The sequence below is a fragment of the Engystomops pustulosus genome, chromosome 1 (assembly GCF_040894005.1).
Source record: "Engystomops pustulosus chromosome 1, aEngPut4.maternal, whole genome shotgun sequence".
NCBI lineage: Eukaryota > Metazoa > Chordata > Amphibia > Anura > Leptodactylidae > Engystomops > Engystomops pustulosus.
The window spans coordinates 263,456,946-263,586,184 of NC_092411.1; the positions used below are offsets into that span (position 1 = coordinate 263,456,946).

Genomic DNA, 129,239 nt, shown 5'->3' on the forward strand with positions numbered 1-129,239 from the left:
TATCGACCCATGAAATCCTTGTATTGTTGACTTTAGTCCATAGATTTGCCATGGATTTAACTCTTCAAAATAAATTATGTCGGATGTGGAAATTCCTGATATCTTCAACTTCTGAAAATCCCCATTGTAAGGGGTCACATCTGTGTCAGTGTCCTCATCGGTCCATAGTGGGCGAGTGAGGAGATGCTGGTTTTGTCTCTGCATTTTTTTCAATTTGTGTGAACGCAAACTTAGGAGCTGATTGCACCACATCCTACTCCTCCTGCAGTTTACTCTGGTCCAGCAATGGTTAACTGTGGTGACTAAATAGAGCTCTGCTCCAATCATTCTGGTTTCCCATATGTGCTCTGGTCACAATTTGCTTACTGCTGGTTATAGTTTATCTTGACCAGCTCCATATTGTGAGAGAGAGAGAGAGACTCTGTTTACTGTGTTTCTAGGATTTTGATCTTGGCTCCTGTTCAGACTGCTCTGCTTTTGGTACTTCGCCGTTATCTTTGTTGTGACCTGGCTTGTTGACTTTTCTTGTTACGTGTTTGCAATTTGGCATAGGGAGGGACTGACTCACAGTTACTGGCCACAATTTAGGGATGATCAAGTAAGTAGGTAAGGCTTGTGTGGTAGGCTCAATATCATGTCTCTGTTGGTAGGCTCAGTATAATATATGTGCCCCTTCCATTACAGTTGGGCATATTCTACTTAAAATGTGAATTGTCAAAAGTTAGCCTTGTGCCTCTGGTCAGAGTTAGAGTACCATACAACCTCTGGGTGGTGGGAGAGAGCTGTAATCCAATCGGTGGCCTCCTCAGATCAGGAGACAACACAGGAAGAAAAGTCACATGGAAAACAGAAGTGAGATTCACTCATTGGGTAAAGAAGGGACAGTGACCCCCCCAGTGACCTAATCTCTAGGTGCATGGCTTGAAACCAGAAGTACGAAGGGATCCAGAAGCCAAAGCGGGGTAAGAATGTTTTCCTTTTTTATTCTTACCCGTGTCGGGGCCCCCTGGGAATTTCCCATCTTCATGGTAAAGCCCTTTAAACATACAAACCAGATATAAACCAAAATATACGGACTTTCCAGGTTCCTTATAAGCCCAACCTTCTCATGATCCCAAGTGGTTGCATCCATCAGACCTCCAGAGATCAGACAAGTATCACTTGTCCTGTAGATAGGGAAGAAAAGTCATTAATGGAAAACCATTTTGGAAATCATTCACGTGATAATACTGCCCATATTAAAACCCAACAAAAACCCTTAAAACTGCATGGCATTAAACTAAATAAAAATAGATTTTTTTTTCCACCCAAGCTTGTCTTCCCAAATTGTATACATTTGAAATAATTATATTTACCTATTAAAGTACCAGAGCCAGTAACGTAATGTATGCCACGCACTCTAAAGCGCTCTCGATCATGGTTCTGCAGGACTCATCCCTGATATTGTGTGTTTTGTGTTAAATGTAATTTCCTTCAGGAAGCCAGAAGTACAATTCAGAAATTAAGTAAAACATAGGTATAAAAAAAACAAGTGGATCTGCCTGTCCCTGATGACCTACAGCCATCTGTTAACCTTGTGGCAAGGAAGAGGAAGCCAGATATTTGTCCTTTACATACAACAATTACCTTTGCAGCTCTGGTTCCCAGGAGGGACTGTTTACTCTCATTGTAAGAGCATGATACACCAAAATAGCCCTTAGCCGATAAAGAGCGCTGCACCGGGGATAAGGGACATATATTTCAGGTATAAGTCTCCAGAATACTGCTGAATCACACAAGGGACTACGGTAAAGAAGCTTCTAGGATAATAACCAATATATCAGCGACCCACAGCATAACCATCCTCTGAGTTATATGTACGGATATTCTGATCATTATTGAAAAGCAAAGAGGAGAGTGCAGGTGCATCAAGCGAGTCCCCAAGCAGTATGATGCAACCTTTGCAACGTTTATTACATCCTTCTATTTTCATTGTAAAATGTCACTGGGTGTTGTTATTAAAAACAGATTACTGATCCACAAGAGTACCCGATCCTCCGGTGGGCGGGTGCACTAATAATGGGCCCACTTGGAGCTGACTCGGAAGGCAATCTCTTGCTACTAGGGCCTATTTGTTATTGAATGATTCCCTAATAACTAGTTGGTCTTACAGACTACATGACATGGGTTTGGGATGGTAACCATAAGGTTTATAGACCGATTAAAAGTGGTTGTGCGCAAGTGGTGGATATTGAAAAGAATTTGTAATGTGGGTGGGAAAAAGTCACTTCTTTCATGATGTCTCAAATCCACCCTGAACCTTAGTGCAAGGCCTAATCTTCTCAGGGGCCTACATGTTACAAACTTTGTACCAGGTCAAATACAAGTACCAAGTGTGCTCCGATCCAGCACCGAAAATTAATTCCCCTCACTCTTACACATTATTTACTAAGGGTCCGTGGATCGCATTTCCGTCGGGTTTTCGGGGATTGCGCCACTGGAACGGATATTTAGAAGGGGATTTTGGGACACACGATTGGATTTTGGCAACACAAATCAGAGGGTGGGCCATCGGACGATCCGACTGATTCGGGCAAAGCGGGGGACTTAACTTTAAAATTGAGTCGCAAGACATTCACTTACATACATTGGGAGGAAGGTGGTGAGCTCCGGTGGACCTGATCGGGAAGCGACACATTGAGGAAATCGGGCGCACAATCTTATTAAATCGCGGCACAATCCATTGTCCTTGGACAATGTACTTTCCGGAACTCCGAGGGACCGGGTAGTAAATGTGCCAAACCTACTCCTATATATGGGCTTTCTTCCGCTCCTCCTACCAGTTGTTCAATGCATCAAGGTCACCACAAGCTGAGCATAGCTAACACCAGAATCTGCTTAGACTTAGCTGGTCTACCATAACCCCTACTGTTACTGCCTCCCAGAAGACCAGATAAGACCAAGTACTGTAGCTACAGAAACACTCAAGCAGTTTACCAGAATTTTTGGAAGCACTTAGTCCAGATTAATGTACCTCATCAGTCTCTCACAACACACATTTAAAGAATATTGCAGCCTTTGACATGTAAGAAATGGTATTTGGTCCATCCTTCATGTTGGCCCTAATCTAAAAATATACATGGAGAATACATGCATAATAATTGTGTTATATCATATATCATTAGGGAAATCACAATTTCAGGTTAGGGGTCACAATGAGATAAGGAGGTGATAGTGGTGGATCATCTTGCAGCTAGAAGTTGCTATTATCATCCACTATCTATAGAGAATCTTTATGAACGTGCCTGCAAAGCTGCTGGGAAAACAATGATTTTCCAAGGATGGGAATAAGAAAAATTGTTACCTTTATAGCGGAATAAATACCAGGGGAATTCCTTCCAATTACCACTTACCCAGCACTATCCTGCTAATCACAGTCATCAGATTGAGGAATATTTTTAATGTGGAACTAATGCATATATATAGCTTTGTTTACTTCTTCAATCTTCATGGTATATTTTCCATTTTTTTAATACCAGCTTGACTAAATAATAGCTGAATACAATATAATAGCTGAGTATTTGAATTCAGTTAGTTGTACACCTTTAATATTATCAGTAGGATATAAATATTGTCAAACCTATCCTCTTTTTAAACTCCAGCACCATCAGTCACCAGCTGAAAATGGGAGAGATTAAGAATTCAATAAAGCAAACTGGTCACCAGTAATGTCATTTCTAGCTGGTGTCCAGATTCCAATATGCTGATTTTAAAAATCCCTTTGTCATTATTCTGAATCATTTCAGTACTTTATAAAACTTGATTTCACATTACCAGCAATGTGCGGTGAGTCGTGTGGGAAGAGGGGCAGCTGCCGCAGTCTATGTGCCCGTGTCTCAGTCTCCTCGTGCATTCTTCCTCTAGTCCACACTATCCCCCTCCCTCCCCTGCCTGCTCAATGCACATGACAGTAGGAGGGAAGAGGGAAGGGAGCTGCATGAGTGTGGAGGAGAGAAGACTGAGACACAGGTTGTAGCTGCACATTCCCACTGCTTCCTGGGACTCACCATGCATTGCTGGCAACGAGCCAGGTAATGTGAAATGAAATTTTATAAAGTAATGGCAGTGTTCAAAATGCTGACAAAGGCATTTTTGAAATCAGCATAGCATACACTAATGTAACCTGTCACCAGCCAAAAATTACACTGCTGGTGAGATGTTCGCTTTAACTACTATGTTTTCTTCTGGATTTCCAAAAGATTTTTATCTTGGGTTTTGTTACTCACAGAACCACAAGCATGATGTGAATTACATAGTTCTAGGTTACTAAGAGCCCCAGATATTGATATTTGAAGTGAAAAGCCCCTTACAGCTTCTCGGATTTGATCATTTAATGCAAAAAGGGGCAATTTTCAGCTCATTTGAATATGACTTGGTGATTTTTTTCATAAGTAAATGGGTAAACATAGGTAAACACCCAAAATCGGTGCCAGTACCAATTGTGGGTGCTAAATCGTGGGGGTTCGGGTTTTGCTAAACATAATTTCAAAGCTAACTTGGTCTACTCATCCCGAATTCTCAGCCCCTTAATGGGGCTCACTGGATTGGGTCAGTCTGAGCCAAGGTATAATTTATAATATGGGGTAAACTCATAAGGATGACCATTCACCAAATCCAGTCCAATCAGCACTTAACCCCTGAGGGCTATACTGTCCAGATCTCCATTTAATGCCATGGCTGTAGCTGGTAGTACAGGAATTGTGTATGATGTATCCACCAGCCCCATATTCTGTGCAGTTATGCCCTGTTTGTGTCCATTGCAGATTACCGAAAGGTCTCAAAAGTCAATTAGACTACACTAACATGAAGAGATGTCCTCGATGTCTAATTACAAGGGAGAATACAACATTTTGCAGTACATAGCTTTTATTTCCTGTCATTGAAGGAAATGTCATAACAGATTACACTTCTAAGAATCGCTTTTTCTTTCCTTTTCAAATTGATTACATTTTAAATGTTACAGGTCCCTGCGGAGTTCCTTATCTGTAGGGTATCTCTGTGATTATATTAGAAGGAAATTGTAAAATGCTCTGTATGTAGTGTGTGCCTGACTCCAAAAGGGTGTGTTCGAGGAAAAAAGATTTCAGGAGCCAGGCTTCTATCAATGAGATACTTAACCCCTTAAGAACCGAGCCATTCTTTCATTTTGGAATTTTCCTTTTCGTTCTCTAACCTTTATCGAAAATTACTTAGCTGTTTGCAGTCGTCAATTCCAACATAGATAACATTGCAGAATGTCCCTACTGAACTTGTCCCTGGACTATATGTGCGTTACTTTCCTTTGCAGGCTTTATTTGCTTTCTTTGTGGTCTGACATTTTCCCCTACTTTTTGTCGAGTAGTTCCCTTTGCCCCATGGTACTACGCCCAACAAATCAGAGGACTTCCTACATTAAACTCCCATAAATTAATTAATTCCTTTATTTATATGGCGCACACAGATTACGCAGCGCTGCACAAAGCTGACAAATCAGTCCCTGTCCTCAATTGTGCTCACATTCTAATCAACCTACCATTATGTTTTGGAGTGTGGGAGGAAACCGGAGGACCCAGAGGAAACCCATGCAAACACAGAGATCCCACGCAAATACGGGGTTCCCCGCCTTCACCAAGCATTCTAATCATATGGCAGCATGTTGTACAGAAATGCATTGTGATTTCCAACATATCGAATATACTCAAGTATAAGCCAAGACCCCTCATTTTACCACAAAAAAAATGAGATAACTTATTGACTCAAGTATAATCTTAGGGTGGGAAATGCAAATGCTACAATTTAATAAAATTTCCAACAGCTTCCCCTCATTCATAACATGTCCTACAGCAACCTGTACTCACTAGTAATGTAAAGCAAAGTCCCCGCAACAATGAAATGTCCAACTAAGCCCCCTCACTAATAAAATGACCAGAAGAGCCCCCTCAATAATAAAATGACCAGAAGAGCCCCCTCAATAATAAAATGACCAGCAGTGCCCAATAATAAAATGACCACAGCAGAGTCCCCCCAATATTGAAGTGTCCACCATATCCCCTCAATAATAAAAATATCCAGCAGAGCCCACTTAAAAATAATAAACTCTGTACTTATCTTTAGCTTCCTCTTCTCCCAGCACCTCCATCTTGTTCTTTTTGCGGCATCCTAGTAGACACGCATCATAGTGTGTGTGTCTGCAGAGCGCATAGACTTACCTCTGCCTGCACTACCAGTAAGCCGTGAGAGCCATGAGAAGAAAAAGCCGGCGCTCACTCCCTCCTCTTTTCCCGGGCATCGACGTGTGCCCGCTGTACTACGGTACAGCGGGCACACAGTTGTCTGAATCCAGCCTTAAAACAAGGGCATAACTTGAGGGGGTATAGAAGAGCTTTATGGTTCCCAGTATTATAAACAATCAGTAGGGGATTATAATGTAAGTGTTTTGGGAAAACCTTCTAGGGGCCAATGACCACCCAAACCACGCAACAAATTTTATACTGAGAAGGACCTTCATCCATGAAATCCTTGTACATCTGTTCCTGCTGTCAAGACACATGTACACCATAGCCATTTCAGGACCTTTGAAAGTACTCCAGGGCTCCTGAAATCGCAGATTGAAAGCAGCAGTAGGGTCACATCCTCCATTCCCCAAGACGTTGATTCTAGTACAATATGTAGGAAGTGGAATTATGGATATGTAAGGTCTATAATATCCATACAGCCGAGGACCTATGGCAGTCTTAAACAATACAATATAGTTTTAAGGCATTTGTGTAGATTTTGTATTTGGAACTGGCCTAAAAACATACGTGACACATTTTCATGTACTCACAAGTACTACTGATCGTTGCACAAAGCTATTATCATGATAGATGCACTCTAATTGTGTTCACAACAAGGCTGGATACATGGAGCTTAGCATAGGGAGCATCACATCCACCGATTTGTGGGAAAAATAACATGTGCCATTAAAGCCCATTATGACCTGCTATAACACGCTCCCTCCGCTTCTCCACCCCACAAACAGAGTCTACATTTTCTTTGTAGTTTGGGATGTTAAATCTTTTTGGACATTTGTATTAGCAAGAAGGAGGCAGTCATAATGATCCTGCCACATCTTTTATTACTAAGCAGTAAATCAGGACTGTAAAAAAAAAAGCTATAAAATAAATTAGGGTTGCTTTCTGCTATTTTGTTACACAGTTAATGATATTAGCTTTTTCAGGGTTTCTTTTTGTATGCCATTTATATCGGGTTTTTGTAAAAAAAAAAAAAATTAAAAAAATGAGGAAAAAAAAATCACAAGATTAGGAACAATAGGGATGGCTGCGAAAACTAGACATACTGGGAGAGTCTGACATATGAACAACATAGTCAAGGATATTAACCATACAAACAGTAAAATATGATCAAAGACTGTTTTATCGGTAGCGCTCCATGTGAAGTCTATGAATAGATTGTCATTGTTAGCTGGGATACATCTTTAACAAAGCAATAAAAAAAAAAAATCCAACAATAACAATATATACAAACAAGTACAAAGTATGTAAGTGCTACAATGATGTTTGCTATTGTTACTCCTCTATTTTTGTGAGCTGTTGTATACAATGAATTGTTAAAGTGGATGTATCATTACAAAAGAAGATATCAGGATTGTATTACAAAAATATATATTTGACAATGGTGTTTTATTTTGCTTTTATTTAGATAAAAAATTCAGAATATTTGTAGATTGTACAAAAGCCATGGAAATGCACACAATAGGTTGACACTTCCTGATCTTTGCAAATTACTTTCTCGGCTTTGTTTTGTAGACCTGGTCATGGTCAGTAGAGTCATGTCACTACATTTAGAGGGCAGGAACTCTGTTGAAGTGTTAGAAGTAACTGCATGTACAGGTACAAGCCGCTTATCCATTACTATGGTGATGGAGTGGGTACATTGTTCCTTCCTGAGAATAGTTTTACAGGATTTCTGGAAAAACTTTATGGGGGTTAGGACAGGGGTGGAAAAATAAATTAGCTTTTCCTACATTGTACAAGAACTTTTGGTCTTCAGCACCTGCAACAGGCTGGAAATGTCGGGGGTCAAGGGACCCGCTTTGGCCAATGGTCTGGCCATGGCCTCATTGGATTGTGGACCATCACCTGGAACATCATAAGTGACAGCCCTTGGTCTGAAGAGCCCAAGAATTGGCCAAAGCAGGTCCAGTAACCCCCGACACTACCGTCACATAGGTGCGCACGACCTGAAGTACCAGTGCAACACAGGAAGTGGGAGCCAGAGCGGGGTAGGTACTCTTTTTTTTTTGTTGTTTCCCCTCCCTGACCCTGACTGATCTAAAGTTGCCATTAGCCCATTAGCCTATTGTGTTCCAGTCCTTTTTATTTTAGCAGAACAACCAGTCGTGTTAGAGGAAATAAAAAGGATTGGGCATGTTTAATTTGAACATGTTTGATCCCATGTTCTCAAGGAATAAAAGAGGGAAGGTAGGTTGCTGTGGTTTGATCTGTCTCTCCCGTGAGCACATACTTTAGTATCATTGTCTATACCAGTGATGGCAAATGTTTTAGAGGCCGAGTGCCCAAATTACAACAAAGACCCGCTTATTTATCACAAAGTGCCAACACAGAAATTTAATTTGTGATTTATACTTCCTTCTCTGTCACAGTTTTCATTGATACCAGGACTCTGAGGACACCAATAAAGTAGAAAATAGTCCCAGGTACAGCTGTCACTTTAAAATAGCTCTGTGCACAGCAAGTCCTGGGCTGTCTGGGACTGCAGGAAGATACCTGGGGTCATCTCTGGTAATGGCCTGAGTGCCCACAGACAGGGCTCTGAGTGCCACCTCTGGCACCCGTGTCATAGGTTAGCCATCACTGGTCTATACCATAAAGAGTTGAAAGAAGGTTGTATGCCCCCAATATGGCTGACCACAGGGATGAAAAAAATCATAGTTAAAAGAAATCTACCATCAAAATCAAACAAGGATAAACTAGGAATAGATCCAGGCACAGTAATATTTTTATATTTGTAATCCATGGCCTCATTCCTTCTAAAATCAACTGTTAACATAATGCTAATGAGCCTGAGGGGCTCTGGTGGGTTTTTCCAGAGCCCTTCAGCGCTGCAGATTCACTATGAGAACAGCAGGTCAACCTAACCCCCAACCTAACCTACTCTCCTTATCGTAACAACATAGAAAAAAAAACACTGAAGGGCTCTGGAAACACCCACCAGAGCCCCTCAGGCTTATTACTTTAATTTTAAATGTTTATTTTAGAAGGAAGGAGGCCATGAATAATAAAAGGATTACCCCTGTCATGGTGCCTGGATCTATGAGTAAGTGCCCCTGGGTCATCATGATGGATTTTGATGGTAGATTCTCTGGGAATTAAAATGTTTTGTTAGCTTGAGACATGACATTTACATTTAGAGCCCTAGTGGGGACAAGAACTGACATGAATGGTGACGGGGCTTTGTACACTGCCTTTAATGTTCTATTAACCCCTTAACGCTCTGCGCCGTAGCTCTACGGCGCAGAGGTATAAGGGATGTATGAAGAGGGCTCACGGGCTGAGTCCTCTTCATACAGAGGTGGGGGTTTTTGCATTTTGCACAAAACCCCCACCGCTAATAACCGCGGTCGGTGCTCGCCATCTTTTTTTCGATCGCCACGCCCCCGAACGTCATCGGGGGGCGGCGATCGGTTACCATGGTAGCCTCGGGTCTTCTCTTGACACGAGGCTACATGGTTTATGCAGGTTCGTTACAATGAGCCAGTGGCTCATTGTAATGTAAGACCTGCAAAAACGCCATATATTGCAATACTGTAGTATTGCAGTATATGGTAGGAGCGATCTGATCATCTAGGGTTAATGTACCCTAGATGGTCTAAAAAATAGTGAAAAAAAAAAGAAAAAAAAAAGTTTAAAAAATAAAAAAAATTAATAAAATATTAAAAGTTCAAATCACCCCCCTTTCCCTAGAACGGATATAAAACATAACAAACAGTAAAAATCACAGACATATTAGGTATCACCGCGTCCCAAAATGCCCGATCTATCAAAATATAAAAACGGTTACGGCCGGCGGTGACCTCCGAGGCGGGAAATGGCGCCCAAATGTCCGAAATGCGACTTTTACACCTTTTTACATAACATAAAAAATGAAATAAAAAATGATCAAAATGTCGCACAGACCTCAAAATGGTAGCAATGAAAACGTCGCCTCATTTCGCAAAAAATGACCCCTCACACATTTCCGTGTGCCAAAGTATGAAAAAGTTATTAGCGTCAGAAGATGGCAAAAAAATTTTTTTCTTTTTTGTACACATTCGTTTAATTTTTGAAAATGTATTAAAACACAATAAAACCTATATAAATTTGGTATCACCGCGATCGCACCGAACCAAAGAATAAAGTAGGCATGTTATTTGGAGCGAAGAGTGAAAGTCGTAAAAACTGAGCCCACAAGAACGTGACGCACGTGCGGTTTTTTTTCAATTTTTCCACATTTGGAATTTTTTTTCAGCTTCGCAGTACACGGCATGTTAAAATAAATAACATTACGGGAAAGTAAAATTTGTTACGCACAAAATAAGCCCTCACACAGGTCTGTACACGTAAAAATGAAAAAGTTATGGATTTTTGAAGTTGGAGAGTGAGAAATTAGCCGAAAAACCCTCCGTCCTTAAGGGGTTAAAGCTACATTTCAGGATTTTAGAACATGGAATGTTTTAAGGCTGTGATGAACGTGAAGGATGATATAGGATTTTCTTGAAATTATCCTGGAAAATAAAAGGTAAGCCGGGGCCAAGTGTATGTAATTTCCATCTTCACAGAGAGTCCTCTTATTGATCTGCATGTTATTCTAGCACAATGATAGAGACAATGAGAGGCTCAGCTGCCAGGGTGATGAACTCTGAACAGAAAACACTAGTATCTTCTTTTGTAACCTTGGCATATGGGCCCAGCGCCTATGTGCTTAATTGTGTCTCCTAATCACAGTACCATCCCTTGTAAAGTCCTGACTATAAGTAGGATGATGATGAAAGGCAACACTGTGGCGATCATGTGATGCGACTTTAAGAAATTTCAATATATTCCAGCGTGAATTTCCAATTCACTATTCATGAAGCACACAGGATATTGCCTGTTCCACCACACAATATTATGGCTCTTTTTTTGCCATCTGCGGCAGACAATCAATAAGAAGATTTTATTGCCTGCGCTACAAAACAATTTTGGGGGAGATACAGTTCACGCTATTGAGCCATCATTTAAAATAATTGATCATTGTTTCATTTTTATTTTTTTATAGGGATGATAAATATGATGAATAGAGTTTCTGTGTTCTATATGGATAATGACACATTGTTGTTTGTAATGTGTTTGGGGTCCTATAAAATACATAGAGGGTCAGAAAAAAATCTGAGCAAATAAAATAAAAAAAAATCATCAGCTTGAAAATAAAAAATTTGTAAAGTCATTTGAATACATGGGACCGTCCCGTTAGTACAGTATACCCTATTGCAATGGTAAGTCGCTGTTCACATGTGTGATAATTATTTGCATTCCGCTCCAGAAATGAGCAGTCACATGATAGTCACTGACAAAGCCCGAGAAAGTCCAATGATTCTGATCTGGTACATAATGGGGCTCATTTTGCGCTGAATTCCCCCGGGATTTTAGCACACGCGATCGGATTTCAGCGCAACCGGCTTTCATGCAACGGAAATCGGGGGCATGGCCGTCGGAAAACCCGACGGATTCGGAAAAAACACAGTTTAAAAAACAAAGTGTGTCGCAAAATCAAGCACTTACATGCACCGAGGAGAAGATAGTGAACTCCGGCTGACCTCGGCGCAGCAGTGACACCTGCAGGAAGTCGGACGCACGAGCTTGCTGAATCGACGGAAGACCCGAATCCTCGTCGGAGAACGCGCCACTGGATCGCGTAAGTAAATGAGCCCCAATACATTTACTAGAGTGTCCTTCATTTTAAAGAATTGCCATATCTGTTAATATCCTTATACAAGAACTGGAGGATCACATGTTCCATGCTATTGGTCTAGGCATTTATCATAGAAGTTTTCGCCTCCAAAAAAGAATTATTCAGCAGTTAAAAAAATTGAGTTCAAATTCAAATTAAAAATGTTATTAAAGGAAACCTACCACTTGCTTCGGCGCAGGGAGGTACGCGCTCAGCGCACCATGCGCGCGACCGTGCGCACGGCTCTCCTTCACTTCCTATGTAGCCGCTCGCACGGTCGCACGCATGGTAAGCGCCGACCGCGTACCTCCCTGCGCCGAAGCAGCTTCGGCCATAAAGTTTAAAAAGTGTTTTAAACCGCGATACTGCGGTTTAAAACACTAACAAAAATAAGCTCCGGCACCAGCTCACCCTGAGCTGGTGCTCGGTAGTTCCCTCTTATACCTGCCACTTCAAGTGCTAGGTTTCCTTTAAAGTTACAAAATGTAATAAAAGAAATTTAAATTCCCTGTTAGATTCAACGTATGTAAACAAAGGGTATCACCGTATATACTCGTGTATAAGCCAAGTTTTTCAGCACCAAAAATGTGCTGAAAAACCCTACCTTGGCCTTATACACGAGTCAATAAAAAAATAAACTTACTTTTTTTTTGTGCTGGGAAAACTGGGGGCTTGCTGGCTATATACTACACTGGGCTGGCTATATACTACACAAGGCTGGCTATATTCTAAATGGGGCTGGCTATACACTAAAGGGGGCTGGCAATATAATAAAGGGGGTTGGATATATACTACAGGGGACTATCTGGCTATGTACTACATGGGGCTTGCTGGCTATATAATAAAGGTGGTTGGCTATATACTACAGGGGCTGGCAGGCTATATACTACAGGGGCTCACTATATACTACAAGGGGCTGTATGGCTATATACTACTGGGGGCTGGCTGGCTATATACTACAGGGGACTTGCTGGCTATATACTGGGAGGCTGTGACCAATGCATTTCCCACCTTCGGCTTACACTCGAGTCAATATGTTTTCCCAGTTTTTGGTGGTAAAATTAGAGGCATCGGCTTATACTTGGGACGGCTTTGTGTATATACGGTATCTTACTGTTGTAACATCTGAGTCAGCATGGTCCTTGGTGTTTGGTGTGCGACTAAGGAGATGCTGATTTATTTTTGTCTTCTTTTTGTTCTTTACTTGTGTGAACAAGGGCTTAGGTTGCTGGCTGTTTGAAGTTGATTGCTCCACACCCTTATCCTCCTACAGTCTGCTCTAGTCCTGCAACAATAATCAGTTCTAACCGACAGATCTCTGCTCCAATTAGGTGGGTGGGGGGTTTCTCTACTTTCCTATCAGTGATTTGTTTGCCCTCACTTTAGTGCTAGTTATAATTTTGTACCATGTGAGAGAGAGACTTGTTTTCTGCATTCTTGGTATTTTGATCTCGGCTCTGTTCAGACTATTCTTCTGCATCTGAAATTTAGTTTGTTTCTCTGTTGTAAGACGGCTTGTCGATTATTCTTCTCCGTTTGTGTTGTTTGTCTTGGTAACTGTTAACTTTTTTCTAAAATGTTGCTAGGCAACCACCTTTTGTGTGGCAAAAGTGGATTAGAAGCACATTTTTTGGCGGATGTGAAAAAAAAGATGACATATTTTTTTGTTATGCATGACCTCCTAACTTCTAAAAAATTTTTTGTTATGCATGACCTCCTAACTTCTAAAAACAACTTTTAAAATTTTGCTAATGAGCGTAAAGGGCTCCTGGGGATGTTACCAGAGCCCCTCCATGCTGTAAATTCACAGATTCCGAATCTGGCGGCCTCTGCACACTACACAGGCAAACTGCATTTAGTGCCCCAGTCTACTAAACTTACTCAATATAAACAAATTGTCAGTAGCTACATTCATGGCAGGCATACATCGGTCGGGCATACATCGGTGCTGTGGAGAGGAGCAGGGGATGAGCGCAGCTCACCCCCGCCCCTCTCCATAGGAATATACAGCGCAGGGCACGGTATTACATAGATAGATAGGACAAGTCCTATCTTTCTACGGGCTATGTAGTGGTACGGTGCCGCACGTGTGCGGCACCCTACCACACCCGTACAGGGTTGGGAGCCCATAGAAGTGTATGGGGGATGTATATACGTCGTATATATGTTGGCCGTATATACGTCCCCCACACGTTCGTGTGAATGTAGCCTTAAACTGTGGTTTCCCCCAACAAAATCCGGACCATCAAAATGTATAATTTTTAGGCAATGCTGGAATTTATGTGCTAGGGGTAATAAATATTTGGCAAAAGCACAGAATATTTCAGAGCCGCATTACATATGTCTACGGTTTAGAGGGAAAAGTGAGCTGAACCCCTTACATCTGTACAAGTGCACGCTATAATCAATATCAGGGTGGGTGGGTGTCACTTTGAAGATCTATCAAAATGATGGGACATTGACAGCTGACAGATTGATGAATTTTGTCCTCAAGTGTTGCTGTTTTTTAATGGCGCTCTGTCACTGACCTGTGACTTCCAGCATCATAGTGGCCAGTAAAACAAACTACTGTGAAATCTAATTTCTACTGTGAATTTCTTATGTGTCCAGCTTTGGGAATAGGGTCTATTTCGGTGGCTACTTTGGCAATGTAATTACCTTGGCTCAATTAACTCTGTATAACTTACCTATATAATAACAGTAAATGAAATTCAACATCAGAAGTATCCCAGGGGGAATTATTATCTCCATTACTTATCATATTTTCAGGCATTATGTGTAGACACAGAGAGATAAAAATTCTGTATTTTATCTAAATTCATGTACCAGTTCTCCAGTAATTCCAAATATCAATCATGTATCCAAGGATCCTACCGGGAATCATAGATGTAATGATTTGTATTCAGATCAAGTGATATTTACTCAGTATTACATCTCCATTGTATAAAATTCATATTGCATGATATCATCTTTGAATTGACTCACATTGTAAAACTCTACTCTGAATTTCCCATTAACTAAGGGTCCGTCTGACGCATTTCCGTCGGGTTTCCCGAATATTTCTGATTTGCCCTGAATTGCCCAGGGGTTTTTGTCGCACACGAGCGGATTGTGGTGCATTGGCGCCGGCTTTCATGCGACACAAATCGGTGGCGTGGCTGTCGGACAATCCGGACAAACAGCAGAATTTAACTTTCAAAATTGTATCACAAGACATGCACTTACATGCACCGGGAAGAAAATGGGGAACTCCGGCGGACCAGGGCGGGGAAGCAACAGATGCAGGAAATTGGATGCACAATCTTAGTGAATCGCAGCAGTTCCGAATCCTCATCGGACATTCCGGATCGGCGGACACAACGGGACGGGTAAGTAAATGTACCCCAATATCTTTGCACATGGTTTCAATTAAGCCAATTAAGTTAAATTTAAGTTAATTTTGTTGGCTTCCAATGTCACCAGAGATGGCCGTAGGTTGGCTGGAGCCCTGTGACCTCATCAGCATCTATATTCAGTAGAGGTCCACAAAAAGAAGTAATCTTCTTTTATGAACATGGGACACCAAACTCTATCGACCCCCAAACTGATTCTATCTAATCACTCCTGTGGGAATTCTGTAAAACCAATCACGCCAATCAAAAATCATCGGGATCCACAGGTGCCAATGAATGACTGCATTGGGTCCCGTGCTTACTGAAACTTTAGGCCAAGCTGGCAGTTTCGATGAGTGGGCAGCAGAACCAAGGATACAAGTGCCAAACGGAGGCATAGTTGCTGCCTCCGTCAGAGCTCTTTATTTCATTTCCCTAGAAAAAAGCAGGATGGAAAGACGTAGCAAGCTCAGTCTTTGAATGCTGCTCCCTCCTGATGAGCGACGTATGTGCTCAGTGGAGGCAATAGAAGACTATGGAGAGTGGATGCATCGTACAGCATCCCTCCCCAAGGCATGCTGAGCGCATACGTCACTCAGCAGGAGGGGGGGGACCTGGTCAAGTCACTGTCAATATAGGGACAGTGACATCACTGGGTTAACACCCTGTATATAAGCAGCAGCCAATCACCGGCTGCAGCTGTGGTGGACTACCCCCCAGCATTCAAGGGGAAGGAGGGGTCCGTCGACGACCTATGCTCATACAATGGGATACTTCTGTGTCATACGTTGTAAGGACACGTTGGAATCCCCTCGATGTGTTGTTACAACTTATGGCAAAAAAAGTGATGTAACTCGGCCTTACAATGGCTTAACGAGGACTTGTTTCGTGCATGTAGAATTTGTGTATATATATATATATATATATATATATATACACTCACCGGCCACTTTATTAGGTACACCTGTCCAACTGCTCTTAACACTTAATTTCTAATCAGCCAATCACATGGCGGCAACTCAGTGCATTTAGGTATGTAGACATGGTCAAGACAATTTCCTGCAGTTCAAACCGAGCATCAGTATGGGGAAGAAAGGTGATTTGAGGCCTTTGAACGTGGCATGGTTGTTGGTGCCAGAGGAGCTGGTCTGAGTATTTCAGAAACTGCTGCACGCACAACCATCTCTAGGGTTTACAGAGAATGGTCCGAAAAAGAAAAAACATCCAGTGAGCGGCAGTTCTGTGGGCGGAAATGCCTTGTTGATGCCAGAGGTCAGAGGAGAATGGGCAGACTGGTTCGAGCTGATAGAAAGGCAACAGTGACTCAAATCGCCACCTTTTACAACCAAGGTAGGCAGAAGAGCATCTCTGAACGCACAGTACGTCGAACTTTGAGGCAGATGGGCTACAGCAGCAGAAGACCACACCGGGTGCCACTCCTTTCAGCTAAGAACACTAAACTGAGGCTACAATTTGCACAAGCTCATCGAAATTGGACAGTAGAAGATTGGAAAAACGTTGCCTGGTCTGATGAATCTCGATTTCTGCTGCGACATTCGGATGGTACGGTCAGAATTTGGCGTCAACAACATGAAAGCATGGATCCATCCTGCCTTGTATCTACGGTTCAGTCTGGTGGTGGTGGTGTCATGGTGTGGTGAATATTTTCTTGGCACTCTTTGGGCCCCTTGGTACCAACTGAGCATCGTTGCAACGCCACAGCCTACCTGAGTATTGTTGCTGACCATGTCCATCCCTTTATGACCACAATGTACCCTGTAACATCTGATGGCTACTTTCAGCAGGATAATGCGCCATGTCATAAAGCTGGAATCATCTCAGACTGGTTTCTTGAACATGACAATGAGGTCACTGGACTCAAATGGCCTCCACAGTCACCAGATCTCAATCCAATAGTGCATCTTTGGGATGTGGTGGAACGGGAGATTCGCATCATGGATGTGCAGCCGACAAATCTGCAGCAACTGTGTGATGCCATCATGTCAATATGGACCAAAATCTCTGAGGAATGCTTCCAGCACCTTGTTGAATCTATGCCACGAAGAATTGAGGCAGTTCTGAAGGCAAAAGGGGGTCCAACCCGTTACTAGCATGGTGTACCTAATAAAGTGGCCGGTAAGTGTATATGGTGTACATTGTTTTTGAAATTTGATGAAATAACATAATAAAAGTCTGGGCCTGGTTCATATCTGCCTAAGGGCTTTCCGCTATCCTATTTGTTATAGAAAAGCATAGTGGAAATTAAATCAGCAATGTACAGTACATGCATCACGTAAAAGAAAAAAAATGCATGAGACCAAATTACCTTCCATGGTGGTTCATTTCTGGGTCTGTATCACGGGTGTCCCTACGATCCACATCTCGGATCGCAGGCACACCCGTGCCCCTCTCCGTGGTGACGCCTGTTCCAGTGCACACTTACCACTCCACGCTCCTGCTCCCGGTTCTGCTGGTCCGTGCGCTCATCCCTGCTCCTTAGGGCACACACACGCCGATTCTCATGGATTTAAAGGGCGAGCATACCGTTAATTGGCACCGGCCAGTTCCGGGTTTGCATTTAAACCGGCCGCTCCCATCATTCCCCACCCGATCTTTGAGCTTTTAGCCATAGAGAAATCTTCCCTAGCGTTGGTTGTTTCTATCCATTTCCCCGTTCCCACTTCTGCGTTGATTTCCTGTTGTGACCCCGGACCTAACCCTGACGTCGCTCCTTTTCTGCCAGCCTTGATCTTTTGCTCCGTCCCTGACTCTGCATCTCTGCCGCCTGCCCTGAACATCTGCCTGCTTCTGACTACAAGAATGCCTGCCATACCTGTACCGCGACATTGGCTGCCACCGCGGGCTAGTGGCACCTGTTGGATGACCTGGTGGCACCACGCTGCAGCAAGACCATCCTTTGCTGTGGGTTCTGGTGAAGACGGGGTGCCACTTAGATGGGGGGTTCACTGACTCAGAGCCTTGACAGTCTGTCTGCTTTGTTCAGACTTTCTTTAAACCTGGTGAACTAGAAGTAACAATATCCATTTTCTCTAGCAGGATGAGGGTTGAGGGACACCAGTGCTGGATATAGAGGCATGCCCCAGAAGACATGCCATAAATGTCTAAAATTGGAATTCCCATTTAACTCTTTCGGCTACATTTCCTACAGTTGCTCTTCCATGAGATTAGACATTACAGATTATCCTTTGCTCTCAACATGCATCAATAAGTCTTGGATGACCATGACCTTGTCACTGGTTTCTCAGTTTTCTTTCCATGGGGATACATATCACAAGACTTGACATTTGTGATCTGACCCGGTCATTTAGCCATCGCAATCTTAAGGGGTGTGATGTATTAGGCAGTGAGAAGAGAGACTAGTTGATGTTTGAAGCAAGAGACATTGGCAAGTGTAAGGACCTTAGTGACAAGGGACGCGGGGTCATGACTACTATCAGTATATCTGCAAATTAGTAGACATTTGAGGGTTATGCAGCGATATTTATCAAAAGTGGTCCAAGTAAAGACGACTTACAAATTGGTGACAGACACATGGGCATCCCATTATCATTGATGTAGGGAGTTTGGGATAGTCCATGGATTCATTGACACACAAAACCTACGATGCATCACAGCTTCCTGAATATGGGTGCTTCATATTCATATAGAAGAGGCCGAGAACTCCCAGAACATGTGAAAAGGTCAGTAAATTGGGCAAGCCATTACCTCGTATTGGTCCACAGGCAGTGGTCTCAGAGGCAGCCCTCCCCCTAAATGGTCATATTATTCTACATCCCTTGAATAGACTTCAACCTATCCCTTCAATAGACAAATACCTGGCTTGGATCAACTTGTCTTTTTTACATTTTTAGGTTTCCCAAATTGGTCTTGAGAAACTCCCTCTGTTGGTATTTCCTCACAAACTAGAGCAAGTCCTGGTAGTACCAGGACATGTCCCAGTTGTAAGGGTACATTCAGACAAACATATGCTCTCCTGGGCCGGGCTGTGTGCAGGAGAGAGGAGTGAGTATTGCTTCTCCATAAAGAAGCAAGCAGCGGAACCGTAACACGACAAAATAAACATGTCCTATAATTCTCCGTGTATGGTCATGGTGCAGTGAGACAACATGTGCCCAAAGGTGTCAATGGGGACCAATAACCAGCCGCATATTGATATATTGGGGGCAGATTTACTTACCCGGTCCAGACGCGATCTAGCAGCGGGTTCTCCAACGCTGATTTGTGTCTGGGCCGGGATTCACTAAGGTCCGTGCGCCGATATCCACCAGGTGTCGCTGCTGTGCCGAGGTCCGCTGGAGTCCACCAGAGTTCACCTTCTATTTCTTGGTGCAGCTAAGTGCGTGTCAAGCGAAACTTTTTTTTTTTTTTTTAAATACCGCAATTTTTCAGAATCAGTCAGTTTTTCAGATGGCCACGCCCCCTATTTCCGTTGCATGCATGCCACAATCCCATCGCGTGCGCCAAAAACCCGGGGCAATTCAGCGCAAATCGGAAAAATTTGGGAAACCCGACGAAAAAAACGATTCGGGCCCTTAGTAAATGACCCCCATTATCTCTTTATATTTTTTCTATTGTTGAACCATTGGGTATGCTTGTTTACACTTTCTTCTGTCCATGTTTACACTAACCATATTCATAGACCGCGGTGAGGAAAGTACACGGTTTTATTGTAGCAGTGGAATAGAGCAGCACACGTGGGATGTGCCTTTTTAAGTGCGTTTTATTGTATACCAATAAAATTGTGGTTTTATCTTGATTCAGTATTTGAATGGTTTATAAAACCGGCTCTGTCGGTCATAACATACGGATATTGGTCCCCATAACGTTTGTCTGAATGAGCCCTAAGGTTGTGTAGGGTGAAGGGGGAAATAATTCCAATTACTAATGATAGACTCAAGGAGTTTAAGCATCGTATTACAAATAGACTAAGAAAAAAAAATGAAAAAAGAAATACAGTGACATCCGAAAAATAATGGGCTCAATTAGAATAGCAGTTTTTCGATGTTTTAGCAGGTCCTGGGGTATGTCCCAGGGTATAATGTACGGCCATTTTGTCTCTTATTTTCTTATTGTCGCTATATTTCTTTCTTTTTTAAATATTTTTCTTAGTCTAATTGTAATATGATGCTTAAAATTGTAAAAATATCTACCCCTTGCTAACTGTTATGGTGTATAATGAGTTATAAAATAACATATAATATTCTGTTTTACTAGCAAAATGCGTCTACAGTGGAAACTTGCAAGTTCCCTGGTGCACCTGTGTGATATCACATGACCAGGGATGTAACAGTGATAAATTAATTTCCATGGTTCCATTTACATGAGTGTCTTTTCCATAGATCTGTGTGGAGCTTATAGAAAACTCTCAATGGGGCTTATTTACTAAGGGTCTGCGGCCGCACTTTTGTCGGATTTTCAGATGTTTCCAGGATTTGCGCCGTTGTGACAGGTATTTAACTGGGGATTTTGTCGCACGCGATTGGATTTTGGCACAGCTGCGCCGGCTTTCATGCGACAGAAATCGGGGGGCGGGCCGTTGGGCGATCTGACTGATTTGGACTGAGCGCAGGATTTAAGTTTCAAATTGTGTCACAAGATCAGCACTTACATACACCAGGAAGAAGAAGGTGAACTCCGGTGGACCTGAGCGGGGAAGCGACACATGCAGGATATCGGGCGCACGATCTTAGTGAATCTATCACTTGCACTTTCAGGGAACGCATCAGGACGGGTAAGTAAATGTGCCCCAATGTCTGCGGCTCATGCCTTCCCATCAGGCTCCAGGTCTCAGTAGGCCCCTTGGGCGACAGAGCCTCAGTGGGCCCCTTTGCAATGAACTGCAAGCGGCGGCATTAAAATCCTGTTCCCTAAAATATTCCCTAGTTTATCATGCCAAACATCCTCCCTTATGGTTATTTTATATACAGCCCCCCTCACCCCCAATGGATTCATTAGATAGAGTCCCCATTACCCCCATGGATTCCTTATGTACAGCCTTATGTGGGCCCCTGCAGCAGCTCTGGGCCCCAGCACTTGCCCAGGTATGCCCTGACCCTGCTTCCCATAGAGGTCTATGGGAATGTGAAAATTTCGGATGCCACTCGGGTCACTGTATAGGTAACACAATCATTTGAGTAGTTGGGACAAGCTAATAAGTCATTGCTGGCCTTAACGTTTATATTTCTTTTGCATATCCCCAACCTAAATCCGGAAACCGCAGGATAATACACATATGACAAAAGGACAACTCCTTTAACACCATACGGGTCACACGCCTCAGAGTCACATGACATATCACGTCACATGTCGCCGAGCTTTATATTTTACCAAAAAAAAATAAAAATATTTAAAAAAAAAAAAAAATTCTCCTCTCTGGACAATTCCTTGAAATTTTTCAACAGCAGAAAAGTCATCAAAAAGCTCCTCAACACGAAGTGTGTTCTCCGCAAGCATTAATTACCGTCACGTGACCTGATTAATATGCAGAATTAACAATGGGGACGCTGATAATTACAAGGACACGTCGTCACACGGGATTGTCCCTTCCGACCACACACACAGAGTCCTGTGACAGCTCCAGCTGCCAATCACGCGAGAGCCCGCCCACCCCGCGCCGGGGCAGGACGAGACGCCCGTCAATCACCGCCTAGGGCCCCGCCCCCTGCTCCTGTGCCTGTGCGAGGAGTGAATGGTGAGTGACGAGCGGTGACGTCAGACGCAGATGGAAAAAGGGAACCGACAGAATGGCTGCCCAGTGCCGGAGCCCTCGGTGCACGGCGGAGAGGAAGGGATTCCGGCGGGAACTCGATTCCTGGAGGCACCGGCTTATCCACTGTGTAGGTGAGGAACCTGTGTGCGTGTGGCTGCCCGTATTGTCCGCCCGCTGACAGGAGGCTGTGGGCGTGCTGCTCCGGAGTGACAGCCAACTGACAGCAAAACAAACCTCTATAGTTGTGGCCTGTGACCCGTGCGGTGATAATCCTCCGGAGGGTGACAGGTAGGTGGCTGCCAGTCAGTCAGGACGGCGCCGCTATTGTCAGGGGGATAATCTCCTGTCACTAAGTACATGGCCGGTCCCCCCCCCCTGTGGGGGATGGAATGGTCCTGCCAGACCGTTACTGGCCATAGCCTTACAAGTTATTCTCCGGCCGGCACCATAGTCAGCGGGGGCGCGACCGTTGCTCCCCTCAGGGGTTGAGGGGGTTTGGCACTGTCCGGCTACAACTGTCACCGTGTCCTGAGCGCTGTAGTGAAAGAAAGCGGCCGGGGCTAAACTTAACTCCCCCTCCTGCTCTCAGGGGGTTGGATGGTCCAGTCTGACGGTTACTGTATATTCCGGGTATAACTTCCGCACTGCGAGCGGCTTCCTGCAACTTCTCTCTGAGTGCAGCACGAGGTCCTAGTGCCGGCTCACACCTCATGTCCTGTAACTGATCCCCCTCCCTGCATGTCTTCATGTGCTGTACCTGGTCCCCCCCACCCCTCCTTGTCCTCATGTCCTGTACCTGATGCCCCCCTCTGCATGTCCTCATGTCCTGTACCTGATCATCCCCACTTCTCCTTGTCCTCATGTGCTGTACCTGATCACCCCCACTTCTCCTTGTCCTCATGTCCTGTACCTGATCACCCCCACTTCTCCTTGTCCTCATGTCCTGTACCTGATCACCCCCACTTCTCCTTGTCCTCATGTGCTGTACCTGATCACCACCACTTCTCCTTGTCCTCATGTCCTGTACCTGATCCCCCCCTGCATGTCCTCATGTCCTGTACCTGATCCCCCCCCTGCATGTCCTCATGTCCTGTACCTGATCCCCCCCTGCATGTCCTCATGACCTGTACCTGATCCCCCCCTGCATGTCCTCATGTGCTGTACCTGATCCCCCCTGCATGTCCTGTACCTGATCCCCCCTCTGCATGTCCTCATGTCCTGTACCTGATCCCCCCCCCCCTGCATGTCCTCATGTCCTGTACCTGATCCCCCCCCCCTCTGCATGTCCTCATGTCCTGTACCTGATCCCCCCCCTCTGCATGTCCTCATGTCCTGTACCTGATCCCCCCCCTCTGCATGTCCTCATGTCCTGTACCTGATCCCCCCCCCCTCTGCATGTCCTCATGTCCTGTACCTGATCCCCCCCCTCTGCATGTCCTCATGTCCTGTACCTGATCCCCCCCCCCCTCTGCATGTCCTCATGTCCTGTACCTGATCCCCCCCCCCCTCTGCATGTCCTCATGTCCTGTACCTGATCCCCCCCCCCTCTGCATGTCCTCATGTCCTGTACCTGATCCCCCCCCCCCTCTGCATGTCCTCATGTCCTGTACCTGATCCCCCCCCCCCTCTGCATGTCCTCATGTCCTGTACCTGATCCCCCCCCCTCTGCATGTCCTCATGTCCTGTACCTGATCCCCCCCCCTCTGCATGTCCTCATGTCCTGTACCTGATCCCCCCCCCTCTGCATGTCCTCATGTCCTGTACCTGATCCCCCCCCCCTCTGCATGTCCTCATGTCCTGTACCTGCCCCCCCCTCTGCATGTCCTCATGTCCTGTACCTGCCCCCCCCCCCTGCATGTCCTCATGTGCTGTACCGGATCCCCCCCTGCATGTCCTCATGTCCTGTACCGGATCCCCCCCTGCATGTCCTCATGTCCTGTACCTGATCACCTGATATCCCTCTCTGCATGTCCTCATGTCCTGTACCTGATCCCCCTCTGCATGTCCTCATGTGCTGTACCTAACCCCCCTCCCCTGCATGTCCTCATGTGCTGTAGCTGATACAGGAATATCCGCGTCTCAGGCTACTGTTCACATTCAGCTTTTCAACAACATGTTGCGTCAATGTCTTTGTTATCAGAATCTGATCAATAATACCTGAGCTTTCCTCTTATTATATGTACTTCTCTGGTCTCTGAGCTATTAACATTAGCAGTTCTCCTGTGTATGATATTGTTTGTTGTTATACATGTTACATCTGCTTGGATCTTCCCTGTTATGTGGATGAGCCATATTCACTATATTCTCTAGCTCCTTTGTGTTTTGTTGTCCTTGTGGTGCAGGTGTACACAGGTAACACAGTATGGGGACTATAGAAGGCGCGCACCCCCTGTTATCCAGAATCTCTCCTGTACTGTGTTCTGATCGCTGGATCCAGGGGATGAATTGTTAACATTACATAAACTGATTATTTAGATTGGTCTGCAGTGATGGGAGATCATAAGCGACATGTGCGATTTTGGGGAGACTCCAGGCCTCCTTGTATACTTGCAGGTCTGTAGAAGGATCACTTTTCGTCTCTATAGGATTCCTTTTTCGGTTTTGTGCCTCCAGTATTAGCTGATTGTATAAAAAGGTTCATGTTCCGACCCCCTCCCCCTCCTCTGTCCATTTTTGTGTTAGCTTTTTAGGTCAGGTGCCTAGTTCCCGTCTATTGCACTTTGTGTGTGTGTGTATATATATACACTTACACCCACTTACTGTACTTTTCTATTGAACAGTGTGCTGCTGGTTTTTGGTTTTATTTATTGATGGATTGAGCAAGTACATAATGATGTGCGCCCGCTGTGGTGCTTCTGGATACTTTATTATAATAACAATAATCAAATTTTTTTTTTTTTTTTTGATTATAATATATTTTATTTTATTTTTATTTTTTTATTGTTATTATAATAAAGTATCCAGAAGCACCACAGCAGGCGCACATCATTATGGACTTGCTCAATCCATCAATAAATAAAACCAAGAACCAGCAGCACACTGTTCAATCGAAAAGTACAATAAGTGGCTACTTTATTCACCCAGTGCAAAAAGGCAACGTTTCTGTTATGTTCATACGTGATCGTTTTATTTTCTCCTTTTGATATATTTGTATCCATCTGCTAAACACATCCCCCACCCCCCATCCCGTGGATCTCCGGATTTATTTGGGTGGTGCAGATTATACACCGCACACTGAACACACGCCGCCTCATTCAGTTTGTGTTGTTATTTTTATCTAATCCCATCCCGTAAGAGGCGACCTGTGCCCCCGGATCTGCAAATATTCTGACCCCACCCCGTGTACTAATAGCTGGGTGCTGGTGCCATAAACTGCAGAGTAGAAGAACGTGTTGATTTTGAAGCACGCTCCTTCCCAGCTGGCTCCGTGCCTCGCTCTCCTGAACGTCTTCTGTCATTGGGCACGCCGGTCCGTGGTGGATAAGCTTTTTTGACTTGTCACTAGGGGATTGGGGGATATGGTGTTAAATTCTTAATTGCTCCGAAGCGCTTGCATCATCTGGAGTCTTGTGCCTATTCTCTTAGCTGTGATGGAGATGTACTTTTAGTATGGATAGGACACACCTCCCCCTGTTAAGCCTTCAGTTACCAGCAACAACTCTCCATTGCATCTGCAGTAGGAGGGGGGTATAGGTCAGGGACCCCCTCTGGCGGCTGAACTTGCCTTTGCTTAACCCTTCATAGCCTGATTCCCTGCCTTCATCACCCCCCCCCCCCCCTTGCTTCTCTTATACATACCTTTGGAGAAGAAGGGAGCACCTCACCTCTCTCCCCGAGCATCCTCTTACATGTGAGTAAGGAGCCCTACACTTGCGCTGCGATGCTTTTTTTAGACCGCAGATTTCTCTTTGTTAATCTGCATACCTTGGGACCGCGGAGCGAGTCCCTCGCAGGCGCGTGGCTATAGGATAATTAAACATTGGAGAATCTGGGATTTTATTTTTTTTTTAGGCTGGGGGAGGGGGGAGTCCTATTGTTTCATCATCTTTATGTCAGGGCTGACAGAGCGAATATGATTGACGCAAGGTCCTGGACTGCTATTTGGAGGGGGGGGGGGACTTGTTTTGTTGAACACATGGAGCGGAGTATATGACGTGAGGATGAGAATAATAAAGCTGCAGAGGCTTTCTCTAGTTTTTATTACAGATATTACTAGTGTGAAAAGACGAGGAGCGGGATTCTATGGCGTAAGAGCTTACACATGGTCCTAAGGGGTTATGATAGGAAATAAATAGCGCTGGACCATGGAGACCGGCTGCCTCTGCAATACTGACCCCAGGTTCTAATAAACCTATAAAAATGTGACTCTCAAGAGTTTATCGGCCACAGATAGCGGTGAGGCTCTTCTTCCTGTGCATCAAGGGGTTAACAGTTCATGGCTAATTACAACGGAGTCCTGAAATAACCTTATAAGGACACTAATCATCTCTTAATGGACTAAAATAGCCCTCCTTTAGCCGAAATGTTTCCCCCGTAGCTTAGACAATGACGCTGTGCCTGTGGCCTTGGCGATCCCTGCTCCCTGCCCTGGAGATTGTCACGAGTATTGTGCAAGATTTGTCCTGAGATGTTACCCATCGAGGGGTTAAATGGAGGCTGTAGGAAATAGAAATGTGATGTTTGCTGAGAGCATAATAATAAACTTAGGGTTCCCTCCATGTGTCTGAGGACACACACCGGCGCTCAATATTTGGGGACGATTGAAGCCTGCCAGGAAGGCAAACAGTATCCTACTAGTATTAGTCTGCACACAATGCCAAGTAACTTTGTCAATAGTTTGAGAAAGTTTTCGTTGTCAGTTATGCCCAAAGCGAAAAAACAGAAGTTGTTGGCTTCCTGTTACAAGACTGACATTGCGGGGAGCGTTTGGGGACACGTGTAACGCATAATAGTTTATTGTTGTGTTATATCTCAGGACATGGACAGAGGAGATTCTGCAGGAGCTGCTTTATTACTACTGCGCCCCCACCAAACGCCCCCCCCCCCCCCCTGCAGCAGCCGCTATATAACGGCGGTTCTCGGGGTTTCATCACAGCAAATATAATGCATATGTAGTAGCCTGTTGGTCAAAGCGGAAAGGCAAGTGATTGTAAAGCGCTATGGCATATGATGGTGATATAAAGATTATTATTAAGTGATTGTTTCCCTCAGGAATACACTGGTCTTGAGATTTTGACACTTTTTGCTTTCTGTACACCTTGAATGTATACAGACTGTGTGCGATTCTCCGAGATGCTTGGAGTCCTGCTTCCATATTTCATGGCCCCAATATTTCAATGATTCTGAAGTCACATTTTATGAAGTCCCTGCAGTATGTGCTGAATGCTGATCATTTTGGCTCCTGATATTTCTGTTCACCTTTTGCAGGTTTTTTTTGTGTGAGATTGATTTGGATACAGACACGGCAAATTGTTGTGTGCTAGCTATCGGCTTATCAGAGATGACCCTTTTCGTTTCCAGGCTTCAGACCGGGTTGTCTCTACATTCAGGGGTTAAACACCACAGGTGAAAGTTGAAGCTATAATTGACACTGACCTATAGGATAGGTCATTAGTAGTTGATCGATGGGAGTGTGACACAAGGCGCCCCCTCTGATCACCCCTGTGCAGTCTGTGATTAGGGGCGGAGCAGGAAGCGGGTAGCTCCGCCTAGGGGGTGTTGAGCAGTAGGCAGAACGGCTGATGAACCTTTTTTCGACTTCTATGACAAATGCACATGTAGCACATTATGCACGCTTTGACTTTGGGTGTTCGTGTGTAGATTTGTGAAGCGTAAAATAGTCGGGTGAAAATAATCGAGTAAATTTTGTGTGTGTGTGTGTTTAAAAAAATTTTTTTTTATAGCCATGTAGCGATTAAAAAAAATTGCACGTTAATCTGCATAAAAAATGCTACACGTGACACAGATCGGCACTAAATATGCACTTATAAATTGACCTTGTGCGACGTGTGCAGATATGAGAGCCGTACTTGTAGTTCTCCCGTTCGCTCCTAGTGGTTGGATGGTGCACCGCATGTCACACCCCCACTGTGCAATGGATAAGTCATTAGTGGTGGTACGGCGCATACCCATAGACACTGCAGTTACTATATATTTCTACGTTATCCTATGGTGCCAGCCTCTTCGCCCACCAATTATTCATTTAAAATTGTCGTCATGTGATAATTTCCGCTGTGAGAGAAATGACCGCTCGCATGGAACTGCTCCTGGCAAATGGGTTAAAAATCTGAAAGCCTTAATGGTTCCTCCAGTAGAATGTACAAAACGCGCTGCTAAAAGCTTCCTTTACTGCACCGATGCTGGAGATCTTTTCATGAGGGGAGAAAAAGTTCCTGGAAATTAGAAATTGTATGCTAGATCGCCCTTCCTCCTTCACTCGCATTCATACTATGACCCATTGCCCTATTGTCTATTAATAGCGGTGAGCTGGAGACTTTTTTTTAAAATTTTTTTTTTAAGAAATTCCGGGTACAGAACAATGGAAATGACTGAAACCACCACTTCTTGTCATATTCACATGGACATGGTCATAAGAGTTGTGTAAATTGCAACATGGCATAGTTCAGGAACAAAAAATACAGCTTTCTTAAAGGGGTTGTCTGGGATTAATTTATGGGCCCCTGAGGTGTATGATAACAGTGTATACTTACCTCCCTCCATCACTCTCTTCCCTCTCTTTGTGCGCAGAGTGTCAGCGGTGATGTCGCATTGACATTCACGCCACCAGCTACAGCCTGTGTTTTGTAGGGTGTAGTAGGGGCGCACACTGTCAGCGTGATACAAACAGAGGTCTACCATAAAGGGTGGCGCCGCGCTGCATTGGAGCGCCAAAGATGGGGAAGTATACACTGTTTGTTCATAACCTCCCTGGGGTTAATGGTAAAATAAAACTTAATCCCGGACAACCTCTGTAAGGTGTACCTTTGGTTACATAATAACTTGAAACCGTTTTGATTGGCCATTAGTAGTTGGATGAATGTGATGTGCCGTGCCCCTAATGATCTGCTGCACGCTACTGTTGGTGCCGGAAGAGGTTTGTAGCATTTACACCCGGGGTTGGTTGGAAAGGGAGAGTTATTTGAAAGCAATAAACTTCTGCACCCACAGAAGAAAAGAGAACGTTTTCCTGACTGAGCCCTGTGGGGTGGTGACCCAGACTTACACTACCATATATCCTTTGAATATTATGAACTATGCACATCCATATGTCAACTAGCAGTACCTTCTCCCTCTGGCTGACTTTGTTTGGTTGGTTGCCATGTGAATCCATAGCTGGACAGAGAAGGATGGTTGAATGTTGTTGGGAGGGGCACTAGCACATGCCTGCTAATGATCAGGAGCTGCTGGGTGCAGGATAATATCAGTTCTGGCAGAATGTGTATGTGTGAATGGACAGATAAAGCCAGAGCTCGGGCTCCCCATCAGTTCTAATGAATGGATCTTATCTTGCACACAGAGCACAGTGCATATACAGGAAAACCTCTTTGAGCAGATCCCATTGCACAGGAAAGGGGTGGTCTGCCGATGGGGGGCAGCTTCCATACAGTATAATGGTGAAAAAAAAATCTGAGGTCTTCTTGTGGAGAGTTTTGTGTGTGTACCTATACTGTGATACTGCCATGTGTTAATTTCTTTATTCCTATGTAGGTGTTTAATAGTGTAGTTGGACATGTTTTAATATACCTTTATGTAGTGGGTAATGTAAGATGCAGAGCTCCAGTCTTCCCTGCCTTGCCCTGCTCTAGATCTCTGTACAAGCAGTATAATCTGTGTCCTGATTGGCTGAGTTGTGCACATTCATGTGAATGCCCTAAGTGCTATTGACATCACTGCCCACAGCTGATATCACAAACAGGAAGTCCCGCCCACTTCAGGAGAAGCTGAGCGGTTGTGACAGCCTCATATATGTATTAGCCCTATATCTCGGTATAGGAAGAAGCCAGTAGCATGATGCATTTATCGTTGGAATTGTTGTCAAAGGCTTCCCCCAGCTGTGGTGACCCTTTATTTTGTCAAGTAATTTTACAGTTGCACTTTAACCCCTTAACGCTCTGCGGCGTATCTCTTCGGCGCAGAGGTATAAGGGATGTATGAAGAGGGCTCACAGGCTGAGTCCTCTTCATACAGAGCTGGGGGTTGTTGCATATTGCAGCAAACCCCCATTGCTAATAACCGCGGTCGGTGCTTGCACCGATCGCGGCTATTAACCCTTTCAACGCCGCCGGGGGTGCGCCATTTTTATTATGATCGCCGCGCCCCCGAACGTCATCGGGGGGTGGCGATCGGTTGCCATGGTAGCCTCGGGTCTTCGTTTGACCCGAGACTATCTGGCATCTGCAGATTTGTTACAATGAGCCAGTGGCTCATTGTAATGAATGTGCTGCAAAAATGCCATATATTGCAATACAGAAGTATTGCAGTATATGGTAGGAGCGATCTGACCATCTATGGTTAATGTACCCTAGATGGTCAAAAATTGTGAAAAAAAAAAAAAAAAAGTTTAAAAAATAAAAAAAATTTATAAAATATTAAAAGTTCAAATCACCCCCTTTTCCCTAGAACGGATATAAAACATAATAAACAGTAAAAATCACAAACATATTAGGTATCACCGCGTCCCAAAATGCCCGATCTATCAAAATATAAAACCGGTTACGGGCGGGGGTGACCTCCGAGGCGGGAAATGGCGCCCAAATGTCCGAAATGCGACTTTTCCCCCTTTTGCATAACATAAAAAATTATCAAAATGTCGCACAGACCTCAAAATGGTAGCAATGAAACCGCGGCTCATTTTGCAAAAACTGACACCTCACACAGCTCCGTGCGCCAAAGTATGAAAAAGTTATTAGCGTCAGAAGATGACAAAAAAATGTTTTTCTTTTTTGTACACATTCGTTTCATTTTTGAAAATGTATTAAAACACAATAAAACCTATCGCCGCGATCGCACCGAACCAAAGAATAAAGTAGAGGTGTTATTTGGAGCGAAGAGTGAAAGTCGTAAAAACTGAGCCCACAAGAACGTGCGTTTTTTTTTTCAATTTTTCCACATTTGGATTTTTTTTTCAGCTTCGACGGCATGTTAAAATAAATAACATCACGGGAAAGTAAAATTTGTTACGCACAAAATAAGCCCTCACACAGGTCTATACACGTAAAAATGAAAAAGTTATGGTTTTTTGAAGTTGGAGAGCGAGAAATGAGCCGAAAAACCCTGCGTCCTTAAGGGGTTAAAGGAAATCTACCATCAAATATCCAGGAATATTAAACCAGGGACACTTACCCATAGATCCAGGCACTGTGACTGTGGTGATCTTATATTTGTTATCCATGGCCTCCTTCCTTCTAAAAATCTACTTTTAAAATTATTCTAATTAGCCAGAAGGTCTCTGGTCGATGTTACCAGAGCCCCTCTATATTTCAGTTTCACAGGCTGTTACACTGTGCCGGAATCTCTCAACCCTGTGAGCTAAAATGACCTGTACTGCAGTGAAATTTCATCTGGCAGAGGAAGGGGGAAGTGCTGAGGAAGTATAGGGAAGGGTGAGAAAGCACCGAGGGGCTCTGCTAACACCCCCCCAAGAACCTATCTGGCTCTTTATCTCAATTTTTAAGGTTGATTTTTAGAAGAAAGAAGGCCATAGGTAACCAATATATTTTAGATGACCACAGTCCCAGTGCCTGGATCTATGAGTCACTGTCCCTGGTTTATCATGATGGATTTTGATAGTAAATTTCCTTTACATATGGCAGTAGGGGGAAGGAGTAGGCGCCATAGCAGAACAGAACATATATTTTGCAGCAGGTATATTAAATAGACTGTAATGTATCACAATGTAGATAAGGGAGGAAAACACATAGGGATCCTCTGGGGAAGAGACTGTACTATATGATTATCTCTGTATGTAGAGATTATAGCACCTATGGCAGACTCTGCAGGAGAGGGAGGGAGGTATCGCATGCGTCTCGGCAGCTGTGGAGGGAACGAATGCCTCATGGGATGTGGAAGGGAACAGTCCAAAATCTTACATCCAGTGTTACTAGGAGAAACTAATATATGTAACATATGTAAGTTATTGCTTTTAGGCATTTATATGACTTTTAACCCACATGACTACCTTGTTGACCATCCATAATTCTTTACAACCCCTTTTTAACCCCTTCACGCTCTGCAGCAGATATATCCGCTATGAAGGGTGTATGAAGAGTGCTCACGGGCTGAGCCTTCTTCATACAGAGATGGTCTTTGCTGCATATCGCAGCAAAGACCCATCTCTAACACCTGCGGTCGGTGCTTGCACGGATCGTGGGCGTTCACCTCTTCCTTGCACTGCTTTCTTTGCACTGAAAGCATGGGCGCCGCCATGTAACCTCAGATCGTCGCTCCCCCGAACGTCAATGGGGGGGCAGAGATTGGTTGCCATGACAGCCTCGGGTCTTCTTTGACCCGAGGCTGAATGGTTTCTACATATTCGTTACAATGAGCCAGTGGCTCATTGTAATGAATGACATGCAAAAACTCCATGTATTGCGATACAGTTGTATTGCAGTACACTCACCGGCCACTTTATTAGGTACACCATGCTAGTAACGGGCTGGACCGCCTTTTGCCTTCAGAACTGCCTCAATTCTTCGTGGCATAGCTACAACAAGATGCTGGAAGCTCCTCAGAGATTTTGGTCCATATTGACATGATGGCATCACACAGTTGCCGCAGATTTGTCGGCTGCACATCCATGATGCGAATCTCCCGTTCCACCACATCCCAAAGATGCTCTATTGGATTGAGATCTGGTGACTGTGGAGGCCATTTGAGTACAGTGACCTCATTGTCATGTTCAAGAAACCAGTCTGAGATGATTCCAGCTTTATGACATGGCGCATTATCCTGCTGAAAGTAGCCATCAGATGTTACAGGGTACATTGTGCTCATAAAGGGATGGACATGGTCAGCAACAATACTCAGGTAGGCTGTGGCATTGCAACGATGCTCAATTGGTACCAAGGGGCCCAAAGAGTGCCAAGAAAATATTCCCCACACCATGACACCGCCACCACCAGCCTGAACCATTGATACAAGGCAGGATGGATCCATGCTTTCATGTTGTTGACGCCAAATTCTGACCCTACCATCCAAATGTCGCTCGATGAGCTTGTGCAAATTGTAGCCTCAGTTTCCTGTTCTTAGCAGAAAGAAGTGGCACCCGGTGTGTGGTCTTCTGCTGCTGTAGCCCATCTGCCTCAAAGTTCGACGTACTGTGCGTTCAGAGATGCTCTTCTGCCTACCTTGGTTGTAACAGGTGGCGATTTGAGTCACTGTTGCCTTTCTATCAGCTCGAACCAGTCTGCCCATTCTCCTCTGACCTCTGGCATTGTTTGCGAACAGAAGAAAAGAAATGCTTGTTTTCCGCCCACAGAACTGCCGCTCACTGGATGTTTTTTCTTTTTCGGACTATTCTCTGTAAACCATAGAGATGGTTGTGCGTGAAAATCCCAGTAGATCAGCAGTTTCTGAAATACTCAGACCAGCCCTTCTGGCACCAACAACCATGCCACGTTCAAAGGCCTCAAATCATCTTTCTTCCCCATACTGATGCTCGGTTTGAACTGCAGGAGATTGTCTTGACCATGTCTACATGCCTAAATGCACTGAGTGGCCGCCATGTGATTGGCTGATTAGAAATTAAGTGTTAACGAGCAGTTGGACAGGTGTAACTAATAAAGTGGCCGGTGAGTGTATATGGTAGGAGCGATCAGACCATCTGGGGTTAATGTACCCTAGAGGGTCTAAGAAATGGTGAAAAGAAAAAGTTTAAAGAGTGTAAAAAATTAATAAAATATTAAAAATTCAAATCACCCCCCTTTCCCTAGAACTGATATATAATAAACAGACAAACACATTAGGTATCACCGCGTCCCAAAATGCCCAATCTATCAAAATATAAAAACGTTTATTGATGGCGGTGACCACCGAGACGGGAAATGGTGCCCAAATATCTGAAATGCGACTTTTACACCTTTTTACATGGCATAAAAAAATGTAATGAAAAGTGATCAAAATGTCGCACAGACCTCAAAATGGTAGCAATGAAACTGTTGGCTCATTTTGCAAAAAATGAAACCTCGCACATCTCTGTACCCCAAAGTATGAAAAAGTTATTTTTATTATTTTTCGTACACATCAGTTTAACTTTTGAAAATGTATTAATACGCAATAAAACCTATATAAATTTAGTATCACCGCGATTGTACCGAACCAAAGAATAAAGTAGAGGTGTTATTTGGAGCGAGGAGTGAAGGTCGTAAAAAATTGAGCCCACAAGAACGTGACGCACATGCGTTTTTTTTTTTTTTTCAATTTTTCCACATTTGAAATTTTTTTTCCTGCTTCCCAGTACATGGCATGGGATAATAAATAACGTGGGAAAGTAAAATTTGTTACGCACAAAATAAGCCCTCACACAGCTCTGTACATGGAAAAATGAAAAAGTTATGGATTTTTTGAACGTGGAGAGCGAGAAATGTGCAAAAAAACCCTGCAGGGTTAAGGGGTACTCCAGCCAAAACTAAAGTTTTCCCGAGTTCTCCAATATGGAATTCACTTTTTGGCTTTTTTTTAATCCAAAAAAAATACAGACGTGTAATGTTCACGTTCCATCTGTATTGTATCACATCGTTTTTTTTTTCAAGTGGACCACATACAATGTCATTTACGTCCCGTCAGGTTTTTTTTGTTGTTGTGTTTTTTATTTTTTGCAGATCCATTCTATGGAAGTCCATGGTCCACATGTGAGAAAAAAATAGTGCATGCTGCAATTTTTTTTTTTTCTCACTGTCTGCACATGGGGAAAAAAAAACGTGTGAATAGACCTGTAGATGCCTTATGTCATCTGCAAAAAAACATAAACCCCAACAAAACATATGGCATACAGAACTCAAATACGCCCTTTCTGAATGAGCCCTAAACTTGCAGCGCTCCTTCAGTTGCTGGGACAATACTTTACTCTCTGCCTGTATGGATTTTGGCTAAACTGAAAATCTCATTTTCATCCATGTTGCCCTCCGTCATGATTGTTCCTCTATTTTTCTCTGCTCCCATCTCTTTTAGTTGCCCCCTACTTATTCCTCTAACCCCCCCCCCCCTTCTGTGATGTCAGATATCTCTGTAAACGGGCACATTTACAAGAGCTGGAGGGAAGGGCTCTGGTGTTAGCACCACCTCTATCCCAGCGCTTGCTCTGCCAGGATATAAATTTTTTGTAAATTCTGATAAATTCTCCCACTGAGTAGAGCACGGTTCTGCTATTTATCGCCCAGCCGTACTTTCTGTCTCAGAATCTGATGCCTCGGCCTGTCTTCTCCAAGATGGTAAAACAGGAAATGCCTCAGTCACCAGGGCAGGGTGTAACCAGCATCCGTGGAGCAGCGAATGGGACCCCTGTATATTGCCCGCTGTGCCCTTCTGTGGGAATTATGGAGACTACATAGCGTTCAGATGTCATGTTCTCATGTGGTTTTACTGTTTTGTTTTTTAATTTTTTTTATCCTACTCCATTGCATAATTATTTTTAGATTTTTCTTCCTGTGTATGTGTCCTGCGTTCCCACTGCCTGCACCATTTCCGTGACCTGTCTGTGTCATGTGACTTTACACTTATCCTGTGTCAATTAACCTCGTTGCCACCTGAAGTCACACTTTTGTCTCGTCCTGATCAGTCACGGGCTTCTACCATTAATGGTGTGAGAGAAATATTACAGTAAAGTAGAAACTTGTGTGGTTTCCTATTCTATAAATAGGGTAAATAACGGATACACCTCGACATGCTTTAACAATATCGTGTGAAAGTATGTAAGCGAAGGAAAGTGTTCAAAATTAGATTGAAATGATAGAATTTGATACTGGCGTCAAGGTAAGAAACGTGCCCCCCCCCCCCCCCCCCCCCGGAGAACTCACTAGTCAACTAGACATGTTACAAGGGTCTGTTATTGGTTGAATTGTGACTTGTTACTTCCCTACAAAATCATAATAGAAAGTCAAGTGCGACAATTGGCAGTTGGGGGCCCACTGGCTACTAGCAAGGGTGCTGTCCAGGTACATCTGTGTATGACATTGCTGGACAATTCCTACTTCTTGAATAATAGTGATGTAGAAGGCACCTGATGTAAATGGATCAAAAGATGCAGGTGTCAAGCACTAAGGACTCAGACAAGATTTGATCCGGAATGGTCCAGGCAGGCAGGGTTAGGTTAACCTAGATGTGACACCAAAAGACAGTATACCTCAAATTCAGTCCTATATGAGCCACCAAGTTAAGGAATCCTGAAATGAGTGCCGGATTTTCTACTTTCCCTTTATGCCTGGATGCTGGATTTCTTTTCGGATTTCTCCCTAATTATTTACTCTATTGTTTTTGTATGCAGCGTCCGGACACCTTTATTATCCGTGTATAAGCATAAAGCTCTTCTACCTTTTCTTCCTTTTCTTCTCTTCCTTGTCTCCCCGTCTTGCTCTCTGCTTATTAACACTGCATTCAGTTCTCTTAATAACCCTCTGAATAAACATGGGCCTTGGCCAAGCTTTTATTTCAGCATTTGGGTCAAGTGTCAGAAATTACCTAAAAGTGAAACATTAACCCAGACTGTTACTTGGTTGCATAAAACCATACAATGTTGTGTAGTTGAAGAATCTGTGGGATATGATTCAGATTTTTTTTCTAACCCCCAAAATATTGAACTCCTCTATAAATTACATTTTTTGTGCATATGTAATTAAAGGGGGTTGATGACGATTCATAACCTATGTATAGAAGAATACATCCTTAGTATCAGATTGGGGGAGGGAGGTCCAATACCAGCGCCTCCACAGATGAGCTGATAAAGAGGATGGAACAGGAAGTGCACAGCTCTATATCCTGTGCAGTGGTCAGACTAGGGTACTGCAGATTGACTCCTGTTCATGTGAGAAAGCTTGACCGCTACTTGCTACCTGTTTTATTCTCTGTTATCAGCTGCTCAAAATAACTGATCTTTGGGGGTTGCTGGGTCCATGGTTCAGATCAGATCCATGAATCTAATATTGGGATCTATTTTATAGGTATTTATAGTCATAACCTTTGATCTGAATGTATTTAAATATCTACAAATGCATGTAAGCTGCTGAAAGGTCCATTAACCCCGATGCCACCTGAAGTCACACTTTGTCTCTTCCTGATCAGTCACGGGCTTCTACCATTAATGGGGTATTCCCATTTCAACAAGTAATTGCTATTGCTTGAATAATGAAAAGTTTTATACAAGTTTACAATATACTTTCTGTATCAATTAGGGTGGTGACACACATGGCATTTTAAGGCCGTTTTTGGAAACGCATGCGTTTTTGACAGGTTCGACCAATTATCTTAACTCAAACAGGTCAAAAACGCATGCGTTTTTTACGATCTGAAAACTAAAAACGGCCTACAAATGCCATGTGTGTCACCACCCTTACTCAGTTTTTTTTTATATCTCTGCTTGCTGTCCTTCTATAGAAAGCTTCTATGATTACATCCAGTGGGCAGAAATCTGACCCTGGTCACACAGGTGCACGGCTCGTTATAACACACAGCTCTGGTTACTCGCATACTAACAAGCTGTGCACCTGTGTGACCATGGACAGATATCTGCCCACTGGATGTAAACAATGAAGCTTTCTATAGAGTCACAGCAAGCAGAGATCTAGAAAACTGTAAGGAATTGATACAGAAAGTATATTGGAAAATTGTAGTATTTTTCATTATACAAACAATAACATTAATTTGCCGAAGTGGGAATACCCCTTTAATGCTGTGAGAGAAATATTACAGTACATTACTGTATTGTACTGTAAAGTAGAAGCTTGTGGTTTCCTATTCTGTAAATAGGGTAAATACCGGATGCACCTTAATATGTTTTAAGGATATTGTGTGAAGGTATATAAGCCAAGGAAAGTGTTCAAAATTAGATTGAAATTATAGGCTTTGGTACTGGCTTAAAGATAAGAACATTTTGGAAAACGTTTGGTAGAAAGGCAGAGATCGCATTAACGCCTCACCAAGCGTCATACATGTTACATGGGTCTGCATGTCTGGCAGGTGCTGAGGTGGCATGAGGTGTATGTTACATGGGTCTGCATGTCTGGCAGGTGCTGAGGTGGCATGAGGTGTAGTTACATGGGACTGCATGTCCGGCGGGTGCTGAGGTGGCATAAGGTGTATGTTACATGGTACTGCATGTCCGGTGGGTGCTGAGGTGGCATAAGGTGTATGTTACATGGGACTGCATGTCCGGTGGGTGCTGAGGTGGCATAAGGTGTATGTTACATGGGACAGCATAAACAGTAAAAACGCGCAAAAAAATGACAGATGCAAAATTAATTAATAAAAAAATATCCCCCCTCCCCCCCCCCCCGTGGTACCGTGGTGTGGTTGAGGGGTTGGTGGCGCCATCTCCAGTCTGGGCAATGCATGATGTAAGATCACTAGAACTGCCTCATTGTAAACACAGAAGATACTGACACATGATTTTCTTATATAAATAGCGTCTATCAGCATTATATACAGCTATGAGTTATATACTTGTATTACTGAAAATTTCATACTCCTCCTCGGTTAAAAATACTCCTCAAAAATAGTATGAGGAGTATTATTACCCTTCTAGAAAAATGTTAGTGCGACCTCTGTTTGAAGGATTTTTTGATTCTTCTTCCCCAACTCCATGGTCCCTTTTTACTTTTGCTATGTCCCACTTTGGTTTAATGTTGAAGTTCTGTTTAATAACCATGGAAACTTTATTGAGAATGTGAGCTATAGTCCAAAAAAGAGGGACCAAACACATAAAAGCACATAAAAAATGTGACCGGACTCTGTTTTTTTGTTGTCGGTTTATCTACCTCTAGGTTCCTCCTAGATGTTACTTGCCAAACAGACTCCTCCCCATTGTGATTATTTCTGGCCGCTGTAAGCCAGGTTGGGCAGACAGATTTCTGGTTACTCCGGGTGTCTAAAATATATGTGCATTGTAGTAAGCCGTGTGCTAAAGTTGAATATTTTGAGAATTATACATTTTGGACTGTCACCTGGCTTTATTCTTCGGTTTGCGTTACAAGTTTTTTTATATGTACTCAGGATAACAAAATAATACGCTCTAATTCGCTGTTATTAACAAAAATTAGCATCTGCCGATAGAATCCCAACCTGTCTCTATCAGTCCTGCTGTACACAATTTCCGTTGCCTCTAGACACGACCCTGTAACTTTTGACTAAGGGTCTGGCCACCATCTTGGATTTCTGTGTGACCGTCGTGCAGATGAGATTTCTGTGTCTTTGCTCTAAGCCTGTAGCCACGCCCCCTACACGGAGCTTGGAGACGCTCACTGATTGAATTTGCAGCCTCTCTCTCTCCTCACAAAGGGATCTGGGGGAAGGGGGAGGCAGGCACATATCTGTGAGATGCAACAGAGCTAAAAGTGTAACCGTGTAATGGTCTGTCAGCCTCTGTGTATTCCTCTTGTGCATCTCTGATCTGTCTCTCATTCTGTGTTAGTACAATGTCAGAAGCCAGATGAAAGTGTATATACACCTGTACCCTGATAATGTAACCACATTGTCTCCCCACTTAACTAGATGGATCATAATGTGTCTACTTAGAGAGGCCCCGCTCACACCCTGGAATTTTGCACTGAGCAGCCTAGAGAGTGATATGAGCTAAAACAGCAATAAAATTGAGTAAAATTGTAAAGTAAGGGGTTAAAATGATCTTTATTGTGTAAACATCACTAGGGGAATGAGATGTGAGAATTTTCTTTCATGGGAAAACCCCTTTAAGACAAACTCTGTGTTTCCTGTGTGTGTGTTTTTTGTTTTTTTTTTTTTTTTTTTTTTAATCTTTTTTTGTGGTTGTCTTGTGTAAAATAGGCATTTTGTAAAGGGGCTATGCCATATAATGTTTGTTTACCCAGCAATGATGAGAATGGGGTAGTGTAAGTGCACCTGCAGTGCACCTTAAATGGAGAAAGTGTGCCACATGTCCTTCATTCACTTCTGTAGGACTTTTGTTCTCCTGATCAATGGGGATAAATGTATTATGGCACATTCTGTTTAAGGGAAATCTACCTTCAAAATCCATCATGATAAAACAGGGACACTTACCACAGTCACCGTGCCTGGATATATGGGTAATCTTTGGAACAAAAAACAAAAATTCAGTCGGCAGTAACGGGGTAATTCGGCATGTAAATGGCTCTTTCTCCTTCCCAGTATGCCATTAATTTTACTTTGCAGTTAATTATTACACACGCTGAAGAGCCTTTTAATTGGCTTTCTATTATTTGCATTGCGTTTCTGGAAATATTTACAGTGAAATATTTTTTTTATAAAGCAAAATTCTGGCTTCTGTTCAAAATCTGATAAGTATGAGGTTTAGGATCCGTTACCTAATAGCAGAGTAGATTATATTAAATTGTTACGTTGTGTGATATTTTGTGGCTCTGTACCGTGGAGCCGGATTCTATACAGCTAGCGCATTTCTTCTAGTGACAATCATATTCAGCTATTTTCCATTGTATCTATTGTCTGGCTACTAAAGATATTTTTTTTTCCCCAGAGTGGTCTTAGTAGCTCCTAAATTATTAGCGATTTTGTCCGTCCCTGATGTAGAGTACACTAGTCATTTCCGGTCCCTAGTTATTCATTTGACCTTCAACCTGTTAATGATCAGGCATGAAAGTGCTTCATTGGTCAGACATTTTATTAATTTTTTTGCACATGTATTTGGTTTAACTGCCCTCACTTTATTTGATACTTTGGATAAATGTTTTGTCGCCTTTTTAATGGTTTTAAGCTTCCCGAGGGGGGAAGGGGCAAACCGATTCTCATTGTCCACTTCCATTGGACTAGGGGGGATGGCTCTGCACAGAGAGATGTAGGCTTTCGGCTGCATTCAAACATTCCGTTTTTCAGATGCAGTTTTTGAAGCCAAAAGCAGGTGGGGATCATAATGGGTGAGAACAGATCATTAGGAAGTGCTGCTCCTCCTCTATTTACACTCCACTCCTGGTTTGGGCATCACAAACTGCCTCTGAAAAACTGAACATATGAACGCACCCTTAGGCTACATTCACACTACAGTATGGGGGACGTATATATACGGCCGACGTATATGCGGCCGATATACGTCCCCCATACACTTCTATGGGCTCGTGGCGCCCTACGGGAGCGGTACGGTGCGGCACCGTACCGCTCCGTAGCCCGGGAAAAGATAGGACATGTCCCATCTTTTCCCGTATTACGGCGCCGCGGCCACACATCGCTATGGAGAGGGGCGGGGGTGAGCTGCGCTCACCTCCTACTCCTCTCCCCGCGCTGCCGTGTGCCCGCCGTGCTACGGTGCGGCGGGCTCACGGCAGTGGGAATGTAGCCTTAATCTAACTTTTCTTTTTATCGGAATAAGACCGTTTTATTATTAAAAAAATAAAACCTTTTGTCAATTTGCACACTGTTGGGGAGGTGGGGGAGCCAGAAAAGGGTTTCTGGTGACACTGTGCTTAGATTATCAGGTTTATCTACACTTTCATTTAGCTTCTGAACATTCTGCTAGTATCTGATGCATAGTAAAAGAGAGATGAGACCGATGAGATCCATGAGATGGATATAACACACAATGACACCCTGCTAACTCTATAATGCACACTGTCAGCTCTACTATATGCCTCCATGCCTGTATCTGGTCTGTAGCTAGTAAAGTAAGGCTACATTCACATAGCCTAAGGCAACAGGCTCACTCCACCCCACTCCAAATATTGACTAGCAAAAAGGGTTTGGCCGTAAGTCGCTAAGAGAGTATGGGTTGATATGGTTAGCAATATGCAAGTATACGCTTTTGTACAGCTAATGGTCAGCAAACTTAATCAGGCCGGGATTGACCAGTCTGACCGTGTAGTAATATGAAAGTGGAAATTCATTGCATCATAGTCATAGTTTATACAGTTAAAAAAAAACACTTGTCCATCAAGTTCAACCGGGGAAGGGATTTAGGGGAAACAATTCTATATAACATAACCATCAATGTTATTTAGGTGGAAAAAGGCATCTTTTTTTTTTACATTTTTTTTGAGTGCCAACTGGTTTGGACCAAAAACATTTGCTACATAGTCCTTATTACACCAGGTTCAGTATTTTTGAAGAAAATGTTGGGGGCCGGGCAGGTCGGGGGGATTTCGGTCGGACTTGTTCACTACAGTTGGTGCCATAATCTCGGGTAAGCTATGGCTGAACTTTGCCTTATCCCCTGGTTGACCTGTATTTCAGATATGGTTCATTGGGCTGGCACCAGAATTCTTCTGTGGTGGAGGGTATAAGACTGGAGGTCCTATGAATAACTAATTCCAGTCATTCTGGTTTGATGGTTGTTTTTTGTGATATATATTGGGTGAAAGTCCACGAGAGAACCCCATATAACATTCAAGCAGCTGAGGAATGACCATGTTCACATCTTTTGCCTTTAAGATGAAGAGGATCTATTAAACAAGACAATGAGTAAACTTTTTTTTTTTTTTACTAGTTTTATTATTTTCTTGTTTTATTTCTGACTAGAGATGTAACATTGAAAACAGCAAATTTCCATGTATCTGTCGTTCCTTTGTATTGACTTCATTTCACTTCATAAACTGACACAAGGTAATTTTAACCTACTGTATGTATAGAGGTATTAAGAAATTTTCCCGGTTCCATGGAAACGGTATTTGTGTCATATACATTATTCATCAGTTCCTATGGAAACGCAAGTGATAAGTGGTCAGTTGCTTACAGGTTTAATGGAGCAGTACATAAAATCCAATCTGTATCGGAGGGAGGCCGCGCTCGGCCCCTTTATTCTCCATAAATTTGATTTTGCAGCCATATGCTTGTTAATTTGCGTGCTTTAATGGCCGTCTCATTGTATGTCCGTAGTTTTTGTACTTGGTAAGACAGGGTTTTCGGTCTGTCGGAATCTGCTTCGTTTTTTGATTTTTATATAAAAGAGCAAATAAAAAAGACTGAACAATTAGACGTGCCAGGAGAATATTTAAAGGGGTATTCTCGTCTGGGCATTCACATTCAGTTTGATAAATCTGCCATATGTAAACATTTCTTCAATTAGATGTTATTAAAAAAAAATGTTCCTGTGTGAAGATAATTTCTCGTAAATGTAGTCATTTTGTCCCTTAGAAACGAGATAGCTTCCTCGGATACAGCCACGTCTGCTGGAGAAATTGCACAAAGAAACAAATTGTTTTTATATATGAAATGTCTGGGATTTACTACATGACCCACAGCCATCCTGTGGTAATGATTGCTGAATCCTGGTGGTCAGGCAGGACTCAATAGCTCATGTCTGGCCCCCGCTGCCAGAGTGTGACGTGGTCGTAACCGAGGAAGCCAAATCGTTTCTAAGGGACAGAATGACTACATTTATGAGAAATTATCTTCACACAGGAACATTTTTTTTAATAACATCCAATTGAAGAAATGTTTATAAATGGAAGATTAGTGAAACTGAATGTGAATGCCCAGGCGAGAATACCCCTTTAAGGATATATGATATCTAGTTGCTGCTACTGCCCTCCTTCTGGGCTCTATTTCTTGTAGCAGCCACGTGCCACAGATTATTTACCTGCAGCCACTGTATAAGTATATTGGCATCATTGCTAATGCCACCGCTTGTCTGACGTAATCGCCTGATATATGGCAATTTCGTGCCATAGAGTATTTAGATGACTGCAGCAGCCAGTTATGCGCTGTACAAGATAGGTTCCATAGGTTTGTTCTTAAGGTGACTTTGTATGTAAGTCGGAACTGTATGTTTCATAATTGTAACCCCAGCCAAAATTTCTTTTGGTCTTAAGAACCAGGAATAACAATAAAGCTTCTTTGCAGACACCTTTGATAACTGCTATAGCTGTTTATTGTAGCCTTGTAAGTTACCAACATTGGGAGGTCCGTGTCTAGGGGTTGTCGGGTGTTTTTAAGTAGGGGACCGTCTGTATATGGATATTGGCATCACTGCCGATACTTCCGATTGGTCTCATGATATATGGCACGGACTTGACTCTGGGACCAGCGGTGACATTGCTGGAGTGAAAGGGGATTGTAAAGCCGGGTGATTGGAGAGCAAGCATAGATCTTCTCATTCTCTGCTTTTGGTTAATTTTTTTTTTGTAAAAAAAGAAACAGAGAAGCCTCATCAGTGTTTGTATCTTCAAGTATATCTTTATTCGGTCCTGGAAGTCATTATCTAACTCCTAAAAGAGGCTTAACTGGTTCATGTCCTAGGACAAGCATGTTCGTCCTAATAGGGGACAGGTCACACAACAGGATGAACATTCACGTCCTGATGATCACACAGGTATCAGTAAGCTTGTATGATCAGCAACAGGACGCCAGCTCTTATTCACCGGCTGGCCCCTGCACTGAATAGAGAAGGCTCATTTCAGGGCAGTTTGACTTCCTAAATGCTATGGTTAATGTGATCATGAGGTGTATGTGGGGTGGGGGGTGGGGAGCTGCAGGAGGCCTGATCATGGCCTCTGGGTCTGCCATCTATAGCAGCTCATTATTTGTGTGCTCCAAAAAACTTTAAGCTTTTAAGCGATCAAAAAGTTGGATGTAAACCAATTAAATCTCAAAACAAGATGTAATACCACTCTTTTGCCTAAGCAATAATGTATAGCTTTCCAAATACGTCCTCATAAAATGGGATCCACACAAGGTTTCCTAAAGTGTTCATAAGTGGGTGCATTGTTTTGTGAGGCTGAAAATAATTCAGAATATTTCTGTGTTTTCTTTCAATATATTTTCATCATTTTTTTATTTTTGCCACAAAAAGTCAATCTGCTTTTTATCTTTTGTCTTTGCAGGTTTCGAGAGCATTCTAGAAGGGCTGTATGGACCAGGATTACGTAAAGACCTCAGTTTATTTGATGGCAAGTCATTTATTAAGTTGGGTTTATGGGTGGTGGTCTATATATTGGTGTTCAACGGTCACAAGGACAAGGATTTGAGCGCTGGTTGAGTGTTTAAAGACCGACATAGAAGTGACTTGGTCTTAAAATTTGAGACCTGGAGCAGAGCTATAGCAACAATATTTAATCATCAACCATTGGCCATAGACAGCAGTAGTCTGATAATGACCCAATTAAATATATGGAATGTTTTCTAGGCATTTTCTGTATAGATAGTCTATATAATAGTCATTGTGAAGGAATGGGAACAAGAAGATAACACTGACGCATCATTACTACGGATAATAGATGATGTCACAGCTTATCTATATAGAGGTCATTGTACAGGGGGAGGAGGAGAAAAGCTGTGACATCTATTATCAGTAGTGATGTAATGATGGGTCAGTGTTATCTATATAGAGGCCATTGTACAGGGAGGGGGAGGAGATAAGCTGTGACATCATCTATTGTCAGTAGTGATGTAATGATGGGTCAGTGTTATCTATATAGAGGTCATTGTACAGGGAGGGGGAGGAGATAAGCTGTGACATCATCTATTGTCAGTAGTGATGTAATGATGGGTCAGTGTTATCTATATAGAGGTCATTATACAGGGAGGGGGAGGAGATAAGCTGTGACATCATCTATTGTCAGTAGTGATGTAATGATGGGTCAGTGTTATCTATATAGAGGTCATTGTACAGGGAGGGGGAGGAGATAAGCTGTGACATCATCTATTGTCAGTAGTGATGTAATGATGGGTCAGTGTTATCTATATAGAGGTCATTATACAGGGAGGGGGAGGAGATAAGCTGTGACATCATCTATTGTCAGTAGTGATGTAATGATGGGTCAGTGTTATCTATATAGAGGTCATTGTACAGGGAGGGGGAGGAGATAAGCTGTGACATCATCTATTGTCAGTAGTGATGTAATGATGGGTCAGTGTTATCTATATAGAGGTCATTATACAGGGAGGGGGAGGAGATAAGCTGTGACATCATCTATTGTCAGTAGTGATGTAATGATGGGTCAGTGTTATCTATATAGAGGTCATTGTACAGGGAGGGGGAGGAGATAAGCTGTGGCATCATCTATTGTCAGTAGTGATGTAATGATGGGTCAGTGTTATCTATATAGAGGACATTGTACAGGGAGGACGAGGAGATAAGCTGTGGGTGGCATCATCTATTGTCAGTAGTGATGCCGGAACCTGGAATAGCGCTGGTAACACCACCAGAACCCTTCAGCTATGTTTGCATGAATGTGAAAGTCATACTTATACAGTACAAGCAGATTACTATTCCTAATAAAGCCATACATGATATAAAGATTTTAACGTTTACAACGCACTGGTGGTGCTATTACAACTGCTGGTAGTTGGTTAGTTTAGGTGGGAGGTTTTTCCTTTAACTTTAATCGATACAATAAAATTTTCAGGATACTTTTTAGTAAGTAGAAAATAAGAGGCCAGCTGCACAGCAAACAAACCATGTCTCAGGTGCTATTCCAAGAAATAATCCAGAGCTCCTTTTAATAGCCAAAAAAAATAGGCAGCGCTCCAAAGTTCCATTGAAAATGAGCGATTTAATCTCCCTTGCAGCTACTTTTTGGACGCTCTGTACAACCTTCGACAAGATAAATGATTTTAAATTGAGAAACAAATATAAAATAATCTTTGACTACACTTTATTGGTGAAGAGTGCCCATAATTTTAGGGGGAAAAATGAATCGGAGTTAATAAATAATAATATTTTATTAACAATGATGATAAATGTTCTCCAACATTTGTAAACAAAGTTTTCGCAATTAAAACCTGCTGCGCGTTCAGTGTCCAGTAACTAGGATTTGGTTAATCTGGAACTTGCTTGGACAAAGCATGTTCTCTCACCTTTAAGACCATAAACAAAAATCCAATGTGAAATTTTCAAGAGCTCTGTAGTACAGTGTAGTAAAATCTTCCTCGCACCTTCAGTGGGGTCTTCTTATACTCTCCATTTAAGGTCTTCTGTTCCATATTCATCTTCTGTTCTGTTATGAATTGTTTCTTTTACAAATTACTTGGCCTAAGTCCTGTTGCCCAGTAGCAGATTGCGGTTTCCCAGAGCGAATCGCTGAACTGAACAGACATTCTGGGTGAGATTTATCATTTAATTATGATGTAAACCCTGCCCCTCTGGAGCCGCCCGATACATCAAGAAGCTCCTGCCTCTTGATGTATCCGTGGACCGGGCTCTCTCTGCGTTTCTATGTATGGTCCTACCTGGTATAAAAATGTGTGTAGTAGATAAACTTTCTCTCCCCGGCCAGCTGCATCCCCTTCACTGACCGCTTATGCATGAAGATGGCCCAAAGGGGGAAATAATAAGTTTTCTGGCAAGTCCCCCCCCCCCCCTCTCTGAGTTCAGTCCAGTGATATAAGGTTTTATCTGAAAAATCCCTCTAAAGAACGAAGAAAGTTTCTAAGACCAAACTCACTCGTGGGCAACGAGCCTTATTGGGTTTTTGAACCCCTGGTTGATGTATTGTTTCGAGATGAGCCAAGATACCGTAACCGAAATCTATTGGGAAACTGCTGTCTGAAGTTGGTCTCAATGCAGATTCCCCATTCCTGCAGCTGCTGCAGAAATAAACTTTAATCCATCAATATGCAAATTCATTTCACATGCTATTGGGGGCATTTAGTAGCCTAAGAAAGCTCCAGGGGTAAAGGCTACTCCATGCACCCAGTTGGCGCTGCAGACCAGCCTACTCCCGCCTCGTTTCCTGCGGGTCTCCAGCGGTAAGTGAGCTCTGCGCAAACACAGTAGCTCCTGGTCAGCACAGTAGCTCATACTAGTATGCCACCAGCAGTGGGGTAGCTTTGCGCATGCGCAGAGCTCCCGAGCAGCAGGTGTGCTTTCGGCAGCAGAACAGGAGCTACTGTGCTTGCACAGAGCTTGCTTACTGCCGGAGACGTGCAAGTAGAAGGAAACAAGGAGGGGGAAGGAGGATCTGAAGTGTCTACTGGGTGCTTGGAGTAAGCTGTCAAAAATGACACCGTTTTCAGTGGGTTTTAAATAGTGCAGGTTATGAAACTCGAGATGAGTCTACCGAAATACATAGGAGGAGGAGCAGTGACTATTGTAAACTATCCAACTATAGATCATGGGAAGGATTCAATGATCAGCTATGGAAAAAAAAACGACTGTTATAAACTCTTGGCCTTTATTTAGATTTTTAAGTGTTACCTCCCTCCCCCATCCCTTCCCTTTTCCCTCATCACTTTTATTCTCCTGCCCTGTAAATAGAGGAGTTACATGTAGAGGTTGGTATAACTTGGTGATATTGTATAATGCAGTTTTGTACTATTTTGGGAAATGGGGTGGGGGAGTGTTTACATCTGTTGCTGACCCTGGGGAGTTAGTTACTTTTATATATTCCCTCCAGTGACTTTGGTGTTTGAGAGGAGGGGAAGATTGTAGTATGAAAATGAGGCAGCAGTAAAATGTTATTAATATCTACATGTCCAGGCAGTTTTAACTCACAATACGGATTAACTCAAAATTTAAAGATTTATATTAAAAAAAATTCCACAAAAATATTAAATCCCTGTTAGTAGCAATGCATAAAACTGGGCAGTTCAACAATGAAACTTTGACATGAAATTATTAGTATTGCATAGTAGGATATATAGGCTGCCATCTACAAATATGTTGGGGCTTTATTTTTTGGTGTACAATACAAAAATACGATACCTTCTAATTTTTTCTATGTAAAATCAACTTTTAAAATAATGCTAATGAATCTGCAGGCAGGAACACTTCTCCCTTCCAACGTGTGCTGAAACTTCCACTGCAGCAGAGAGCGTACATGTGGCAGAGGGAGAGGGGGAGGTGCTGTGGGAGCAGGGGGTTGTGTAACAGCCTGTGACTCCAGAGCATAATTATACAAGTTGATTTTAGAAGGAAGGAGACCTTGTATAACGAATGTAAGTAGCCTGGATCTATGAGTCAGGGGTTTATCATGCTTGGTTTTGATGGCAGATTTCTTTTAATGAGGCAGACAATGCTGTGTTACCCAGAATAATATGAATTGGGCAAGTTTTTTTTGGACAAACCTTTTTATTGCCCAATTTGGTAACCTCTTTCAACTCCAGCTGTCCTTATTCCTAATCCCCAGATCTGTTGAAGCTTATGAGTCCACCTGCCGAGAAGTTCTCATTGAATTTACTAAAAGGTGTTTTGCATTTTTTTTTTCCTTCCCCTTAGACTGTGAACCAGAAGATCTGGTCGATTGGTGCGTGGATGAGAAATGCTCATTATGTAACCTCCGCAAGGATACAAATGTAAGTGTACGTCCTCATCTATTCCCATCAGTCCCTTATAAAGATAGAGCCAATGGAGTAAGATAATGTTCTACTATATTTCCTTGCTAGGATTACACACCATCAGGTTCTGCACAGTCCACACCTACAGGGGAACTGATATCTCAGGGCCAGTTCAACACAGAGAAAACTGAATGCCAAGCTGAAAATTATTTAAATGCACTCTTTCTTAAGAAAGGTATGTATTTTTCTGTATGGCTTGTGACCCAAAAATCACGCAAGATGTTTCTTGACAGAGGAAGTGCTCTTCAAACAGGGTTTTTGCTTCCCCAAAAAATGCTGCTTCTTTCCTAGGAGCACAAACCTGCATTTGTGGCAACCGACTGATGTAGCAAAGCTGAGGTCATACTGTTATGTTTTATCAATCGGGCTGTAAGTGCATTGGAGGCGGGGCAGATTTGCTCGATTTTCAAGGGATTGCAGGCAGAAGCTGCTTAAGGGTTTTTTAAGACCATTGCTGGGTGAAATAAAAACTTAAAAGATACAGTATTTACTTCATTGATTTCCCAACACTCTTTGAAACTGGCCCGGAAATGGGGGGAGGGGTCAGGGCGCGGGGGGGGGGGGGGAATGATCACCTGGCCAGGAAACGGGAAAGGGGGGGAGAATGATCACCTGGGAAGCGATCATTCAGCCAGGAAATTAGAAATGATCACCCTGACAATCACAGGAAGCAGTCACCACTCTCATTCAGTGATTGGCTGGCATGGCATTTCTTGTATGCAGAGACGGGAAGTAAAGAAATGTGGTAAAACAGCAAAGGAATTGGATGGAGGAGTATTTCTGCTTCTATATTTTTAGTATGTTTGGTTTTGTTTACATCGGAGAGCTCCTTGAAGGATTTATTCATGAATATGTACACAATTTTGATCACTTTGCAGCTGCTTTTTTCCGGTAAAATTTCTTGATCAGTCTAATATAAAACAATGCTAACAAATGCTGTTCTGAGTTGCTTGTTATCTAGTGTCCGTCAACTGGCTTCCGCTCCTTTTAGCCTGAACCTTTATGGCCCTTGTGCGCACAAACATGAGGGACAGTCTGGGTCTGGAGTCTGGATATATTGAATTATTATTATTTTTATTTTATTTCCCCAGATCTTCCTCAGAACTGTGATCCCAACATTCCACTTGTAGCTCAGGAATTAATGAAGAAAATGATCCGTCAGTTTGCAATTGAATATGTTTCAAAAAGCCGAAAAATGTATCAAGATAGTAACGGAACAATAGCAGAAGATCCTCTCAGCCGTAACGGCATCCAAAAGAAATGTACAGATGGCTTACTACTTGACGAGCAGGATGGTCCCCTCGACCTCACTGTCACAAGGATTCAAGAACAAACTTTTCAGGATGGTAAGATGTTTGTGTGTGTGTATTTAAATTTAGCAAGGGATGTGGGCTAAAATTAAGTCCCTCCCCCCTCCACAAACTTTTTCATTTTGATTTTGCTATGGATGCCCCCCCATAGTTGGAAATGCAACCTACAGATAAAGATCCATTTCCCACCTATTTCTTTTTCTGGCCATATCTCTGGTTCTGTATATCACAGAAGCACAGGTCTAAAAATCCGAAAGATCAGAATCTAATCTGTTGGAACTGAAGAGAGACTCTTATGACATCTACCATCAGATTTATTGATGGTTGATGTCCTAAACTTGCTTGCCTGTGTCAGTGGATGATGTTCTTACATCTCGGGCAAATCTGACTCTTCTCTTCTTATTGTCACATGACTTTGGAAGTGATTACTTTTAGGTAAATGACAAGATTTCACATAAGAGGGAATTCTAGAAAGGACATTTCTTGCCCTACCTGAGACGGATGCACGTTTAAAGGGACACTCCAGTCACAGCTGATTCATTGAATTATACCTTGTGCAGGGCCTGAAGGGAGATTTCAGGACTTCTACAATGAGAATGAGTCCTGCTCCTTCCTTCAGGCCCTTCACCCTGTATTATTCAATGAATTTGCTTTCACTGGTATAATCTGGTAACAATATCCCTTTAACCCTTCAGGGACCAAGCCAATTTTAAGTTTTTATAAAAAAAATAATCAATTTTTCCCCATCCCATAGTACAGTTGCAAATTTTTACCGCTATTATTGTTATTTTAGGAGTCTTGGATCTCTCTGTTAAGAGAAACGGTAATACATTTGATGAGAACTCAAAAACTAGAAATCCGAAAAACGGGTAAGTTGTATTCATGTGATTCATCGCATTCATTCGTCCAATAACTCTAATAATTTAGTTGTAAATTAGGTTTCTGCAAAATTTCCTCACCTTATCTGAAATTTAATAGAAATCCTCTTTATTACTACATGTTAAATGAAAGCCATGTTAGAATACATTAAAATAATTATTATAGATATTTTACATAAAATACACTTTTTTTTTTTTATTGGCTCCAGAAAAGGTTTGTAATCTTTTGCAAATTGAAAGTTAGAAGGCCTTCCTGTTTAGGGTAGTTGTGGTGCCTGCCTTTCTTTTAATTTTTGCATTCAATATAAAATTTGTAGACTGGATATATACATGTTTACAGTTTAGAAATATAGTAATGTTAGGGGGTTCCTTGCTTAAGGACCCATGCACATAACTGTGTGGGGGCCATAATCCGCAATTTGCCGCCGGATCTTGGCCCCCATAGAAATCAATGCACCCAGTCATTGTGTGCTTACCACAGCGTGACCGAGCCGGACATATCCTATATAATGCCGTATTTGTATTGCGGCCGCTCAGCTTCCAGTGGACAGAAGAGGGGTGAGGCACACGCAGTCCCCCTCCCTTCTGTGTGCTATACCCAGGATCTGCTCCAGGCAAACACACGTCCATGTGCATGAGGTCTTTGATATATTTTATTTGGAGGAAAAGTACTTTGTTATTCCCTATAAAATTTTTATTTAGTTAAAAAATAGTTTTTTCCCTGTATGTGTATTCAGTCATTTTAATGCCTTCACATTTGCCATCAGAACTTGGCAGAATCTTTATTTAGTTTGGTACCAATAGGTGAGACTTGCCTGCTATTTGTATTCATTGGTGATTGCTCTCTGGGTCTGTTATGACAGAGCCGTGATCTCTGTCTATTGGGAGTCTAAGAAAATCTGAAGCTCCTCTAATCCCCCCCCCCCCCCCCCACCAGCTCTGCCTTCTTTGATTGGCTGCTGTGTGTATGCACTAGTCTATCTGTGGATTAGTCAATGCCCACTCCTATACCATCGGTGAGGAATTGTCTCCAAGTAACTGCTACGTATATATTCAGAGGACAGTAAATTTTAAACTAGGATCACAAATGCTGCCACTAGAGACTTCTGATATCTGCTAAGGATAAAAGGATTGGAACATGAAGTATATGTTAGATGCTTCTTCCAAAGTCGAGGAGTTTGGGTGACCTCAGGCTACTATATGAGACCTGGTTAAGTAAAGGGATGACCAATACAAAGAAGATAATGCATTGAACTTGACAGTCACAGTATGAGACTCCATGCACACAACCAGGCCCAAATATACCAGTTGAGTGGAGATGGGAGGGGTGAGCACTCCTCTTCTTTCCCATTTCCATAGAGATCTGGGAGGCTGCGCAAAACGGGCAGGAATAGAACCTGTTCTCTCTTGTGGCTCGGCCATGTTGTGGGGAGACACTTTGTGCTCGCCGTACCGGACCTCTATGGAAATTTGCGTGGGCAGATCACGGACCTCAATACGGTTGTGTGCATGGAGCTCTAACAGGATGATCATTGTAGTTATTGTAGTATTTAAATGTTGGATTGTTTTTGTTTTTTTGTTTGTTTTTTCAATCCTTCCGTATTCTATGAATGTCCTTCACTTTTGCATGTGTGTATTTGCCTGCTTGCTGCAGTAACTTGAAAGTGAAATCTAATTGTTCCATGCGTGAGCTTGTTGTGTCGATGTCAATCTTTTAAAGGGGGGTTTACTCTTTTATTACTTGTTTAGCGGTAACGTCACATTTCTACTAACAAAAGTTGAATCTTAAGGGCTTACTAATTGCTTAAGTTAAAAATAATTTAGCAGTTTTGGCTCTGCAAGCAACTGTCATATGGAGTAGCACGTTGTAAAGAAATTCTTAGAAAATAAGCAAATATTTGCCAAATCCTTTTGAGATCTTGACTGGGTTGCTATAGAAGCCATCGTATGATTGACGCAGTGTCCAAGCAGAACTGTAAAGTATTTTCTAGAACTTCTAAATTCCACCTTTATCAGAATCGGTGATGTTACCTAAGCAAGGAGTTTAATAAAGGAGTGGACCATCCCCTTCCATACCTGTGTGCACGTCTCATACATCCGCTGACCATCGTTTCATTCCATTCATCCAGGAGACATCTGAAAGACCGGGAAGACTATGTAGATCGGAGTCCGGAGTTTGCGAATGGTTTGCTTTCAAAAGCCTTGAAAGATATTCAGATGGGAACACTGGATGTGAACAAAGCAGCCATGCTCTATGGCATACCTCAGAAAACTTTGCTACTTCACTTAAAAGCCTTACCGGCAGGCAAGCCTGCGTTTCTTAAGAACACAGCTCAAAATTGTATTGATGGGTATTTCTACAAAGACAATACAGAGACAAGTGCTGTTCTCCAGAAGGTAGCCCTGTGGGCAAGGGCTCAGGCGGAGCATACAGAAAAAAATAAACTCGGTCTACTTGAAACCTCGGAACTGAAACTCCCAACAGCTTCCAGTTACCTCCATCAGTTAACTCTACAGAGAATGGTTGCTCAGTTCAAAGAGAAAAAGGAAGGTTTGCATTGCGAATCTTCAGTTCCCATTGTACAGCTGAAAATTCCTCAGGTACGCGTGAGCTCTGTGACGAAACAGCCCGATTCCTCTGGTCTACTGGATGTTATGTACCAGGTTACCAAAACCTCAACAGTCCTAGAAAATTCTTCTCTTCAGAAACTGAAAAACATACTTCCTCAGCAAAGCAAAGTTGAATGTTCCGGAAGTATATCTCGCTCAAATGTCGATTCCTACGTTCATCACAGGGACCTTTCTCCTTTGTGTCTTAATGCAAAGAACGGAGCCGGCGACGCCTCCTCCGACAACCCAGACGACGATCGAAAGGATAAACAGCCAAGGAAAAAACGTGGCCGTTACCGACAATACGATCACGAAATAATGGAAGAAGCTATCGCTATGGTATTGGGCGGGAAAATGAGTGTTTCTAAAGCACAAGGCATCTATGGCGTACCTCACAGCACTTTAGAGTACAAAGTTAAAGAGAGATCTGGGACGCTGAAGAACCCTCCGAAAAAAAAGCTTCGTTTGGCGGACGCTCATATATACAATGTTGTCAATTCAGGGACTGGTATCTCCAGGAATAGTAGCAAGTCTATGTAGATGCATTGTGAATTTCTTATTGTCACACACGTCTACTCTACACGTAAGAGAGTATGGCACGACCTACTCGGATAAAACGATACGGTTCTTAACCACTTACATGCCTTTTTGTAATAGATTCTTCAGGGTTTTCACTGTGGACAGATTTATTTTGTCGCGCGCTTCTGATAAATTGTACTGAACATACAGGTTGCTAAGACGTGATTCAGGGTTCTTGCTTCATAGTTGACTCCATAAACTATGGCTAACACTCCTCACCACAGTAAATATGTCTTGCATCAAAACTTCCAGACCTTTACATTTTTACAGTTGCATTATATTTTTAACTCCAATGGGAGTTTGTTTTTGTTTTTTGTTTTTTTTTTCCTACTCATGGTTTTGATATCGTAGTGGACCACCTTTTAGAGATCCGGATAAATCATGAGACACGCCAAGTGTGGATGCATGCAGTATTACTTTACTTAAATCCCGAGGTAACAGCACTCCTCTGCATCCATGTGTACTCGATAGACTTAAGGGGGAAAAAAAACCTTTTATTACACGTGTATAATACAAATGAAAAATATTTGTAAAAAAAAAAAAAATCCGGTTTGTAAAAGTACTCCGGTTTAACGACCGCATTTATCAATGGACCGACACTAATGAGACTCCATCTCCCATGCTCGTAGGTTTAGAAAGTCTTAATTATTGACTTTTAAATGAACTATAAAAGTATAAAAATGTAACTTTATGAAGATTATTTATTATAAACCATTTTTGAAAAAATGAAAACAAAGATGAAAAAAAAAAAAACTTTTACACTAAGATGAGAATCTTGGAATGCAGGTTAGAGCATGTTCATAGAGTGCACAAGAGAAGCGCCAGACTTGGGCTCGATGTTGCGGTTAGACGATTTTACCGATTTGATATATATTTTTTCTAGGATTGTCGAAACTCTCTGCTATCGATGGACCTCAATGTAACTGTTTTATGTATTTGCTGCTGCCGCGTTTCAGAAACCACTTCTGGATAGTTATAGGTTACTTTACACTAACATATTTTATTTAATTTTTTTTCGTTCTTTTTGCTAGTAACCAAACTTGCAATGTGTTCAGGATTTTGAAATTGACGTCATTTTACCAAATTTTTTGTTTTTCTCCTTTTTTTTTTTTTTTTTTTTTTGTAATTTATTAGCGTAATCAGAAAACCAGTCAGGTGTGAGTTTTTGTTTTTTTTAACCATAAACTCCTCCAATTTTTTTATTTTATTTTCTTTTTGCTGAAATGTCAAGTTCTAAAGGTTTAAAACAAATCTTGGATGCACAAACTTGCCTAGTCATGGGGATGCAAGCCACTTTCTCAAGTCAAACAGATAAACGGGTTGTTCTTTCCTCCCTCCTAAGGGTTGTCCCTTCTTCCTCCTAATTTTTTTTTTTTAATTATGTATTGTGGACATGATATTAAACATATTTCCAATATGTATTCGGATAAAGTTCTGCACCATTTTTATTAGTTTAGAAGCCACACAGCCCCTCTTTAGAAATGCCTTCCGCTCCTGCCCATAAGATGGCAGGGGACCATACACTCCAATGAACACTCCCTTCTCTACAGCGTCCTGTGACCTATCTGTGCAGTTATATCCATATAGTCTTCTGTTGGGGTACTGTAATATTTCCATGTTACACGACCTGTCACTGCCTTGTCACGGGGGCTATTATTAGAAGCTGTGTGCCACTCTGGATGAAGGATACCGCATGATTATGACAGCACTGGCCAATCACAACCATGGGACCTCAATTTGCCGGATTGGCTGCACGGCCGTCAATATGGCAATATATCCAGGGTGAATGCGTCTGCTCATCACTAGCCGTGGCTTTTGATTTCATGAAAATGGTGTAAAACTTTATCTGAATAAATATATATATCTCATGTCCCCAAAATGTGATAAAAAATGTACCTAAAGTGGTTAACCCCCTAAGCATATGTAAATTTGCATATGCCGATTCGAAGGTTTCAGAAGCTTGTAACTTATTTCATTTTACTTGATAAAGGGGCAAGTTTAGAGTGGAAAATTTTAAAACCCCCCTTTTTTTTTTTCACAGTGACTTGTCTGAAGCTCTAGGTGGAAAAAGCCCTGTACTGGTTGCCTTAACAAATGGGCATAAGTTCATAGTACAATGTGCAGATTTTTTTTGTTTAAAATGCATGCAGATGGTGCATGTAATTTTTTTTTTTTTTTTTTGTGGCACACAGTCAAGTTATTTGATTTGAGTTACTTACTTTTGAAAATACGGATCGAAATCCATAAGAAATGCATGTTGGAAATCTCTATTAATTTGGGCAATTTTTAATTCCTATTTTATTTTTTTTAAATGCAGTTTTTTTTCTCTCAGATGAAGATAGTCGGTATTTCTGTGCTTGTACCCTACAGGTCGATGCGGGTTCTGTCTGATTAACTCACTTGTGCTTGTGGGATGGACCAGACTGAGCTGGTCCATATTGGGGGAAAAAAAAGATAAATCCCCCAATATGAGAGCTAAAATTTTAAAAATGTATGGTGTTCCTTTATAAAAAGTAAATATCTTTTTCTTCACTTCTATTGTACGGCTGCAGTCCAAGCAGAACATCCCAATATAAAGCAGGATTGACCAATGAATTGGCTCTAACGTCCTGCCACAGGAGCACCGGGAGTGAGCCGTGTGAAATATATACTTTTAGTTTTCAGTGATTCTAGGTTCAGTCTGGTAAATGCTGCAGCACACGGAGCGAGTTGGTCGCACGTGGTCAATGGTCTTTAGAGTTTGTGATATTTTCCTCGCCAAGTGTGAACGTCTCTACAGTTGAGAGATGTCTCGTGTATCCTTCTACTGCATTTTCAGCTTTTTACATTACTGTACCACTATGAACTAGCAAAATAATTTTTTTTTTTTTTTAATGATCCTTATACTGTACATTTTTAACGGCAGGACTTCAGGTTTAATTTGAAAAATGACCTCAACTTAAAATTTAAAAAAAAAAGAAAAAAACACTCCACGTTGTTGGGCATGTCACTGTTTTTCCTTACCTCTGAAATCTAGAATACTATTTTCATACATCAAATTTTACATCTAAAGATAAAGTACTCCTTGCAGACGACATTACTTTGCACATACGCACTTGAATTTGCTTTTTGTATGTTAATACGCTTAGAGGATTTTTTTTTTTTTTTTAAGGATGTATTCAATTTTGCAAATGGTTAACACTGTTTCCCTTCTTGTGAATGGCCAAGCTCTGCAACAGATTTTGATTTTCAGTTAAAACTGAAAAAAATATTCGCTTTAGTTCAGGAGATATAAAACCTCATTTTGCTGTGAATTATCTGCCATGTTGGGGGTGGGGGGAGGAGCCAACTTTTCATTGTTGACAGTGATCCTACTATCAGGGACGGTCTACTGCCAACAGCCTTCACTACTTTTCTACGCTTGCTGTTTGTACTAGTATTAGTTTTTAATTTTCTAGGGATATCTTATCTATTTTTGGGTCCAATTATGAAAAAAAAACAACCCTATTTTTAATTTGTTTATATTTTCAGTACTTCATTTACGGCTGTCTGTTTTTATTTTATTGATCCATTGCCTTTTCAGTAAAACAATCGGATGTTATTTCCTACACACTACGTAAAGAACGCTGAAGGCAGAAGTAAAACCCTTTTTAATTATTTTGCTTATTTGAATGTTTCTGAATATTTTATAATGGGTTAAAAAAAAAATGTAAAAAAAAAAAAAAAAATACAAGCAAAAACTGTGCCTCTGTTTTTAGAACTACCGATCGGTCAAGTTGTTTAAACCATTTTCTTGTAGTTTCTGACCATTTTATATAACGTTGTATATTAAACTACTGAAAATGATTTAGTTGTTTACAGGAATATACCGGATTGCGTATATTATTATCCTTCTTTATTTTTTAACTTTTAACATTTCCATTGTCACTTCCATTTCACGGTGATTTGGTGTAACTACAGTGTGTGGCTGCCTTGATTTGCAAACCATTTTTGCTTTAATTGAAACCTCTTTTTAGGCAGTGAGTTCTATTTATGCATAAATCAATTGCACTATAATTCATGAATTATTTATTATGATATTTTCTAATTTCCTCTATCTGTTATGTGATGTAAATGTACTGTAATTCTGTTTTTTGGGGTTTTTTTAATTTTTTTTTTTTTTGTTTATAAAGCTAAATCTGATTGTATGGAGTTAATTGTTTTTGGTTAATGTATTCTTAAATGATAATTTATAGTAAAGCGCTCCACCGCTTTCCACATAATTTAAAATGGAAATAAATTGACTATTGATCTAAGGATGTACATCTACTAGTTATACTTAACGGCATAAAATGTCATATTTATATATAATATATATTTTCTTTTTTTTTTTTTTTGACTGTGCATAATTTATCGTTTGTCATAATCTATCGAATATTGCCAACACCACTATACAGAGATGACCGTTTCTCATCTTGATATATATATTTTCCGATTTTTACCAAGTGCAAATTGAGAAACCTTTTATGCTGTCACTCTTGACCAATAACCACAACACTGTACTCCCCTAGGAGTGCTTGTCCTCTGACCTCAGCATTGTACAGTATATTAAATGTTTTTTTTATTTTACCTATTTCTAGTTGAAGTTATCATTTTTCTGTGTCTGATATGTATGCTTTGTTAAATATTGACAGTAACTACAAATCATCCCAAGTCATGTTTTTACAGAAAATAAATTTTATTAAAATTCCATGCTGCTAATGTATATTTGTTTGTGCGTGTGTGTGTTAAAAAATATAATATACCGTATATACTCGAGTATAAGCCGACCCAAGTATAACTCGAGACCCCTAATTTTACCACCAAAAACTGGGAAAACCTACTGACTTGAGTATAAGCCGAGGGTGTAATATACAGCCAGCCAGCCCCCATGTAGTATACAGCCTGCCCAGCCCCCATGTAGTATACAGCCTGCACTGCCCCCATGTAGTATACAGCCAGCCAGCCCCCTGGCAAGCGCATAAAAAATAAAAAAAAAACTTAATGCGCGGCTCCCGATCCCCAGGGGCGGCTTGTGTCTTCTTTCTTCTCTAGCCAACACCGCCGCATCATAGTGTGTGCCCGCGTCCATGCGATATGCCGGCTAAAGAAAAAAGAACAACTCCGGGAACCGCAACAAAGAACGGGAGCCACGCCGAAGATCGGGAACCGCACCAAGGATCCCGACACCGGAGGGTGAGTATTAAGTTTTTTATTTTTTAATTGACTCGTGTATAAGCAGAGGTGAGGTTTTTCAGCACATTTTTTGTGGTGAAAAACTCGGCTTATACACGAGTATATACGGTATATGAGAGAATTTACCAAGTGCAATCTATATCTTTAGAAAACAAATTTAAAGTAAATCTACCACTAGGATCAAGGAATATAAGTGAAGCACAAGGTGTGTGTCCCCTCTGGCAGGATTTTTTTAAAAACAAGGGCATAAGAAGCTAAGAGTGGATACTGCCACAGGGGGCGTAAGTGTGCTTGAGTCCTGGATCCTGTTGGTAGGTTTCCTCTTAATGAAAACTGTATTCCAACTAAACTTTGAGAATACATCCAAAGTTAATTTTCTTGTCCTCAGTGACAAAGTGTATGATGCTTAAAGGATCCATTGGAAATTTTTGTATGATATAGTTATTTTGACATAGATTTCTAATGATATTTTTTTTCTCCCTTAGCATTTTGGTCTAGGTGAGCTTTAATGTCCAACTTATCTTTGTCCTATTGAAAGACATAACTTTAAAGGGGTTATCCGGGTTTAAAAAATTTCTTATGGCCGGGCTGGGGAGGGCTATTTAAACACAATAAACATGTACTTGCCGTATTTTCCGGACTATAAGGCGCACTTAAAAGCATTGGATTTCCGTGGAAATCCAAAGTGCGCCTTATAGTCCGGTGCGCCCTATGTATGGCGCTGGGCACAGGGCAGCGGACCATACTTACATAGGTCCCCGCTACCGGAGACAGCAGATCTCCAGCGGGAACTGCAGACCACGCGGCACGAACAACTTTTGCCGCGTGGTCTGCAGTTCCCGCTGGAGATCTGCTGTCTCCGGTAGCGGAGACCTATGTAAGTATGGTCCACCTCCCCCTCACCTTCCCCGCGTTCCCCGTCGCGTCTCGGCGTCGCGTCCCGTCGCCGCGTCCCGTCGGGTCTCCGCCGCGCCCCCGGACCTCCGCCACGCCCCCGGACCCCGCGCCTTATAGTCCGATGTGCCTTATATATGTAATTATTACATATATAAGGCGCATCGGACTAATGCGCCTTATAGTCCGGTGCGCCCTATAGGGCAAAAAATACGGTACCTCCTCCGGTGCTGCTGATGTCCTGCGCCGCGGCTCCGTGCGCCGGTTTCAGTACAGGGGCCGGCCGGAAGCTCCCATGCGCACCATCTCCCAGCGCTTACAACGCTGAGAGATAGGGATGGATGGGAGGAGCCGGCCACATCGCGGACCGGAAGCTCACTGTGCGCGGCTTCCGTGCCCCTGTAAACAAACAGGGGCACGGATCGAAGGGACCGCGGCGCGGGGCATCGGTGGCGCCGGAAGAGGTAAGTACATGTTTATTATGTTTAAGTAGCCCTCCCCAGCCCGCCCATAAAAAAATTTTTAAACCCGGATAACCCCTTTAATCTTAATTCAATCACATCTAATTTTCAAAAAGAGCTACTACTCCTGCTACCCCCTACCTACTAGCCATGACGGTGATTGGCCGGGGGTGAAGCAGTCCGGCTCATCTCTAGTTATGGCAGCTAATGACATCGGTTGTGATGACAGTCTTGGCCGACTCATTTTAACCTTTTCATTACAATGTGAGATTTGCACATTGTAATGAATGAGGAAAATCCCCATATACAGGTGGTCCCCTACTTAAGGACACCCGACTTACAAACGACCCCTAGTTACAAACGGACCTCTGGTAATTGGTAATTTACTTTACTTTAGTCCTAGGCTACAATAATCAGCTATAACAGTTATCACAGGTGTCTGTAATGAAGCTTTATTGCTAATCCTGGTTCTTATGACAATCCAACATTTTTAAAATCCAATTGTCCTAGAGACCAAAAAAAATCTGTTACAATTATAAAGTAGACAGGTCCGACAAATTCAACTTAAGAACAAACCCAAAGAGCCTATCTTGTACATAACCCGGGGACTGCCTGTACTGTAGTAGGGGGTCTGCAAAATAGTAAAAAAAGTTAAAAAAAAAATTATATAAAAAATTCAAATCACCCCCATTTCCCTAGAACTGATATAAACAAACAGTAAAAATAATAAACATTAGCTATCTCCGCGCCCCTAAAATACCTGATCTATGAAAATATAATTATGGTTTTTCACGGCATATAACCCTTCATGAAATAGTTATTGGCACCAGAAGATGGCAAAATTTAAAAAAAAAAATTGTACAGGAGGCTTTCATTTTTTGTAAATGTATGAGAACATTATAAAACCTATACAAATTTGGTTTCCCCATGATGGCACCGACCCAAAGAATAAAGTAGACGTGTCCATTTGGGACGCTGAGTGAAAGCTGTAAAATCCAAGCCCACAAGAAAAAGTTGCAAATGGGTTTTTTTTTCACCAATTTCACTGCATTTGGAATTTTTTTTCCCGCTTCCCAGTACACGGCATGGAATATTAAATACTATCACTATGAAGTGCAATTTTTCATGCAGAAAGCAAGCCGTCACACAGCTCTTTACATGGAAAAATTAAAAAAAAAACATTTTTGAAGGTGGGGAGCGAAAAATGGAAATTGAAAAACCTAAAAGAGCCCGGTCGTGAAGAGGTTAAATCCCAAAGTTGTTTTGTTTGTTTTTTTTTTTTTTAAGTATACGTAGAGCTTTCTTTGAAGAATGAAAACTGACATTAAGTTAAAGGAGCTGTCCTGACCACCCATTCAGTTTTTATATTGATGAATAGATAATCTAATTGGTTGGGGGTCCAACACCGTGATAACATAAACCAGTTCTTCAGGCCGCATGTTGGGCCTTCAAGTCCCTACAGAATTCAATAGAAACTGTAAAGTCCCTGCATGACCACTGTACAATGAATGGAGTGATCCGTTTCCTGCTTCTTTACCGGTTTCTGTTGCAACAAAACCAGTATCCCCACCACATGCAGCAACTTCCTAACTTGGATATCTACAATAACTTCAGAGTAGTAGACGTCTAGTTACTAGTAAAAGTTTGATTATGGTTTTTGTAACACCATTGTCAAACAACGTGCGGTGGAACATGGCACATGGCTGAATTTGGCCAGACAAATGACCAGATCCGCTGGCCCAAACCTAGTACAGTAGAAGTGACCTGCTATGGCAGACAAGCTAGTTCAGTAGTGCTGTGTTCAGGCCTCCCATTTCTCTTGATGTTCTTCAAGATCTTTCTATTTTTTTGCAGTCGGCTGTGATAAATTTTGAAAATTACACATCCTTATCTAAATAAAGCGACCTTTTGACAGGCAGTCGTGGTCAGAGATAGGATATTGGGGAGTCACTTATGTGGATAAGGTTGCAAAAAATTATCCAGTACTGACCTTTCTGAACAATCCAGTGGCCTCCTTCATTTCTAAATGGAAGATGTTTATAACACCAGGGCTCTTCTTACAGCTATCCATCAGGGTAGCATTTTGGTTATAGTTAATGAATGAATAGCTAACGAATGTTAATGCTGAAGGACACGCAGTTGGAGACCATAATAAAATTGTATAAAACCTGTGACCCAAATTTGTATGTCCTTCCCATGATATTACAAGTTCCCCTAAATGAGGTTCCCTCGTTGCAGTTAAGGTACCTAAACGGTAACACCAGTAAATAAGTACTTTCAGTTAATCACATCTTTGAGAATACTACCCCTTTACTGTTTCTAAGATGGAAGATCAATGGTCAGAAAAGGTCCCCACACAAAAAAAAAAAAAAAAAAAAAAAACATTTTACTAACCGGCTTATAATGTACTAGTTGAGCAACTCCAGTAGAATTGCGTAAAGAAAATTCTAGCATTACACGCAAGTGGTAACACCCTACAGCTCTTCTGGCTCAATAGCATAATTTTAAAAGTTGATTTTAGAACCATGGATAACAAATTATAAGAAGATTACCACATTCACGGTGCCTGGATCTAGAAGTAAGTGTCCCTGGTTCATCATGATGGATATAGATGTTAGACTTCCTTTAAACTTACTTACAGGGAAATAAATGAAGCTATACTCCAGTTAAGGCCGATAGGTTGCTCTACTATTTTTGCCCCCCCACCCTCTCAGGACAGTAGTGGTAAATGTGATGAGGTACATTTATCAAACTTAAAGGGGTATTCCAGGAATCAGCATAATTCATATACAAGTGGGCACTCAAAATGTGTAATTAGTTGTTATTTAAAATTTTGCTCCCCTTAGTAGAAAATGCTGGTGACATAGACTGTAATGAAGAATTAAAATGCTACTGGCCCTTTAATCAGTCCGTTAATTTCCTCCGCGTGGTCCATTGCAGGACAGAAGATGGCTGCTGGTCACATGTACACATCACATGTCCTGCACCTGCCCAGGCAGGCCATGTGATCACCACTATGTTTGGCTGTAGTCGGTTGGTTGCAGTGCTGCCAGTATGGCCAGTGTTGTGGTGATGGCAGTTACACATCATTACTATGGTAACAGAGCAAGAAAACCTGTTACATCATCACTGGGAGCAGAGCATAAGTGGTAGGAGGAGGAGTTACTGAGAACTAAAGGATCATGGAACTTGTAGTTTCCAGTGGCGGCCATCTTAGTGATAACTCCACCTACTTTAAAGAGGCCATAAATTTAGTAAATCATAAAATCAAATTATTTAAGCTTTTTTTTTGTGACTAATGACATTGAGTTTTGTTGTATTCATTTATTTATATCATCAGGGGTTTTTGTGTCAGACGTTCATATTCCCGGAATACCCCTTTAGCCTAAAGTTTATAAATTGTTAAACATTTCAACACTTTCAAGGTTTCTCTCCGATATATATAATGTGTATTAACATTTGGACAACATTTAGCAAACGAGATCAAATCTATTGCTGTAGAGTGTTTTGCTTTTTTTTTACCAACACACTTCTTTCATTTTCTTACTACTTGCTTAAAATTTTAACCCATTGTTATGTCAGATTATTATAATCTATCATGTTTTTTTTTTTTTAACATACCTCTCAGAAATGTGTGTCGGTGCACTTTCTTTGGACAGCACTAGTCAACTAATCGTGTTTTTGAGCGTACTGTAGATGCAGGAAATACTTATATTCTTCTTGACTTTCTTTTGGAAAGTGATATCGCAGTAGTCCTAAATTTTATCTAATTCTGCATTGTAGTAAGATGGAAAGTAAATGAACAAAAAATAAAAAATCAAAATTGTATAAATGTTTGCCGGTCTGCGCCTTCAGAACGGCATCAATTCTTCTAGTTTGCACAACGCCAAGGATTTTGTTGGATGAAAGTCGGGTATATATCTAGATACAGCAAATAGTTGATTATCATTTTCATATGGAAACGGTCATTAACTGAAAAAGAAACTGCTGTGCAAAATGATTCAAACTGAAAGGACCCGTCAAATTCTGCTACAAAGGTTGAGTTGTGAAGGACCGTTTTATGTTGAAATTTATTTAAGGTAGCAAGACACAAGTTATTCTGCAGCAACAAGATGACTTGTTAAGTTTTGAAACCAGGCTGGCATTTCAAAATGTACAGTCATCTACTATTTGAAAAATTTGGACAGAGGTCTTCATGTAAGAACTGCATTGATCTGGAAACACGGTCAAACAGCTCATCTGTACATGAAACAATGGGCACAGGGTTTTGGAATTATGGCTCAAAGGTTCTTAATATTTCCCTGTTGCCAAGTCCAGTTTTTTTTTTTTTTTTACTAAAGATTTAAGTAGTGAAGCAATCAGGTTCTGCAGACAACTGTGATTTATAGTAGAGGTTCCTTTTAAATTTCAAGCAATAGTTGAGCAATTGGAGTTGGGGATTTTGTTACACTTGATGGTGTCTTCGATGACAAGAAATAAATGTAGAGATGCAATGCTGCAAGCCACCTCCTGTTGCCGGCCTATCTCTCTCCACGCCCCCGCTATGATGCCACGGTCGGATCCTAGCTCCCCATCCAGCGACAGGAGTAGGCTTGTAGGGGGGCGTACATAAATTTAAAGTCTGTGCTGTCAACTTTTAAAGGATGTCCAGTCAACCAGTTTTAAGGAAATCTACCACCAGGATCAAGGATTGTAAACCAAGCACACTATGCAGGTATGTGCCTCCTCTGGCAGTATCCGATCTTCTTTTAGTTTCTTATGCCATTTGTTCTTTAAAAAAGTGTAAACAAAAATATGCAAATGAGCCTGAGGGACTCTGAGTTCAACCGCTATGGAGTGGTTTGTATTTTGTAACAGCAAAGACCTAAGAAGGGAAGTTGTAAGTGTGCTTGATTTACAATCCTTGATTTTGGTGGCAATTTTCCTTTAAACATAAAATATTCACAAATATTTCGCTTGTCCCCCCCTTCCACCCCACCCGCTAAAGAACTGTTGTCAAGCTAGTCAACCGCAACACTTTTTGCATTTGGGTAGTGTCATTATATAATATATATATTTTTTTTTTATACCCTATTTTGTTTGGTCTGGTTTGAATACTAGCAATAACAATATTAACACATATGAATTTTTTTTTTTTTACGTTTACTTAGCCTTTTGTAAATTACTATAAAATTGTATTCAAAGGTAGTTGGTGGTTTAGCTAAACTATAGCATTGCAATATTTTTTTTCATGCTTTAATTTTGTGTAATGTTTATACAAATATTAAGCATCTCTGTTGGCAACAGCAATGTTAAGGAGAGCCTATTCTACTGGATCGAGGAGAGGACACATGAGCGATGGTGGCTCAAAACAAGTTTAGACATCCTTAAAAATAAAAAATGTGGTAGAAAATGAAAAAAAAAATTCACTTTACAATTAAAGGGAACCTGTCACCAGGCGATCCATTTATAGCACTCCCCCAGTCTCCACGGAGCATAGCACATACTTCCAAAGAGTTTTTGCATTAAAAAAAATAGGTTTTACAGAAAAAAAACATATGTTATATAGAAGCTTTCAATGCCATGTGCTCTGTGACTAGGCACCTGAGAGTGGTATAGAAGAGCAGTTTTCCCCCACCCTTGGGGAACCGCACCTCCATGTGTGCTTTTCAAATATATGAATAACTCCCATCACTCGGTATTAGCTGTAGAGCAGCAGGGGGCGTCGCAAAGCCAAGTGATGGGCGTTTTTATATATTTGAAAAGGACACATGTAGGTGCGGTTTCCCAAGGGTGGGGGAAAACTGTTCCTCTATAGCCACTCCCAGGTGCCTAGTCCCTAGTCACACAGCACATGGCATTTAAAGGTTCTATATAACATTTTTTATGTAAAAACCGATTTATAAAACCTTTTATACAAAAACTCTTTGGAAGTGCATGTACTATGTTCTGTGGGAACTGGGGGAGTGCTAAAAATGTGTCTCCTAGTGACAGGATCCCATTAAGTATTTAAGGCAGATAAAGGAGACGCAGGCTCGGAATCTTGCTGGTTAATGATATAGTAAGCTGTACACACTGGCATGGGCTTTCCTTAGCAATACGGCAAGAAGATTGTCAAAGAGGCTTTATTTGAAAAGAAAGTGTAATGTGTGTGTAAACAAATTGTTAAATAAAATTTTACAAATACACTACTTCTCAAAAGTTTGGAGTCCCCCGGGCAATATTGTGTTTTCCATGAAATGAGTTGAATTTTCTCATACAAATGAGCTGCAAAATGAATAGAAAATACAGTCCAGACATTGACAAGGTCTGAAATATATTTTGTGCCATTTGAAATAATATTCTCCTCCTCCAAACTTTTGTTTTCATCAAAGAATGCTCCCTTTTGCAGACCTTTTGGCATTCTACCTTTACCAGCACCAAAGCACCCCAGACCATCACATAACCGTCACATCCTCCATAACAGATGGCGTCTATTGTTTTTTTTGTGATCTAAACACCTCAAACTTAGATTTGTCTTTCCTATGAGTGTTTCCTTTTATTAGTCAGTTTCGGATATGGCTTTTTCTTTGCCACTCTGTCCTGAAGAAGATCGACACTGGCGTTTGGTGGGTACTATTTAATAAAGCTGCCAGTGAGGCATCGGTTTATCAAAGTAGAGACTCTAATGTACTTGTTTTGTTTCTTAGTCCTACAGCGGGAGTTCCCACTTCTCTTCCTAGTCTAGATAGAACCTGTTTTTGCTCTCCTCTGAAGGGAGTAGTACACACCGTTGTAGAAAATATTCAGTTTTTTGTCAAATTGTCACATAGAATGGCCTTTATAAGAACAAGAATAGACTGTCAAGTTTCACATGAAAGTTTTTTTTTTTTTTTCTGGCCATTGTGAGAGTTTCATAGAACAAACAACTGTTATTCTCCAAATTCTCAACCAGCTCGAAGGAAGGTCAGTTTGAAAGCTTCTCTAATAAGCTAAACTGTTTTCAGCTGTGCTAGCTTACTTGAACAAAGGTTTTCTAAACATCCATTAGCCTTTATACACAGCAGACACAATGTACCATTAAACCAGTGCAGCAGTGGTTGTTGGATATGGGTCTATATACACATTTACATGTTGCATTTAAAAACCTCCAATTTGCATTAAAAACCTGAATTTTAATTCTAAGTGACCCCAAACTTTTAAGCGGTAGTGTATGTTCTATAGAAACCACCTACTCATTGGGGGACATTTATCATTTGCTTGCTGCCTCTTTTTTTTAAGTAAAAATGTTGCTAATTTGTCTAGTAGTGGTTTTTGTAACTTTTCAAAGTCAAAAGGTCGCACAGAGCGATTCAAACCACTTACACACTAAGCACATTCCAACAAATGTATTATTCTGTCTGTACTTGCAAGGCCAGATCTAAGGACTGGGACTTTTGAAAAAGTTGCATAAAGTGTTGCAAAGTCACTGCAGTTTTCCATTGGTGTATGGGAATAAGTTTAAAAACCTGATGTGCCTAAAATAGTGAAGTTTATGCGACTTTTCAAAAGAAAGTCACAAATGCACTGCAAACCAGTAGAGCTCCAAAAATGGTCTGTAAAAAAGTCTGCCTAATGATAAATGCCCCCTGTTTTTGTTTAATGTCAGTAAAATTACTTTTTTAATGATAGGTAACTTTTTAAGACTTTTAAAAGAGAGAAACTGCTGTATGCCTTAATTTTAATTTTATTACAGCAGCTAAGAATTGTTCTTCACCATTGTTTTTCACAGTGTCATGAATGGCTACTTTTTAAGAAAGATGAAAAAATCAACAAAGCTACTTAAAGAAAATACAGCTTTATATAAAGTCTTAACTTCATGGTGCTTGTACCACCAACAACAAGTAATGAGTATGCTGAAATTCATAAAAGAAGAGCAAGAATCCTGTTCACATACCTGTCCTAGCATTTCACAAATGAAGTCAGCAGAACAAGTGTCAAGAACTCCAAACAATTCACTTGCTATTTGTCGAAGATGCACAAGCCAAAGCATTAAATTAAATGATAACACAAGAAACCTAAATCTCCCATACCTTACTGTTCGACTAAAGGATTTACGATTTGCCTGGCCTGACTTGAATTTAGGAACTGTTAAATTAAATGTAAATAAAAATGATGTTCATTTACATGATCAACTTTTGTACTGCATGAATACACGTTCTAAGAAGAAGAAACTTCCATGTTATAATTTGAATTCCCACCATTCTACAAGTCACAAAAAGTTACGTTTTTCTTCACCTTTATCAAAGTTAAAAGAACAAAAAAATGCAAAAGATTTCAAACGGAGCATTTTAAAACACCGTTTACAATGTAGGTGTCAACTGCAAATAACAAGCAACTGCCACCAAACAAATGGCGATACACCAGGTGAAGAATATATGACTGTAATGAAAAATGTATCATTTAAAGAGTCATGTACTAAAGAAAAGCAAAGTAGACAAAAGTCTGATATTTCGGACACGTCCCAAATGTCCCTTGACTCCTCCACATCTAGCTGTGTAAATTTTGGAAGTCTGATTAAGCGCTTTCTTAGTTCCGAAACAAATCGTTTTACCGAAATGCTTAACCGTAAAGGTAATTGCTCTAAAAAAATTGGAGTTAAAACAGGGTTTAACAAAAATGATGAAAAAACTTTGATATTTGAGAAGTCTTTATCCAACAGCCAGGCAGTTAACTTTAAGAGTGGACTTAACAATATAACAGATACTTTTCCTAAGGAAAAAAATGATTTTTTGAAGAATACCCAAAATTCCATCGAAGTCAGAAACCCAATTTCTGTAAAAGACCGTACTCCTGACGTTTTAGTCCTGAAAGACTGTGAAAGCACTGAAGCAGGGAGTGAAGTGCAGGAGAAAGGAACGCATCTACCTCTTAATACACTCAGAATAATTTGTAAAAATGTGAATGGTCGTAATAATAGTCAGTTTTGTTTACCAGCCAACATTAAATATTCTCCACAAGAAACTGTAAATGAGAAACCAAGGGTGAGCAAGAGACCTAAAGATCAAGTTGGACAGCTTGAAAATATTGTTCCGTCTAAGCGATATGCTAGAAATATACTGGGATCGTGTCGATTGTGTGACCAGTCTCATGGACGATGTTCTTTACCAAGAAACAATAGCTTGTTTTGCCGATGTACAATACAAAAAAACTCAGGGATTTTAAAGAACTTTAAAGCAGTGGGCGTAAAGTTTAGAAATACTAACGAAAAAAATAGAAACACTCATCTAAAAGTAGTAATTGAGCGTCTAGAGGATTCTGTACTGTCAACTAATAGCACAGTAAACTTTGAGGATGTATGTCAAGTGAAAAGCTCAAATTTATGCAGTGCTCAAGTAAAAGCAAGTTCTTATGTGCCACAAAAAACTCTGAACAATGTGAAGGTAAGCAGCTGCCGAGCTAAGCCACTGCCATTGGTAGCACAGACAAACTGTGAAGGTGTTGAGGAAGTTCATGAATCCTTCAGCAAGGCAACCATGACAGCCACAACATCCGATAAATTATACTTTAGCCCAATAAAGCTTATGTTTGTGTCAAAGATCGAAAGTGCTGATGGAGTTAAATACTCTTTAAGCTCTGAATATACTCCATTGAAGAAACATGGTGATGCCCACTGTTCTGCTAGAGTGGTAGATACAGGTAATGTTTGTACAACTAATGGCATTGAGAATAGAATTTGCGAGAATATGTTGCCACCAAGTCCTCCTGAATGGAAATCTTCTCCACAAAATAGCCCGGAAAAACTGTCCGATTGCTCTAATGCAAGTCTTGCAAAAAGGAAAATGCCAAAATACAAAAAATGTGCCTATCGTGTTTCTAGGACCATGAAAAGATCCATTAAAAGCAAACGCAGAAAATGTTTGCAGAAGACATTTGCTAAAATAGGACGTGAAATTCCTATCTTTTGCTCCAAAATTGTCAAACATAAAAAATACTCTTCAAAATTGAAGAAGTCAAGAATTTCTGAAACGTATGTTGTTGAAAATAAAGGGTCAGACACCCAGTTGAGTATCAGAAGAGTAGGAAGATGCCTTCGATCTTCAAAAAGGAATCTACATCTATGTGAACCTCCAACTCTAAATTCCAGAAGGATTTCCAAACGTCTTAAGAAACTTAGAAAGCTTTCTGATGTCTCAGGTATGTATGGGACAAATGGCTCCAATTCACACGAAGAAGAGCTAACCTTTCAGCAAGCAATTACAAAGTGCACTGAAAAAGAAGTAAATGGTCAAGCAGAAGAAAGCCAAATGACAATTGTAAAAGAAAAATGGTCTCAAGGCTCTTTACGATTAAGGAAATTGAATTGTTCTGTTCAGAAGACCAGATCTAGAAAGGCCCTGGCGACATCTTTTATGGTTATTCCATCATCTAATTTTTTTGTTAGGAGTTCCTTACGCCAAAAGTCCAAAAAGTTACATCTCAACAGATGTAAATCTTACAGAAGGAGATTAAGAAGTTATAAACCGCAATGTAAGCTACCTGTAATAGATACAAAATGCACTGGCAACACAGATGAAAAGTGTAGCGCAAATATTAATATACAGCCCAATGCTGTTCTTGAGTGGTGGTCTGCATCCGCTTCTAAAGAGTCTTTGTTAAAAGATTTAGAAAAAAAGTATGAACAAATAGCAAATACATGGGTTGGTGAGAACAATGGCAAAAAAGATAATGAAGTGCAGTCTTTGTCAACCTTGAAATTTAGCAGCTCAGAAGCAAGGTCACCTGTTCAGAAGCTGTTTCAGAAAAAATGTGACATAGGCGACCTTGCCTACTGGTTTATGCAAACAACAGAAACGCAATCCCTTTCAATTGTGAGAAAATCTAATGCTCGAAGCCCTCTTAAGAAAATTAATCGGAAGGGACCTGTAACAAAAGCTAAGAAATCCAACATTAATACATGCCGATCTAAAAAGCACTTTAAGAAATGTGCTACACCAGAAACGTTAACAGAACTACTTAACGTCTCAAAAATAACTAAAGGAAAGCGTAAAGCTGGCCAGTCTCCAAACATTTTACAAAATGTGAATGATCAGAGTCAAGAGGTGTGTGTAAAATTTGCATGTCCTGAAAAACATGTAGACGTGACCAAAGCTTGTGCCGAAAGTGCTCCCATTTTTTCCAATGCATCAGCCAAACAAATTTCAATTACAGGCAACAGTGATGTAAGAAGTCATTCTTGCCAAGGAGCCACTACAATACCCAGTTCTATAACGCATGTTGATTTGTTGGGTTGCGCTTCTAAAAACCAAAAATTGTTAGTGCAAAAAAAGACCAAATCTACGCCAAAAAACATATATATGTGTTATAGCAGTGAGCAAAACATTCAAGAGTGTAAAGTTTTTCTAACAAAACTTAATCACGTTAACCGTGACGTGTCCTGTGCCTATAGAGATTCCCAAAATGGAAATGCAGGGAGCAAATTGAATTCAGAATGGAAATTAAAAAGGGGTTTTACCACAAAGTATTGTCTACGAACGAACAAGTCTCTAGCCAGAGCTACATGTACTTTAAGTAGAATTAAAAATTCTACCGGTGAAAAAAGCAATTTTGGAATGTGCCTTCGGAAATCCAAAGGAATTGATGCACCTTATGCCAATCATTCCAAATCACTTATACTTGAAAAACGGAAGCCGCTTTCTAAATTGACTTTGTATGTAGGAACAAGCACAAAAGGATGTAAACCACGAAGTCCAAATATGGATAGTGAATGCTCTAAGCTCCCGTTAGGTAAGACCATTGACTTTTGGTAATTGTGTGATTTGTATACTATACAGGTTGTAACAAAAAGGTTGGGACGGTGGAATATCTCACGAACACATCAGAGCAAAAAACACAAAATATAGATTTAACCAATGATACCAAACTCTGTTCCCTTCCCCCTGGGGGTGGACGAGGGGGCAACTTCAAAATCTTAAATTGGAACCCCCATTTTTTTGTATGGCAGGTTTCGGACTTGGATTTTAGATTTTTTAGAAATGCATATCGGATTGAAAATCAAAAATTGCAGTATGTGACAAATATTTCTTAAAAATCTATCCACTGATACTAAAGTTGACCCTGTGAGGGGGATCTATTTTTTATGTAGAAACTACATTCATTGTAACCCAGGATGTAGACGAATAGTAGTAGTTTTCTGTTCTCTTCGGGGCTCCTTTAATGTGAGTCAGAGAGCTTGATTAACTTAAGTCTCTTCCCCTCTGAAGATGGGGATTTTTCTTTGTTGCCTTCAAAGTTTTCGAATATCGAATGCTCTACATTAAGTGCTCGAATTTGGTAACATTGGATAGCTTTGAGAAAAAATATTGCATAGGTCTATGCATAGGTCATAGGTTAAAAAGACCCAGGTCGAATAAATGTAATTTTTTTTTCTGGGGAATACAAATATGCAATAAAAAATGGGCGTTCATTAGATAGATTTTTGAAAAATATTTAAATATTTGACACATTTATTTTCAGTTTTTAAATCTGGTGATCTCACAAGACATTCGACCATCCCAGTTTTGTTACATCCCGCCAAGTTTGATTGACATGAAGCTGTTCTTGCGTGTTAGCCAACTGTACTACATCTAGACAGACCAAGAAGAGCTGGCTACGTGCAACACAAATTAGGGCAATAGGAAGTAAATTTTACTTGCACTGCATAGGAACCAGGGGTCTGCTATACAGAACAAGATTCACACCAAGCTTAAGAGGACTATGAAAAAGAGTATCAATAAAATCTGGATGATTGTGTTTCGAGACAAAATTCTTCTACTTGAAACAACTCTTCCTTTTGTAGCATCCTTTGCTTTTAAAAATATTCAATAGTGTTTCAGGTAGATGCCTCTGCACATGCCCAGTTCTTTTAAACTGGTTCAGGACCTTTTTATTTTTTTTTTGTTTTTTTTTTCCAGTCCATCCCCAAAAAATATTTATTTTTCTTTCAAAAACCTATATGAGAGCTTGTTTACAAAAAGAAAGTGTGTGGGAAATATTTATTTGCTTCACCCTTTTCTAGACACCTGTTACTTTTTATACCTTACCTACATCACTTTCATATTGAAAGGTTGTAGATTTCCTTAGATTGTATCAATGAAAATAGCAGCTGATCCCGCTAAAAAAAAGTCACACCTTAAACAGCTCTGTGCATTAAGGTATGAAAAAGTTACTGTATATACACTCACCGGCCACTTTTATTAGGTACACCTGTCCAACTGCTCGTTAACACTTAATTTCTAATCAGCCAATCACATGGCGGCAACTCAGTGCATTTAGGCATGTAGACATGGTCAAGACAATCTCCTGCAGTTCAAACCGAGCATCAGTATGGGGAAGAAAGGTGATTTGAGGCCTTTGAACGTGGCATGGTTGTTGGTGCCAGAAGGGCTGGTCTGAGTATTTCAGAAATTGCTGATCTACTGGGATTTTCACGCACAACCATCTCTAGGGTTTACAGAGAATGGTCCGAAAAAGAAAAAACATCCAGTGAGCGGCAGTTCTGTGGGCGGAAATGCCTTGTTGATGCCAGAGGTCAGAGGAGAATGGGCAGACTGGTTCGAGCTGATAGAAAGGCAACAGTGACTCAAATATCCTCCCGTTACAACCAAGGTAGGCAGAAAGCATCTCTGAACGCACTGTACGTCGAACTTTGAGGCAGATGGGCTACAGCAGCTGCTACAGCAGCATGCTTCCAGCACCTTGTTGAATCTATGCCATGAAGAATTGAGGCAGTTCTGAAGGCAAAAGGGGGTCCAACCCGTTACTAGCATGGTGTACCTAATAAAGTGGCCGGTGAGAGTACTTGAGTATAAGCCGAGGCCCCTAATTTTACCACCAAAAACTGGGAAAATCTATTGACTTTGTTGTACAGCAGAGAGAAGAGGAGCTGCGCCGAGCATCGGGGGCGCCGGAAGGTAAGTGTGTATGTTTGTTTGTTTATTTTTTTTATAGACTCTTGTATAAGCCAAGGTGGGGTTTTTCAGCACATTTTTGGTGCTGAAAAATTCTCTGCTTATACACAAGTATATACAGTATGTGTTAAAATGTGCAAATGGTAAGGGAATTTTTTTTCTAATGTGTTATATTTCTTAAAGGTATTTAAAAGTTGCAAAAGCTTTATACAATTTATCCTACTCGCCACAGAATATAGGAGAGACCGTCTTTAAAAAGATGGCATAGCTGCAGTTTTTTTTTTATTCTGCTGCATTTGGTTTTTTTTTTTGGCTTCCAAGTACATTGCATGGAATATTAAATTGTGTTGATAGTATAGATCAGCAGACCTGAACTTTAGGTTCGCTCCGCCAAACCTGGACGTGTTGCTTGATGTGCGAATCGGGCAACTTTACACCCCTAGCAACTAGGTATGGCTGTGATTGGCCGGTCGGACACCTAGTTGCTAGAGGCATAAAGCTGTCTGGCTGCTCGGCTCGGGTCTGTTCACTAGGAAGTACAATGTTAACTGTAGATTACAAGCCCTCATACAGAAAGAAAAAGATATGGCTTTTGGATGGTGGATGGAAACACAGAAGGGTTTAATGGGTTAAATATATTTACTTAGAAATGCTGAGGAATTTGGTAACATTTCTTAAAACTAGTGTTTTATATGTTTTTGGAGATGTAATGCTCCACTTCATGCACATTGTTTTAAAAAAGAGAGTCCCCATCCCCCCCATAGTTGAATACGGTAGGGGAGGCGGCCACATTCTTATGGTGACAGGTTTATTTTAAACTTGGCGTAAAAATCCTACCTATTTTTGATTAAATGTGTTTCCTATATGGACAATTGAAACCAATGAGCAGATGCTATGAATGTTATTCCTGGAGTGTAAGCCTCGGCCCAGGTTTACAACCTGAAGCAATGAAAAATCCAGGTACCACCTGGTAATTGAGAGTGTATATTCAAACATTAGAGGTGACTGCTAATGTTTTGTGATGGATGCCTGAAAGGTCGGAAATGTTAGTAAGATATTGAGGCCGCAACGTCTTGTGCACAAGGACGTAACACTCAAGAGGTAGATTTACTAATGGTGTTTAAAAGTTAGTGTAGCACTTGCTATACAGTCAGCATCATAGATGGTCTAGTCTAACTTTGAACCTCCTAATTTTATGGCTAAAACCCCAACATTTTGAAAGATTGGCAAATTTATTTTGTACTTTTTAGGAACGACCCCCTACAATCAAAGACACAAAGTTAGGCCCTATCCACTTGCTCGGCGATCTCTGTCAGCTCCATAGAGATTAATGGGGCAGAACGGTCATGTACAGCCGCCTGCTCCAGTAGTCTGAGGAGCAGAAAGGGGTCAGTTAGACCCCTCGTTTTTTGCGATCTGTGGGGGTCTCGGCCCCCGTGGATAGGGCCTAACTTGTCTTCATGGGAAAACCCCTTTAAAGAAAATCTACCACCAAAATCAATCATGATAAACCATGCACTGTGACTATGGTAATCTTCTTATATTTTTTACCGATGGCCTCCTTCCTTTTAAAATCAACTTTTAAAATTATGCTAATGAATCTGAAGGGATCAGAAGGAGCATGAGCAATCCGCCCCTCTTTCCCACTCTTTGTGTGGTGAAACTTCTTGCTATAGTGAGATTGCAGCAAACAAGTGAGGAGGGAAGTGCTGATGGAGCAGGGGGGGGGGGTGATGAAACAATGTAACAGCCTGTGAAGCTGCAGCATGGTGGGACACTGGTAACAGCCCCAAGAGCCCTTCTGGCTTTTTAGCATAATTTTAAAAGTTGATTTTAGAAGGAAAGGGGCCATGGATAACAAATATCAGAAGATCACCACAGTGATGGTACCTGGATCTATGAGTAAGAGTCCCTGGTTTATCATGATTGGTTTTGATGGTGGATTTCTTGCTGTTTTCACAAAGCAGTCCCTATCAATAAAAGCACATCACATGATATATACATTCCAAAATCACCATGTCCGTGTATAAACCTATCAATCATTCAGAGTTTTACTAAAATGGACAAAGGGCAAGTACAAGACAAAATGATAATTCTGTAGGAGGGAGTAGTGATTAATTAATGACAGAATTGTTATAAATTACAATGCAATTGGCAATAACAATTAATTCCATATGTTGGACACTCTACCCCATATCTTTTAATTATCGGATGTTTTTCCCCATTATTTTTAGGTCCCATAAAGCCTGTTGGAATTCCTGCTTTTCAAGGGCTTTCAAGTAAAGATGGCACTTACTCTTTGGCCCCCATTCGTATCCCCCTGCATTAATGGGGAAAACTTATTTGTAATGACTGCTTTTCTGGTAAGATCATATTATCATATTGTGACGGGGAGACAATGTAAAGTTAAGAACTTTTTTAAATAGTTTTTATGACTTTGAAGTTGATGAAATACAGCTTATTGAAGGGAGGCTGTTATCAGGATTTAGGCCCACCTGTTATGCAGGACAGTGACAAGATGACACTGATGTCCTTCTTTATTCTGGGAGATTCAGCATTACACAGAAAAACTTTGCTGAATACAAATGACCTATGGAGTCAAATGGGAGAAGAGTCGCACCGACCCAAACCCTCCTTACTTGAATAATCTCTTAAAGTTCAACATCATAAATTACCCTGCAAGGACATTATTGTGATCCTGCCCGAGCACTGGTTAACAGGTTGGTAGCGGTTTGTGGGCCTAGATCCTCATGAAGGGTAATTTTAATTTATTCTGGACTTGTGTACATGTATGATTGTGGGAAAGAGTTCATGTTCTACATGTATCTCAAGATACAGCATCTGTGCCCTTGCAATCACTGCAGGAACCGAATATTAAAGCGAATACTAAAAAATATGGCTATGAAAATCATCATCCCACATAAACCAAGCTTGTCATACAGCTGTGTTCTATTTGATGGAACAATTAAAAAAAAAGTTGTGAAAAACCAAAAACATTAGGATTCTTCTAAACAGAGGTTGCACTGAAAAGAATAATATAAATTAGAAGAGGAGTATTAAGTTTTCTGTGCTTAAATAGCCAGTTGAGACTCTTATAGCTTATTTTACATCCTGCTGACGCCCCCCAAGATCAGACTCCACAAACCACCCCAGGTCGGACTATGGCTTGCGCCTCAGACCCCCCCCCCCAGGTCGGACTATGGCTTGGCCACACCAGAGGGAGGGAAAAGGGGCAGAGAGAGAAAAGACCATACATATAAATCTGCTTGGGGCTTTTTCAAATGGGTAAAGCTGCCTGTTCAAGCATTATAGACACTTGTTTGGGAGTTAATATCACCTCTGCTTCTAAAGGAAATCTTTATGAGGTCCCAATTAAAATATCGAGATGGTGTTATTTTTGGAAGACACGTTCTTTAACTGATGGGTTTCCGACCTGGCAATATACCGCAGATGTTAAATCTTTCATTTTCTTTCAGTCGATCTGTGGCCTACACCAATTTATGTAGAGATTCTTATACTAGGTCTCCTTTAAGAAGCATTTATTTTCTTATCTTAATCCTTGGCTACAATTTTTTGTTTTCAGAACTGTCGAGAATGGATGAATCTGTCCACTTGTATCGAGTGTCATATTCTATGACCAACCACATTGTTCTTCATGCTCACTGGTTCCCGGGAGAAGGGAAAAAAAACCAATGTGCCTTAACCCATTTGTCCATTATGGTGCTCAGACGTAACCTCAGCCGTTGGATGGTGCTGCACAATCCACATTGCACTATTGTAAATATTATTTTAGTTACATCTCAGAATGTTGCCTGTTTCACGTTATAAGATTCTGTTTCTGTATGTAATTGACTGTGGTTATATAAGGTGTTGGTGGTGATGAAGGTGATGGGGATAAACCAATATACCGGCAGTTTTGCCAAAAATTTAATTTTAATGTTATAAATATCAGGCAAGAGAAAAACTAGTTTGAAACGTTAAAATGCCACGTTGAACGTTGTTCTGTTAGGCTACTGGTTATGGCCTGTTTCAGTTTAGAGGTTATTATAAGCGCAATAGTGAAATGTAATATTGCAGTTACTGCACGTAGCCGTACGTCACTGTGATATTCTGTACTGGAATATTGTGCAACTTTCTAAAATAAACTCTGATTTGTCAATGGCACTTGTCCTTCATGTGTGATTTTCTGATATAGCGAGTATTAATCTATCAATTCCACTAACGTTGGGTCTTGAAAACACCTGTCCACACACTCAATCATACTCCAACCTCTCCACCATGGACACCAAGGCGCTGTCTATGGACACCAAGGAGCTGTCTATGGACACCAAGGAGCTGTCTATGGACACCAAGGAGCTGTCTATGGACACCAAGGACAAAATTGTAGACCTGTACAAGACTTGGATAGACTACAGGACAATAGGCAGCAGCTTGGTGAGAAGACAACAACTGCTAAAGTAGACAAAAAATGTGTTAAATTTGGCTCTCTGGTATCAAAATCTTTATTAAAGACCATGGAAAGCACATACAAATGTTAAAACCGATTAAAAAAAAATGTAATACACACAATACACACCTAATACACCATCCACTGTTCAACCACTGAATAGTGGTTACAAGCCCTACCTGTGTGATCTAATCCTTAGAATTTTATAATAAGTGATTCAAGTATGTGGCCTAGAAAATAAAGTCTAAGTGGATGTTGCAAAGTGTAGAAGAGCATGAAAAATCCTCAATATAGAGTAATCTACAAAAGAAGTGTCTGACCGCTATGAATCCAAAAACAGATAAGCGCTATACAAGTGGCCGGTGGCTGATGAAGGACAAGCTAGGCTGGCAGACAGGTGAAAGGACCTGAACCCAGAGACCACTTCCTCAGGTCTGGGGGGTGGTTTTCTGTAAGGGTGACAGGAAAACTGCTCCGTATTATAGGGGGGTGGATGGGTCCGTGTATTGCAAGATTTTGGACACAGACCTCCTCTCGGTAAGAGCATTACAGACGGTCATGGCTGGGTCTTCCAGTATGACAATGAACAAAAAAAACACAGCCAGGAAAACCTAAGGATCTGTTGTGTATGAAACATTTCTCCGGACCCGAATCCAATCAGAAATCTTTGGGAGGGAGCTTAAACTCAATGTTGCCTAGAGACCGCCTGCCTCAAAACCCGGAGTTGATCTGTATGGATTATACCAAATATTATTTTCTGTTTTTCTATTAATAATTATTTCATGCGATAAAATGCCTAATGAGTTATTTAAAAATCATACAATGTGATTTTTTTTGAGATTCTGTTTCTCAGTTGAAGTGTACATACAATTAAAATTGCAGATCCCCCCCCCCCCCAATTCTTTTGTAAGTGGGAAAACTTGCTAACTTGGCCTGGGATCAAATACTCCCCCTCCCCCCCCCCCCCCCACTACATACTGATTGATGCACACACAACAATTAAATATTTTTTTAAGACTACAACGCACAAATTGGTTTCATTGAGTTATGTTCTTTTTGTTTTGTTGCCTTCTCATAATAAATTTTATTCCCCCGCACCCATGACTGTACAAGCTGGACAGGAAACCTGGAAAGATTCACTCCCTCCCCGAATACAGGTATGGAATGCAAGTCTGTACCAAAATGTAAAGGGAATAACCAAGATTTTTTTTTCCCTTCATTTAAAAAATAAAACAATACACATGGATAGCTAAAAGTATTGTCCAAAAAACTGCAGCATCAAACAAAAGAACCTGCTTGCATGTGTGATGGAACTTTGATTTGAAAGTTGAAGTCCCCCCCCCCCCCCCCCAAATATTCTCCATATTGTTCCATTTGTGTATTGGAATGGAGTGACTAGGTCGATATCTCTGGCTTCAACTGTCTAATAAATCTCGGGAATAGGCGAAGGTGGGAAATGGAGAACAATGCCTCCTTTCGCTACCTTGAAAGGCAGCCCCCTTAACATCAAGCATGGCTTACAAGAAGCCTAATGGCATGATGTGGGGTATGAAGCCAAACCAGTATATTTATTCCAGAAGGAACAGATTCCCAACTGTAGACAGCGCTGTTTTGACCTGGTTGGGTCTCTTCAGTACAGTGCAGGGAACTGGTTTGGCTGAGTGAGAGGCTAGTGACTTGGGTCAGGAAGCAAGAGCTCTCCTTATGAAAAGTTTTCCAATTAAGGCAGCCTTATAGAGGTGTGGAAACTTATATCCATTTATGTCCCTAAGAGCATGAGTCTTGTTTCATGCCCCGCGCGGAGCTGGACCTCTCTGTATCTGCTGTTTCTTTATACTCTATAATGACACCCAAGATATTTCGGCTTGAGCCCACTAGTGCTTGTACAGTCAGAGGCTTCATTTCTGGTGAACTCCTAGTTACAGTCGCTTGATTAACGGAATCTCCAAATCGACTGAAAATGGTTGGTTGAGCAGCCTGGATCTTAGTGGAATTTAGTGGATTTGAAAATAGAAAAAGAAACAAATGCACATTTTGGACATATTTCAAGTAATTTCTGCTTAGAGACTAGAGAATTCGGAAATGTTTTAAGGGGGGGGGGGGGGCTGCAGCCCCTTTCCAAACTCTCTAGTCTCTAAGCGCTGTGCTTTCACTACCCGATATTTTGAGATTAAGAAAGACAGGTAAAATTTTTTACATTACTTCCATCTGCATCTCAGAAAAAATGAGAGGTATTATGGAGCCAATCGACAACCTGTCCAAAAAGACAACCTAAATAATTTATTATATAAGGCATATTAATGCCCTGCTCAGTTTTACACAACCACATCAACAGCCCTGTTTACAGTTGGGGGAATCTGTTTCTTCTGGAATAGATATACTGGTTTGGTTTAATACCACATCATGTCAGTAGATGTCCTGAAAGCCAGCTTGATGTCAAGTGAGTTGCCTTAAAAAGTAGCAAAAGAGGCAATGTTTTTCTAATCCCATCCTGGAAAATGTATTTGCATATTTCCCAGAATCCTCTATTGGAGCATCAATGGCTAGAAGTCTCCACATGCCTGCAAGACGGCCTTAACTGGCAAAGTCTACGTAAGGGGAGCTCTTACTTTCTAACCCTTGTTTTAAGTCTGTATTTATCCATCTGTATTATCAGTAGGCTTGGGACTGTCCGGAGTAGATACAGTACAGCCGTTTTGGATATATTTTGTAACTCACAGTATGTGATACAGGAGTATGCAACTTTTATGTCTGTCTTGTTGGGATCACCTGGTTCTTGAGTTAGGCAATTGCAGGTTTCCACAGTAAATGGGTTTGCCCATGAAAAAAGGTTCTATAATAGAGATGAGCGAGCACTAAAATGCTCGGGTGCTCGTTATTCGAGACAAACTTTTCCCGATGCTCGAGTGCTCGTCTCGAATAACGAGCCCCATTGAAGTCAATGGGAGACTTGAGCATTTTTCAAGGGGACCAAGGGTCTGCACAGGGAAGCTTGGCCAAAAACCTGGGAACCTCAGAAAAGGATGGAAACACCACGGAAATGGACAGGAAACAGCAGGGGCAGCATGCATGGATGCCTCTGAGGCTGCTTAATCGCACCATTATGCCAAAATTATGGGCAACAGCATGGCCATGACAGAGTGACCGAATGAGGCTAGATAGCATCTAAAACATGCAATAATTGACCCTGACACTATAGGGCATGCAGAGGCAGCAGCGGCAGGCTAGAGAGTGTCATGGCGACATACCCTAAATGGACTCAGGCTTCAAACCAATGGGTGGCAGAGAGGAACCAAAGGAGGTGAGCAAGAACCGCTGAAATGATTTCCTATGTCAACAAAAGGTTGACGGTATATTTAGTCGATAACACAGCAGGGTGGCAACATAGTGACCAAGTTCCATAACGTCTCTGGTGAAACACTCGAAAAATGAGCCTGACACAGCTCGTTTGATAAGGGGACGACATGTGGAGGCAGCCATGGAGACGACTTCCACGATTAAGAGCGACAGTATGGGGCATCCATATTGCTTCTATGATTGAAACTTCAGGTCTCCAGCATGGCGGCGACAGATGGGCCGAGTTCCATTATGTATCTGGTGAAACACCTGAAAATTCTGCCTGACACAGCTCGTTTGATAAGGGGATGATGTGCTGTATATCCTCTCATGCTCCAGCGTCTTGGGTATAGAGAGTTGAAAGTTGCGCATGGAGACATTGGTGGACGTTGTGGAGGATCGTGGGGGCAAAATGGACAGTAAACAGCAGGGGCAGTATGCATGGATGCCTCTGAGGCTGCCTAATCTTTGGATGGAGCTGGCGGTCCGCTGCCAGGCGAGATTTCGCATGTCCAAGCACCTGTCTCTCGGCTCCTCCCCACCCAAAATGGGCCTGGGGGCCAGAAGCGTTTACTTTGGAAAAAGTATAATTTTCAAAGCAGGCGGGGTCGTTTGAATATTTCACCTAGGAATAATGGAATAGCATAGTGGTTCTATTTTTAATAGTTTTTTCGGAAATGGTTCCATGATTAAGAGCGACAGTATGGGGCATCCATATTGCGCTGCTATGATTGCAACTTCAGGTCTCCAGCATGGCGGCGACAGATGGGCCGAATTCCATTATGTATCTGGTGAAACACCTGAAAATTCTACCTGACACCGCTCATTTGATAAGGGGACGATGTATGGAGGCAGTGAACTAGTAGTAGATTAAAGGTGCTGCAGTTAAAACTATGTTAGTTGGATCTTGGGATGGAGCTGGCGGTCCGCTGCCAGACGAGCTTTCGCCTGTCCAAGCCCCTGTCTCTCGGCTCCTCCCCAAACACCACTTCTAAGAACCTTTTGTATAAGATCAAGTGTAGTAGTGTTCTTATAAGTTTGGGTTATGGCGGGTGAGGGGAATGTAAACAGATGCGCAAGAAGCGCTGAAATAATATCGGTAAATGATAAAAGTTTGCCAGTATATTGTGGATAACACAGCAGGGTGGCGACAAAGTTAACAAGTTTGATGTGGAAGCCATGAAAACAACCCAAAATTCTGCCTGACACAGCTCGTTTGATAAGGGGACGATGTATGGAGGCAGCTATGGAGATGACGTGTGGAGGTAGCAGGTAGGTGGCCCTCCAGAAAAATTAAATACATAGAGTACTATAGCTAGAGCCAGTTGGCCCTGGCAAAAAATAGCCAGTTTCCTCTGCTTTAGTGTACAAAGAGGAGGAAAATGAGGAGGAGGAGTGCATACATTATTCAGGTTGAGCTTCTTTCACCTGGTGGAGAATGGAAATCCTGAGAAATCCAGGCTTTATTCATCTTGATAAGCGTGAGCCTGTCAGCGCTGTCAGTCGACAGGCGTGTACGCTTATCGGTGATGATGCCACCAGCTGCACTGAAAACCCGCTCGGACAACACGCTAGCGGTAGGGCAGGCAAGAACTTCCAAGACGTACAGCACCAGTTCGTGCCACATGTCCAGCTTTGAAACCCAGTAGTTGTAGGGAGCTGTGTGATCTTTTAGGACGATGGTATGGTCAGCTACGTACTCCCTCACCATCTTTCTTTAAAGATCAGCCCTACTCTGCCGAGACTGGGGACAGGTGACAGTGTCTTGCTGGGGTGGCATAAAAATGGCAAAGGCCTTGTAAAGCTTACACCTGCCAGTGCTGGACAAGCTACCTGCTCGCCTACTCTCCCTCGCTTCTTGTCCCGCAGAAGTATGCCCTCTGCCGCTAGCGCTGTCAGAAGGGAAATACTGTTTCAGCTTGTGCACCAGGGCCTGCTGGTATTCATGCATTCTCACACTCCTTTCCTCTCCAGGGATGAGAGTGGAAAGATTTTGCTTGTACCTTGGGTCCAGGAGAGTGAATACCCAGTAATCGGTGCTGGAATAAATTCTTTGAACGCAAGGGTCACGGGATAGGCAGCCTAGCATAAAATCTGCCATATGCGCCAGAGTACCAACGCACAAGAATTCACTCCCTTCACTGGCCTGACTCTCCATTTCTTCCTCCTCCAACTCCTCTTCTTCTGCCCATACACGCTGAAGAGTGAAGAACTGAACAATGCTCCCCTCTTCTGTCTCGCCAACATTCTCCTCCTCTTGTGACGAGCGCAAAGCTTCCGACTTCATGCTGACCAGAGAGTTTTTCAACAGGCCAAGTAGCAGGATGGTGAGGCTGATGATGGCGGCATCGCCACTGACCATCTGTGTTGACTCCTCAAAGTTACTCAGCACCTGACAGATAGCAGACCTCCACGTCCACTCCTCATTGTAGACTTGAGGAAGCTGACTGACCTGGTGGAAGTTGACATCTGGCAGTCTACAATCGCTCTGCGCTGCTGGTAAACTCTGGATAACATGGTTAATGTTGAATTCCACCTCATGGGCACGTCGCACAACAGTCGGTGAGCGGGCAGTTGGAGGCGGCGCTGCGCTGCCCTGAGAGTGGCAGCATCTGTGCTGGACTTCCTGAAATGCGTACAGATGCGGTGCACCTTCGTGAGCAAATCAGACAGATTGGGGTATGTCTTGAGGAACCGCTGAACTATGAGATTTAACACATGGGCCAGGCATGGCACATGTGTCAGTCTGCCGAGTTACAGAGCCGCCACCAGGTTACGGCCGTTGTCACACACAACCATGCCTGGCTTCAGGTTCAGTGGAGCCAGCCACAGATCAGTCTGAGCCGTGATGCCCTGTAATAGCTCTTGCACGGTGTGCCTTTTATCACTTAGGCTCAGCAGTTTGAGCACCGCCTGCTGTCGCTTAGGGACGGCACTGCTGCTCTGCTAGAGCTACCGACTGATGGCGCTATGCCCACGGATGGTAATTTGGAGAAGTAGGTGGAGGAGGGGTGGGAGGAGGAGGAGGCATTGTAGGCCTGAGAGACCTGGACCGAGGTAGGCCCTGCAATCCTCGGCGTCGGCAGTATATGACCAGCCGCAGGGTCAGACTCGGTCCCAGCCTCCACCAAGTTAACCCAATGTGCCGTCAGCGATATATATAGTGGCCCTGCCCGATAGCACTCGTCCACGAGTCCGTGGTCAGGTGGACCTTGTCAGAAACGGCGTTGGTCAGGGCACGGATTATGTTGTCTGACACGTGCTGGTGCAGGGCTGGGACGGCACATCGGGAAAAGTAGTGGCGGCTGGGGACCGAATACCGAGGGGCGGCCGCCGCCATGAGATTGCGAAAGGCCTCGGTCTCTACCAGCCTATAGGGCAGCATCTCCAGGATGAGCAGTTTGGAGATGTGGACGTTGAGGGCTTGGGCGTGTGGGTCGGTTGCACTATACTTCCTTTTGCGCTCCAGCGCCTGGGGTATGGAGAGCTGAACGCTGCGCATGGAGACATTGGTGAATGCTGTGGAGGATCGTGGAGGCGAAGATGTGGTTTTCGCACGGGAGGTGTTTGGGCCGAGGTCCTGGGCAGAGGGCTGACTAGCAGAGGCAGCAGATGACACAGGGGAAGGAGCAGTGGTGTGTCCGGCCGGAGGTGAATGGGCTTGGTGCCATTGGGGTGTTTAGCATTCATATGCCTGCGCATACTGGTGGTAGTTAAGCTAGTAGTGGTGGAACCCCTGCTGATCTTGATGTGGCACAGGTTGCACATCATAGTCCGTCGGTCATCCGGTGTTTCTTTAAAGAACCTCCAGACTTCCGAAAATCTAGCCGTCGCCACGGGAGCTTGACTACGTGAAACATTTAGCGCTGTTGCACCAGCTCTGGCCCTGCCTCTCCGTCTGGCCCCACCACTGCCTCTTCCAACCTGTTCTCGTCGAGGACTCGCCTCCGTCTCAGAAGCACTGTGTTCACCCGGCCTATCAACCCAGCTTGGGTCTATCACCTCATCATCCTCCAATCCCTCAGTCTGCTCCCCCCTCGGACTTCCTGCCCTGACAACAACTTCACCACTGTCTGGCAACCGTGTCTCCTCATCGTCTGACACCTCTTTACACACTCTTCCACTACGTCAACAATGTCATCATCACCCACAGACTGCAACCGGTGGAAAACCTGGGCATCGGAAAAGAGCTCAGCAGCAACCGGACAAGTGGTTTGTGACTCTGGGAAGGGTCCAGAAAACAGTTCCTCAGAGTACGCCGGTTCAAATGCCACATTTTCCTGGGAGGGGGCAGACTGGGGGGAAGGAGGCTGAGGTGGAGGAGTGCTGATTTCGGTGACATGGGTGGACTGCGTGGAAGACTGACTGGTGGACAAATGGCTAGAAGCATTGTCCGCAATCCACGACATTACCTCTTCGCACTGTTCTGGCCTCAACAGTGCTCTACCACGAGTCCCAGTAACTCGAGACATGAACCTAGGGAGTGTAGCTCTGCGGCGTTCCCCTGCTCCCTCATCAGCAGGTGTTGTCTCACCCCTCCCAGGACCACAGCCTCTGACCTCTGCAGTAGTTGGACGCCCACGTCCACGCCCTCATCCTCTACCCCTAGCCCTCGGGTTCACCATTTTCAAAATTAAAGTGTGAACTAAATTTTTTTGGATTTTTTTTTTTTTTTTTTTACAAAACGATGCTATCCTATTGCTATGGCTAGTTTCTAACCTACACTGACAGCACACAACTGGATTTTGTGCTGTGCCTGATGACTTTGAGTTATAAAAAAAAATAAAAGTAAAAAAAAAAAATCAGCAGACTGTGCCTAACTCAATCAAACCCCTAATAAATTGTCCCACTTCGGTGTTTGAGGTGGATATGTGTGTCACTAAGAGCTAAATATAACGTTCCCAAGTCTCTCTGCAAATTCCTCACAATATGGTACTAGCTGCACTACTAGTGGCAGCAAGGGCAGCCACAAGCAAATCAACAAATATATATATATATATTATAAAATATATATATATAACGCTATTGTAGGCCTAAGAATGTCGGTTGGGTTCTTGTATGCCTAGTTTCTAACAGCACACAACAACTGGATTTTAGTTTTGAAAAAAAAAATAAAAAATCGTCATACTGTGCCTAATTCAATGAAACCCCTAATAAATTGGCCCACTTCGGTGTTTGAGGTGGATATGTGTGTCACTAAGAGCTAAACACAACGGTTCCAAGTCTCCCTGCAAATTCCTCACAATATGGTACTAGCTGCACTACTAGTGCCAGCAAGCCCAGCCACAAGCAAACAAAAAAAATAAGTAAAATATAACGCTATTGTAGCCTTAACAAGGGCTGTTGGGTTCTTGTAGACTCACTCCTGCCTAAAAAGTAAGCTAATAGAACACCCTAACGCTTTCCCTGACCAGCAGCAGCTCTCTCCCTAACGGCATCCAGACAGAGAATGATCCGAGCAGCGCGGGCAGGGGCTAGTCTATTCCAGGGTCACCTGATCAGGCCAGCCAACCACTGCTATCGACGTGTAAGGGTACCACGTCATGCTGGGTGGAGTGCAGAGTCTCCTGGCTTGTGATTGGCTCTGTTTCTGGACGCCAAAAATCAAAACGGCGGGAGTTGCCATTTTCTCGAGCGGGCGAAGTATTTGTCCGAGCAACGAGCAGTTTCGAGTACGCTAATGCTCGACCAACGAGCATCGAGCTCGGACGAGTGTGTTCGCTCATCTCTATTCTATAACCTTAATCCTTAGTGATGCAAAAATAATAAAGATAACTTTTAACCCCGTTTTGCTCAGTTATATTGCTTCTTTTGCTCCCTTCACTGCATTAGCTGCTCAGTGTAAGATTCAGCTCTGTGGGTGGGCACCAGGGGCGGACTGGGAATTTAAAATAGCCCTGGAAAAAACTATAAAAGTGGCCCCATTTTATGGGCGGAGTCAAAACAAGTAGGTGTGGTCAGATAATGTGGGTGGGGTTATAACAGACAAATTGTTGGTAGATGGCCTTAATGCAAAACAAGAACATCTTTTGCTAGTAAGTGAATCTAATGTGCAAAGAATGTGACCTGTCGATCAGTAAATGATGCAAACACACAACCCGATCAGCCTTATATAACTTTCCCCTGTGCCATACATGTACAATTCGGAGAAAGAGTAGATTGATACTGCCTCCTATGTACAGGAATATAACTGCTATAATACTGCCCCCTATGTACAGGAATATAACTGCTATAATACTGCCCCCTATGTACAGGAATATAACTACTATAATACTGCCCCCTATGTACAAGAATATAACTACTATAATACTGCCCCCTATGTACAAGAATATAACTACTATAATACTGCCCCCTATGTACAAGAATATAACTACTATAATACTGCCCCCTATGTACAAGAATATAACTACTATAATACTGCCCCCTATGTACAAGAATATAACTACTATAATACTGCCCCCTATGTACAAGAATATAACTACTATAATACTGCCCCCTATGTACAAGAATATAGCTACTATAATACTGCCCCCTATGTACAAGAATATAACTACTATAATACTGCCCCCTATGTGCAAGAATATAACTACTATAATACTGCCCCCTATGTGCAAGAATATAACTACTATAATACTGCCCCCTATGTGCAAGAATATAACTACTATAATACTGCCCCCTATGTGCAAGAATATAACTACTATAATACTGCCCCCTATGTGCAAGAATATAACTACTATAATACTGCCCCCTATGTGCAAGAATATAACTACTATAATACTGCCCCCTATGTGCAAGAATATAACTACTATAATACTGCCCCCTATGTGCAAGAATATAACTACTATAATACTGCCCCCTATGTGCAAGAATATAACTACTATAATACTGCCCCCTATGTACAAGAATATAACTACTATAATACTGCCCCCTATGTACAAGAATATAACTACTATAATACTGCCCCCTATGTACAAGTATATAACTACTATAATACTGCCCCCTATGTACAAGAATATAACTACTATAATACTGCCCCCTATGTACAGGAATATAACTACTATAATACTGCCCCCTATGTACAGGAATATAACTACTATAATACTGCCCCCTATGTACAGGAATATAACTACTATAACACTGCCCCCTATGTACAAGATTATAACTACTATAATACTGCCCCCTATGTACAAGAATATAACTACTATAATACTGCCCCCTATGTACAAGAATATACCTACTATAATACTGCCCCCTATGTACAAGAATATAACTACTATAATACTGCTCCTTATGCACAAGTATATAACTACTATAATACTGCCCCCTATGTACAAGAATATAACTACTATAATACTGCCCCCTATGTACAGGAATATAACTACTATAATACTGCCCCCTATGTACAGGAATATAACTACTATAACACTGCCCCCTATGTACAAGATTATAACTACTATAATACTGCCCCCTATTTACAGGGATATAACTACTATAATACTGCCCCCTATGTACAAGAATATAACTACTATAACACTGCCCCCTATGTACAAGATTATAACTACTATAATACTGCCCCCTATTTACAGGGATATAACTACTATAATACGACATATATACACAGAATCGAACACGGAAAAAAATCAGTATGTATCATATACAGCTACAGAAAACACATGAGATCCTCACCTATTGCATCCAGTGACATCAGGTGACGTCTCCCCGGATTGTTCTCGTTCCTCATCTTCTCCATTAGTTCCACCATCACCTTGTCTCTTCCTCCACGTACACAGCTTTCCTGCAGAGTTTACCACACAGACGTCTTATGTTCTGCACTTTCCCATTGTCCCTTCTTCTGCTGCCACCAATACTGTGCCCCAAATACTGAAATAGAGCCCCCTACAATATTAGTACCACACAAATACTGCCCCATAATGTAACATACTGTAATGGTAAGGATAATGTATTTCTTCTTTCTCTCCTTTAACCCCCTTACCCCTCCCAGGCGTAGTAATAATGGCCCCAGCCTACCCCAGACATAGAATTAATAGCCCCAGCCTGCCCCAGTCATAAAATTAATGCCCCCAGCCTGCCCCAGTCATAAAATGAATGCCCCCAGCCTGCCTCAGAAAAAGAATCAATGCCCCCAGCCTACCCCAGACATAGAATTAATGGCCCCAGCCTACCCCAGACATAGAATTAATGGCCCCAGCCTACCCCAGACATAGAATTAATGGCCCCAGCCTACCCCAGAAATAGAATTTATGCCCCCAGCCTACCCCAAACATAGAATTAATGGCCCCAGCCTACCCCAGACATAGAATTAATGGCCCCAGCCTACCCCAGAGATAGAATTAATGGCCCCAGCCTACCCCGGACATAGAATTAATGGTCCCAGCCTACCCCGGACATAGAATTTATGCCCCCAGCCTACCCCAAACATAGAATTAATGGCCCCAGCCTACCCCAGACATAGAATTAATGGCCCCAGCCTACCCCAGACATAGAATTAATGGCCCAAGCCTACCCCGGACATAGAATTAATGGTCCCAGCCTACTCCGGACATAGAATTTATGCCCCCAGCCTACCCCAAACATAGAATTAATGACCCCAGCCTACCCCAGACATTGAATTAATGACCCCAGCCTACCCCAGAAATAGAATTTATGCCCACAGCCTACCCCAAACATAGAATTTATGCCCCCAGCCTAAACCAAACATAGAATTAATGGCCCCAGCCTACCCCAGAAATAGAATTAATGGCCCCAGCCTACCCCAGAAATAGAATTAATGCCCCCAGCCTACCCCGGACATAGAATTAATGGTCCCAGCCTACTCTAGAAATAGAATTATGACCATAGCCTACCCCAAACATAAAATTAATGGTCCCATCCTACCCCAGACATTGAATAATGTGCCCAGCCCGCCCCAGAAATAGAATTAATGGCCCCAGCCTACTCCGGACATAGAATTTATGCCCCCAGACATTGAATAATGTGCCCAGCCCGCCCCAGACATATAATTAATGCCCCATGCTTGCCCGACATAGAATAATGTGCCCAGCCCGCCCCAGAAATATAATTAATGCCCCTGTCTGCCCCGGACATATAATTAATACCCCCTGCCAGCCCCAGACATAGAATAATGTCCCCCCCGCCCCAGACATATAATTAATGCCCCCTGCCTGCCCCAGATATCAATAATGCTCCCTGCCAGCCCCAGATATCAATAATGCTCCCTGCCAGCCCCAGATATCAATAATGCCCCCTGCCAGGCCCAGATATCAATAATGCCCCCTGCCAGCCCCAGATATCAATAATGCCCCCTGTCTGCCCCAGATATCAATAATGCCCCCTGCCAGCCCCAGATATAGAATAATGTCCCCCCCGCCCCAGACATATAATTAATGCCCCCTGCCTGCCCTAGACATAGAATAATGCACCCCCCCCGCCCCAGACATATAATTGATGCCCCCTGCCAGCCCCAGATATAGAATAATGCCCCCCCCGCCCCAGACATATAATTAATGCCCCTGCCTGCCCCAGATATCAATAATGCCCCCTGCCAGCCCCAGATATCAATAATGCCCCCTGCCTGCCCCAGATATCAATAATGCTCCCTGCCAGCCCCAGATATCAATAATGCCCCCTGCCAGGCCCAGATATCAATAATGCCCCCTGCCTGCCCCAGATATCAATAATGCCCCCTGCCAGCCCCAGATATCAATAATGCCCCCTGCCAGCCCCAGATATCAATAATGCCCCCTGCCAGGCCCAGATATCAATAATGCCCCCTGCCTGCCCCAGATATCAATAATGCCCCCTGCCAGCCCCGGATATCAATAATGCCCCCTGCCACCCCCAGATATCAATAATGCCCCCTGCCCATACATAGAATTTATGCCGTCTGCCAGCTCCACATAGATAGAATAATGCCCCCCATACTATCATTCAAAAAAAAAACAAAACATAATACTCACCTCTGGCGCAGGTTTCATCCTGTCTTCCCTCGGTCTTCGCCGGTAGCTTGGTGTAGAGGCGCGGGATAGTGACGTCACTGCTCCGCGCCTCCACACCAAGCCGCGGAGCTGCAGGGAGGGCCGGACAGCTGACATGTGGTAGGTGTCAGCCTCCTCCAGGCTACACAGGTCGCGCAATGACGTCAATTGCGCGACCTGTGTAGCTGCGGGTGTACACAGACGCAGAAGCAGCGGTGCTGTGCTGCGTCTGTGTAGCGATTAATAGTACCTGCATCGAACGATCGTACGATGCAGGTACTATAGGTCAAATCAAAAGTTGAAAGGGGGGAGTACGGACCGGCCCACCGGGAAAATTCCCGGTGGGTACAATGGCCAGTCCGCCCCTGGTGGGCACTAGCTGTTGCAGACACCTGATGATTCCTTTGTGTCAGTGATTTTCAACCTTTTTTGAGCCGCGGCACACTTTTTATACTTGGAAAATCCTGGGGCACACCACCAACCAATAGCACAAAATGACACTAAAACAGTCATAAAAGGCCTCCCTTTACTACTAAAAAACCCCTAGCTGCCTCCCTTTACTAATAAAAAACCCCTAGCGGCCTCCCTTTACTAATAAAAAGCCCCTGGCGGCCTCCCTTTACTAATAAAAAGGCCCTGGCGGCCTCCCTTTACTAATAAAAAGCCCCTGGCGGCCTCCCTTTACTAATAAAAAGCCCCTGGCGGCCTCCCTTTACTAATAAAAAGCCCCTGGCGGCCTCCCTTTACTAATAAAAAGCCCCTGGCGGCCTCCCTTTACTAATAAAAAGCCCCTGGCGGCCTCCCTTTACTAATAAAAAGCCCTTGGCGGCCTCCCGTTACTAATAAAAAGCCCCTGGCGGCCTCCCTTTACTAATAAAAAGCCCCTGGCGGCCTCCCTTTACTAATAAAAAGCCCCTAGCGGCCTCCCTTTACTAATAAAAACCTCTAGCTGCCTCCCTTTACTAATAAAAAGCCCCTGCCGGCCTCCCTTTACTAATAAAAAGCCCCTGGCGGCCTCCCTTTACTAATTAAAAAGCCCCTGGCGGCCTCCCTTTACTAATAAAAAGCCCCTAGCTGCCTCCCTTTACTAATAAAAAGCCCCTAGCAGCCTCCCTTTACTAATAAAAAGCCCCTAGCTGCCTCCCTTTACTAATAAAAAGCCCCTAGCTGCCTCCCTTTACTAATAAAAAGCCCCTAGCTGCCTCCCTTTACTAATAAAAAGCCCCTAGCTGCCTCCCTTTACTAATAAAAAGCCCCTAACTGCCTCCCTTTACTAATAAAAAGCCCCTAGCTGCCTCCCTTACTAATAAAAAGGCCCTAGCTGCCTCCCTTTACTAATAAAAAGCCCCTAGCTGCCTCCCTTACTAATAAAAAGGCCCTAGCTGCCTCCCTTTACTAATAAAAAGACCCTAGCTGCCTCCCTTTACTAATTAAAGACCCTAGCTGCCTCCCTTTACAAATTAAGAGCCCGTAGCAGCCTCCCTTTACAAATTAAGAGCCCGTAGCGGCCTCTCTTTACTAGTTAAAAGGCCCTAGAGCCCCCCCCTTCACTAATTAAAAGGCCCTAGAGCCCCCCTTTACTAATTAAAAGGCCCTAGAGGCCCCCCTTTACTAATTAAAAGGCCCTAGAGGCCCCCCTTTACTAATTAAAAGGCCCTAGAGGCCCCCCTTTACTAATTAAAAGGCCCTAGAGGCCTCCCTTTACTAATTAAAAGGCCCTAGAGGCCCCCCTTTACTAATTAAAAGGCCCTAGAGGCCTCCCTTTACTAATTAAAAGGCCCTAGAGGCCCCCCTTAACAAATAAAAAGCCCAAGCCTACCTTTACTAATAAAAAAAAAGACCCTAGCTGCCTTCCCTATACAAATAATAACCCTATATACTTACCCTTGATGTCTTCTTCCGCGTACCTTCACTCCTAATGGCGATCCGCTCACCTTCTGCAGCTCCTGCACCGCGCGCCTCTGGTCACGTGACTGACGCGACCTGACGTCAGGTCGCGTCAGTCACGTGACATGGGCCGCGCGGTACAGGAGCTGCAGAAGTTGGGCGGATCGCCGACGCGGGGCTTGGAGGTAAGTATGGGGCAGAAAAACGGGGGCGCGGCGGCAGCTCGACACCGGGGGAACTTTCCCCCGCGGCACACTCAACCTTGTGTCGCGGCACACTAGTGTGCCGCGGCACACAGGTTGAAAATCACTGCTTTGTGTTAGCATCTCATTTAAAGAGCATGTGTGCTGACAATGTGCTTAGATTATCAGGATATGTGGTTATACTATACTTTCATTTAGCTTTTGAACATTTTACTAATATCTGTTGTATGACCCACTTGCCCCGCAGATATCCAGCTCTCATGAATCTCTAAATGGAAAAAAAAAACAGAGCAGACCAATTTGCTTTTCTACCCACTGCTCATATCCAGTTCCCCAGTTAGTCGTCTTTGGACAAATTTTTGTTGGTAGCAACTACTGCATTAGCAAAACAATCTGGTCTAACTTTACCATTTGCCCATAGCATTGAGCACCTTAGACTTACCACTTTTTGGATAGAATGTACACTTTTTTTTTTTTTTTTTTTTACTACAGGTTATATACTATGGGCGATGTGACCAATGCATTTCCCACCTTCGGCTTGTGCTCGAGCCAATAGGTTTTTCCAGTTTTTGATAGTAAATTTAGGGGTCTCAGCTTATACTTGGGTGGGCTTATACTCGAGTATATACGGTACCTTTCTACCAAAATAAATTTGAAGAGCTCTCCACATTTAACCGATAATGCTGGTAGAACGTGTGCAGGAGATATCCGATATCTGATGAATGGACGCATTTCTTAATTCTGCCCAGGATGTAGCCAGTGTCCGGGTGGAATGGGCACAACAGACTCCGGCAGTTTCATAAGCCGGCTGCATAGAAATTCTAATCCATCTGGCAATTGTAGAGGATGAACCTTTTTTCCCCCTCATTTCATCCTGAAAAAAGAATGAATAAACTATCTGACACCATGTTCTCGAGTCTTCTAGCTACTGGATAATGCTACGTCTGACATCTAGATAACTAAAAGAGCTTTCCTCTTCAGACTTTGGATTTGTACAAAATGGGGGCAGAACTACCTCTTGGCACCTAAGGAAAGTTGAGACTACTTTGGGTAGAAATTCTGGCTCTGGTCTAAGAATGATTCTATCCTGTAGTTTATACTTCTACAGGATAGAATCATTCTTAGACCAGAGCCAGACAATGTGCTGACAATTCCCCCTACACTTTTAGCTGATATAATAACTTAATGGGAATATGTGTTAATGCCTCAAAGGGAGGTTCTGACAACACTTTAAAGAAAACCAGTCATGCAAAATAACCCCCCTAATCTAAATGGCTTTTCATAAACTGCCATTAGAGAGCATTGCCTCTATCCCTTCATTGTCCCTCTACATGCCTGTAAACCTAAGCAATGAGGTCCTAAAGCTGTATGCAAATGACCTGTGAAGTGTCCAATGAGTCATTAGCATATTCAAGCTGTTCACTCTATTCATGAGTGGGAGGAAAAGCCACACCCCCAGTGCATGACTGACAGCCTGTATAATGATGTGAGGCTGTATAATGATGTGCTTCCTGGTGCTGGTGGCCACGCCCCCTGCAGCCTGTGTGTGTGTATAGGAGAGATACAGCAGCTCCAGGCAGCCATGTTACAGCAGAACATGTCAGATTCATGTGTAGCTGATGTCTGTGTCTCTCACCTGTATATTAGGAGGATGCAGCATGTCAGCAGATGCAGCACACACACACTAGCAATGCTTTACTATACATTACACACAGACATGAGCAGGGGGAGGAGAGGGGAGGGGTAACAGGGGTGACATCACTGCCTCTGACCATGTGACCAGCCTCATTTACATGATAAAAAATAGATGATTTTACAATGAATAATGTATGAAATAACTAGATAAAGGCTGGGATGGGATCCTTGTGAGCTGCTCCAACAGGTAGTGGTGACAGGACAAGTGACACAGACCTGATGACAGGCGTCCTTTAAGCACAAGCGACATACTCTAAGGAGGGCATCTAGATCTAATAGAAGGTCGAATCTAGAAATCCAAGGGTGACTAGCTTCATCTTGATCAAAAAAAGGTGCTAGAGTCGAAACATGAACTTTTAAGGTGTTTGGTTTTAATCCTTTATGCAGCCCCCTTTTTCTTTTTGAGAAATTGTAGAATTTCTCTGCCTATAGAGGGTAGAAGTTTCTCCAGAGGCACCAATACAACTGGTAAGTGAGGAGCCTTCTTCTCCCCTGTAAGGTGGAAATAACTTTAGAAGAAAGACCTTTTTGTTTGAGAATTAACCTTTCAAATAGCCATGCGATGAAATGAAGATCGCTCACCTCTGGATAACCAATAGGGCCTTGGGATAGTAAGTCTCTCACTTCTGGAAGTACATATAGTACGGTACATCCCTGATGGTTGACCAACCGAGCACAGTGTGGCCAGAAGGGGACTATCAGAATAAAACTCATCTTGTCCCGTCTTCTCTTTCTCAATGTTTTGGGAATGAGTATCATGTGAGGAAAGTCGTGAAGGAGGTACAGGGTGATCTTCTAGATTGAGGGAATATAACATTTTCACCTTGTGATGTTCTCTGTTGGCAAGGAGGAGGTCTATGTGTGGAGTTCCCCCAAAGATTGGTAATCATGTGGAACACTGATTTGTTGAGGGACCACTCTCCCTGGTGCAGGGTCTGACGACTTAAGAAGTACACAGAACATACAGGCAGACCTCCTATGTGAACTAACATGGGAAGAGAAAAAGAACTGGACCGCACATCCACACATCACACAATGATCTACTGCCGCTAGGAAACATTATATAACAACTCGAGGTTCTTAGTTATACAATTTGATCAAAATGTAAGCCCACCAACCACTTCAAGGTGACCTTTATAGTGGGTCCCTACGCTGCAGCATCACATGGCGCCCACCACTGCTGCAGCACAGCGCCGGCAGGGACCAAGACCCGGTTGTCCCTCAGCACCCGTACTGGCAGGCATTGCCCCCCATGGCTCCGGGTCCCCTCCTACGTGAACTGCTGTTGAGGAGGTGAAATTATTTTCCACTAGATTAAAAATGTATGAGGCGGACTGCACAAGATGAAGACATCTCGTCCCATTTGGCTACTTCAGCTATGGCCTAAGTATTGTCTGATCTGACCAATATTATTATTACATATTCCTATTAGGAGTGGAAGGGCGGCCTGTATTCCTTTTAAGATGGCCAGTAACTCCTTGCAGGTACGTCTGATTGGTCCCCTGGAACACCTGGTGCAGAGTGTGAGCCCCGATCCTCGAGGACTGGCATCTGTAGTAATTAGGAGGTCTTAACTGGGAGACCCATTTCTAGATTTTTTGGCATCAACCACCAATTTAGGGGCTCCAATATTCCCTCTGAATTTGTTCTCCATAGAGTTCAAAACTTTCTAAAACGAACTTGACCATTTGCCCAACCTTAAACGTGATTCAGCTGCAGACGAATAAACGAGTAAATGAGATAATTATTTTATAGCAAATAGATGTCACTTTATTAATAGATAGTAAATATTCATATGTTGCAGGTGTATGGAAATATCACCCTCCTGCATTATTTTGCCTCCTCGTTGAGAAGCTTAGTGAGGTTCATCTTAGTTTTCTCCATGGCGATGCTTTTAGCTCTTCGTGATGGCCTTGTCGCGACCGGAACCGGCGTCTCTTCTTTATCCTCACTGAAAAAAAAAAAGTTGATGTAGAAATGTTCAGTTATAACTCTAGGACTGTGCCATCTACTGGAGCATTACAGACAATAGGATCTTACACATATGCAGAACAATATGTGGAACTGCAGACACTTCTGTAACCATAATGATACATATTGGGGATGCTATAGGTCAGTGATGCTGAACCTTTTAGGTACCGAGTGCCAAAACTACAAGCAAAAGCCAGATCTTTTCACAAAGTGCCAAATGCCAATTTAAAGTAACTCACGGGTTTCAAACGTATTGGCGCCCTGATGACACCAATACAAGAGAAAGAAGGAGAAATTTGGATTGTTCTTGTAGTTTCCCTCTAAAGTTCTCTTAATACGATGAATCATGGGTCCGGAGAAGAGGCTACAATGATAATCAAGCTCTGTCCACACCTCCTTGATTCATGTCTTGAGTCCTAATTGGTGACCTTTGTGCTGGTTGATGGCCTGGGTGCCCAAACAGAGGGCTCTGAGTGCCACCCCTGCCATAGGTTCGCAACCACTGCTATAGGTCATATTTAGTGCTATAGGTCACATTTCTTTATGTGCGGGATGTATGGAGGGAAAAACCTGCTTTTATCCACTGTACTGCCCATTCACATCCTTATTACCAGGTTGTGGGGTTAGGATCCTCCATTTTATTAGCGTCACAAATGGAGACCTGCTCCACTACGGGGTCTCCACTATGATTGTCTGCTCTGAATCTACTAAACTGGGGAGGAAATTATGGCTGTGCTCTTTTATCATTTCTGGGCTGGCATTACATACTATACTGTAGTTGTTGGTGCATGTAGAGTGCTGGTTACCGCTTGAGCCCCTTAAAGTCGAGCGGTAGGACAATGAAGTCCTAAGATCAGTAAAGTTTTGATCCTTTGTTTAGGAGCAGGTCAGAATTTTCCCAAATTGTTATGAAAAGATACTCAGCACGTACTGCATTTGACTGTAGCAATTAAATAAAAAGAGTGTTCATTTTAGAACTACTCTGACTTGGGTTGGGGGAGAGAGCACCTTAAGGCCCCTCACTGCTATTGTTCCATAGGACGGTTTGTACTCTAATGTATATATAATATTTGTCTATGTCCCCTATGATTTGATGGCGCTATATAAGGATTATTATCCCAATTAATGCTTTTTAGCAGTGTACTAAATAGCTCACACCTTGGAAGAGACCAGCCCTGAAGATTGCAGCGTAGCCCTCACTAGTGGTAAAAGCTCTTGTGCCACACACAACTATGCGATAAAGTGCGGCAGGATATCCAAGCCTTAGACTGCCTTCTCCATGCAATTTACTGCTACAGTATGTTTATAAAGCAGGGGGGACAATGGCAGGCCGCCTCACTTACCCCTCCGCCACAGGTTCGGCGGTCCTGCTGCTCTTTTTCCTTGTACTTGCACTAGTCGCCCTTTTACGACCTGTGGAATATAGAGAACACAATGATCCTGGGGCGGCTGTTGTAGCAGTAGATACAGTTGTGCGTCTACAAGAGGCTCAGTGTCAACCTACCGCCTCGGGTAGCTCTGCCTTTTACAGGTTTTTGTTCTTCAAACACATCATCGTATTCATCATTGCCTGAATAGAAGGGGGGAAATTAGCATGTAACCATTAGAGACTGTTAAAAATCAGGGTTTTTTTTTTTTTAATCAAAGATTTGGTGCGGGAAAAAAAAAAATAAATAAAAGTTTAAAACCACCCCCCTTTACCTAGAGCCGATACCTAACATCTTGGGTATCGCTATGTACCAAAAGTTCTGATCAAAATAGGAAAAAAAAAAAAAAAAACTATTTCCCCTGGTGCTGACCTCACAATGTAAAATAGCGCCCAATTTCACCACTCATAACAATTGGAATTTCTACAAAATGGCAGCAATAAAAAAGTCAGCTAGCCCCACATAAAAGAAAACAAACATACACAGCTCTGTACACCGAAGTATGGGAAAAAAAAAAAAAAATTAGGCAGCACTGAAATGGGTTTATTCGCCAATATGACAACGTTTCTGGAACTTAAAGGGGTTGTCCGAGTTCTTGAAAAAAAAAGCTAAAAGTGGCCGGGACAGGGCTGCTTAAAAAAATAAAGATGTACTTACCTTCCGGTGCCCTCCGGTATCCAGCGCTGCTGTCACTCCGGTCCGGGCGCCATGTAAACAAACATGGCCGCCGGAGCAGCGCTGGATTCAGCTTCCGGCCGGCCGTGGCCGGGTGCGCCTATCCGCCCCTATACACAGCATTGTGTATGGGGGCCGGAAGGTTGTCGGGTCCGGCCGGCACTGAATGCCGGAGGGCACCGGAAGGTAAGTACATCTTTATTTTTTTTAAGCAGCCCTGTCCCGGACACTTAGCTTTTTTTCAAGAACTCGGACAACCCCTTTAAGAGATTGAGAGATGTTTTGTTCAACTGAAACGTTACCATGTGGGTGAATAAACCTACCACTTTACCAGCGCTGCAGATTTATTTTCTTTCTTGCATATGAGAAGTAAATATGTAATTGTATAAGATGTTCCTGTGACAGGTCAGAGGTCGCTCCTCATGTAGTACATTACCTTCCGCGTTCTCTTGCTCTGCATTAGCGGAGGTTCCCGGAGACGCCACAACCTCCACCTTTGGAGCCTTAGTGTCACCCAGCTGCATCTTCACTTTTTCTATGGCTCTTGTGCAAACTTTATCAGTAACATCCTATTTATATATATAAAAAAAAATATGTTTTATCGGGTTGTATCAGGGGAGCTGAAGGCACCTCCATGCGTCCCCTACCTCTACAAATAGCAGGAATTAGAAAGCGAATCGCCAGTTTTAACATTTCAGTGATATTGTGAAGAGACCCATCACAGCCGCGTGTAAACGGATAACACCCTTACCTCCAGGACCGCATCCAGAATGGGGAGCAGGTCTTTCGCCAATTCTTTGGAAAGCTCAAGAGAACACAAGGATTTTGCATATACGCGAACGTCTGGAGACGTGGGGTCACTTATTATTTCGTTGCAGATTTTTAGAGCCAGGTTGTCGTGAACTGTGGAGATCTAGGAGTAAGTAGAAGGATGACAGACGATGTTACCACACAAAAGTTATCCATACGTTATCCAACGGGCGCCTGCTTTGCAACAGAGTTGGATTTGGATTTGTGTCCTGGGGACCACAATGCTGAGGACAGGACTCCGAACATCGTACAAGAAGTGATGCAGGGAATCACATCGACGCTGCATGCTGCGTCTGAACCAACCATATCTGTTGCGAGATTTGACTCTTACAATCTCCACTTACCTGGTAGTCCGGAGCGGTTTTGCTCTTCTGTTTCAGTCCACTCTGTCTTGTAAGATCGACCAGGAGTTCGGCGACATTGGAGACATCGACGTCGGCCAGCGGAGAGGACGCCGGAGCATTGAACAGGGTTTGTAGGGTGGGAAAGAAAGCCTCAGCGAAGCATTCCTGATTTGTTCTATGGGAGAAGGTGCAAATGATAACACATTTTTTATAGCGCCATCATATTCTGCAGCGCTGGACAGGTCATGGTAGGACACAAAGTAAGACATTGCAGAGCGATAACATGGTCACATGAAGCAAAAGCACACAGATTTCAGATATTGTTATGTTCAACTGAACCTCTCACTGGTCACAGGTTTATCAAACCTCAGAATTACAATTTTGCATGTTATGGCTTCTTTACCCCATTTTTAAAAGGGAACCTATCAGGGTCTTTTTGGACATTATAACAACCCACAGGCTCTTATGGACCGGTGGTTTAGGGTCCCAAATCACCCACAATTATTATATATAGATAGTCCAGTCCTGGATGAGACAAGTAAAAAAGTGTTTTTTTCTTTTTTTAAAGTAGAGGGGCTTCTAGAGGGCACATTCACACAGCGCATGTTCACCCGGGCAAACATACAGCCGCATGCTGGAAAGGAGGAGGCCTGCTCACCTCTATAGTGAAGAGAGAGGCCGACGCCGTAACACACGTCCTATATCTCACCAAACACAGTCAATGTGCTATGAGATAAACATCAAGGGGGACCAATATGCAGCTGCAAATCGTGTGGCCCCATATCTGTCCCCATTACGTTTGCGTAAATAAGCGCGATTTGGGACCCTAAACCTCTGGTCCACAACGACTAAGAATCGCCCAAACAGGTGTTCCTTAAGGAAGTGGGTGCAAATGCTCTCCAGTTCCCTCCATAGGAAGAATTAAATAAATCAAGCAGTTAAACCAAATTTGCCATTTTTTTGTCACAAATCAACTCCAGACCTGAGCACCTCATATGCCAAAACAAAACCACATTTATCAAGCCGTCTAAGCCACTTTATTAAGTATGATGTGGAGAGAACATCCATGGAGCTCCTAAGACAGTCTCATAAAGACGAGTAAGATTGTGTCCAACGATAAATTAATCATTAATAACAATCCCCATTGGATATATTGGTGGGGGAAAACGTATGGCATGGGTGTCCAAGGTGGCAACCTCACCCCACAGTTCGCCAGACAAGGCCTCCTCCTGCAGTTTTAGGAAGCCCAGGATGTGCAGAGCTAAGTGCTGGTTTAAAAATCTGACATCCTTGGCTACCAAGGACGACGGGGAAGGTGTTGTATTATCATTGGAGCTCCCTGCTCTGGACCCCACAATTCTTCCTGTTCAAGAGAACATGGATGGAAGCTACAATGAGTCTACTGTATTGGTGCCTTCAGGACACTGATACGGTTGAAAGCAGCAAAAGCGCAATGAACAATAAGCTACTGCTTAAATTATCATGTTGTCACTTTGCGATACATAAGTGGGTTTTGATTGTAGTTTTGGCACTCTGTCCTGGTCGGGCATATATAATAAATGCTGAAAAATCACAGATTTACTGCTATAATGGCAGGACAAACTGCACAAATTCAATTCTTACCGACATGAATAGGCAAATATGGGGAAGAAAACCCCCAGGCAGTGGCGCAGTTTTGTGTCTTCTTCAGTCACTGGATTGTACCAAAGTAAAATCAGACGAGACAAAAGCTTGGAACTGATAAGTCTTCCCGAGAACATGAGCTTAGCCAAACCTTCTGCCGTTTCAGTCCTTATTTCTGGAATCTTTTGAATCAGGAAAAAAAAATAACACAGGAATATACAGTTAATACCCAGGAAAAAAAAACTGATGAACTGGACCTCTACTTTTCTAAGAAACTATGGTGACAAAAGGACCAGTGGAAACTTTAAGGCCAATAAGGTAATTCAAGACGTGATCAAGAAGATTAATGTACCTTCACATCTACTATAATACACTGACTGCTATATCCCTGCCACCATGCCCTTGCACATTGTAACAGATACAGGGGGAGATTCATCATCAGACGCCAGCACTGGTTGTTAACCTTGGCCCTTACTGCAGGACTGCCTGGTGTTGATTGGGCGCAGGCTACGGGTCGGAAAACCCTTGCGCCAGCCCCCTCCAGGCTTAAAGGGTTTATCTTATGTATGAAAAAACATGGCTGCTTTTTTTGCAAAAACAGCACCACACTTCAGCACGGGTAGTGTGTGGTATGGCAACTCTGCTCCATTCATCTCTATACACCTGAGCTGCCTCACCAACACAAACCATTTGGTTATTCAAACTAAAGGCACTCACTGCTCAGCGCTTTCATAGTTATCCTGAATGGCCTCATAAATAGTTTACTTTGGCCAGGAAAATATTCAAACGAGTCTCGGGCCATCTGGGGTACGTCACTAATCCTCCGCCCTCTTATTATGCACACTCCTCCGGTGAGATCCACACCCTCCCTCAGATTCCCCTGCGAGACTCCGATGTCACCTGGCTCTCGGGAGATCTCGCACCTGGGCATGTATATGGGTTGTCATGGTGCAGCTGCACAATACACAAGCCCGAAGCAAAGGTGCGAGTTCCTTTAAGGGGTTAATTGTTCACCTTCCTGGCCATGCACCAGTAAAAGCGATGTAGTAACGTACCTCACTATCCAGAAATTCAGAGAACAGCGTTAGAATGCCATTTACAGCCGACGCGTCTTTCTCCACTTCTTCCTCTGCGGCTTTATTGGAGTCCGATTCTTCCGTCTCGGCCAGTTCCTCCGCCTCCTCGGGATCGTTCTGTGGATTTTCAGCTCCGTCTAACTTTGAAAAAATCTCAAGCCCAAACAGTAAGAGGAGGTCGACGACTGCATTCAGGGCACTGGTCTTCACCTTGACCTCATCGAGTTGTGAAATCTGCAAAGATCAGAAAATGTAATCCATAGGCTGGTTATAAAGGTTACCACGGAGAGGAGCACAAATACCAAACACAGCAAACAAATACCCAACGTGAATCTTCTACTATATACATAAGAACACAAGCAAAATCACAAAAAGGATCTTCTGCCCTAAATCAGAAAGCTGCAAAGTCTTGTTTCCACAGATCCCTCACCTGTAACAGCAGGGGCAGGTGCCGTTTTGCAAAGTCTTTGTTCTGTAACGCGCAGCAGCCGATACACAAGACGGCCATGTTTCTCACGGAGGGATGAACGTTGGTTATGCCTGGCAAGATCTGTGACAAAGGAAAAAGCCATTAGGGAGGATGTGGACGGCACAGGAAGTACCAATCTCTATTGCCCACCACTTACTCTGCCTATAGATGGCGCTAATGTGGTTGCCTGTGAGGCAGAATCTAGCAAAGAATCGCCATCTGTCTAGTAAAAAAGCGGTTACTGCTGGATACATTATAACACAAAAAAGCCGTTCATCGGATTCAGTACAAAAGGAAATAAAATACACGGTTGGACCTTGGAGTTACTACATGCTCTGGGGTAGCGGCCCATTTAGGAGGAGCTATCACTTTTGACTGTTATAAAGAGTCCCCTACATCTGGAGACTATGTTAAAGGAACACTCCAGTCGAACCAAATTCATTGAATAATAGATTGTGCAGGGCCTGAAGGGGAGGAGCAGGACTCATTCACATTGTATTCCTAGAGCCTGGAGTCCTGCTCCTCCCTTCACAAGGTATAATCCAATGTATCAGCTGTGACTGGAGCGTTCCTTTAAGGTCAAAGCTGCTCATAATCATGTTTCATGGCGGCCATTGCAGCAGAATCTCAGCAGTGTATTAGGCAGCTACCTCTGCAGATGAGCCGGTGTCATCACAAGGCTGGAGACACATGTAACTGCTCCATCGGTTCCTGAAATCAGAGTGATCAATGTACGGCAGACGGTGGCAATGGGTTAAAGACTAGTACAGCTGCAGTCCAATGAAATTAAGTGACTTGTAAGCCATCTTCTGACACCATGTGTCGCTGCTCTTGGATAGGGTGCTTCTATGGGGGCTCGTGACGCAGCCGCAAATTGTGCCATAGTATCACTGGCCCCCATACGCTGGTCTGCATAAGCGAGTACAGGAGATCTCCAAGCCCTGTGCTATGGGGACCCCATTCCCCAGATTGGTGGGGGTCCCGTTCTTGTGACTCACGCCGGTCAGTATGTTTTTCCCTTCTCATGTGGATAGAGCATAAACACCCATGACCCTCTATCCTCCAAACACAATTTACTTTTCCTCAACTACATCGTAAATTGTCAGAAGCAAAGCGTCCAATTACCAGGGACTGAGTGATCTCGTTCAATGTCCCCCCAAGACCTTTAGTCAGTGAGATGTGCTTCAGCAGCTCATTGCACATGGTCAGGCACTTCAGGAGCGTTTCCGGGTCATTCTGGAAGAAAAAAATAAATAAATAAAATTTAATATGATCATGGAAACTTGAAAAGAAAAAAGAAAATAAAGTGCACACGAAAAAAAAAAAAAAAAAAAGAACCCAAACCTTCTCTATTCGGACTTCCTTAAGTTCTGGCTCCTCTGCCTCTTTAATCAGCTGGGCTTTTAGTTTTTCCAGTTCTGCCACTTTTTCCTTTAACTCGGAGGCGCGACTGAAGTCTTGAGCGTTTATGGAGTCTTCTAGAGCTTGTTTGCTTTCGTTGAGCTGTACCTTTACTTCTGCAATCTGCATTATGGAATAAACATGCCAATATAGCTTAAGATTATAAAAAAAAAAATTTATATAATTTCTAAAATATTCCTGTAGCCGAGTAGTTGCAGACCCTCCTGGCCACTTTCAGTATAGATTGGGCATAAAGTTTAGAAAGTCCTTTTCCTGATGGTTCTGAGGACTGTGCGACTAGTGAATGTATCGCTACAATACAGGACAAGAGCCATCCCATTGTGGGTATTGTGGCTTTGTAACCAACCATCTTTTGATCTTCTACATTCCCTGGTTGGGTGGGAGGGGGGCTCTTAAAGTCATCCGGTGCCTAGTCTGAGTAATATCCAGAGTGGTGCAGCTCTCCTTCTCTTACCTCACTCCTCTACACAATCAGCGCAGAATAGGAACAGCTTGATCAGATAACAGTGTCCAGTTCAGGAAACACTGTCATCAGTCGCCCACATTTTCAAGACTCAAGGGTGGGGAATTTGGGTTGCTCGGACCCGAATATGTATAGCATCAGAGTTTTCAGATGATGCCAGGGTTCCATCTTCGTGGTCGGATTAGTAACCCCTCCTCCTCATAACGATCTGTGTAGAATACTGCATAGACTGCACCTAAAATCTGTAGTTTTGTCAACACAAACCAAAAAAATGTTTTCGACCCGGAGCCAAACTCACCTTTAGCTGCAGTTTTCTTGATCCGGCAACATCTGGTGGGTTATCCACGGTGACAATTGGTTCCCGGAGCTCAGAAATTATTTCTGCTACCTGAAAAAGTTTTAAAGCATTCAACATTAATAATAATAATAAGAATAATTCTTTATTTATATAGGGCACACAGATTACGCAGCGCTGCACAAAGCATGTCAAATTGGTCCCTGTCCCCATGGGGCTCACAATCTAAACAGCCTAACAGTATGTTTTGGAGTGTGGGAGGAAACCGGAGGACCCGGAGGAAACCCACGCAAACACAGAGAGAACATACAAACTCTTTGCAGATGTTGACCTGAGTGGGATTCGAACCCAGAACCCCAGCGCTGCAAGGCAGAAGTACTACCCACTCAGCCACCGTGCCGCCCAACATTACCATACATAGAAAAAAAAAAAAGGGGGGGGGGGGGGGGGAAGGGATCACTCGACTACCAACCTCTAAGATAGGGTTTGATACATCCTTTACAGCGTTACTGGAATTAGCTGTATAATAGAAAATATTTAAAGGTACACTGTGCCCAAAATGTAATTTATTAGAATAAATTATTGCAATAATACAATTTGCCCTACTGGTTATACTACATTCTAGTGCGGGGAGGGGGTAATAAGCAGTAAAACTGAATGAACTTTTACCAAAATATGTTAGAAAAATACAAATGCAGAGGGTGCATGTACTTCTACAATTCTGCAAACTGTAAGCCAACACCTCTATCTCCTGAACCCTGGCACCTAGAAACACATTGGAGATATCCACCCTTAAAGCTATCGGAACTCTTGGAAATAGAAATCTGTATATGAAAATCTAAAATTTTTTCATTCCAACTTTAAGAGTTTATGTCTCTGGTTCTATTAAACATCCATACACAATCCAGATATGATATTAAAGGGGAGATTCTGTGTTTCTAAGTGCCAGGGTTAAGAAGATATAGCAAGTTGGTCACTGTCATGACGTTTATAAATGTCCTTTCAGCACGGGGCACGTTCAAACAGGTCGTGTACAGCCATTAGGCAGTCGTGAAGGGGTAAATAGATGCATTATTAAAAAAATATATATGATTGGTTGTGTACAACCAGTGGAAAAACTCGTTACATACTGTCAGAATCCTGCGGTCGTCATCTTTCTGTATACTAAGTAAAATTCCCACAAGAGAAGATATAAATGAGGTGGGAACGTTCGGCATGATGAGGATCTCCTGCAGGACGGCAAGAAGTCGCTTCCTGTGGGGAGAATAGTTTAGGACATTATACAAATCGTGCCAATATATTCTGCTTCACTTTACATAATAGATGCCACATAGGAAACAAAATTACAAAACAATTTGGTAAGAGCTTAAAATGAGTCAGCGGTAATCTAAGAGTGGGATCCAAAATTCAACATTTCATTAACCCTGTAGTTATCAAGGGCTAAGCTCTAAGAAAATGGCAACACAAAATTGCAACACTAAAAATTATATACATATACCCAGTATATCTCAAAAATTTTCAGGGTTTTTTTTGTGTTTTTTTTTTTTTTAAACATAAATGGCATAGCCGGAGGGGCTCATTTGCATACAGCCTTTCATCCTGGTGGTAGATGTCCTGTAAGTGGCCATAAACCTTCAATAGCGCATAGGTGGACAGCAATTACTCCTAAATTTCTCCATACCTGAACGGTGAACTTTTCAATTGGAAACAGGAGTGCAATTTGCTACCAGATATCTCTGGAGCCTACCCCTCCCTCATCTCCACGAAAGTGCCACCCAGACCCCTCCCTCATCTCCACGAAAGTGCCACCCAGACCCCTCCCTCATCTCCACGAAAGTGCCACCCAGACCCCTCCCTCATCTCCACGAAAGTGCCACCCAGACCCCTCCCTCATCTCCACGAAAGTGCCACCCAGACCCCTCCCTCATCTCCACGAAAGTGCCACCCAGACCCCTCCCTCATCTCCACGAAAGTGCCACCCAGACCCCTCCCTCATCTCCACGAAAGTGCCACCTACAGACCTCCCGCCTCTCTCCGTTTGTACTAGCTCATACATATCATGAATAGACTTGCTTCCTTCTCCATTTAAGCTCACCCTGACAAAGATTTCAAGCACACATGGTTTTGACAGATGCTCGCACACACAGTGAATGACATCCCAGCTAGAGATTGACCAAAATCTCTAAATAAATGAGCTTCTCAGAGTTCAAAATGAAATCTGGAAACTACAGATTGTTGAGAAACAAATATTTGTATAGAAATCCTTTACCTATATGGTTTTATGGGAGCTGGTAAACTACCTTTAAATACAATATGTGCATTTAAATCTGCACTTTATGGCAACCATTTTCATGCAGATTTTACATTGGGTCTGAATATTCTGCACATGTAGCACACTCACAGTGCAGCTGCACATAACAGAATCTCAGTTTGCAGAACAGGAGAACATAATGAACTTGTGAGCAGGTTTCTATAGCAAAAGGTAAAGTGACATAACATGCGATGAGCCACCCTGACCTACCTTCCTCCCTCTTCGCTGGTATCCAGGCAGCCTATTATATGAATCAGCTGCTGGCCTATAAAGGCTTTAGTCATCAGGTCCTCGATTTTAGTCATATCTGCCCTCTCCTCCTCGCTGAGAACAGGGAGCGTGCGGAGATAACTAGAGAGAAGACATTTCATGGGTTATTATACATACACGTTTAGTATTATGCACATCTGCCGTGTACTAGTAACTGATCAGCGATATCAACGCTAAACCACAAAATCGGATTGTCCTCGCCATCACGTAGGGCAGTAGTGACCGCACGCTTTTTGATAGTGGTACTCAACATTGGATTCTCAGTCCACCTTACTCCCTATAGAGAACATGGCACACACCGGAAAGAATTTTTAGGATGTTATTTCAGTGAATATTTCACATAATATGGATTTCACCGTAGTGTATAAACAAAAGATGTGTCATACAGATCATACAGATTTGTCCAGTAAGATCTGGCTTTTCAAGTAGGGATGCAGAGGTATGGTGCCCCACCGTACCTCGCTCTTGACTGTCAGTCAGCGCCATTTTTCTGCCTTGTGACACAAGAAAAGTACCGTATTTTTCAGACTATAAGGCGCACCATCAATAAATGCCTGCTAAAACGTCTAGGTTCATATATAAGGCGCACTGGACTATAAGGCGCACCTGATTATAAGGATTAATGACCAGCAGGTTCCAGACCTGTGCACAGTTTAAGGCAGCTGTTGTCTGTAAGTAGTTTCATATATAAGGCGCACTGGACTATAAGGCGCACCTTTGATTTCGGAGAAAATCATAGGATTTTTTTGTGCGCCTTATAGTCCCAAAAATACAGTAATAGAAATCCTACATAACATATGGACCTACAGTGCGTGTGCAGTGAAGCTGGGGGTGTACTACACTGGCTTCCCTTGCCTTAATGTGCAGGCGCCGAAGGGAACAAAGACCAAGTTACTTTTTTTAACAATCGCTTTAAAATACTTGAGTCATTTGGGACACCATACCGCCGGTCCGTGGTTTAGTGTCCCAAATCGCCACGATGGGTTTCCTTTAACAAGCATTGAAAATAAAGTGGAAAAAAAAAAAATGGGATTACCTCAGCAAATACTCCACATACACAGCCGGCTCTGGTAGTATCTGCTCCAGCGCCGCCTCGCCCTCATCGCCTTTGGACTTGAAGTACTCGCACAGCGCCTTCCAGTACAATACATTTTCTGGACTCAAAGTTTCCAAGGGGATCAGTTTCCTGCAGAGGAAAGACAATGCGGTTTTTGTGAAACGTTTAAAACAATGTAACAGACAAGAGGAACAGAACTTTGGTAACGGGGTCACGTTATGGAAGAACAATCACAAAAAAAAAAAAATATATCCTTGATACAGAAACTCCAACTATTACATCAGTCTATTAACTTGGTTTCCATGGCAAACTGGTGTATAACCCGATAAGACCTCAGCTGGAAATGTAAGGTAATAACACAGGGAAGGGCGAGCGCAGCCTCACTTATACTTCTACATTGCGGCACTTTCATTCGCTTCACCCTTTATTACTCTAAGTTTTTTGAGCAGGTTAGACCGAATCCTGGCCCAGATTTTAACGCTCCATGTTACCCCTTTGTACGTGTATGAGCAGCTTGCCTAATTTTTTTTCACTTATATTAAAATTGCCATTTCTTTTTGGCTGGCCACTCCCTTTAAAGGAAATCTACTATCAAACTGCAGCAACAATAAACCAGAGAGAGAAACCATGAGACATTACTCATAGATCCAGGCACTGTGACTGTAGTAATCGCCTTATATTTGTTATCCATGGCCTCCTTCCTTCTAAAACAAATTTTCAAAATGATGCTATGTGGTCACAGGGAGGCGTTACCAGAGCCCCTCCATACTGCAGCTTCATAAGCTGTTACACAGTCTACTCCATCCCTCTGCACTTCCCCCTCTCTTTGCCTGGTATCTCACAGCAGCAGAGGAAATTTCAGCACACAGTGGGAGAGGGAAGTGCTCCTGCTCAGTTTAAGTCTATAAGTCTGCAGCACAGAGGGGCTCTGTGACCAATTGTGAGACACAATTGAACATGACTTGGTGGGCAGATGATCATAGTCAGGTAGAGGCATAGACCATAGAAGCAGGTAGGGGCTCTGATCCAGGTGTTCTGTCTATCGTGGGGGGGGAGACAAACTCTTCTCCTGTTTTCAGCCGGAGACAATTCTTGCTGGGGCCCCGCCAGTGGGTGACTAAAGCTAGCCACGGCCTGGTTCTTAGGTGCGAAAGGGGTGACAGGGCTATTCCGTTGCCACACCAATTTGTGAAGTAATGGTACCTACTAGCATCCTAAAAACATTGGCTTTACTGTTCAAACAACCCAGAGATCTAGGGGTCTTTACCCCTTGTTGTCGGCATGGCTATTGTCCAATAAGTTACTAGACAGTGACTTGTGCCCTACATCCTGTTTTTTTGTGACTTTGTTATTTATATTGAAAAATAATACATTAAAAAAAACTGTTTAAAAAACTTCTTACCTCTCATCAACATTTTTACACTTCTCAACAAGCTCACTGACAGAAGAGAGGGCGAACATGGCATTGAGTGCAGAGACAGCAACTTCTGGAGAATTTTCCACATCCAAACGGTGGAGAAGCTCCAAGACGTTCCCCTCCGTGTACTTCAGCCAGGACTGCAACAGTTTCTTCTGCATGATTTCTTTGACGGCCTCTATAGAAGGAGAATCCTTAATGTACACGCGCTCATATACAGGACAGGTCTGGTCCTCAGTACCCACAGCCCTTACCTGATCTATCATTCAGTCCCAGCTGCAGGAGGTTAACTCTTTGTGCAATGGTTAGTGCCCTGATATGGACCTTTTCTGCCAGAACCTGTATAAAAGGGATCATAGATGTTACACTGTACACAACTTTTTGCAATAAAGGCCAATCCCCTATGCACAACACTCAGCGTGGGGGGTACCTGGTAGGCGAGCTTTCTCACAAGCTCTTTTACATCCTTGGTTCTGCCAACAATCTTTGGCAAAGTCCTTGCAGATGGCGCAATGCAGGACAACACCGCTCTCCGCACTTCTGCATTGACATCATTTTCCAGCAGATGCAGGTACACTGCAAGACAACACAGAGCCATCATGGACTTGTACTGAAACATAACATATCACCATTTCTGGTTACCAGAGACTTCTATTACGCCATTTTATCAATCGGTTCCAGTGGTTACATCTTTAGCAAACATCCTTCAATGGGACAATCCCTTTAAATATTTATACAATGTACACAACTTTGCCATTTACACAAATTTTATATATCATATTTACACGTGTGTATGTGTAATAAATATATATATACACACACACACACACACACAACTTTTGTAAAAAGAGCAGCGTCATTTAATTCTTACCATTGGTAACGGGGCAGTTCACATCACTTGGGTCCTGCAGCCTGGCCAAAGCCAGTACCGCCTGGATCCGAACATTGGGTACTCTGTCTGTGACACGAATAAGCATGGCGTCGTGGATCTTGTCAAACAAATCGTCATCAATCAGGGCATTCTCAGGCAGGTTTACCAACAGCTTATAGATCAGTTGGCAAACTCTGAACCTCACAGCCATGCTGTTGGCAACATGAGACTTAAAAAACAAAAATAAAAAACAATACAATAATAATCAGTAAGATATTATTTTAGATTTTTAACATTTTCTATATTTTATATATGTTTAAAACAAACATCTCTATCTATATTAAAGAAGTTTCCATTTTTCAGTCTTTTTTGATAGATGACTGGCGCCATCTAGTGTTTATAATGTGTTATAACAAAACTAGAATTATAAATTCCCAAGGAGAGTTTTAAAGGGAATCTTTTTTTTTTTTATGTCAAATCTGAGAGCAGGACATAAGAAGTGAGAGGTGTGAATCCTGCCAAACTTTTGCTAGAAAGATTTCCTGGGACAATCCAAACTACCCAGTCCACGTATAGTGACAGACAGCATTCCCCGAGTCACTGCATGTGTGGGCGGGGGTCATAAGGGCTCCCACTGCCAGTCACTGCATGTGTGGGTGGGGGTCATAAGGGCTCCCACTGCCAGTCACTGCATGTGTGGGTGGGGGTCATAAGGGCTCCCACTGCCAGTCACTGCATGTGTGGGCGGGGGTCATAAGGGCTCCCACTGCCAGTCACTGCATGTGTGGGCGGGGGTCATAAGGGCTCCCACTGCCAGTCACTGCATGTGTGGGCGGGGGTCATAAGGGCTCCCACTGCCAGTCACTGCATGTGTGGGCGGGGGTCATAAGGGCTCCGACTGTATGTCACCACTTGTGCAAGGGGTAATCAGGACTCACTGTTACTCCTAGGAGTTCGGTCAGCATTTATCCTACCTGCACACAAACATGCGCTTTATTGGGAGTCACACAGCGGATTAATGGCTTGTTTGAGGCGTCTGTGTGTCATCATTGAGCATTAGAAGAAGGTATATAGGCTACAATTCTTTTGCATATATAGAGGAAAAGGGAGGCAAGGCTGAGCTCACACCTACCTGGAGGAGGAAGTTGAAGAGGTAATTCACAGGGGAGTTCTCCTCATCCATTTCATCCTCTTCCTCACTGTCACTGTTGTGGAATGAAGTTACAAACTTGGCCACAAAATCCATCACTCTTTCTACAGCAGGTTCCCTCCGGTAGACTATCAGAGGATACTTCAAGTAATGGATGAATTCCTCCAGGAAAATTGTCTTATCTTCCATCTGAAATACAAGAGCATCAGAGTTATTATTTTAAGCTTATTAAAATAAGGGAATTTTCCAAAACCCCCCCAAACTTGTGCACACTCGGCCATGTAGTCAGACCACCATAATAATGGAAGAAACAAGTATAGGTATATTCCTTCTTTCCCCCTAAACATCAGCTTACGCGGTAGAGATGGGGAACACCAGTACCACTGTTAGGGCTCATGCACACTAACGTATGCATACCCGTAACCGTACGGGCACACGTCGGGCGCGCTGGAGGAGAGGAGAAGAAACTAGAGAATAGCGCTGCACCGTTGTTCTTACGGCCAAAGATAGAGCACGCTGTATTTTTTTGCGGCCATGGCACGGTGAGCACATGTTGTGTCACCATACTGAGCCTGGGCACAATAGACAACTATTGGGGGCATATACACGGCTGTAAATTTGCAGGCGAATATACATGCCCCATACGTAAGTGTGCATAGACCCTTAGGGTGAACAAACACCACCATGCGCTTGACTGGACCGGATCCTGGCCAAGCACAGGGCCGGGCGGAGAAAGGGAGAACACCAATTACCTCTCCTCCCTCCATAGGAAGAAAAGCGGTCGCACCCCAAATCTGCCGAATTAGAGGACATATTTTGTATTGCAGCCGGCTAAACCATAGACTTCTATTGTGGCCGTGATCGACAACGGCCGTCTGAGTGAGCCCTTACACGAACAACTGATCTGGGTGCCAACCCGACAAGTGGAGATGGGTAATAATCAGGGTCATTGACGAGTATTTGCATTTCTGTAGATTAATAACACACATTTGCCTGGCATTACTGTTTTGTTTTTTTTTAATAAAAAAGAACAAAGAGGGATATTCCTCATCTGTATGTATACAGTTAAATGTTATACCAATAAGATCTACGCGTTAGCATTGTCCTGTGTGTAGGGGGTCCTGCAGACATGTTGCGCCATAATTCACCAGGTTTATGGATAGGTCAAAATTATTTGAGCCCAGAAATCGCCCTTAATGCATTGAAAATGCAAAACCACATAATACAGAAGTTTTTGGCTACATTCACATCAGACCTACATTGTAAGGATACTTCAGGTGGATTCCCAAGGTATCCTAACAATGAAGGGCTGGGACGTATCCCACTGTATGATTATATGTAGTCAGGTTCAGCTCCTCAAACTCGTCAAACAGCAGCTGCAGATGTTCGGGGCGTTCGCCCAATGACGTAACTCTCCTTATACGGACGGAAATATCACTGGGGTCCCTCCAGAGCGAACGCTGGCCTCCGGTACCACAAACCCGTTATCTTACAGAATGACTCCACTTTTTATCATGTGGTATCGGGGGCCACTGATGGGTTTTTTTCCATTTTATTTCCTGTTTATTGCTTCCCACTTTCAAAAATTCTTTAAATATTCAAAATAAGATCCAGAAATGAAAACTGAATGACGTCCAAATAGATAACTCAAGCTATGCAAACAAACAGGGATGTCCATGATGCATCACAATTCATACATTTTTTATTGAAAAATGCCAAAACATTTACCGTATTTTTCGGACTATAAGGCGCACCATCAATAAATGCCTGCTAAAACTTCTAGGTTCATATATAAGGCGCACCTGATTATAAGGATGAATGACCAGCAGGTGGCAGACCTGTGCACAGTTCAAGGCAGCTGTTGTCTGTACGTAGTTTCATATATAAGGCGCACTGGACTATAAGGAGCACCATCAAAGGATTTTTTGTGCGCCTTATAGTCCGAAAAATACGGCAAAAAGCACTAAGTGCGTAAAACAAGCCAATAGTCCTAGTGCCTAAAAGTATAAGATCTTTCTAGCCCCCAGTGTCTAGTCTCTACACATCCATCACATAGGTAACTATGGATTACTTACTTATTGCACAGCAACTATACCTGTACCACACGTGTGGACTTGATGCCCTTACCCTATGCATATGATCCTACTAATATTGCACTTTACCTGGTTGGAGCTACTATGTCTTATACTTTTAGGCACTGGGACTATTGGCTTGTTTTATGCACTGTTAGTGTTTATTAAATGTTTCTAAATGTATGATTTGGCATTATTCAATAAAAATTTATGAATTGTGATGCATCATGGACGTCCCTGTTTGTTTGCATAGCTTCACTTTCAAATATTCATAACTGTTTTATGTTTCCGGGCTTGTTTTCTGTGTAACAAATTGTCCTTCCTAGTGACAGTATTTTATAGCCCATCCCTTGTACTGGGAAGTAGAAATGAAATGCAAAAAAGGGTAATAATAATAATAATCCTTTATTTATATAGTGCACACAGATTACGCAGCGCTGCACAGAGCTTGACAAATCAGTCCCTGTCCCCAATGGAGCTCACAATCTAATCAACCTACCAGTATGTTTTGGAGTGTGGGAGGAAACCGGAGGACCCGGACGAAACCCACGCAAACACAGAGAGAACATACAAACTCTTTGCAGATGTTAACTTGGGTCGGAATCGAACCGAGGACACCTGCGCTGCATTAATCGACAAGAACCCCCATTTAATAGATTTAAAAAAATGAAAACCTTTTATACAAAAGTTTTTGCCATATTCTGGCAGCAGTAGCTTTTCCATACTTGGGTGCACACTGCTGTGTTGGGTGTCATTTTTTGTTCCACGATGAGCTAGCGTTTTCGTTGCTACCATTCAGGGGACAGTGAGACCTTTTGATCACTTTTTGTTTAACTTTTATGTATTGCAAAATGGCAAAAAAAGTGGCGATTCAGACGTTTGGGTGCGTTTTTCCTTTCCGAGGTTTACGGCCGGGAAGAACTGTGTTTATATTTTTATAGATTGGGACAAGGTGATAACGATTATGTTGTGTTTTTTTTTTAAATGAAGTATCGTTTTGTGTGTGTTGGGGGCTTTTGGGACATTTTATTAAATTTTCATTTAAATTTAGTGGGTTTTTGTAAATTCATCTGATTACCGTATTTTCCGGACTATAAGGCGCACATAAAAGCCTAGGATTTCCTATGTATGGAGGAGGGCAGCCGACCCTACTTACATAAGTCCCCGCTACCGGAGACAGCAGATCTCCAGCGGGAACTGCAGACCATGCGGCACGAACAACTTCTGCCACGTCGGTCTGCAGTTCCCGCTGGAGATGTGCTGCCTCCGGTAGCAGGGACCTATGTAAGTATGGTCCGCTGCCCTCCTCCACCTGAACGGACCCCCTTCCCCGGAGACCACTCACCTCTTGCCGCTCTCACCTCCGCTCCGTTTTCTGCCACGCCCCCGGACCTCCGCCACGCCCCCGACCACCCTGCGCCTTATAGTCCGGTGCGCCTTATATATGGAATTTTTCCATATATAAGGCGCATTCTACTAATGCGCCTTATAGTCCGGTGCGCCTAATGGCCCGGAAAATACGGTACTTGTTCACACTAATGCAATATTGCAGTGCATTAGAAGGATCAGCCTAAGCGCTTGCATACTGCTCGGGCTAGCCAGGGGCTGGATAGGGGAGGAACATCCCGAGCTGTTAGAGCCGGGTCCTGTCTCATATGACAGCCGGGGGCTCTGATCTTACCCGCACGGGGGATCTGTGCAGAACTTATTGTGTGGAATATATACAATAACACTGTCACGACAAGCAGGTTACTATAGCCCTGCGAGTCTTATTCATGATGGCCATTAGTTTAGGCAAGTGCAATTATATACATCCCAACAGCAATCCCCCCCTGCAGATAGCACATGTACAGACATGACAGCAGCCCACTACAAATGGCTATATCTTCTGGGGAAAAAATCCTTGGCACAAACCCAGAATTTTTAGGCTCTTGCTCCGTGCCTGCGGTTTGAACGACTCCTCATGTGAATAAGCCCTTCCGTGCACAGAAGGTCTGAAACACTAAATTTTTTTTTTTTTTTTTTATCCCAAGCTAGGGATTTCCAAAAGTCAAAATGACACACTGACTGTATTCCCACTCCATAATCTGTGTGTAACTGCACAATGTGAACTGTGAAAATCAGGAGCAAAAGCCAAGCCTTTCTCTGCAGTGCGTTTTTCTTACTACTCAGTGTGAACATGTCCTTATACCATCACTACAGCACAAGCTATGCCCACAATGACCTCACTGCCCATCTACAGTATATATGCGGCTCTTTCTAAACACTTACCTGGTCATAAGTGACTCTCAGGGCGGACACCAGCTTGGAGAGGTTCTGGTGCGGTTTCTGAGCTAAGTCAAAAGCTTCTTTGATCTGTAGACCTTTCTTCTCCACCGTCATCTTTGCGATCAGGTAAGTAGTTCACACACACAACAGAACACGTCCCGTCCGTCACAACGGATCCCGCCAGCTTTCAAAACCTGCGCATGCGCGCCGTCGCTAGAGGAAGCGAAGCCAGCGAATCACGTGATCAGGTCACAAGGTGTGTATTAATGGAAACCGCCGGGCGGGTTCAAGCGCATGCGTACTCAGACCAACCGCCGACTGCCTGAGGTGATAGACACCGGGGCTGTGGTGACCGGGTATATATGGCGTAAACATCAAATACTATGGACGTAGCGATATACAGTGCCACAGGTTATGAGTGATATCATCACCATTATCAGCCTAGTCACTCAGTTGAGCAGCAGTACCAGTCTCCCGACCAATACACTGCTATGGTGCTGTTTAAAAAGAAAAACCTTTAGGACGCGTTCACACGTTGCGTTTCAAGTACATTACAACAGCTGAGGAGAGGTGATTTGCCTAATTACATTTCTGCTAACGTTTGTTAACGCTATGTTAATACATGCGTCAACAAAACATGTGATTTGTAAACACAAATGTTAACAGTCATGTAATTAGGCAAATCACCTCTTCTCAGCTGTTATAATGCGCTTGGAAGCGCAACGTGTGACCGCACCCTAAACCGCCCGGCCCTTTTCCGTTTTTATGTTTTCAATCCTCACTCCCCACCTTCAAAGATCTGTAAAGTTTTTTGTTCCTGCGTGTACATAGCTAGGTCAGTATTTAATATTCAATGCCGCAAACGGAGAAGAGGAAATAAAATTCTAAATTTGGTGAAAATTATGAAAAATTGCATTTGTTTCATTTTATTGTGGGCCCCACATGACACTTCTTCCACTTTAGTCTTTTGTTTGCTGCAATCACGGTGATAATGCATTTATTTAGGTTTTAATATGTTTTAATGCATTTTTAAAAAAATAAAAAATTAAAATCCTTTGCACAAAAATAATTTCTTTGTTTTGCCATATTCTCATACCAATACCTATGCACTATGTAAGGTGTAAGTTCCCCCTGCCAATGTGTGGTGAAACCCCTGACATGAAGAGGGTTCTGAGCTCTGGGGGTGTTACCAGAATCCTTCTGTGATGCAGCTTCAGTGGCTGTTACACTGTCTTTTACTCTGCTGTCACTGCACTGCACTCTGCCTGATGTAATGTGATCTCATAGCAGTACACAGGGGCATCAGGCAGAGGGAAGTGCATTGAGAACCGGGGGGGCGGGGGATAAAAGGTGAGACACAGTGTAACAGCCACTGAAGCTGCAGCACAGAGGGGCACTGGTAACATCCCCAGAGCCCTGGAATGAGGCCATGGATTACACAGTCACAGTTTCTGGAGCTATTGTCCATGGTTTATCCTGATGGATTTTAGTTGTAGATGTACTTTAACGTTTTTATGCGTTGCAATATGGTAAACATTACATTTTGGTAATTATTTTGTGTAAACGGGTTAACTTCCGAGAATACCATATATACTCAAGATGTTCAGCACAATTATTATACAGAAAAGCCCAACTTAGCTTATAGTAAAGGGGGGTCCCCATCTGCAGTGGTTCTGGCAGGGTGCGGAGTCCCTCTGATGACGATCTCTGAGCCCCACTGGGGGGTAGGTGGATGTGGCAGCCTGGGAGGCAATCTCTCTTTAGGTATAAAACTCACTTGTGCATCATCTCCGATGGCCTGAGGTCTCCAGTATCCCCTCTCTTGGATTGCTACATTCCTCTGGATTTCTTGTAGTGTCTTCTGTGTTGTATATATGATGAATGTGGCATCATTGTCTCGTCATTGTATCATGTATCACCTCTATGAGTTCCATCTGGCTATTGCTTTAGCTTTAATTTTTCTCTAAGTAGTATTGTATTTTCTATTACATGTTGTGTATATTCTACAATAACATTTGACCTTTTTTTTTATTATATATGGGTCACTGCTTCGTGTCTTGTTGAAATGTTTTCGAACAACCCTGATAATAGTCTTTGAGTTATGTTTCTAGGTGGTTTCATATCCTGGATGAAAACTTCTTCCAGAGCTCTGGACCTCAGACTGGGCAGAAGGTTCACCTTCCAACAAGACAATGACCCTAAGCGCAGAGCTAAAATAACAAAGCAGAGGCTTCAGAACATCTCTGTGACCATTCCTGACTGGCCCAGCCAGAGCCCGGACCTAAACCAATTGGGCATCTCTGGAGAGACTTGAAAATTACTTCCACCAACATTCCCCATCCAACCTGAGGGAACTGGAGAGGATCTGCAAGGAAGAGGCAGAGGATTCCCAAATCAAGGTGTGAGAAACTTGTAGCATCATTCCCAAGAAGACTCCTGGTTGTACCAGCTCCAAAGCTGCTTCTACTCAACACTGAGCAAAGGGGCTGAATACTTATCACCAGGGGCTGAATACTTATCACCAGGGGCTGAATACTCATCACCAGGGGCTGAATACTTATCACCAGGGGCTGAATACTTATCACCGGGGGCTGAATACTTATCACCAGGGGCTGAATACTTATCACCAGGGGCTGAATACTCATCACCGGGGGCTGAATACTTATCACCGGGGGCTGAATACTTATCACCAGGGGCTGAATACTCATCACCGGGGGCTGAATACTTATCACCAGGGGCTGAATACTTATCACCGGGGGCTGAATACTTATCACCAGGGGCTGAATACTTATCACCAGGGGCTGAATACTCATCACCGGGGGCTGAATACTTATCACCGGGGGCTGAATACTTATCACCGGGGGCTGAATACTTATCACCGGGGGCTGAATACTTATCACCAGGGGCTGAATACTCATCACCATGTGATATTTCAGGTTTTCTTGTTTAATAAATAAGCAATAATATCTACTGTATATACTCGAGTATAAGCCGAGTTTTTCAACACAATCTTTGTGCTGAAAATTCCCAGTTTGGCTTATACGCTGGTATATTTAAAAAAAACAACAACTGAGTATTCACCTTTCAGTCGCCCCAGGCAGGTTCTCTTCTTTCTTTATTTGTACCAGCTCCAGGTCAGTGACAGATCCGTGCACACGGCTGGAGCACAAACTATGATGTCAGCAAGTGGCACTGGCTCCCTGCACTCAACATAAAGTAAAAAGAGGACCTGCCCGATGCATCGGAAAGGTAAGTGCTCAGTTTATTATTTTTTTTTATGTGCTGCGCATACAAGGGGGCTGGCTATATACTACACAGGGCTGCCTGGCTATATACTATATGAGGCTTGAAGGGTATATACTACAGGGGGCAGGCTAGCTATATACTACAGGGGGTTGGCTGCCTATATACTGCAGTGGGCTGGCTGCCTACATACTGCAGTGGGCTGGCTGCCTACATACTGCAGTGGGCTGGCTGCCTACATACTGCAGGGGGCTGGCTGCCTATATACTGCGGGGAGCTGGCTGCCTATATACTGCGTGGGGGCTGGCTGCCTATATACTGCGTGGGGGCTGGCTACCTATATACTGCGTGGGGGCTGGCTGCCTATATACCACAGGGGGCTGGCTGCCTATATACCACAGGGGGCTGGCAGGCTGTATTCTACAGGGGCTGGGCAGGCTGTATACTACAGGGGCTGGGCAGGCTATATACTACAAGAGCTGGCAGGCTATATACTACAGGGGGCTGGCAGGCTTTACACTGCAGGGGGCTTGCTGGGTATATATTGCAGGGGGGGGTGACTGGCTAACTATATACTACTGGGGCTGGCTGGGTATATATTTACTGCAGGGGGGCTGGTTATATACTACAAGGGCTGGCAGGCTATATACTACAGACCCCCAGTACGGCGGAAGTCTACATTGACCACACCTCAGTTTGTCTCTTTGGCACTATGCGCTGAGGATTTTTGACACATTTGGGTCAGCTACAACTAAACTGGGGTTATTCTTGAGCGTGCCACCTAGTATTTCCAGTTACCTGTGGCAGGGGAGGAGGTGGTAGATGATACTCATGGCACTACAATGCATTTAAGAGTATCACTAGGCCAAACCAGTTGCCAATGGTGGCATAGTGGGTCCACTGTGGATTAATTATTGTTTCTTCAGGCAATGTAGCCTGCTGACACAAAAGTCAAAGTTATTTTGGTGCATGTATTTCATTTCTTTGCTTTTTCTCCTTGATTTGCGACTTTTTTAGGTACATGTCTCCTTGGCGACTTGTTTTCCTGCCAAGGAAATTCTCCATGGTCAAGTTTCTTTGTAGTGCTTCCTGAGTTGTGTCAAAACCACCCCCTTATCAGCCGTAGGAAAAATCTCAAAGCTGTTTGCGATTTTTTAGAATTTTGCGAATTTTGTGAAAATGTTTCAAATTCAGTAAAGACCTGAACACCTCAAACGCCAGATGTAATAAAGATACATCTGACTAGCAGAAAAGACAAACAAAGACTCGTGCATCTGCATCTCTGAAGAAATTTATGTAGGTTTAGGGACTGTAGGTGTCTGAAGGTCAGCAGGAATAAAATTCTAGCGAAGGCTTGTTTCTAATGATTGATGACATGGCCCATTAAGTGTTTTCCCAGTCCAGCCCAGATCTAGGTCTAGTAGGAGAAACGACCCTATCCAAAAATATATATTTCCATAACTGACATTTCTGGTTATGCTTGGTTTCGGTTGTGTCCACTTTGCTGAACAGCTCATTCTGGAGACATTTTTGGCTGTTGATAGAGAACTTCTTCCAAAAAGAGCGAATATAGTTCTGTGCAGATGACTCTTTAGACTGTAGTTCTGTACTCAGAGAAGAAAAGCACTAGTTAGAGTCAGGGAAAGCTGGATAACACGTGAAGAGGACAAGACACAGATGGACAAACAGCAGATAACAAAACTGGGTCAAATTCAAGATGGTGGCTAGGCACAGGATTGTATAGCAATGCAATGGTCGATTAAACATAGCTGAGGTCGGATGAAGCAATAGAACTTGGATATAACAAGGAAAAGACCAGTACCCTCTGATGGAACTGGGCAGAATATAAAGGGAGTAATGGATGCCGCCCCCAGCACTGACTGTTTTAGCCGTTTATCACTCAAGCCACAGCTGCAGACAAAACAAACACAAACTCAGTGAGTGCTGACAATAACCTTCTGTGTATCTACTATGTTCATTAGTTTCTTTATACTGGGTTTATCTCATCTATGTAAGTATGCCAATGCCGATCTCTCTGGCCATAGTTCATCCAGTAATAGAAACTACAATACTCAATATTCTTTTCTTGCCTCTACATGTAATTAACAAAAAGAATTCCAAGAAACCACATAAACACATAGACGGCATTTATCAGAAGTGTCTGAATAAAACTATTCTTGTTGCCCATGGCAACCAGTCAGAGATCAGCTTCAATTTAATAAACATCGGTAGGAAAGTGAAAGCTGAGTTCTAGTTGGTTGCTTCCAATGAGCAACTAGAACAGTTCTAGTCTTAGACACTTTTGATAAATCTTTCCCTGACTGTTCAACTGACTTGTTATTTAGTACCACTCTTCCTCATGGCCTTTGATATCCTCTGCCACCTCCTGCAAGTCTCAACATGTCTGAATACATGTAGGTGAACATGGCGCTCCAATATTTATTGTCAAGAAGAACAATATTATCATTGTCTTCATCTCCCAACTATGTGGGTCTGTGGTTTTCTATAAATTGGATCTTCAGGGGTCCGATAACCTAGTCTTCATCAGGCAGGTCAACGAGTAAAAGACCGCCTTCAGTACTAGGGATAGCCACTATGAATGTCTGGTCATGATTCTGGTCTCAGTAGCATCCCTGCTTTATGTTCGTCTAGTGGTGTATTTACTTACTGGATCTTACCGGGAGAAGGTTCATGAGTTTTTTTTAATGACCATAGAAAAGGCAATTCATACAAACATTGAAATGCAGGTAGCCAAAAACCAGGGTCCCCAATTTAGCTGATAATGTGCAATGCAATGTCCACTTATTAATCCCCCAAAAAATGCATAAGTACTATATGCACAAATGGAATGAAATCTTAAGTGCTTTTTTCAGAGACAGTAAATTACTGAGTTGGCCGAGTTCTTCTCAGCATTGACAGATTTCATTTCTTTTGGCACACTGCCCGTATCCACTGCACTGGGGATTTATCTGGATGAATGGTTGCCATTGTTGACTGACAGTCTGCAGAGTTAGACTAATTAATCATCCTTTTTTTTTTTTTTTTTTACTTATTAGCAGTTATTGATCACATACAATTATGACCATAGCGAAGCTGGAAAGAAAGGGGACATTAACATACATGAATGTCGCAGGTAGGAAGTCTCAAACTTGGGTTCCTGTTTTGAGATTGCAACATCCCCCCCCCCCCCCCAGGGCCTTGCCTTTTCTTGGGGCCTGGATGCAGCCGGGGCCCAGAATACCGGAGTGGCTGGGGATTGCGGCCTAGGGCGCGCTGTTGTCACGGTGCTTGGTATGGGGACCGGAGGGCTGTCCTACAGCCTGGCAGGACTCCAGCAGGTGGTGTGTGCAAGAGAAATGGAGGGAGAGGCTGATGTACTGGTTCTCCCTGGGGGGACCCCTGCAGTGTCTGTGGGATGAGTCCTTGGGTGATGGATGGGGAAGCCCATGGTGATAGACAGCCGTATCCAGGGATCAGACGGAGGCAACGTTGTGCAAATCAACTCACAGTTCTTTATTCAACAGCAGGCAACGGGCAACCACAACAGCAGTAGATTCCACAAGGTGTGAGCTCAACAATGAATATAGCACATAAGTCTAGGTACATGGTATGTAAACAATCAATGCACAATATGCAACAATGCAATGACAATGTAAACCAAAATCATGCACTCAAAATAGCCAAGATAGAATGTTTCCCATACAAATACCAAAATCACGGTCTGAAGCAGTCATGGCTAAAGAGTGAAGAGCTGACACCAATGCAATCAGGGCAAATACGTGACCACCCCACGCGTTCCGTCACTCATGGTGACTTCATCAGGGGAATGAGGCCCAGGGTTTACACGGCATCTTTTATGTGCATATGGTGGGTGCTCCTCCCGCCTTCCAAGGCCGCGAATCTCACCTGGAATCCATTACAGCTGAGACGGCGATCATGCCGGAGAGACGCGTCCGAATGGTTGGATGTGAATTGCGCATGCGCACAAGCCCTGTCACAAAAGATTTTTTCAAGGCAGTGCGCACGTGCACATAATACGAAATGATTGGTTGTGGGAACCGCAAAATGAGGTAACCAGGGATACGTATGTAATCAGAGGCTGAAAGATACGCCGGTTAGTTAATGGAGCCTCACCTTACAGAGGGGTAAACTGAATACATAATTCATCTAACAGAAGCAGTGTAGCTATTATACTGAAAGAAGGAGCCGCATATGTCCCTGAGTGGCTATAAAGTATATATATTGCCATATATCGTGGTTCAAGATATCTATAAGTTAGCGACGCTAAATTGATACCAAAAATAAAAAATGAGAATACACATATTATATAAACCAAACGTTTGTGAACAAAAACACCCCACGAGGCACAAAAGGTGAACTTATAGAAGTGAAAATATCAACGGCATGCTCCTATCGCAGGCAGCCGCAGAAATCAGATAAATAAGAGTATAGAAACACCATGGGGGTCATTTACTAAGGCCCCGATTCGCGTTTCCCTGACGTGTTACCCTAATATTTCCGATTTGCGTCGATTTTCCCTGAATTGCCCTGGGATTTTGGTGCACGCGATCGGATTGTGGCGCATCGGCACCGGCATGCACGCGACGGAAATCGGGGGGCGTGGCCGAACGAAAACCCGACGGATTCAGCTGTAATGGATTCCAGGTGAGATTCGCGACCTTGGAAGGCGGGAGGAGCACCCACCATATGCACATAAAAGATGCCGTGTAAACCCTGGGCCTCATTCCCCTGATGAAGTCACCATGAGTGACGGAACGCGTGGGGTGGTCACGTATTTGCCCTGATTGCATTGGTGTCAGCTCTTCACTCTTTAGCCATGACTGCTTCAGACCGTGATTTTGGTATTTGTATGGGAAACATTCTATCTTGGCTATTTTGAGTGCATGATTTTGGTTTACATTGTCATTGCATTGTTGCATATTGTGCATTGATGTTTACATACCATGTACCTAGACTTATGTGCTATATTCATTGTTGAGCTCACACCTTTTGCATTTGTGCAATCAGGGTTTAAGTGTTGGTGAATATATTACACTCACCGCACGGAGTTTCTAGTGTCATTGTTACACTTTTTAATTGATTTTATATTGTTTGTCAAGTCTTTTGCAATTATATCAATAAAGTATTTATTTTTCAATGGCACATCTTTCTTGGGAATAATTTATGTCCCCTATGATTTGTGAAGCGCTGCAGAATATGATGGCGCTATGTAAATAAAGATTATTATTATTATACTACTTCTACCAAGTGGATGGGAAGTGATGTGGAGTGGGACATGCCAGGCCAAGTACCCGCTCTGTGTAAGTGCATTATATATAGCTTTCGGCAGTTCTTGGCGCAGGTTATAGCACAGTTGTACACCAGACGTGGCCCGAGCCACGACCCGCGGAGAGGAGGCGTCATCCAGTGCTAAATTGACCTCACTCTTTGCTGAATGATTTGCTGGACTTGTCTTGGTGTAAATAAAACAACATCAAATGAAAGAAGTACGGTAGGTCAGAAGTGGCGCACTACATTCACCCAATAAAAATGACATGGCTCCTATCATTGACATTCGTTAGAGACAAACCCCCATTTGTTTAGTTATACACTTCCAGGCAGAATTACTGAGGAATGTCACCGTTTTCTGATACAAAAAGATCATCCATTATTAATATTACCTGGAAAATACAATCATTTCTTTTCTACAACAGACATGTCAGCATTGCCGAATCTATACAGCAGCCTTTGGTAATAATTCTATCTTGAGGAATTGTTATTTCAGCAAAATATTTGTTGCTAGTATCATACTCAGCAGAGCCTCTGCCCTGTACAGTCTGCAGATATTTAATAGATTGTTGCAAAACAAGGAAAAATGTTTGCAGCCAAATCTGAGATGACAATGTATTGTATCAATAACATCCTATGCAATGTAGCGAGCAGCTCGGAGCTGTTCTGTATAGCAAATCCCTAAGGAATGGTGTAAATATTGGGGGTCATTTACTAAGGGCCCGAATCGCTATTTTTCGTTGAGTTTCCTGAATATTACCGATTAGCACCCTTTTTCCCTGAAATGCCCCGGGTTTTTGGCGCCCACGATCAGATTGTGGTGCAAAGGCGCCAGCATGTATGCGACGGAAATCGGGGGCGTGGCCGCTGGAAAACCCGACGGATTCCGTAAAACCGCGGAATTTTTTTTACAAAAATGTGTCGCTTGACACGCGCTTACCTGCACCCAGCATAGGATGGTGAACTCTGGCGGACCTCGGCGCAGCAGCGACACCGGGCGCACTACCTCAGTGAATCGCCGGAAGACCCGAACGCACCGCTGGATCGTGACTGGACCGGGTAAGTAAATGAGCCCCATTGAGTCTCTGTATTAAAAATTGTATATACAGGCAGTCCCCTACTTAAGAACACCCGACTTACATACGACCCCTAGTTACAAACGGACCTCTGGATATTGGTAATTTAGGAAACAATATGGATACAGAAGAGGACAGGGGCCCACTGATTTGTGTTACAACGTATTAGTAAATAATGCCTCAGGGGTTTCCTTATGGCGTGGGCCACTCTCGTAACGCACATAGATTGTTATAGTCCAGAACTAGATAAATACGGATGGGTACCCCTTACTTGAAGGGGAGATGGACATAAACAAGATTCAAAGTATTCATAAAATTACAAAACTTTATTGGTGCAAAAAAGACAAAGACTGTAAGTATGGATATAAAAACCCCGGGCCATTGAAAATGGCTCCGGTATAGCAGTGTGGTAATGTACAATACAAAAGTATAGTAAATACATAGAAACACAGTGGTGTGGCACAGATGCAAGAGCGGGTAAACAGGGCAGGGGAGACGGATTGTATTTAAATCAATTGAATGGATATAGAGCTAAACGCAAAGGTGTTGTTTTAGTGCTAACTCCACAGGATGGTTCACTGTGAGAGATCCGGGACAACTCCTTAAAAAATCAGTAAAGGAATTAGTGCTGGTATATGTGTATATGCAAGCTCTTACCAGTAAAGAATGGTGCCAAACTCCGCTGCCGAGTTTAAACCGCGTCCCCGACGCGCGTTTCGGCTCAAGGGGGAGCCTT

General features: G+C 42.8%; 3 protein-coding genes across 6 annotated transcripts; 1 reads left to right on the plus strand and 2 right to left on the minus strand.

The window, feature by feature from the left end:
- Positions 1-22,025: 22,025 nt before the first annotated feature.
- On the plus strand, positions 22,026-79,505 carry LCORL (ligand dependent nuclear receptor corepressor like). 4 transcript variants are annotated; one of them, XM_072126030.1, is made up of 9 exons: positions 22,026-22,237; positions 45,078-45,143; positions 49,412-49,488; positions 49,579-49,705; positions 50,622-50,876; positions 51,634-51,709; positions 69,185-73,179; positions 77,576-77,704; positions 78,925-79,505. In XM_072126030.1, the coding sequence occupies exons 1-8, from the start codon at positions 22,123-22,125 to the stop codon at positions 77,668-77,670; spliced, it is 4,806 nt and encodes a 1,601-aa protein (XP_071982131.1). In that variant the 5' UTR covers positions 22,026-22,122; the 3' UTR covers positions 77,671-77,704; positions 78,925-79,505. The 4 variants fall into 4 exon arrangements, with proteins under 4 accessions (XP_071982131.1, XP_071982133.1, XP_071982132.1 ...); XM_072126031.1 differs by having other exon boundaries at positions 22,049-22,241; XM_072126032.1 differs by lacking the exons at positions 69,185-73,179; positions 77,576-77,704; positions 78,925-79,505 and adding an exon at positions 53,848-54,967 and having other exon boundaries at positions 22,034-22,237.
- Positions 79,506-98,654: 19,149 nt separating this feature from the next.
- On the minus strand, positions 98,655-100,596 carry LOC140126379 (condensin complex subunit 3-like). The gene is made up of 4 exons (XM_072145818.1): positions 100,590-100,596; positions 100,380-100,445; positions 100,219-100,288; positions 98,655-98,855 (listed from the first exon to the last, which is right to left on the minus strand). Exons 1-4 carry the CDS (start codon positions 100,594-100,596, stop codon positions 98,735-98,737), a joined length of 264 nt encoding a protein of 87 aa, XP_072001919.1. The 3' UTR covers positions 98,655-98,734.
- Positions 100,597-101,306: 710 nt separating this feature from the next.
- Positions 101,307-119,187, minus strand: NCAPG (non-SMC condensin I complex subunit G). Its single transcript, XM_072126034.1, has 18 exons — positions 118,899-119,187; positions 114,538-114,744; positions 113,406-113,634; positions 112,965-113,110; positions 112,789-112,873; positions 112,520-112,712; positions 111,097-111,246; positions 110,001-110,141; positions 108,610-108,733; positions 107,483-107,572; positions 106,644-106,823; positions 106,425-106,535; positions 105,261-105,380; positions 104,810-105,064; positions 103,755-103,936; positions 102,132-102,306; positions 101,729-101,890; positions 101,307-101,546 (listed from the first exon to the last, which is right to left on the minus strand). Exons 1-18 carry the CDS (start codon positions 119,007-119,009, stop codon positions 101,322-101,324), a joined length of 2,886 nt encoding a protein of 961 aa, XP_071982135.1. The 5' UTR covers positions 119,010-119,187; the 3' UTR covers positions 101,307-101,321.
- Positions 119,188-129,239: the final 10,052 nt, after the last annotated feature.

What these genes read in the sequence shown, in the direction of transcription:
- LCORL (XM_072126030.1), top strand. Translation starts at nt 22,123, where the DNA reads ATGGAAAAAGGGAACCGACAGAATGGCTGCCCAGTGCCGGAGCCCTCG. An exon ending in ACTAGAAATCCGAAAAACGG is followed by an intron (nt 51,710 to 69,184) that starts GTAAGTTGTATT and finishes TGTTTTTCACAG; the next exon opens with TGTCATGAATGGCTACTTTT. An exon ending in ATGCTCTAAGCTCCCGTTAG is followed by an intron (nt 73,180 to 77,575) that starts GTAAGACCATTG and finishes CATTATTTTTAG; the next exon opens with GTCCCATAAAGCCTGTTGGA.
- NCAPG (XM_072126034.1), bottom strand. Translation starts at nt 119,009, where the DNA reads ATGACGGTGGAGAAGAAAGGTCTACAGATCAAAGAAGCTTTTGACTTA. An exon ending in ACCTGCCCCTGCTGTTACAG is followed by an intron (nt 105,065 to 105,260) that starts GTGAGGGATCTG and finishes TGATCTTTGCAG; the next exon opens with ATTTCACAACTCGATGAGGT. An exon ending in ATATTTGCCTATTCATGTCG is followed by an intron (nt 102,307 to 103,754) that starts GTAAGAATTGAA and finishes CTTCTCCCATAG; the next exon opens with AACAAATCAGGAATGCTTCG.
- LOC140126379 (XM_072145818.1), bottom strand. An exon ending in AGGCAGAGCTACCCGAGGCG is followed by an intron (nt 100,289 to 100,379) that starts GTAGGTTGACAC and finishes TATATTCCACAG; the next exon opens with GTCGTAAAAGGGCGACTAGT. An exon ending in GCCGAACCTGTGGCGGAGGG is followed by an intron (nt 98,856 to 100,218) that starts GTAAGTGAGGCG and finishes TTTTTTTTTCAG; the next exon opens with TGAGGATAAAGAAGAGACGC.